At 50.6% G+C, this 143,571-nt stretch overlaps 1 protein-coding gene and 2 long non-coding RNA genes across 6 annotated transcripts; all 3 read right to left on the bottom strand.

Annotated features, from left to right (window-relative positions):
• On the bottom strand, nt 24,607-28,296 carry LOC110255915. The gene is made up of 3 exons (XR_002336872.1): nt 28,225-28,296; nt 24,832-24,887; nt 24,607-24,740 (listed from the first exon to the last, which is right to left on the bottom strand). It is a non-coding gene; the product is annotated as an uncharacterized LOC110255915 (long non-coding RNA).
• Nucleotides 39,308-111,969, bottom strand: RGS9 (regulator of G protein signaling 9). 4 transcript variants are annotated; one of them, XM_021066722.1, is made up of 19 exons: nt 111,730-111,969; nt 100,894-100,990; nt 96,621-96,671; nt 94,861-94,967; nt 94,625-94,676; nt 94,311-94,369; nt 93,389-93,465; nt 90,693-90,774; nt 81,714-81,776; nt 71,684-71,713; nt 70,630-70,691; nt 69,087-69,200; nt 64,892-65,007; nt 60,655-60,742; nt 58,450-58,588; nt 54,465-54,550; nt 52,251-52,368; nt 41,348-41,820; nt 39,308-39,746 (listed from the first exon to the last, which is right to left on the bottom strand). In XM_021066722.1, the coding sequence occupies exons 1-19, from the start codon at nt 111,784-111,786 to the stop codon at nt 39,596-39,598; spliced, it is 2,022 nt and encodes a 673-aa protein (XP_020922381.1). In that variant the 5' UTR covers nt 111,787-111,969; the 3' UTR covers nt 39,308-39,595. The 4 variants fall into 4 exon arrangements, with proteins under 4 accessions (XP_020922381.1, XP_020922380.1, XP_020922382.1 ...); XM_021066721.1 differs by having other exon boundaries at nt 81,705-81,776; nt 111,730-111,931; XM_021066723.1 differs by lacking the exon at nt 111,730-111,969 and adding an exon at nt 101,622-102,076 and having other exon boundaries at nt 81,705-81,776.
• On the bottom strand, nt 121,977-130,987 carry LOC102165781. The gene is made up of 3 exons (XR_002337056.1): nt 130,741-130,987; nt 129,780-130,029; nt 121,977-122,510 (listed from the first exon to the last, which is right to left on the bottom strand). It is a non-coding gene; the product is annotated as an uncharacterized LOC102165781 (long non-coding RNA).

Here is a 143,571-nt window from a genome sequence, read left to right as displayed (position 1 = left end):
GAGCGGCCCAAGAAATAGCAACAACAACAACAACAAAAAGACAAAAGGACAAAAAGACAAAAAAAAAAAAAAGTGTCAAATTGTACATTTTATGTGCAGCCTATTACATGTCATTATACCACAAAAAGAAAAGAAAAGAAAAGAAAAAAAGCTGTTTTAAAAAATGTCATAAGGCAGAGGAAAAAGTTTCCACTTGGCAATCTTGTTTTCCCCATTGCACAATTTGCCCGGTACTGGAGCTCTTGTGGTTCTGCTTCTGAGACATTGATGGGAGGCACGAGACACAGAGCTCGGCATTCTTGATTTAGAGGGCGCATCTCTAAGAGGCCAAGGCAAAGTGCCAAGGATCCCAGGTAAACTCCCTCCCAGGAAGGGAAAATAGACATGGGTACTTTGCAAGCAACTACAAAGATTTTAATGCGGCAGAGGGACGTGGAGTTCTTGTTTGGCCAGTGCTGGGCATCGGGTTCTCCTGGCATCTGGAGTGGCAACACCCAGTTCCCAAGTGTCTCTTTCCTCCTGGGTCTACAGAGCGGCAGAGAGGACCTCCGGGGGACAGCATTTTGTACGCAATCATCATTCAGTCATTGGCAGATATATTTGGCAAACTTTGGGCAGGGGTGCTGGGAGGGACCGGATCAACTGAGAATCAGCCGTGTTGGGAGAAGGAATTTGGCCAAAGGGTGCCAGACTTGAAGATCAGGATTTAAAGATCAGGGCTGGGGCTCATTTGGAGCAGAGTGTGCTGGCTGGGTCTTACCTCTGCTGCTCGTGTGAGCCCTGGGGAGGCAACTTTTTGTATGAACTGCGTCATCCCACTGACATTGAAGCCTGTGTCCTTAAGGAGGTACCACACTGACCCCCTGAAGAGGTGTCTGCAACTGTCCACTGACCAGAGGCCAAATCCACCCCATTGCCTGTCTTTGCAAATAAAGTTTTATTGAAACACAAACACCCCCATTGATTTATGTTGGGTCCATGGTGGTCCATGGCAGCAGAGTTTAATAGCAGCGTGATTGCATAATGGCTCACAAAGCCTAAAATATTTACTAAATGACTCATTAAGGAAAAGTCTGCTGACCCCTGACCCTATATGCCAGGCTTAACATGGTGTGAGTAATCTGTTTAACCAGTAAGTAATCTTAAGACATTTTATTAAAAAAAGATATAGATGAATAGATAAACAAAACATAGTGTACACACACACACACACACACACACACACATACACAGAATAATATTATTCAGCTTTTATTTTATTTGTTTATTTATTTTTTAGGACTGCACTCATGGCATTTGGAAGTTCCCAGGCTAGGGGCTAAATTGGAGGTGCAGCTGCCGACCTACATTGCAGCTTTTGGAAGCACTGGATCTTTAACCCACTGAGCAAGACCAGGGATTGAACCTGCATCCTTATGGATACTAGTCGGATTCTTAACCCACTGAGCCACAACAGGAACTCCCTCAGCTTTTAAAAAGAAGCAAATTCTGCCCTCGCTCAGTGGGCAAGTTTGGTGTAGTTTGCAGATGTAGCTTGGATCCCACATCATTGCTTTGGCTGTGATATAAATTAAGCTGCAGCTCCAATTTAACCCCTAGCCCAGGGAACTTCCATATGCCATATGTGTGGCTATTAAAAAAAAAAAAATTAAGTAAAAAGAAGGAAATTCTGTTACACTACAACATAGAGGAAGCTTGAGGACATTACAAAAAGCGCCAAAGCCGGTCCCAAAAGGACAAAGACCGGAGTTCTTGTGACTTGGCGGTAACGAACTCGACTAGTATCCATGAGGATGCGGGTTCAATCCCTGGCCTCACTCAGTGATCCTGCATTGCCGTGAGCTGTGTTGTAGGTCACAGACCCAGCTCGGATCCCGCGTGGCTGTGGCTGTGGAGTTGCACCTCAAATTCACCCCCTGGCCTGGGCCCTTCCATTTGCTGCGGGTGCAGCCTTAAGGAAAAAAAAAAAAAAAAAGGGACAAATACTGTACAATTCCACTTATATAGCTATTGGAGTACTCGAATCCATAGGGACAAAAACTACAAAATCCGTCGCCAGGAGCTGGGGAGAGCGGAGAACGGGCAGTTCTTGTTGGATGGGGACAGAGTTTCATTTAGGGAGGTGAAAAGTTGGGGAGTGAATGAGGGTGATGGTTGCACAATAACGTGAATATATTTAATGGCTCTGAACTTAAAAATGCTTAAGAAGGTCCATTTTATAGAATGTGTGTTTTACTACTTCTTTTAAAAAGGAAAGAAAGAAAAAAGAATTACAGGGGAGGAAGTAGAGTGTAATTTAATTTTTTCTTTGGATACAATATACCACTTTGGAAAAATTCTGGGCATCTTGCATCTCCTCTGCTGTCTAGGACACACAGGTGGGTAGAAATTGTCGATAAAAACTGTACATCCAGGGCCAAGGGGTAGCCTTTCCAAGTGTCCTGAGGAGGTCACGTGATCATTCCCCTTTGGTATAGGTGGGTCCCATTGGCTCACGGTGCCAGCAAGGGCTCTTGAGCCCAGGTGGGCTTCTCAGGAGAGAGTGGCCACTCACACGTACCTGGGGGCTGGCTGCCCAACACGGTTGAGGGGGGAACCCTCGAGGGAGCCAGCGATCGGTAGGGAGAGACCAGCGCCAGAGCTGGCATCTCCCGCAACCACACCATCCAGATCTCCTGGGAGCGGCAGACAAGGTAACAGAAGGAGACGTGAAAAGGCTTTTGCAGGCTGAAAACACGTGACGGTGGCTGGCCCTTTCCTCTGCCTCCAAGGGGTCACGTCTGTTTGTACAGATGGTACAGCGGCCCAAGCCTGGGCTAAGAGATCAGAGGGCCTCCGATTGGGCCCTGGCTCTTTGACCTACTGCTTTTGTGACCCCTGGCGGGATGCTGCATGGACCCGAGCCTGCTTCCTGGGGTGGAGATGGGATTGCCAGTGTCTCAAGGGGTGAGACACGATGAACCAGGGAAGGGGCCTGTGCTCTCCCCGCCCTGGACCCTAAGTCAACTCACGCCCTCACACCCCAACCTGCCCACACGTCTCCTCCAAACACCAGCCTCTCGTCCCTCTCGGAACCCGAGGGTGGTCCGAGGGAGGCTATCAGACACCTGCTCTGGGCAACAGAGAGCCTCGCATCTGTGTAAACCTGCCCCATCCTGGCCCACAGACCCGTCAGGGTGTTGAATGAAACTGTCGCGAGAAACCCCACTGTTTGGCCGACTTCTAAGTCAAACGGAGCTGGGACAGCGCTGATTATTGTCACAAGCTGGTCCACGGGCTGAGTCGTGGGGTCACCGCTGCGTATCTGTCAAGAGGGAGCCTTCTGTGTTCGAAGCGGGAGGGGAGGAACAGAGCCAGAGAACAGGGTGGGGACCGAGGCCCATAAACAGGACTTTCGAAGCACAAGACAGCCTCCTCCTGGCCTCCCTCGGGACTGCACCTGTCACAGCAGCTTCAGGTCTTCCTGTCTGGGGGCGGCCAGACCCCGGCCACTCTGAGAGAGAGTTTGGAACCGGATTGTTCACCATCCTTTGGAGGTAGCTCCAGAGAGAGTACAGTCAGCTGGCAGGACAAATGGAACGTTGCCCTCGGACAAAACCACAGGGGATTTGGCTGTGATCAGAGTCCCTTCTCGGTGGAGCCGGGGAGAGGGTGCTGGCTTGGCCGTGAGCAACACAGAGACAGAGAAAGGGCTCAGCTTGATGCTCTTATGTCAGGAATCTCAGACACTTTGGTCTCAAGAAAAACTCGTGTTGACCCTCTTAACCAAAACAGCAGAAATAAAACGAAGAAATGAAAACAGCAATGCTTCTACGGAGACTTTTTCAATTAAATTAAGGGTGAGAGCAAAAGAGGAAAATCAAGCCCTCGTCTCTGGGTCCAGTCTTCTCATCTGCCTCTCCATCCAGTGGGCCCACTTTCCTCCTCTTTCTGAATGCGGCGGAATCGTCAAATGACACTTTGTTGAAAATGTTAAGATCTAGAGGTCACGCCAAACCCAGCTTGAAAGCGGGAAGACCTTCTTTCGTCTGAGCACAAGTGCATATTTGGAATTGTAAATGCAAATTCTTTGGAGACAGACTCGCCTTCCTGGCTGGCAAGTACAGACAGAACATTTGAAAGCAGGTCTCACTTTAATTTTTGACAAGTGTTAGGAAGAGAAACCCTCCCCAGCTTGAGAGAGACAGAGAATGAAAACCAGCTTTCGGGTGAGAGAGTGGGGAGGGAGAGGGAAGAGAGGGGGACTGGCTTCTGGAAGGAACCATCTGATTCCGTCTCCGCCTCCACTGAGGGCTCTCTTGGCTCTTAAGGAGGAGGTGGCAGGGAGGTCCCTAGGAGAAGTCTAGTGACGTCATGGCAGCCAGCGCAATGGTGCAGCTACCTGGGAACCTGGCAGGCAATCTGAATTTTTCCAGGGGAGCAGAGGAGGCAACAGGAGCTTGGGTTCTTGAAAACTCTTCGAAGTTATCTGGTTACCATGGGGTGCACCCAGCCCTGAGCCTTGTGGTCCAGCTGAGTTCTTGTAGGGCTCCTGGGAAGTTGCCCTCGGACCGTCTAGACCTGAGGGATTTGGAACCCGATTGTTCACCATCCTCTTGGGGGGGGCACCCCCATCCTAGAAAGAGCACAGTCAGCTGAATTCTTGCAGGACTCATGGGACGGACCCTAGACCTGGGGGCTGTGATCAGAGTCCCTTCTGGTTGGAGCTGAGAAGAGGGTGCTGCGAGAGCTCGAGTGAGGGTACCAGAAGGTACAGTTTGTCCCTTCACCCAGCCTTTCTGTCCTCCTGCTCTGTCGTGTAGAACTACGACTAGGAGAAGACAAGGAGAAGGAACGAGCAAGGCTTTCACCTTGACTGGATATGCACCAGGTGCCTGGAACTGACACTGTGTACCTCTCCCCACCCCCTGCCCCGCCCCAACCCATGTTGTAGATGAGAAAATTCAGGTTGGTGAGGGCAGGTCGGGGGCGGAGGAAGGAGTCAAGTCACCTGCTGAGGGTCTCGCAGGGAACAAAGTACAGAACCAAGATTCAACACAGCTCGCCCATCTCCGAAGCACCCCTTCCTTTTCTCTACTGAGCCATCGCCCCGTATGGGAGAAATCAGATGTCCAATGACCAGAGCAGTGGAAGAAAGGAGACCAGAACATGCGTGTGTCTCAGTCACCTAGTTTGGGCCACTGTCACTATGGACAAGTGACCTCCTGCATACCTGGCTGATATTTGACAGTTAAGGAAGAATTCTGGTGGGACCAAGAGAAATGAGTCTAGACACCCCCTAAGCTCTCACTTGCCCTCCTCGCTTGCCTCATCCACCCCCCAAATTCATCCCCATGGCCTTTTAAAAAATTGAGATACAATTCATATACCACAAAAGTCACCCATTAAAAGTGTACAGTTCAGTGATTTGGAAGGATGTGAAAAAATTGTGCCACCATCCCCACTATATTATTCCAGGATATTTTCACCTACCCCTAAAATAAGTCTTATACCCATTAACAGTCCCTTGCTAACCCACCTCCAGCCCTCAGCTCTTGGCAAACATTAATCTCCTTTCTGTCGCTATGGATTTGCCTATTCTGGGCAATTCATAAAAATGCAACCTTGCAACATGCGGCCTGTTGTGTCCTGGCTTCTTTCCCTTAGCATAACGTTTTCAAAATGCATCCATGTTGTAACCGGTATCAGCATGTCTTTCTTTTTCACAGCTGAAAAGTAGTCCCTTGTAGGAATAAGTCATATCCATTCACCAGCTGATAGACATGAGAGATGGTTCCACCTTTTGGCCATTATGAATTATCCTGCTCTGAACATTCAAGTATAAGTTTTTGTGTAGACACTAGCTCTCAGTTCTCTTGGGACAGACCTCAGCACATGGAATTGCTGAGACCTACGCCAACTCTCTCTTTAACTGGTTGAGGAATTACCAAGCCATTTTCCAAAATGACAGCTCCACCCACATGACCAACAGCAATGTCGGGGAATTGCCAATTTTTCCACATCTTTGCCTCCATCTGCTGCTGTCCATCTTTTTAAATTATAGGCATCCTAGGGGTGCGAAGGGCTACCACGTGGTGGTTTTTACTTGCATTTCTCGAAAGGCTAATGATGTGCCGATTCTTATCGGCTGTTGGCACGTCTTCTTCCGAGACGTGTCTCTTCCAATCCTTTTTCCTTTTTTAAAACTTTGGGTAGCTGTCTTTTCACTGTTGAGCTGTAAGCGCTCTAAAGTGTTCTAGATACTAAACGCATATTAGATACAAGATGTGCAAATACTTTTTTCCCATCCTGCGGGTTTTCTTTTCACTTTCTTCATTGAGCCCTTTGAAGCACTTCATTTGGATGACGTCAATTTATTAATTTTGTTTTGGTGGCCTTGTCTTCGGGGTTAGAGCTAAGAAGAAACCATGGCCTCATCTAAGATCATAGAGATGTACATGTATATTTTCTTCTAAAATTTTTGGCTCTTACATTTGATGATTTTGAGGCAATTTGTGTGTGTGTGTGTGTGTGTGTGGTATAAAGTAGGGGCCCCCACATCATTGTTTTGTATGTGAATATCTTGTTGTCCCAGCACCATTTTTTTTTTTTTTTTTGCAAAGACTATTTGTTCCCCACCGAACTGTCTTGACATATTTGTCAATTGACCATAAGTATATGGGTTTATTTCTGGACTCTCAATTCAACTCCATTGATCCATAGGTCTAGCCTTATGCCAGGACCCCATGGTCTTGATTCCTTTAGCTGTGTGTGTGTGTGTGTGTGTGTGTGTGTGTGTGTGTGTGTGTGTGTGTTGTTTTGGGGCCACCTCCTCAGCATATGGAGGTTCCCAGGCTAGGGGTCAAATTGGAGCTGTAGGTAGCTACTGGCCTACGCCACAGCCACAGCAACCCTGGATCCAAGTCAGGTCTGTGATCTACATCACAGCTCATGGCAATGCCGGATCCTTAACCCACTGAGCAAGGCCAGGGATCAAACCTGTGTCCTCATGGATGCTAGTCAGATTCGTTAACTGCTGAGCCATGATGGGAACTCCCTGGAGACGTTACGGATTATTGTAGCTACTGTATGTTTTGAAATTGAGAAAGGGGAGTTCCTGTTGCAGCTGAGCGAGTTACAAACCTGACTAATAAGATCCTTGGCCTCGCTCAGTGGGTTAAGGATCCTGCTTTGCTGTGCCTGTGGCATAGGCTGGCAGCTGCAGCTCCAATTGGACCCCTAGCCTGGGAACTTCCATATGCCAGAGATTTGGCCCTAAAAAGCACGCACACACACACACACACACACACAAAGAAGGAAAGAAAAAAAGAAATAGAGAAAGTGTGAGTCTTTCAACTTTGTTCTTTTTCTTTTTTTTTTTTTTTTTTTGTCTTTTTGCCATTTCTTGGGCCACTCCTGCGGCATATGGAGGTTCCCAGGCTAGGGGTCTAATCAGAGCTGTAGCTGCCAGCCTACACCACAGCCCAGCAACGCAGGATCCGAGTCACGTCTGCAATATACCACAGCTCACGGCAATGCCGGATCGTTAACCCACTGAGCAAGGGCAGGGACCGAACCCACAACCTCATGGTTCCTAGTCGGATTCGTTAACCACTGCGCCACGACGGGAACTCCTGTTCTCTTTCAAGAATGTTTCGGCGATCAAGCCCCTGACTTCATGGTCATCTTCGCCACATGGGGTAAGGAAATCAATATGCACATCTTCAGCCCCAACCTCCAACCAGATCCTATGCAATCGCCGTGACAAAGCCCAGGCAAAGCCTGACCCAGTGTCCTCTTTCCAAACTGACAAGCATGGTGCACTCACGTTGGATCGCCATGGCACCAAGTGGGTGATGAGCCAAATCTTGAAGCTTCATCAGTCTCCCAATCTTGAATTCTTAGGCTTTGAATTAGTCTGTAACTTTAAAAAAAAAAAAAAGGAGTAAAATATGATGCCCAAATCCAAGCATCTTGTATCCCATCTATATCTGCATCTCTAGTGTAAAACGGCCCAGAAAGTTCACCTCCTCCCACCTTCCTCCTCCCCCCTCCTCTCTTTTCCCACTATGCCCCCCAACCCCCTTCGAGCTGGGTTGAGTCAGCCTCGCCTGGCTCCCGCCCCTGTGGTCTCCGGCCCAAGCTGCCCGCAGAGCAGTGCGGGCCCGACTCCATTCCACACCACCCCCTGCGCAGCTCCTTGGCAGAGATTTGAAACGTTTCTATTTAAATGACATTTGAACAAACGCGGAGGGGTTCAGCTGTACTTCAATCAAATTCCGTCGGATCCAGTTGGGAGCCGGGTCCCTGTGGACAGTGAGCATGGAGTTCCCTCTGTTTTCTGATTTGAATTGCTTTGTTCTCGGTCCAGGAAGGGGGAAAGTGGGGGATGCATTTGGCCTAAAATGAAACATTTCCCTTTTAAGTCAAAAACTTGAGCACGGCTTGAAGGAGAGAGTTTAAGCTCCATAATCCCCGGTCCAGAGCAAAGCAGTCACAAGCCTGCAATTTCCTTTTTGGAGAAGGGGACTCAGGGAAAGAGCTATTGGGCAGAGCAGCCCGGCGCCCTCCATGAGCCTGCCCGGAGCAGGCATTTCACACGCTCCTGGGGCCGCTGCTTAGAAATCCAGTCCTGCAAGGCAGCTGGGCCCGTTTCCTTCCCCGGCCCACGCAGCTATGCTTTGTGTTTCAGTTGTTGGGGGAAAGAACCACAGGGCAGCCCTTCGGTGGCTCCCAGCTCTTTCTTTTCTTCCGCTTTTTGTGCCGTGTGAGTCCCAGCTGCTGGACCCATCACCACCCCAGCTGCCTCTCTCTGGTTCTTAACTGGCCCTGTGGCCCCAACCTGCAGCTCTGGCTCCATCTTCCTCCTCTCCCCACTCACCTGCCATCACCAGGTGATGAAGTCACAGAGGAGTGCAGTGGGTGTCAGGCCTTTGGGTACCAAAAGCTGGGGTATTCTCACCCCAGGCATGAGAATATCGGACCAGATAATGCTCTGCATTATTATCCACTTTGAGCATTGTTTGAATTGTCACCAGAGCACTCCTAGGAATGTGAGTCAGTGTCTAGTTAGATATTCTCATTTTTCTCATGAAAAAGAGGGTGTCTGATGGAATTCCCATTGTGGTGCAGCAGAAACAAACCCGCCTAGTATCCATGAGGATGCAGGTTCGATCCCCTGCCTTGCTCAGTGGGTCAAGGATCCCGTGTTGCCACGAGCTTTGGTGTAGGTCACAGACGTGGCTCGGATCCTGCGTTGCTGTGGCTGTGGTGTAGGCTGGTAGCTGTAGCTCCGATTCGACTCCTAGCCCGGGAACCTCCATGGGCACAGAAGTGTCTTGCTAATTTGACTTTGACCTGATGCCTCCAGTTCTCTCCCTCATAAGGCCGTGGGCCAGTTCTTTATTTGTTTAATCAACAGGCAGATGTAGAAATGAATGGGTGGTGGCTGGAGATGCCATCAGTCTAACAGAGGCTTCCTGTCTTGCCCCAGGTTTGGTATCACAATAAAAATGACCAGAAGCAGGCATCAGAAACAACACAGAACCAACCCAGTGGGTTTCATCTTTCCTTAGCCATCCAAGTCTCACTTAGCCATGGGTTCATTTCTTTCAGGCCCAATCTGGCCTCTAATTTGTCCATTCCAGAAGAGAAGGAGATATTTTACACATTAATTTGATGTCCTTGAAACTTGAATCTTTTTTCCAAGGACAATATTGCAAACTTCTATAACAATTTCTTCATGTTAATATTTATGTAGGAAGCTCACTGTGTTAATCAGAACATTTTTGGTTACAAGCACTAAAAACTCAGCCCAACTTGGCTTAAGGCCCAAAGGGAATTTATTGAAGTCTGTAAACAAAAACTCCACAGGTGGATTCGCCTCTGTGTATAGCTGCTCTTCTGGAACTCTGTCCATAAACAGGCTGATCAGAAATCTTCCTTGCTCTTCATCTCACAACCTTGCTTTCCTCGGTTTGGACTTCTTTCTTTTCTTTCTTTTTCTTTATTTTATTTTATTTTATTTTATTATTATTTTTTTTTCTTTTGTCCTTTTAGGGTCATACCAGCAGCATATGGAGGTTCCCAGGCTAGCGGTCTAATCATAGCTGCAGCTGCCAGCTTACACCACAGCCACAGCAACGCCAGATCCAAGCTGTGTCTGCGACCTACACCACAGCTCAGGGCAACACCAGATCCTTGACCCACTGAGCGAGGCCAGGGATCAAACCCGCAACCTCATGGTTCCTAGTCAGATTCATTAACCACTGCACCACGATGGGAACTCCTGGGCTTCTTTCTTAAGCAGGCTCTTACACATGGAGATTTCAAAAAAAATGCTTGTTGCACAAGCTCCACGCTTACTTGGTCCTTCCTGACAGTAATCATAGTGAAAAGAGTAGAACTCTTTCTCAGGACTTCTAGCTAAAATCCCAGGGCTGACTCTGATAGGCCTGCCTTGGGTCAGGGGGCTATTCCTGAACCAATCACTGTGAGCAGAAGAACAGAATAAGTCCTCTGATTGGTCAGTCCAGGTTTATGGTGGTGGCCTGCAGGGAATGAGCAGAATGGAAAGGCAGGTTCTATGTCCAGAGGGAGCGATATGGAGGACATAAAAATGCCACCTGGCCACTACACCGACTTACCTCAGGCAGCATCTGTATTCTTCTCTACTTCTCCCTAGGACACATTTTAATGAAAGCCATAGGCCTTGAGAGGTGGGAAAGGATTACAGCACCTTGCACTTTGCAAAGAGGGCTGCAGTAATGTCTTCTTTTCCACGTGCTCTTCTGGAACTCTGCCATCCTCCTTTCCTTGAACCAGGGTGGGCCTGACGGCTGCCTGACCATAGAGTACGTCAGACGTGACACCACGTGACCTCCGGGGCTAAGTCGCAAAAATGCCGGGCAGTTCTGCCTTGTTCTTCTCGAGACCTTGCTTCTCTCCCCTCCCCCACCCCACACTTCTCTAACGCATCTCTTTGTCCTGCACGGCTCATCTCCAAACTCTCTTTCCCAAGAAGCTTCCAAGATCTGTCCCACTTTCAGCATCCACCTCCCTCCTCCATGGCCTCAGCCCTGCACAGGCAATATCCATCCGGATGTGCCCTGCTGCCAGGTACAGAGAGCCTGGTGGCTGAAGACGTCTGATTATCTCGCCTGAGAAAAATCGTCCTGGGGGAGGTGGTTCTGGGGTTGGCGCCGCAACTCAACAAGGCCCTCTAGGAACCTGGTTCTTTCCTTCCATATTGTGAAGCCCAGCATTCGACTTTCCATACTTGTTTCATATCCCTATCCAGCGGCTACCTCTCGGACGCCCTATCTGTATGCAACCTTTCTCGGGGTCGGAAAGGCGCCCCATCTCTCCGCACAAGACTTCTCCTAGCGCCTCATTAGCCAAGTCTGGTCACATGACCACCCTCAGAGCCCATCCCTAGAAGCGGGGTTTACCCTTGGCTTTGTCCAGTCATGGTTTGTCCCTTGGGACCTGGGGGGGGCTGAGCTGTCCTGACAAGGTGGCTTTTTGTTATCACCTAATGTGAGACGTATGTACTATCTTCCCTGCTGGACTGGGTATTTCAAGGAGATAGTTTACTCATCCCTCTGTTCACAGCTGCACATCCAGAGCCTGACTCTGAAGGAACTCCATGAATATTGCCCGAATATAGACCAAGTTCATTCTGGAGTCTTTCCATGTCTCCTTGACCGCAAATCCCTTGTGAATCCCATCTTCTTACTCTTGACTACATGAGCGGGGAGGCCCTCTGAGGTACCTGGGTAACAGCCTTTCTCTCTACCCCCAACTTCTCATGAGAAACCCCAGTTCCCTGGTTGTTGGGGGGTGGACATGTTTGGTAAGATGGTCTAATCAGAGACCCCTACCATGGTAATGAAGGGACCCCAGATCGACCAACCCCATATTCTCTGCTTGAGAGAAAGCGAAACCAAGTAGAACCCTAGGGGGTCCCCCAGAACAGGCCCCCCGACCCTGAACCATGTCCTCTGCCTGCCTTTTTTTTTTTTCCTCCTTTTCTTTCTTTTTTGCTTTTTAGGGCCACACCCATGGCAAATGGAGGTTCCCAGGCTAGGGGTCCAATCAGAGCTACAGCTGCTGGCCTACACCACAGCCACAGCAGCACAGGATCCGAGCCTTGTCTGCAACCTCCACCACAGCTCATGGAAATGCCGCATGTCCAACCCACTAAGCGAGGCCAGAGATCAAACCCGCATTCTCATGGATCCTAGTCGGATTCGTTTCCGCTGAGCCACAATGAGAACTCCATGCCTGCCTCTTTTCTAGAGAAAAATGTTAGCTTCCTAGGCTTTCCCAGAGGTTCAGAGAATAAATTTAATCAGAGAAGTGAGAAAACAAAGATAGAAGGGAAAACGGTCAAGCAAAACAAAATAATACTTTGGTTATTAAACAAAGTCAGGGACATTTAGTTCCTCCTCGAGAGCTGTAGATGATATTCTGAGCTGTGTTCTTTGAGCTGTTTTGCAGGTACTGAAATCCCCGCCTGGTGGACGAAGTTAGGTTGTGCTGCCCACAAGTATGCAGACCTCTGTCTGGTTGCAACCAGAATATCAATGATGCCGACTTCCAATTACCTCACAACCAACCAGAAGAACGTCCACAAACTAATCACTCAGCCTACAACCCCCCTCCCTCACTCTGTCTTTACAAACCTTTCCCTGGAGGCCCTTCTAGCACCAGCCACCTGGACTCATTGCTCAGAGCCCTGCCATAAATGCTGCACTTTCCTTCAATACCACCTGATGTCAGCAGATTGGCTTTACTGCAGGCAAGAGGCTTCAAATTTGGTTCAGTAACAAAACGAGCTGTCCCCCAGGAAGAAGCAGGGATGGGAGCAGAGTGAGAGCCTGTGACTCTGAGGTCCCCAGAGCTCCCCTATTACCTGCTCAGTATCTTTGAATCGAGACCCACTTTTCCTTAAGCCTGTTCAAGGTGGATTCTGTCACTTACAACTCAGAGTCCTGACTAACACGGCTCCCTGCCTAGACTTGGCCTCCTTCACACAGCTCTGTTCTTTGAGCACCCACATGTCAGCTTTGTTCACGGATGTGTCTGACCCAAATGCCCAGAGTGGTGCCTGAGCCATTGCAGCAGAATGAATGATGACAATATCATAGAGATGAGTTCAAATCACTGATCTACCATTTATAAGATGCAAATTGCAGGAATCAGTAGGAGGTACTGGAATTCAATCTCCTCCTCTTTTATTTTATCTATTTATTTATTTTTATCTTTTTAGGGCCACACCCATGGCATATGGAGGTTCCCAGGCTAGGAGTCGAATCTGAGCTGTAGCCGCTGGCCTATGCCACAGCCACAGCAACGCCAGATCTGAACCTCATCTGTGACCCACACCACAGCTCTCGGCCATGCTGGATCCTTAACCCACTGAGCAAGGCCAGGGACTGAACCTGCATCCTCATGGATACTAGTCAGATTCGTTTCCTCTGAGCCACAAAGGGAACTCCTCCTCCCCTTTTACATGCAAACAACACACTCTCTGTGTCCCTTTTGTCATTGTTATTAGAAATAAGGAAATAAGGTATGTGACATGTCAGAACAGAAACAGACTCACGGACCTACAGAACAGACTTGTGGTTGCCAAGGAGCGGGGGTGAGAGGGAGAGGGATGGACTGGGAGTTTGGGGTTAATAGATGCAAACGATTATATTTTGAATGGGTAAGCAATGCGGTCTCTTGGGATAGACCATGATGGGGGATAATATGAGAAAGGGGATGTATATGACTGGGCCACTTTTCTGTATAGCAGAAATTGGCACAACATTGTAAATCAACTATACTTTAATTTTTTAAATATGTAAATTTCCAAAAAAAAAAAAAAAGAGAGAGTGACCTACAGCGGCCATCCTTTCAATCAGATTCTCTTACTGAAACATGAGACATGTAGAGAAAGAGAGTTGTGATTAATAGGGTGGGAGAAGCCATTGAAAGACACACAGAGGGAAGACATGAGATGCCAGGGATATTCTGAGGCTGTAGAAGCTGTCACGTGGCAAAATCCAGGAAACGGGAAGAAAGAAATCTGAAGCCACTTTGTCAATAGCCGTAGGAAACTACTGGCTAAGCAGCTCACTGGGGACCTCTGCTCCGAGGGCAAGAGTGTAACCAAGTCACTCACTAGATGACTGCAGTTGCTATGGAAATACTCTAGCTCTGGAAATGTCCCACTGAAAACCCTCGCTATTGACAGGCTGTAACCCCTGTTGTAAAATATATAAACACTCCCATTCTTCGTTGGGGCACAGCTATGCAGCTGCTAAAATACCTGCTGCCTCTCTAGATATCCTGGGTCCCTTATTGTAAACCCCATTAACTGTGATAACCTGGTAACCTGAACATGGCTTTGTTTCACACAACTTGAAAGAACCTATCACACCTTCTCTCCACCTATCATGCGCGTGTCCTGCCTCAAAGGAAAGTGTGATGGAGACACTGCAGTCGGTACATATATTTTGAATAAGGAAAACATAAAAAAAAATCATACCCCACCGTATCCAACTTAACCGACAAAATCAGAATTCTACCACCAAGGACTATAGTAATTTTTCTTTAAAATAGTACTTTCTATAAAAGACTTGAAATAGGATTTCACCAAAAAAAAAAAAAAAAAAAAAAAAAAGACATCTAAAAGGCCAATAAACACACCAAGAGGAATTCAGGTATTTGACTTTATTTAGGCAATGACATCCTACTGTGTGTCCATCAAAATAGAAAAGACCAAATTTTGGCAAAGAACCAGAGCATTAGAAACACTTGCACACTCTGCGGGGGGATGTAACTTGATACAACTACTTTGGAAACGAGTTTGATGGGGCTTAGCAAAGCAGAGCCTACATATACCCTATGACTGAGCAATTCCACTCCTCAGTGTATGCCCCAAAATACACATTCACCAAACAATGTGAAAAACAATTAGAAACAATCAGGTGCCCGTCAGGAAGAGAATGGGTAAATTCCATTGTATAGACACATTTGATAATTAGAGTCACTCAATGGATACGGTATGTCAATGAACTTGAACGCACTTCACATAAACGTCCTGGGTCAATCTCATAAACATATTATATGCTCTGTTTATACAAGGTCCAGAAAGTTCCATCTACATAAAAATGAAATCAGATGAAATTAATTCAAAGGGTCGGAAGTCAGGGTGGTTATTAACGGAGAGAAAGGAAACTGGAAGGGGGCACTGGGGTGGGGGGGGTCTTCTGGGGTCCCTGACATGCTCATTTCTTGAGCTGGGAGCTGGTCACGTGGGTTACGTGGTTTGTGAAAATTCATCAAGCTGGACCCTGGTTCTCCGTGTGGGCTTCGCTATTTACGTCAAATTTGGACAAGAATGTACCTTAACAAAGAGACTGCCTGCTTCAAAAATTGCTCTGAGTAGAACAGCGTTGATGTGATTCATGTGCTTTTGTCTTTTAAAAACAGTTCTATTCTTTCAAAAATGATTCTTTCATTGTTGCATCAATATAATTCATCATGGCAAGCCTTCCTTTCACGCCGTACAGACAGCTGTGTCCTCAGGCCCCATGCTGGCCAGCCCTTTGTACAGACTCTGCTGTTTACTGGCAAGGCCAGCTCTGCTCCGCACCTGTGCTGGCTTGGAATCTCAAACCCCCTCCCAGATGCTTCGGCTAATTTTGTGTTCAGAGGGGGAAAAAAAATCCCTCTGATAGACAATGGGATGAGACAGTAAAGAACACAGGTCTTGGAGTCGGATCTGTACAGGCCCTGCATTTCTGCCTCTTTAGGTAAGTTGCTGGACCCCTCTGAGCCTCACATGTCTCATCTGCAAAGTGTGAGCTTGGCCGTCCCTACCCTACGGCGCCATCATGCAGAATGCCTGGGATCATATAAAGGCGCCGGTCCCATGCCCCGTGCATGAAGCTTCTTTACTAGATGGGAGCTGTTGTTGTTGGAGAAGGATCTGAAATAAATTCTTTTTCTAATTTCAAAATGAATGAATGTTCTATTGCCAAACACATGAAAAACCCAGGAAAGCACCCGGAAGGAAACAGACACCCCGCAGCGATAAGCACTGAATGGTCACTTAATGGTACGTACTCTTAGGTCTGTCCTGGGCATAAACCCTGGTCCATGGTCTCAGGTGGGCAAGAACTGGATTTTGATTTCCTCTAGTTCACCTTTATTTCTGCTATGAGCTCATTTCACTGCAGACAGGAATTCAGCCTCATCGGTTCAATCTCGCTCGTTTCCCTGGAGTTGTATCCACCTCCCCACAGTGGGTGGAGAAGGAGGGGGAGGGGGATGGCGAGGAGGAATGGAGGGGGAGGGGCTCTGGTTCATGGATCTTGGCATCCCTCTGCCAGGTTCTCGGCTCTCTGCCCCTCATGCCCATCTGCAGGTCCTGCAGGACCAGTGCCTCTACCTTGGGGGTCTCCTGGAGTTGGGGGCAAGCCAGGGTGTGCCATAGAGGCTGTCTGAGGGCCCATCACAGGGTCTTCACCACAGAGCACTCCCCCTCTGGGGTCAAAACCCCCTGGGGAATTGAGCTCAGCATCCCCTGGTTCTTAGAGGTGTTGAAGCATCTGCCACCTCCATGCAGCCCCCAGCAGGTGCACCCAAGTGATTGATGAGCAAGGCTCAGGACTTTTTCTCAGGAACCCTCCAGCATCTAAACTCTTCACTTCTCTTCCTCCACCCCTCTCAACACTCCTCCATTCCCCCCCGCCCCGACTTTAACCCCCAGAGGATCTTTCTCTGGGGTGGGGCTGGGGGAAAGTATATGCATCATGACTTCTGTTGTCTCAGCCCTGAAGACCTTTCTGTTTTTCAAGCCCCCAAACCCTGACGACTCTCCTTTTCTTCTGCTTTCTCTTTCACATCCCTGCCCTGAGGCAGTAAACACCAAAGAGCCGAACTCTAAGACGGAGAGAGTGGGAGGAGGTTCAGCAAAGGGTAAGAGGAAATGGATACAAAAATATCCCTTAATGCTTAAAAGATACTGTCTACACACGCGTGTGCACACACACATTGCAGTATGATGCAACTTTGTGGGCTAACTTTTCCACTTAGCAATGTATTATGGACCCATCCCTGTATCATTAGGGCATTTTTATTGCCACATGCTATGCCTGGTATGGAGGTGCACTCATTTTCCTTACTGTGCCCAGTGTTCGAGAACTACCCTACACATCTTCCCTGACTTAAGATGGGTTTACATCTGGAGTTTCCATCGTGGCACAGCGGAAACGAATCCAACTAGGAACCACGAGGTGGCAGGTTCGATCCCTGGCCTCACTCAGTGGGTTAAGGATCTGGCGTTGCCCTGACCTGTGGTATAGGTTGCAGACATGGCTCTGATCTGATGTGGCTGTGGCTGTGGCATAGACCAGCAGCTGTAGCTCCAATTGGACCCCTAGCAAAGGAACCTCCATATGCCATGGGAGTCCCCTTCCCCCCCCCCCAAAAAAAAAGTTGGGTTTACATCCCAATAAACCCATCATAAAGTGGAAATATCTTAAGTTAAAAATGCACTAGGAGTTCCCGTTGTGCCTCAGCAGGTGAAGGACCTGACATCATCTCTTGTGAGGATGCAGTTTTGATCCCTGGCCTCACTCAGTGGGTTAAGGATCCGGCCTTGCTGCAAGCTGCAGCATAGATTGCAGATGGAGCTGGGATCCCGTGTGGCTGTGGCTGTGGTGTAAACAGCAGCTGCAGCTCCAATTTAACTGGCCTGGACACTTCCATATGTGGCAGGTATGGCCATAAAAAGAAAGAAAATGCATTTAATACACCTCATCCGCCAAACCGCATAGCTTAGCCTAGCCAACCTCAGAACACTTATATTCGTCTACATTTGGGCAAAATCTTCTAACATGAAGCCCATTTTATAATAAAGTGTTGACTCATGTTGTTTATCGAATACTGGACTGGAAGCAAAACACAGAATGGGTAGGAGTTCCCTGGTGGCCTAGGAGTTAAGGATCCAGCTTTGTCACTGGTGTGACACAAGTTCAATCCCAGGCCCTTGAACTTCCACAAGCTGCTGGCACAGCCAAAAAAAAAAAAAAAAAAAGAAGAAGCTTTCTGGGTACAGAACGGCTGTATGTGTGTGGATTGTTTACCTTCCTGATTGCCTGGCTGACTGGGAACTAAGGTGCCTCTGCCCAGCATCAAAGGAGAGTGTGTCCCCACGTAGCAGTGGTTGAAAGAGCCAAATTCCAAATTCAAGGTGTAGTTTCTACTGAACGTGTATCACTTCCGCACCTTCTTAAAGTCAAAAAATCACGAGTCGAATGATTTTAGATGTGTGTGTGGGGGGGAGCTGTCTGAATTTCCAGATCTTTACTTGCGTAAATGACATTGCCATGCACGTCTCATGGGCAGGCCGTTCTTGATATGTGAGCTCTGAGGCAAGGGTAATTCACCTCTCTAAGCCTCCGTTTCTTGATTTATAAAACATTGGCAACACCTCACAGAATCGCTGGAAGAACTTCTCTCTCTCTCTCTTTTTCTTTTTATGGCCACACCTACCGCATATGGAAGTTCCCAGGCTAAGGGTCAAATTGGAGCTGCAGCTTCCAGGCTACGCCACAGCCATAGCAACACCAGATCTGAGCCACGTCTGCTACACAGCTTGGGGCCACACAGGATCCTTAACCCCCTGAATGAGGGCAGGGATCAAACCTGAATCCTCACGGACACTATGTGGGGTTCTTAACCCACTGAGCCACAACAGGGACTCCAGTTGGAAGAATTAAGTGAAACAATAGAGGGACTGATTAAAATGCCCAGGAGGAGTTCCTGTCGTGGCGCAGTGGTTAACGAATCCGACTAGGAACCATGAGGTTGTGGGTTCGATCCCTGCCCTTGCTCAGTGGGTTAAGTGAGCTGTGGTGTAGGTTGCAGACGCAACTCGGATCCTGCGTTGCTGTGGCTGTGGTGTAGGCTGGCAGCTACAGCTCCGGTTAGACCCCTAGCCTGGGAACCTCCATATGCCATGGAAGCGGCCCAAGAAATGACAAAAAGACACAGTAAATAAGTAAATAAATAAAATGCCCAGGAAATACATGTTCAACTAAGGGGGATGAAAATGACGTTGATGGTCATGACGACAACCGCACAACTTCTTACAAATCTGTATTTTCCTTGGGTGGGGGGAACCCTAAAGACAAAACTACTGGCTTAAATGATATGTACATTTTCTAAAATCTTCTGATAAATATTTTGATTTACCCTCCACGGCCCCAGCCCATAACCCCTTGGCCAGGCTGATCCTCCTGTTTCCCACCCATGGGGCAAGTTGACCGCAAAGCACTCACAGCTGCGTTCTCATCTAGAGACTTGCCCTTGACCTTTCAGAACCACCTACCTGAGACGTGCCTGGAATGTTAGCCCACCCTCCAGGGCAGCCTGCAGCCAATGGCTAACTGACACAGGGTTCAAAGGCCAGTCCCCTTGCCTCAAGGTGGGACAACCCCTGGTTCCAGTCCTGCTCCCCGTGGCATCCTTCAGCTGAGCCATGTTTGGCTGAGTTTCTCTCTTTATCCTGCTTCCTTCACTTCTTGAAAGGCTTTTCTCCTAAGAGCCTCCTTCCATAACTAAATCATTTGCATGAGAATCCTTTCTGGAGACTCCATCTTCAAATACCCATTCCATGGCTGCGTGGGCACAGTGCTAAGATGGAAGGTCTTAGGTGCCTTGTATAGTTGTCACTCTTTAATATGGCAATAGAGCCTGGCATCATGAGTGTGTGAGCTGGTAGAAAGGGGTTCTCAATCCCAGAATTCCCCTACTCTAAATGGACGCATCTCCCCAAACGCATGGGCACATAGGATGCTCACAGCCAGCAAGCCAGTGAGTCTCAGAAGCAATGTAGGGGCAGATGATCTGTTCAATCAAACAAGCCAGGGCTAAAGGAAGGTGATGTGGAGCTTTACTGCCTTTCACAAAGAGAGGCCAAGGAAGCCAGCAAACACAACCTAAAAGGACCACAAGTGGGGAGAAGGGTGGGTAGGTTGAAGGTAGTTGAGACAAAGTTCGGGATAGTGCCAAGGTGAACTCTCCTCTACTGTTGATGGGAATGTAAATTGGTACAATGGCAAGGGAAAATGGTATGGAGGTTCCTCAAAAAACTAAAACTAGAACTACCGTATGATCCAGCAATCCCACTCCTGGGCATCTATCCAGAGAAATCCATAATTCAGAAGCGTACATGCACCCCAGTGTTCATTGCAGCACTATTTACAATAACCAAGACATGAAGCAATCTGAGTGCCCATCAACAGAGGAATGGATAAAGAAGATGTGGTACATATATACAATGGAGGGCTACTCAGCCAGAAAAAGGAACGAAATAATGCCATTTGTAACAACATAGGTGGACCTGGAAATTATCATACTTAGTGAAGTCAGTCAGAGAAAGACACATACCATATGATATTATTTATATGTGGGATCTAAAGAATGATACAAATGAACTTATTTACAAAACAGAAACAGACTCACAGATTTTAAAAACAAACTTACAGTCACCAACGGGGAAAGGAGACGGGGAGGAATGGATTGGGAACATGGGGTTGGCACACGGACACTGTTGTACATGGAACGGAATGTCAACAGAGACCTGCCGTATAGCAGAGGGTCATTTACTCAATATGCTGTCATAACCTCTATGGGAATGAATATGCACAGCATATGGATAACGGAATCACTTTGCCGTACCGCAGAAATTACCACAACATTGTACATCAACTCTAGTTCAATAAAATTAAAAAAAAAAAAGGGAAGGGGGCCAAAGTGAAAAACAACAGTTTGACCTCATTCAAGTACCTCCCTTTCACAAGAACATTCATTGATAAGCAAACCACCTGATGCTTGCGTGGTAGGAAAAATAATAATAAAACCCCTGGTACTGTCTTTGGGTTGATAAGCCAATGTCTTTCATCTCTCTCTCCCTCTCTCCCTCCCTCTCTCTCTCTCCCTTTCCCCTTGATGCCTGAAGTACCCACTCTGTGAGGCCTTCTGCTCAATCCACACTGGTAATAGTGACAAGACTTTGATGTGTTCCCCATTCAACAGAATGTTGTTCAGTTCAAAGTCAAGAACAGAGGCAACTCTTTGCTTTTAAATTATTAGCTCCCTAAGTCTTCCGTAATGATATAGTTTGACTGAAGTGCGCAGTTTATTAACTACATAAAGACGACATTATCAGAGAGGAGAAAGGCCGCTGCGAGTTTTGCCTTTCAGCCTGGCAGCAGGGGTTCTAGATACTTTGATCTCAATCAATGCTAAATGTCTTTGTGGGATAGAGCGAGCCCTGAAATTATCTTTGGCATGGCGGCAGCATCAATTATTCACGTCCTTTTCCATATGAATTAAAGTGTTTTTCAACGTCTACCCCACTCGCGGGTTTGGGGTTGGGTTTTTTTTTTTTTTTTTTTTTTTTTTGGTTGTTCTGTTTTTTTCTTGTATGGCTGTTTTTTCCAGTCAGGAAAGACCCTTGGAAGAGATTTCCACACATTTGCTAATCATACTCCAGCTGACCTTTGAAAATTCATAGCTCCCCCTCATCTTCCTCCTTCCTAATTGCCCTCCCCACCCTCATCGGAGCCCCGGTCTTCTCAGAGATGACCCCAAGGACTCTTCAGAGAAAACAGGGGACATTGTCTCTATCGGGCTCTGTGCCAGACTGGTCGGCAGAGGCCAATGAAGCAGCCCCTTGATGGGAAGGGTTGGTTTGAAATCTGATGAAATGGAGGCATCCTCAGGCTGTTCGAAGCCCTCCCAGCTGACCTCAGCTGCCCACAGTGCCTCCCAAGGACAAGTTCAGCTAGCAAACCGCCCTTCTGATCAAGACCCCGTTCTTCTGAAATATACCGGCCCTCGGGGATGGTGATTTTCCAACTGCAGCCTGAGACCCATGAGTGGGTCAGCAGATCTTTTTGGTGGATCATGTCCAGCAGAATAGCAGGGAAAAGGAAAGCTCGGAATACATGAGATGTGTCCTGCCAAGCGGTGTTTCTTAAAAATCTGTTAGGCGTGCCTTGGCTCACCATGGATCATCATCACCACCCCTTCCCCTGCAAAGAAACCCTGAGACAAGGATTTGGGGACGAGTTGATTATTTGGGGGAGGTGATTCCAGAAAGTTCTGTGAGGCGGTGGGGTAAATGAGATAGGAAGGGGGAAAGCCAATGAACGGTGTATTCATGACGGGGCTGCCGCTATGGGACCCTCTAAGTCGTTCCACCAAAAATGAAGGAGCTGGAGTTCTCGTTGTGGCTCAGCGGGTTAAGAACCGACTTAGGGAGTTCCCGTCGTGGTGCAGCAGAAATGAATCTGACTAGGAACCATGAGGTTGTAGGTTCTATCCCTGGCCCAGCTCAGTGGGTTAAGGATCTGGAGTTGCCGTGAGCTATGGTGTAGGTCACAGATGCAGCTCAGGTCCCATGTTGCTGTGGTCGTGGCATAGGCTAGCAGCTACAGCTCTGATTAGACCCCTTGCCTGGGAACGAGCATTGCCGTGAGCTGTGGTGTAGGTTGCAGATGCAGCTCGGATCCCGAGTTGCTGGGGCTCTGGCGTAGGCCAGCGGCTGCAGCTCCAATTGGACCCCTAGTGTGGGAACCTCCATATGCTGCGAGTGCGGCCCTATAGAGCAAATAATAATAATAATAATAATAATTAAAAATAATGTATTTAGAAGTGCCCTTTTTAAATTATAATACCAATAGTGGGTGAAACAGGTCCTCACACACTCTTCTGAGAGTATTTTCCTGGAAGGCAAATGACCGACAGGTATGAAGAGCGTTTGAAATGTTCCTTTCATTTGACAAGCAATTCTACTTCTAAAAAAATTTTTGCAACACCTGTAAAAGTGAAAAATTAGAAATATTCCAAATAGCCAACACAATGGGATTAGTGACATAAATACACGATATCCCTTACAATGGAATACAATGCTATTATTGAAAATAATGTTGAGATGGATATTTGTGGTCATGGGAAAGTGTTTGTGATGAAGTAAGTGAAAACAAGTGGTATTAAACTGGTTGAAAGGTATATGGGATCTCCTGTACAACTTCGCAATATTTTTGTAAGTCTAAAACTACTCTCATATGTAAAGTTTGTCTAAATATCTTAGGAGTTCCCATCGTGGCGCAGTGGTTAACGAATCCGACTAGGAACCATGAGGTCGCGGGTTCAATCCTTGGCCTTGCTCAGTGGGTTAAGGACCTGGCGTTGCGGTGAGCTGTGGTGTAAGTCACAGACGAGGCTCGGATCCTGCATTGCTGTGCCTCTGGCATAGGCCGGTGGCTACAGCTCTGATTAGACCCCTAGCCTGGGCACCTCCATATGCTGTGGGAGCGGCCCTAGAAAAGGCAAAAAGACAATAAATAAATAAATAAATAAATAAATAAATAAAGTTTGTCTAAATATCTTAAAAAGATCCATGTACAGTACCGCCTCTTTGGTCTTTGACATGTGTGTAAGGAAGAATAGCCTTGAAGCTGACCACAGTGGCTATTGTGCCTGACAGGATTGGGGGGAGTTTATTTTCCTGTTTTTACTTCTCTGTATTTTCTACCTTCTCTACAATGAATATGTAGGACTTTATAGGGCTTTTAATAAGAAAAATAAATAAAATTGGTCTTAAATTACCTTAAATTTTATCCTAACTCTTCTTTAAGGGAAGCTTATCAAAGAGGGAAAGAAGAAAGACCACTGGCTAGAGGAAAATAGTATCAAGGGGTGGCTTAGCATTTTATTTTAGTCTTTATTCTGGTTTTAAAAATAATGCTAGTTAAGTAGAAATCAGAACATTATAAAAATGTATGAAAAAGGGTACTAATCATACAGTAGCTGGCTTCTTGGAAATGAGCCCTTGGTATGGAGTCTCTGATGCTCCACTGAGATGCCACGGGTCCCTTTGATCATTTCTGGAGTTCCTCTTCTGGGTTCCCCATGGTTTTGCTTCTAACCACCAGCATCTGTGACTCTCTTTGAAGGTTTACCCTTAGGTTACTCGAGCTGCTTTGTCCAAAGGTGCAGAGAGGGAGAGGTGGTTGGGTAGATTACACACAAAAGAGTATAAACTGTGGTGAGGCAGAACATCTGCTCCTGAGTTCCCCTGGGGGAGGAGACTGAAGTTAGTCTAAAATTGTGCTAAGATCCCATTCTTACTCAGCTTCTTCCCCTTCCCTGTCCTGCTTCCCCCCACCTCCCTGGCCAGGTTCTCCTGGAAGCACTTCCTCCCTAAATCACATGCACACACATCTTCATCTCAAGGTCTACTTTTAGGAAACACAGCTACGATGTTGCTGTTGATGCTTTCCTCCATCTCCTTCTATTCTTCTTTTGTTGACATACAACACATGCTGATCAGCGCTGATACACTGTATTTGGTGGAAGATTTGGCTCTGATCTTCCCAGAAGCCAGGGTTGAGAGAGGCAGGATGGGTTGCATGATGCAAGGCATCCTGGGGATAAAAAATCATTATCATCATCATCATGGCTGGGGAGAAGCAGAGGTATTTTCTGGCATTGAATGCAGAGACAAATTTGTCCTGTGAATTGTAGAGAATTACCTTCTCAACTTGCTGCAGTGATAATAGTTACAAATTCCACAAGCCGATGGCCCAGAGCTGAAGTGGTGTGGCTGAGGGGAGGAACTCCCTGATGCGCTGATAAAACCCAAGGATTAAATTCAGTGTGTAATCAGAAATCCTGCAAGCAAATGCCTGTAGGGGCAAAGTGGGTAATGTAATAAGGCACTGTGTGAGGACAAGCCTCGGGAGGGCAGGTCTCCCGCCTGAGGGTACCACTGCTCACCTCCAATCATCAGGAGTTGCCAAGTCTTCGAGAGGAACTGGAGTTTTCAAGAGGACCTAGAAATCACAATTTCACATAATATATCTCAATTTTTAAATCCTGGAAATGAATTTTGATTATTTTTAAAACACTGGACCTAACAAATTTGACTGGGGGCCAAATTCAATCCATGACTGACAATTGGCAATCACTGTTCTAAGGAGGGAAATGATGCACAAAAAGGGGAAAATAATGCATGGTCTTCACATAAGCCACCAAAAATCTACCTCCCACAATTTAACTTTCTTTCTTCTTTTTTTTTTCAGTTGTGCCTGTGGCATGCAGAAATTCCGAGACTAGGTAGGGATCAAACCCCCACCACAACAGCAACCAGAGCCACAGCAATGACAGTGCTGGATCCTTTACTTGCTAAGCCATGAAGGAACTCCCACGATTTAGCTTTTAATTCCAGTTTTCCATTGCTAAAAGCATATTGTATAGTCAATTTTATGTTCTGGTTTTTGAGGGTTTTGTGTGTGTATGTATGTATGTGTGTTTGTGTGTGTGTGTGTGTGTGTCTTTTTAGGTCTGCACACACATCATACGGAAGTTCCCAGGCTAGGGGTCAAATCAGAGCTGCAGCTGCCAGCCTACGCCACAGCCACAGCAATGCCAGATCTGAGCCGTACCTGCAACCTACACCACAGCTCACGACAATGCCGGATCGTTAATCTACTGAGTGAGGCCAGGGATTGAACCTGAACCCTCACGGATACTAGTCAGTTCATTTTTGCTGTGCCACAGTGGAAACTCCAGTTTTATATTCTATTTTTGTTTATCATAAGCATTTTCTAACACCATTAAATGCCATTTATAAAAATAATTGTAATGGTAACTTTGCTGAAGTACTTAAAGTGTGGGGAGCTTGGTTTGGGGGTGTTTTGGGGTTTTTTGGTTTTTGTTTTTTTTTTTTTTTTGCTTTAGGAAATCACACTGAATTTCAAATAATTTTCTCCAACTCAATTCCTAGATGTGGAATTGCTTTGTAAGAAATTTTTTAAAGCTCTAAATTCATATCAAGATTTATAAAGACTCTTGCATAGGAGTTCCCGTCGTGGCTCAGTGGTTAACGAATCCGACTAGGAACCATGAGGTTGCGGGTTCGATCCTTGGCCTTGCTCAGTGGGTTAAGGATCCAGCGTTGCTGTGGCTGTGGAGTAAGGCCAGTGGCTACAGCTCCGATTAGACCCCTAGCCTGGGAACCTCCATACGCAGCGGCAGCGGCCCTAGAAAAAGGCAAAAAAATAAAAAATAAACATAAAATAAAGACTGTTGCACATATCAATAGTTCATTTGTATTGCTGAGTCGTATTCTACCGTACGAATATGCCAAAGTTTGTTTATTCACTCTCCTGTTGATGGACACCAGGGTGGTTTCTAGATTTGAGCTATTATGAATAAAGCTACTCAGAACAGTCTGTACGAGCCTTTTTGAGTAAGCACACTTTCATTTCCCTAGCATAAATACCTAGGGGAGGGCTGCTGGATCATAATATAGATACATGCTTATCTTTTTAAGAGGATGCCAAACGGTTTCCAAGGCATCTGACCACTTTACACTACAGAACATGAGAGTTCCCGTTGCCCTTCATTTTCTCCATAGTGGTGTTTGTGGCCAATCTTTTTTTTTCATTTTAGCTATCTCAATGTGAAGATCTTTTTTTTAAACATTTTTAAAAATTTTATTTTATCTTATCTTTCTCATTACTATTTTTTTTTAGGGCCACACCCACAGCATATGGACATTCCCAGGCTAGGGGTCAAATCAGAGCTCCAGCTGCCAGCCTACACCACAGCCACAGCCATGCAGAATATAAGCCACGTCTGTGACCTACGCCAGAGCTCACGGCAATGCCGGATCTCTAACCCACTGAGCGAGGCCGGGGATCGAAGCTGCATCCTCCTGGATCCTAGTTGGGTTCATTAACTGCTGAGCCATGAAGGGAACTCCTCATTACGAATTTTTTGTTGAGGTGTAGTTGATTTACAATGTTGTGTTTCAGGTGCACAGCAAAGTGATTCAGATTCTTTTCCCATACAAGTTATTGCAAAATACTGAGTACAGTTCCCTGCGCGACACAGTAGGTCCTTGTTTATTTTATATACAATGAGTGTGTATACGTGACTCCCAAATCCTTAATATCCCTTCCTCCCAACCCTTCCCCGTTTTGTAACCTTAAGCTGGTTTCCTCATCTATGAGTGTTTCCGTTTTGTAAATAAGGTCATTCGTATCATTTCGTTGGACTCCACATATAAGCCATATCATGTGATATTTGTCATTCTCTGTCTGACTTACTTTACACAGGATGATCCTCTCTAGGTACATTCATTGTGGGTTTTTTTTGGGGGGGGGGCATTCATTGTGGTTTTAACTTGCTTCTTGGCTGCTTGCGTACAGACATACCTCGTTTTATTGTATTCTGCAGATACTGCGTTTTTCACAAATTGAAGGTTTGTGGGGACCTGGCCTCAGGCAAGTCTATTGGCGTCATTGTTCCAACAGCACTTGTTCATTTCATGTTTCTGTGTCACATTTTTGTATGTCTCACAGTACTTCAGACTTGTTGCAAATGGCCCCACAAATCCTGTTGATTCCACCACCTGCCCAGCCATTCCTCAAATCCTTGCATTTCTCTCCCTCATTGCCACCTTCCTTAGTTTACCGAATCCATTCTCCACATTTCAGCTGGAAAGAACTTTCAACCACACAAAGCCTATCATGTCCTTCCTGATTCGAAACCTGTTTGATGGCTTTCCACTGTATTCATAGAAAAAAAGTGCATATTTAGAACAATCCTGGAGTTCCCACTGTGGCTCAGCCGGTTACGAATTCTACTAATAACGGAAGTTCCCGTCGTGGCGCAGTGGTTAACGAATCCGACTAGGAACCATGAGGTTGCGGGTTCGGTCCCTGCCCTTGCTCAGTGGGTTAAGGATCCGGCGTTGCCGTGAGCTGTGGTGTACGTTGCAGACGCGGCTTGGATCCCACGTTGCTGTGGCTCTGGCGTAGGCCGGTGGCTACAGCTCTGATTCGACCCCTAGCCTGGGAACCTCCATATGCCACGGGAGCGGCCCAAGAAATAGCAAAAAAAAGACAAAAAAAAAAAAAAAAAAGAATTCTACTAATACCCCCATGAGGATGTGGTTCAATCCCTGGCCTTGCTCGATGGGTTAAAGGATCCAGCATAGGTCACGGATGTGGCTTGGATCTGGCATTGCTGTGGCTGTGGTGAAGGCTGGCAGCTGCAGCTCCGATTGGACCACTAGCCTAGGAGCCTCCATACGCCGCAGGTGCGGCCCTAAATAAAAAAAGAAAGAAAGAAAAATAGAACAATCTTCATAATCTGGCTTACCCCTCTAGCTGTATCCCTGGTCTTTCCTTCTCTCACATCAGATTCTGGTCCTACGAATGTCCTCCAGAATCCTGAAAACATCAGAAGAGCCAAGGACCAGAAGACATAATTGGGAGCTACTTAATTTTTAATGAATACCACAGGAAAACGTATGAATGCTAAATGAATTTCCTTTCTTTTAAACTTGGTCAATGCGGGCAGAACAGAATAATAAAAAAGCTCCTTAGTGCAAAGTTTAGGAACCACTGAAATTTAGAACCTAGATGATCACCAATATGTAGAGGGGAGGAAAAACACTATTATTGCTTGTATGCCCCTCTTTACACATGATGGCTCAAGTGGGTGAAGTGAAATGTGAAAAGAAGAGGTTGTTTAAGGATAAAGCATTTTTTTCCTCTATGCTACATAGGAGGGATATCATCAGGGAATTTCGACTATGTCTCAAAGAAAGGGCCGGCGGGCTCAAGACGGCAGTGGAGGAGGATGTGGAGCTCACCTTCTCTCACAAACACATCAAAACAAAACAAAACAAAATCCACATGTAGATGATTTACATAGAGCATCTGCTGAACACTGGCAGAAGACCTTAGACTTCCAAAAAGGGCAAGAAACCCTCCACATAGCTGGGTAGAACAAAAGGGGGAGAGAGGAGAAGAAGGAGGAGAAGGAGAAGAGGAAGGAGAAGGAGGAGGAGAAGAAGGAGAAGAAGAAGGAGGAGGAGAAGGAGGAGAAGAAGGAGGAGAAGGAGGAGGAGAAGGACGAGAAGAAGGAGGAGAAGAAGAAGGAGGAGAAGGAGGAGAAGAAGGAGAAGAAGAAGGAGGAGGAGAAGAAGGAGAAGAAGAAGAAGGAGGAGAAGGAGGAGAAGAAGGAGGAGAAGGAGGAGGAGAAGGACGAGGAGAAGGACGAGAAGAAGGAGGAGAAGAAGAAGAAGGAGAAGGAGGAGAAGAAGGAGAAGAAGAAGAAGGAGGAGGAGAAGGAGGAGAAGAAGGAGGAGAAGGAGGAGAAGGAGGAGGAGAAGGACGAGAAGAAGGAGGAGAAGAAGAAGGAGGAGAAGGAGGAGGAGAAGAAGGGGGAGGAGGGGGAGGAGAAGGGGAGGAGGAGAGGGAGCAGGAGGGGGAGGAGAGGAAAGGGGAGGGGGAAAGGGGGAGGGAGGAGGAGGAGGAAGAAGAAAGGGTTGCAAGTCACCAAAAATGTGACTGAAGAGGTTAAATATGAAGAGTCAGCCTACAGGGAGGAAGGGCTAAAGGACACATATGTAGACACCTAAGTAAGGTGGCGCTGCCCATGAAAACTCCTGTGACATGGAGCAGCCGCCCAACTCACAGCCTCCATGGGCGCCGTCGTGTTCACGCCCGCTCCCTAACCAGCAGGGGGTCCTGAGCACGGCCAGCAGCCCTCCGCATGGCTCTTGCCCATTCTCACTTCCACTTTCCCCCCGATCCTGCTCTTCCCTCTCCTCTCTGCTCTGTCCCCCACATCCTCATCTCCTCCGGGCCTTCCGTGTTTCCGTCACGTCTATGAGCAGGTCCGCAAAAGCGACATCCCCATTCCCGTCTCCTCCCCCAGGGACCCATTCCACATTTTCCAACCCAGCGTCGTGAATTCATCTCCCCCAAACCACTTCCGCCTCTGAATCTCCTGGTCTCATCAAAGGGCAGCTCCCTTCTTCCACACACCGCGTTCCACTGGCTCAGCTGCCTGTGGCCTCACCCTCCCTTTCCCTCTGATGTCATCTTCCAGGTCTGGCCCCCCTCTGGCCTGTTCCTTCCTTTCCAGTCCCACGGCTCCCCCGGTCCAGTCCCCTTTCCTCTCCGTCCTATGAAGATTTCACAAGCTCCTGTGGCTTCACTTCTCAGGCCACCCCAAACACTGTCCCCAGATGTATTCATTTGGGTGAGGTTCTGATCAGCCCTCATCAAGCTCCACATCCCCCGGGACGCCCCCATTGCCAATCACGTTATGTCCACCCTCCTGAGCTCAGCTCTGGGATCAACCTAAGTTGTATCACCATCTGGGATCATCTCTGACTATCCACGTAGTAAACCAGACGCCTCTTTGTTCTTACACACACCCCCTCTCTATCCTCAGGCCCCACCATTGTCCTTGTGGTTCCCTCCAGCTGGAACATTTTCCTTGTCCTCTTCTCAGCCTTTCTTTAATTTATTTATTTAGGCCATGCCCACCGCATGTGTGCAGTAGTTCCTGGGCCAGGGATCCAATCCATGCCACAGCAGTGACACCCACAGTGACATCCACAGGGAACATTTTCCCATCACTTAAAGTTCCACCTAAAGTCATCTATGAAACACCTGTGGCACCAGCAGGGTGCATCTCTCTTCCCTGACACTCTGTGCTCTGCAAGCAGTTGATCACATCCTGCTTTGTATCGTTTTAATGCAGGTCTTAGTGCCCTGACCAGCTGGAAAGCCCTCGAGGGCTGAAGCAATGCCAACCATTCTTGCCTCTTCAAGCACCAACCACCCAACACATACTCATGACAGGGGATCAACCTAAGTCATCCTTAAAAGGACTAAGGTTGTTGCCACGTCTACCGATAAACCCCTCTCTTCCTCAGCTCTGCTGCTAAACACACACACACACACACACACACACACACACACACACCCATCTCATTTGTGCTTTCCTTGCAAATCAAGCAGCGCAGATGCATCCTCTCATTACAGACCCATCCAACTGCTCTCTCTTCAGACCCAGATCTCTTGCCCGGAAGGTTTCCAGGCACTTCCCCCAGACAGGAATCTCAGTCTCCAGGCTCAGCCGACTTCTGAGGGCCTCTTTCTTTGTCCTCCAGTCCTCAGCTTGCCACTCCTAGGACGATCCCCAGGCTCAGAGCAAAGCCAAAGCTTGACCTCAAGGCAATGTCCCCTCGGAACCAGCTCAAGAGCAAAAGAAACCCTGCCTTCCCCGAGATCAAAGCTCTGTGCAGCTGGATCACCCGTGGCCTAATGCCACGCTGCTATGGCAACATGAATTTTAAGCAGCCATCGGCAGGAACTGCCTCCTCTATTTCAGCAACCCAGGAGTCAGCCTCTCCTGCGTGGGCCTTCCCACGGTGAGGGTCCCAGGTGAGTCACTTTCTGGAGTCAGGACAGCCCAACACAGTAACTGATATCCTGAGGCCTGCTAAGGGGGGGGGGAGCCCAGGGGGTGGCTCACACTTAATGCCTGCAGTCATAGGGTGCACGGCTGCTGCTGGGGAAGCTGTGGGGTGGAAGCAATCTCCAGGGCAGAAGCCCCCAAAGAAGGCTGAAAACAGATGCTTGTTTCTCCAGCTTGAGGGAACCCAGGCTTCTCCAAATCTTACCATCCACACAAAGATGCCTCACTGGTACCTGATCCTAAGCACCTCACCACCCCGGGGGAAGACAAATCACATACCCAAAGGATGCAAAGTGTATGGTAACTGAGGTCATACTAAAGACCCCCCCCCACTTCCTGTTGAGAGGTACTGGGACCCCGGGTGGTGGTGACACTCAACAATAGACACCCAAAGCCCCAGCAAGCCTGGGATGCGCCTGAGATTATTTTGATATGTTTCTTGGGTTTCCCTCCAACAGACATGTTCCTCGGGCAATGCAAACCTTCCCTACCCTAGCCTACCCCACACAGAGGGCCAACAGTCTGGGGTTTTCTCGCGTCTCCTCTGCATTAGTACAACCGCACGTGTAAACATGGCAAATACGCATCAAGCATCCGCTAGGGACTAAGCACCGATGGGAGGTGCCTTCCTTTTTTACATGACTTTGCTCATAACCCTCACGCCTTTGTGTGAGGCAGACATTACCCAGATCCCAAGTTTATGGATGAGTTTGGAGGGTGTCTTTTTTGGGGAGGGAGGGTCCTGCCCACAGCATGTGAAAGTTTCCAGGCCAGATATAGAACCCGCACCACAGCAGCGGCCGGGAGCTGCCACAGTGACAACACTGGATCCTTAACCTTCTGCACCACTGAAGGATGCCTGGAGGCTTTTAATAAAACACTCATGGTCACTCAGGTAGAAAAGGGTAGAACGTACGGAGTTCCCGTCGTGGCGCAGTGGTTAACGAATCCGACTAGGAACCATGAGGTTGCGGGTTCGATCCCTGCCCTTGCTCAGTGGGTTAAGGATCTGGCGTTGCCGTGAGCTGTGGTGTAGGTCGCAGACGCGGCTTGGATCCCGAGTTGCTGTGGCTGTGGCGTAGGCCGGCGGCTACAGCTCTGATTAGACCCCTAGCCTGGGAACCTCCATATGCCGCAGGAGCGGCCCAAGAAATGGCAAAAAGACAAAAAAAAAAAAAAAAAAAAAAAGAAAAGAAAAGGGTAGAACGTGGATCTGACCTGAGGGCTTGTGCACCTGGCAGGTGCTCCTAGCTGTCGTGTTCTGCACCCCTTCTTAATACCGAGTATGCTAATTTTTAGTAGGTCCCCCAACTAAACTATACATTCTTGAAAACAGGCCCTGATTTCATTCATAGCAACATACTGAATGCCTAGCTGGCTGGCCCTCTGTGAAATTGGATGGATGGGTGGATGGATGGAAATGATGTTTTTCAGATATTTTCGGCTTCAAATAAGCTTTATATCACATCCTATAATTGGAATCATATGGTATTTGGTCTTTTGTGACTGTCTGACTTCATTAGCATAATGCCCTCAAGGCTCATCCTGCACACACAAACAGGGTGCACACACATTTGCACGCATGTGAACACACACACCTCCACGCACGCAGGCCAAGTCCCTCCCTTCCTTAGACACAGCCATGCTGATAAACCAGCACCTGTACACCAGCCCAGTAGTCCCTACAACACTCCTCCTACACATAGGGACCTTCAAATATTCTTGTTCTACTTCTTGAGAAGAAAATGGGCCTGTTCTAATCCCATTCCTGGGTATATATCCCAACAAAACTCTAATTCAAAAAGATTCCTGCACCCCTATGTTCATAGCCACTCTATTCACAATAGCCAAGACATGGAAACGACTGAAATGTCCATTGACAGATGAATGGATTAAGAAGATGTGGTACATATACACAATGGAATACTACTCGGCCATAAAAAAGAATTACATAATGCCATTTGCAGCAACATGGAGGCAACTAGATATTCTCAAACTAAGTGAAGTCAGTCAGACAAAGACAAATGCAAAAAGCACTTATATGCGCTTATATGATAGCACTTATATGTGGAATCTAAAAAAATGATACAAATGAACTTATTTACAAAACAGAAACAGACTCACAGTCATAGAGAACAGACTTGTGGTTGCCGAGGGAGAGGGGTGGAGTGGGGAGTTTGGGGTTAGCAGACATTTAGAATTACATTTAGAATTAAGGGGCAATGAAGCCCTCCTGTAGAGCACGAGGAACTCTATCCAGTTTCCTGGGATAGAACACGATGGAAGATAATATACGAAAGGGAATGTACATGTATGCATGACTGGGACACGTTTCTGTATAGCAGAAATTGGCACAGGATGGTGAATCAACTATGCTTTAATGAGAAAGAAAGAGAGGAAGGAAGGAAGGAAGGTAGAAAGAAAGAAAAAGAAAATAAGCCTGCTCTTCCTGCAATCCCCTGTCAAACAGCCATACATCTCCCTCTCACCAGAAGTGGCAGCTTTTTTTCTGATAACAATGTATTTCTGTGTATGACCCCAGTCTGGTGCCTCGGGATGCCCCGGCGCTCCAAACTCACCCGCTCAGCGAGGAGCTGACAAATCGCATCGGGCTGAGGAGTGGAGGCTGAAGGAGGCTGAATCAGTCTATAGTCCCAGGAGCAGAAGCTGGGCTCAAAGAGATGGCCCCAAAGGGCGGACTTATACAGGTGGTCCCTGGGGGGTGGGGAAGGGGATTTTCTTTCTGCAGGAGTTTTTATGCAGAGGCTCAACCCTCCCCAAAAGTCGCTAGAAACAGAGTAGGGGCCCGAGTCCCCATCAGGACACAGCAGCCAGGAGAACCCCATCGGGCCCACCCCTGCTCTCTCATCAGCCTCCACCTCTGCCGGTTCCAGGGCCTCCAGGGTTGAGGACAGGACAGAGTGTGTAGGGGAGGCCCAGTCCCTTTCACTGCCCCCCCACCTCCCATGTCTGGCTTTCCGACAAGGAAAGTACTTTTCTCCAAGTCTCTCTTCTTTCTCCCCCACTTCGGTCTCTGAATTCCGAAGGGGACAGCCCAGCTGCCTCTCTTTGGGGATCTGTGAGCCTCGGACTCCCTCTTCTGGTGAAGTGTGGGGAGGGGGCTGGGCCTCTGAGGCCGAGGTGGGCGGGGGCCCCTTGTGCCCTCACCCCACCGCACCCCCGAGCCTGCCTCCCCTGCACTCAAGGACCCCAGAGCACTCAGCTGCTGCAAACGTCCTCATCCTTCTTCCCTTGCCTGGCACGAGCAAGGGGCAGCGCTGTCTCCTCACAGGATCAATGAATTCACAGCTTCCCGTGGGCCACCAAGGGTCCCCTCCCCAGAGGGACAACCACCTTAGGACTCCAGAGAAACTGCCCTGGTTGTAGATTTTCCAAAGAAGGAAAAAGAAACACTTTCCTGAAACGTGGGCAAATGGAATGGGCCGTTAACATTGGATTCTCTCTGTCTCTGTTTCGGCTGTGGTCCCAAAGGCTGAGATGAAAAGAGCAGCACTTGCTTAGGTCGTAACAAAGTGCCATCCGTCTGCCTGGCGGATGGAAAGTCATTTTGGGGGGGAGGGGGGCGTGCATGTGTGTCTGTCTGTCTGTCAGTCTTTTTAGGGCTGCACCCGCAGCATATGGAGGTTCCCAGGCTAGGGGTCGAATCGGAGCTGTAGCCACTGGCCTACGCCACAGCCATAGCCACACCAGATTGAGCTGTGTCTGTGACAGCTCGCAGCAACACCAGATCCTTTACCCACTGAGCGAGGTTAGGGATGGAACCTGCGTCCTCATGGATACGAGTCAGATTCATTCCTGCTGTGCCACAGTGGGAACTCCTGGAAAGTCATTCTTGCAATTGCACCTGTCGTGGAGGGGGTGCTTTGCTCTTTCTTAAGCTATGTGGCGGTGGCGGGGGGCAGGGGGGATGGTTCACAGGGCCATTCAGAGTGAGGAGGGAGGGCTGGAGGAAAGCTGAGGTCAGAGGAAGCCACACAGCCGAGGGGAGAGCAAGAGGTCAGGGCTGCCCTGCTGGGCAAGGATGCTGGTGTCTGAAAGGGCTACGCAGAAGGGAGGGTTCAGTGCCATTGGAATCTTGCCCCAGGCACCTGGAGATCGGACCAGAAGCAAGATATGGAGCAAGGACTGCTCAAGGGCAGCCAGCTGCAGGAGCCTTGTGGTGGCTTCTGACCAAGGACGCTGAAGCCAGAAAGCCCCCGAGAATCTAGGAAAACCCCCACCTAAGGAAGAGTCAGCAGGAGAAACCTAGCGGCTTCCGTGTCAGGCAACTAAGAACTTCCCTGATCTCCCAACCGCCGCCCCCAGGAGCCAGAGGCTGCAGTGGGGAGGAAAAGAAAGGCAGAGCAGGGCAGGCAAAGAGAGAAGACGCTGACCCCCTCTGCCCCCACCTGGGCGCCACAGGTCCCCGCAGCCTGGAATAGCTCAGGCTGGACGAGGGAAGGGGTTTACTCCGGGATGAAGTTCTGAGTTTGTTCATTACACGAACATTGGCTCTGCAACAGATTGTTTCTGTCACATAGAGGATTTACTATCTGAAAGGGACCAGAAAGGTTATGGGACTTGCCCGAGATTTCACTCAGGGTGAAGAAGAGGAATAATGCACAGGGTAGGTTTAAAGGGAGAATTGGAGGAAAATATAAAGTTGTTTTCCTCTCAAGTTCTGAACGGGCGAAAACTACATAGGTAGCATCTCATTTTTTTAATTTGTTTTTCTTTTTATAGCCGCATCTGCAGCATATTGAAATTCCCAGGCTGAGGCTGGAATCTGAGCTGCAGCTGCTGACCTGCACCACAGCTTGCAGCAACGCTGGATCCTTAACCCACTGAATGATAGAACCCATATCCTCGCAGACACTGTGTTGTGTTCTTAACCCGCTGAGCCACAGTGGGAACTCCGGTATCCTCTCATTTTATATATCTACAAATAACCCTATAAGGAAGGTCAAATGATCCCCTGCCCCCACCCGATTCACAGAAATTGAAGTGCCATCCCATGCTGGAAAGGGGGGAGAATTAAAGCATCCCAGAAGCCTACAATCCACCAGTTATCCGTGGACCCAACTTCCCTGCCTTCTGAGCAAGAATAGAGCTCCTCCACTTAAGCAGCTTTACTCCCAGTACCTTCTTTGGTGTTTGGCACCTAGCAGGCATTCAGTCTGAATGAATGAAAGGCCACCCAGCCTTGGAATAGAGCGTGGCTGCATTTGTATAACTATTTACAAACTATTTGGCTAAATAAAAACTAATCAGCCACTCCCATCTCTTCTTGGCCCACCTCCTACCCCCTCCCATTTTCCCATCCCCAGCCAAGACTATGCAACAGTTGAAGTGTGGGAGTGGCTACCTGTGCACAACTATCCACTCTCTGCATCTTCCTTCCTAGTATTAGAACCTCCAGAAATTCAGCTAAAGACTACAATTCCCAGCCTCCTTTGTACCTAAGTGTGGCCATGTGACCAAGTATAAACCAATGGGAGGTGAGTGGAAATGATACTACTTCCAGGTTATGAACTTAAGAAGAAGCTCCCTTCCCACCATGTCCTCTTTGTCCCTTGTCTCCCAGGGCATGAACGTGGACACTGAGGTGGTGAATCAGCTTCAGTCACTACCCAAGGGTAGTGGTTCTTAACTGTGGACATTGCAATCACCTGGGAAAGGTTTTAAAAAAAAAATCCTTGGGAGTTCCCTGGTGGCTCAGTGGATTAAGGATCTGGCATTGTCACTGCTGTGGCTCAGGTCACTGCTGTGGTGCAGGTTTGATCCATGGTCCTGGAATTTCTGCATGCTGTAGGCTCAGCCAAAAAATAAAAATAAATTTAAAAAGAGCAAAGCTTTAAAAAATAATTTTAGGGAGTTCCCATTGTGGTGCAGCAGAAATGAATCTGACTAGTATCCATGATGATGGGGGTTCAATCCTTGGCCTCACTCAGTGGGTGGGGGCTCTGGCATTGCTGTGAGCTGTGAATCTCACATTGCCGTCTAATGCTTAGGCCAGCAGCTGCAGTTCCGATTCGGCCTGGGGACTCTCATGTGCCCTGGGTGCAGCCCTAAAAAGCAAAATATATAAATAAATACTAAAATAATTTTTTAAAAATAAATAAAATTAAAAACTACCACACCCTTTGATACCAAGACTCCACCTCCAGAAATTCTGACTTGATGGCACTGGGCCTGGCCCAGAGAATTCTAATGTCCAGACAAGATAGAGAATAATCACACCGGCCCCCAGGGGATGTGTGAAGCAGCAAGATAAAAATGTAATGGTCCCTGGATTTCCTGTGTCCCCTGGAATCCTCTCACCCTGGGCTGCCTCCTGCCTCTGAACAATTGGGTGGCAGAGATAGAAACTCCTTCGTGTTCGAACCATTGTCTTCCTTCTCGGGGTCTTCGTTACTGCACTTGGGTCTGGAACTTGCCTAATGCCCCAGAGAGTCCTGCAGCCTTCTGTCACTGATGCTGGGGATCCAGGCAGGCAGGCTTGGTTTCTCTATAGGACTCTGGGGGCCCAGGAGAAGAGCCCCATAATGCAAATATGCAAGTTCACGGTTGAAATTCTCCTTATTTACAGACACACTGGCTGCTGGTAGGGTATGGATTTGCCTTTAATCTCATGTTAGACCAGTTTTGCACGTCAAGACATCAAATTAATTGGCCTGCTTGCCTTCCAAGACAGAGCTGGCTGATTTGGCTTATTCTCTGGGAGAAAGATTTCCTTTCCTCTGGATAAGTGACTCTTGTGACCCCAAAAGAGTAGCTTCTGTAGAATCAGTGAGATGTTCTTGGCATTTCCAATGTGGCACTGTGGGTTAAAGATCCAGCATTGCCACAGCTGTGATGTAGGTTGAGGCAGCGGCTGGGATTCGATCTCTGGCCTGGGAACTTCCATATGCCGTGTGTGCAGCCAAAAAACAAAAAATAAAATGATGCACATTTTTCAGTTGTGAAGTGTCTGTGTTTCCCTGCAGGGTCAGTGAGTCCAGGTTCTGGCGATGCACCTGCCACCTCTCATCTTCAGATGTGAGCAGAGAGATGGCTCAGTGACCCCAGTATTTAGGGACAAAATAAAGTCAGTTGTCCATGGCAAAAGCAAGTAAGGAGCCCTTATTCACTACCTGAGTTCTGATGAAGTTGAGGATTACAAGGTAAGAAGCATAATTAAGGGCTCAACAAACCACTTAACATTTTTCGTTCCTACAAGGACTTTCCTTGGAACTTTTTTTTTTTTGGCCACGCCCATGCATGCAGAGGTTCCTGGGCCAGGTATCAAACCCAGGCCATTTCAGTGACAATGTCAGGTCCTCCACGGAACTTTTAAGAAATGTTTTATTCACCACCCTTAATCTCAACCCAGTATCCAATCCAAATCTGATCCCAGTGGGACCCTTTGGGGCAAGGCTTCGGGGCTTTGGGCAGAAACCAGTGACAGGGGGCACGCGCCCTGTGGCACAGGGTGTAACCCACAACCTCTAGTCCAGGGTTTCTCAATAGTGACACTGAGATTTTAGACCAGATACTCTTCTGTTGTGCCTGCTAGGATGTTTAGCTGCATCCCTGCCCTCTACCCATTCGATGCCATAGCTCTTCCCGCCCCAGTTTTGGCACCCAAAAAATGTCTCCCACCACCCTGTCCAGCTCCCACCCTTGACCCTTCACAGGTATTTCCCCCAAAAATTCCTTTGAGCACCTCCTCCCGTCTTGACCTCTGCTTCTTGGTGGATCTGCAGGATGTCTTTCCCCAACCCCCTCTTTCTGTGTGATGCCCTCCAACCCCAGGCTTCCCCTCGGGGGCGTCTGCTGATGAAAGCATCACACGCAAACCCATTTAGACAGGGAGGGAGTTTCTTGGAAGGGATTCCGTTCCCTTTGTCCAGAAAACCAAAGATAGGCGTTTATCTCCTAAGCCATAGCTCGTCAATAGCGAGAGGAACCAGGCACACGACCATTCCAGCCCCCAAACACTTTTATAAGTTAACCTTTTATCAGTGTTTAAGGCAGCAATAGAGGCCTCTGGTCCACATGCCTGTCTTCTGACCAAGGGAGGAAAAGTCAGGGGAAGGGGAAGGCGTTGGCCGCCGGGAGCCCGGCCAGCATGCTCTTCTTCGGACTCCATCCCATCTGTTTCTCCAATCCCCACACATGATCTAATGCACTTTGGTTCCAGAGCAAGCGTGTCCCGTGGCCCCATCCAGCCGAGTCTGTGGGCGCGTCTTCCCGGTCCGAGGCGCCGCGCTCAGCCAGCTTTCCCCGTGGCCAGGCTCTCCCAGGGGCAGATGACCTCCTTCTCTATGGCCTGGCCATCCTGATCTGCTGTCCCAGTGTCCTCCGAGTCCATCAGGCAGGTCCCGCTTCCCGTCGGCACATCCATCTTGATCTGGAAAAAGCTTCAGGCACAAGAGGAAAGCAACTGTGTGGGGACAGGAGGGCCACCAAATCCCCAACCCACCCCGATGCCCCTACAGAAGCGTGGACACAGGTGTATTTGCCAAAAGCTATGTGTGCAGGGATTGCCCAGCAGGTCCCTTTCACTGGGGATGAGGGGAAACGCACATTTTCCCGCTGAAATTCAGATAACTCAGAAAATGCTTTATTTTCATTTTCAAGGGACCTGAGTTTTTACGGTTTTGATGAACGCAGAACAAATACTGCACCTGTAAGGACTTAATCCTCAGCCCCTTTAAACTGGCTTCCATGAAGCGGTGGCCACTGAGAAAAGAGCTTTCGGATAGGCCCAAGTCTGCATGTGTACATGGCTGTGGCCACAAAGCTAGAACGTTCCCTCAGCAGGGCCAGTTGGGAAGAATCGACAGACGTGTCCGAGCTGCATCCCGACCCTCCCCCACCTCCTCCACCAGCCGACCCAGGCAGGAGAGGAGCAGTAATGTCAACTCCCGGCTGTCCCCCAGCACACTGCTCAGTAGAGGTGGGTACTGGGGTATCCATGGCAACCTAAGACCTCAGCAGGGCTCCTCTCTCCAGAACCAGGCATGGCCAGACACAGCAGCGTGTCAGTTGGTCCAGGGATATCCCCCAAGGTCTCCCCCAAAGCAAATAAAGGTGGGGGTTGATTCTTTGTTTTGCATTGTCTAGAACGTTCCTTTCTGCCACTGGTCCAGGAGTGATCAGGTGCCCCTCAGAGCTTCTGTTCTGTACCCAGAGAGCTGCCTCGGGGCATGGGGCCAGTCCTGCAGCACCACTCGCGGTGGAATTTAGAGGGGCCGCCCCTGGACAGAGACTGGGCACTTCGGCATCCCTGCCAGCCCCTCTGAGGGACCTCGCTGGGGTGGAAGGAGTGGGCACCAAAGGCAGGGAAGGGGACGTGGAGCCCCGGAACCACGCCCTGGACACCCACCACCTGGGTTCCCACTGCTGCCACTGAACTTTCCTGCCCTTTAAAAAAATGCCGCAGATTCATAAGACTAAACGTTCTTGGGGTGTGGCAGGGTGGGCAGAAGTGCAGGCAGAGGGAGAAGGATGGATTAGAAAGACACTCTTCTCGCTTCGGGAAGACAGAGGAGGGCGGCTCTGAGCTTCTAGAAACTAGCCAGCGGGCCAGGGGTATTGAAGGGCTGCCTGTGGTGTCTGATCTCCCAGAATCTTCCTCATTACCCAGCCCCCAACCACCTCCCCCAGCACCTGGACCACAGAGTCACAGTCCTCACCAGACACCCGTGTGTGCACGCACACACACGGTCCTCCCCAGACATCTGTGCACAAACACACAAACACACACACACAGTCCTTACCAGACATACATGCACAGACACACACACAGAGATACACAAACGGTCCTTACCAGACATCCATGCACAGATACACACACAGTCCTCACCGTGTGTGTACACACAGACATCTGTGTGTGCATGCACGTGCACACACACACGCATGCACGTGCAGTCCTCACCAGACATCTATAAACAAGCACACACACACACATACACACACACACATACACAGAAACATGCACAATCTGCCCTGTTCTTACTTTGTCACCCTCCTGGATTTCAGTCGTGGCAGCTGCTGGCCCACGTCCCCCAGAGGCTGCACCTTCCCGTGGGCCACAGGGGGGCACTTGGGTGAGAGCCTGGCAAAGACGGGCGAGGCTAAACAGCCCCGCCTCAGAAACCGGCCAAGGGACAGAGCCACGCGGGCCTTGGGAGGGGCTCCGGGCCGGGGCTGGTCCACGGAGGCCTCGCTGGTCTCAGCATCCGAGGGCCCGCGGCAGGCTCCGGCCCCGCTGGCCTCCCCCTTCTGCTCTGAGCCCGAGGAGCTCTCCAAGGCCACTCTGATGGGCGAGGGGCAGACGGCGCTGCTGGGCCTCCGGATGAAGCGGCAGGGCGAGGGGAAGGGCCTGCGGGGGGAGCGGCAGTGCGGGGAGAAGGGGCTGGAAGGAGAGGGGGGCACGCAGGTCCCAGTGTAGACGGCCAGGTGGGGGCTGGGGGCCATGAGCTGGCCCAGCTGCGGAGAAGGAGAGAGAGAGCTCAGAGTGAGTGGCACGGCCGGTCCACGGCCCGTGGGCTGCTCTCTGCTGACTTAGCCCCTCCAGAGCCTGGAGCTCGGGCTCCGTCTAGCTGCCTCCTGGGGACTCAGAAGAATGGCACGGCCACCCAGAGACCTCCTGCCAAGGGGCCTGCCTGTCCCCAAGCCCTAGCCATGTCCCCAGAGCCAGACAGTTGTATCCCAGGGCACAGACTGAATTTCTTCCAGGCCTGAGATGCTGGGGTGCGGCCAGGCGCCCCCAGTCATCCATTAGCTCCAGCCGCAGTGAGCCACGCTTAGCATCCACCACATGCCGGCCCAAGCTCTCCCCCCCAGGGTACCACCTAAGGGTCAGAGGCATTGAAAACTCTTTTTTTTTTAACTCTTTTTTTTTTTCCTATCGTATTTTGGTTGGGCCCATAGTATGTGGAAGTTCCTAGGCCAGGGATGGAACTCGTGCCACGTCAATGACCACCCCGACCCGAATCCTTAACCACTAGGCCACCAGGGAACTCCCATTTAAAATTCTTTTGAGTAGTTCCTGTTGTGGCTCAAGAGTAAAGAACCTGACTAGGATTCATGGGGACGAGGGTTGGATTCCTGGCCTCGCTCGGTGGGTTAAGGATCCGGTGTTGCCATGAGCTGTGGTGTAGGTCGCAGACGTGGCTTGGATCCTGTGTTACTGTGGCTGTGGAGTAGGCCAGCAGCTATAGCTCTGATTCAACCCCGAACCTGGAAACCTCCAAATGCAGTGGGTGCGGCCCTAAAAAGACAGATAGACAGAAAGAAAGAAAGAAACGTCTTTTGACAGAGCAGTGGAGGTGGCAGAAGGAACCCTCGATGTGTTGGTGCTGATTCTCCCAGGCCCAAGTCCACCCGCCTTGTCCTGACCCCAACCCATGTCCACACTGGCCACTTTCCCAGGCCTCCCGCAGGCACAGCCAAGGAGAAGGAACCAGGAATACAGGGGGAAGAGGTTACTCAGTGCCCCGAGGGGAGGAATATCCACCTTCTGGGTCCACAGTGGCCCCAGTGTCCTGGAGCAGCGGGGCACGAGCGTGGGATCAGGCACGTTTCCAGCTGAAGGAGCCCGAGAGAGCTTTGCTAAAATCAGAATTTTCAGGGAGGCTCTGTACTCTCACCTCTCTTCCACCCGGTTCACCGTCCCCTCCAGGAGGCCTGTCGAGGCCACATGCCTTGTCAAAGGCCCGTGTGAACGGAGCTGGAAGATGAGCTGATCCTGGCGGGGAGGGGACGCTCCAGGATGGTCGGACCAAGTCTGCCTCCAGTAGAGACTTGGAAGTGAAGAGCAAACCCTCTTTGAAATGGCCACAGCCACACGGCGGCCCGATTAGAGGGAGCTGCCTGCCCGCGGGGCCCGGACACTGCCCTGGGGCCAAAGGAGGGCAGCTCCGGGCGCTGCGCTGCAGGCTGCTGGCTTCTGAGGAGTGTGGCCTGGTCCCCAGGCCACCTGAGTGCGCCAGTTCCCACCTGAAGAGGGAAGGGCAGGCACATCCGAGAAAAGCCTTTGGAGGAAGAGAAAATCCAGGAGGCCACAGAGGGCTTTGCCTTCAGGGCAGGAAGCTCTCCATTCTCCCCCACCTGCCCCCTGCTGTCCAAGCAAGACTCTGAAACAGCAGCTCAGAGCTGCTGATGCTCTTCCACTGCTCAGAGAGGCCAACAAACCAGAGCCAAGGCCCAGACCTGGGGGCGCTGGCTTATTATAATCATTATCACGGAGTTCCCGTTGTGGTTAAGAATCCAACTAGTGTCCATGAGGATGTGAGTTCAATCCCTGGCCTCACTCAGTGGACTAAGGATCTGGTATTGCCGTGAGCTGCAGTGTAGGTCACAGATGTGGCTCAGATCTAGCATTGCTGTGGCTGTGGCGTAGGCTGGCCACTGCAGCTCTGATTCGACCCTAGCCCGGGAATTTCCATATGCCATGGATGCGGCCCCAAAAATTAAAAAAAAAAAAGTCGTTATTATTGCTGTTAATGTGCAGTGAGAATCTGGCAAATGTGAGCCTCTGGGCTGAGCCCTTTCTGTGGATCATGGCATTTACCCCCCAGAGCCACCCAGGGAGGCCGCTGGATATGATGACACCCGCTTTATAGATGGGAAAATGGACGCTTTGAGAAACCAGTCCCCCGGACCACGGGGAATGGTGAGCAGGCTTTGAAACTAGGCTCGCTGGCAGCACAGTATGCATGGGTGAGGGCTGCTGGATGTCTCTGTGTGGCGGGCAGATCAGAATCACCCAGGGCGCCCATTATAAACGCAGATCCCAGCCCCAGCCCAGCCCCACGGAAGGAGCATCTCAGGGGTGTGACTCAGGGAAGCCTCTTCTCACAAACACGGAGGTCACTGCCTTGTACGTAGGTGAGCTCTGCCCTGTGCTTCTAACACCTGCTACAGGGACACAGGTCCCCACTTAGGACACAGTCTGCAAAGAAGAATGATACTAATGGCAGGGGAGACTGAGCCCTGATGGTTGGGAGATGAGTGTTAGGTGGAAGCATGGCCTGCAGTTTATTAAGCATCTCCTAGGTGCCAGGTACTCCAGGAATCCATAACCACCCCATTTTAAAGAACAGAAGGCTGAGGACCGAAGGGGTTCAGTCTCTTCCCCAGGCTCCCACAACAAACTGGTGACTGTGCAACTCTAAGGTGGCCCCAAGATCCCTGGCTGTCTTTCGGGATGGCTGTAAACTTAAATGTCATGGGATAGCCACCCCCGTGGTCAGGCCATGTGATGGGGCACAGGTGACTTTACAAAGGGCTGGCTCGAGGGAGCCTGACCTCAGCACGGGACACTTCTAATCTGAGTCTCAAGGCCACAGACAGAGGTCAGAGAGGTCTGAGCATGATAGGAATTTAAGGAGGGAGACGTTCTCCCTGGTTGGCTTTGAAGATGGAGGATGGGGAGCATGTGGCAAGGAATTCAAACAGCTTCTAGAAGCCGAGAGCAACCCTCAGCTAACAACCTGCAAAAAGAGGGGACCCTCGGTCCTGCAACGAGAAACTGGATCCTTGCAACAACTTGAAGGAGGTTGGGAGCAGAGTCTTCCCAAGAGCCTCCAGATAAGAACAGAGACACCTGGAGTTCCCTGGTGGCTCAGTGGGTTAAGGATGTGGTGTTATCACTGCTGTATGGCATGGGTTCGATCCCTGGCCCAGGAACTTCTGCTTGCCACTGATGCAGCACCCCCTCCAAAAAAAAGAACATAGACAGCCTGGCAACACCTTGAGCTGTGTACCCTGAGCAGAGAACCCCGGCAAGTCTCACCTGAGCTAATAATAAATGGCTGTGTGCGCTGATTTGCTCTGTAGCGATCAATAACCAATACAGTGACCAAATGAGAAGCCTATCCCAGGTGGGTGTAACCCCAGAGCCCTTGCTTCTTCTACTGACCCATGTTGCCTCCCACTGCCTGTGGGATCTGGACAGGACCTGGAGTCCTGGTGAGCGGGTCAAAACACCAAACTAGGAAATAGGCTTCATTAAGAGAGACAGAGAGGCATCCTCTCCTCCCTCGAGCCGACGGAGGACCCCCCGCCCTCAGTCCATTCATGTAAAGCCCACTTACTCAGAATCTGTGATAGACTCCTGGTATAATCCCCAAACCCCTGTTATAATCCCCACTTTATAGAGTAAAAAACAAAACAAAAAAACCATAGGCTCATGGAAATGATGCAGCTTGACCAAGATTATACAGCTTATGATAGGATGAGCCACTCCCTATCCCCCCACCCAATCCTGCACCTTCCTCCCCGACTCCTCTCCTCCCCCAGTACCTTCTTTTTCCCAGGAGGAATGACAGGACAGGCAAGGAAGGTGGCCATGGTCCTGCTTCACTTACCTGGCCTGAGAAGATCCTTTTCTCTGGGCAAATAGCCATTAGCCCATGGGCCCTGGACACTGAAGCAAGAAGATGCCTCCTCTACCCTGGCCCTCGGTGCCCCTGGCCCCTCCCACAGAAACCCTGCCCCTTCAGCCCATGCCACACCCACCATTGGTGTGAAGTAGCAAAGCAGAGGCGTGCAAGGCACGTGGCAAAGAAATGACACAACAGAGACACGGCGAAGGAACGCTAGGCTGTGTGCTGCCATTTTATTATGCAAGGGAGCAAAGAGAGCTGGGGAAAGGAGCATGAAATGGAGGGGGTTCCTTGACATGAGAACACAGCACAGGCTTTTTAATGAAAGGCAAAGCAGGTGGTGCAGAGATGCAATTCACTTCCTGTCCTGAGAACTTGGAGGAGACCCTGCGGCCACTTCCTGGGTGCAGGCAGGAGGAGAGGGTCGCGTCCCGGTGCAGCATGCAGTGTACCCGAGCCCCTTCCCGTCCCCCGCCCTCTCCCTTTCCCCACTGCCTCCAAAAGAGAATGAGCAAAGTTGGCTCCGTGGGGAAAAAGTCCACGTGGATGAGCACGCCACTTCTGCTACCGGTCATCTCATCTGTCACAGCCCAGCACAAGACCCCCTCATTTTGAACAGACCCTTACCCAGCCACGAAACTCAGGATCGATGGACTGACTGACCAGTCACTATGCTGTTGCTGGTCAGCCCTCTCATAGGAGCTGCAGACAGACGACATGACACCAGCGCCCCATTCTCCTCCCTCCAATATCTCCTAAAGGGTCCCTTGGGAGCTAGACTCTGAGGGACAAGGGAAGTAAGATGACTTGGGTCAACAATGCTTTAAATACACCTTAGGAGATTACCTAAATAATAAATAAAGTGAATCACAGTACTGGGCAACACTGACAGATGCAAGAACACACAAGCACACTTTAAGACCATCAAGCTACCAGGGATGATGGTGTTGATGGTGGTGGTGATGATGGTGGTGGTGATGGTGGTGGTGGTGATGATGGTGATGGTGACGATGATGGTGATGGCGGTGGTGGTGATGAGAGCGATAGTGCTGATCATAGTGATGGTGGTGGTGATGATGAGAGTGATGGATGATGGTGATGGTGATAGTGGTGGGGATGATGGTACTGTTGGTGGTGGTGGTGATGATGAGAGTGATGGTGATAGTGGTGGGGGTGATGGTACTATTGGTGGTGGTGGTGGTGATGAAACTGATGGTGGTGATGGTGATGGTGGTGATGGTGGTGATGATGGTATTGGTGGTGGTGATGATGAGAGTGATGGTGAAGATAGTGGTGGTGATGGTACTAATGGTGGTGGTGGTGGTGATGAAAGTGATGATGATGGTGATGGTGATAATGGTGATGGTGGTGGTGATGGTATTGATGGTGGTGGTGGTGATGGTGATGATGAGAGTGATGGTGATGATGATGGTGATGGTGATAGTGGTGGGGGTGATGGTACTAATGGTGGCGGTGGTGGTGATGAAAGTGATGATGATGGTGATGGTGATAATGGTGATGGTGGTGGTGATGGTATTGATGGTGGTGGTGGTGATGGTGATGATGATGGTGATGGTGATAGTGGTGGGGGTGATGGTACTGTTGGTGGTGGTGATGATGAGAGTGATGATGGTGGTGGTGATGGTACTAATGGAGGTGGTGGTGATGAAAGTGATGATAATGGTGATGGTGACAATGGTGATGGTGTTGGTGGTGGTGGTGGTGATGATGAGAGTGACAGTGCTGATCACGGTGATGGTGGTGGTGGTGATGGTAATAATAGTAATGATAATAACGGTTGTGATGATCACAGCAGCTAGCATTTACGGAGCACAAATACACCAGGCATTTTCCTAAGCACTCTATTTCATATGGTCTTGTCCCCAGACCTTGTAGTTCCACTCAACTCTCACAACAAAAGCAGTCTTTTCCCCAAAAGCCAAGCTTGAATCTGAAATCCTCCAAAAGGAATCCTCGTATCTCACAGCATAACATATTCTAGTATAAGATACACAACACATGGGTGGAGAGACTCATGCTGTCTTTAAAACATGGCATTGGAGTTCTTGCCATGGCACAGTGGTTAGTGAATCTGACTAGGAATCATGAGGTTGTGGGTTCAATCCCTGGCCTTGCTCAGTGGGTTAAGGATCCAGCGTTGCTGTGAGCTGTGGTGTAGGTCAAAGACATGGCTCGGATCCCACGTTGCTGTGGCTCTGGAGTAGGCTGGTGGCTACAGCTCCAACTCAGTCCCTAGCCTGGGAACCTCCATATGCCTCGGGAACGGCCCTAGAAAAGGCAAAAAAAAACAAACAAACAAACAAAAAAAAAACCCCACAGCATTAATGGAATTAAGAGGGTGCCTAAGTACATGGCATAATAGAGGATATCATAGTAATTTAAATGTATCCATCATACTGTCCACATGAACACTATTTTTATACTATTTGAGATTGATGCATAGAAACAAAGCTGGTGGGAGCAGGTGCCACTGACTGGAGTCTAGAAGCAGATGCTCTTACAAAACCTCGAAACTGGGTAGGGACCTGTGGCTCCTTTCCTACCAAACATCAGAATTTCCTAGTGGATCCTGCCTTAATCCCCCAGGCCAAATGATTCTCTGCCACCTCCATGCGTGTTGTACACTGTCCAGCCACGATCACCTCCTGCCTCGGGCTGTGGCTGTTGGCATCTATGTACCCTTGTCAGCCCCCTGAGGGCAGAGAACACATTGTTGGTTTTTGTATCTGTGCCACAGCACACACCACAGGCTCTCCCACAAAACAGGTTTTTAAAAATACCTTTGTGGATGGGCATTAAGAGGTACAAACTACTAGGTAGAAAATAAATAAGACCAGGGTATAATGAATATACAGCCCAGGGAATATAGCCAATGTTTTATAGTAACTTTAAACAGAGTATAATCTACAAAATCATTGAATCACTATGTTGCACACCTACATCATTGTGTATGTTGACACTAAACTAATATAATCCTGTAAATCAATTATACTTTAATATGAAAAATAAAATATATTTGTGGAGCGTGACTGCTGCCATCCAGAAGTGAAGCCATTGGGAGTTCCCACTGTGGCTCGGCAGTAAGGAGCCTGACTAGTATCCACGCACGTGGATGTGGGTTCGATCCTTGGCCTGGCTCAGTGGGTTAAGGATCTGGCATTGCCGTGAGCGGTGGTGTAAGTTGCAGACGTGGCTCCGATCCTGCATTGCTGTGGCTGTGGCGTAGGCCAGCAGCTGCAGCTCCAATTTGACCCCTAGCCTGGAAACCTCCATATGCCATGGGTGTGGCCCTTAAAAAAAAGAAGTGAAGCCATTTATTATCTACCTTCCTTCAGATGGGTCGCATTGAGGCCCTTCATTACTCGTGCATCCAAGAATGATAACCTACTTTGGTAACCTGCCTGTGCCTCTCCTTAGATTGTGGGATCCTTCTGTGTCCGACCTTGAGAGGTTTCCATCAATATGTGTGGCAAACCTACTATGTGTCTGACACAGAGCACCTGCTAGTCTGATGGAGGATGAGAGTCAAGTGAAGCAGGCTTGTCTCACGTGAGAGGAGTAAAATGGTGAATGGCTGAGTCAAAGATGAACAAGACATGGTCTGTGCCCTGATGAACTCAGGATATATTTTGACTCCCCCTCCATCCCCTTATCACTGTTTTGCTAGATGTGTAATCCCAGGTCATACGGGATAACTAGAAGGGGTGGCGAATACCTCCAGTTTCATGCTTCTCAAACTTTCCCATGAAAGTAGGTCAAACAGCAGGCGAGCCGGGGAACCCTGCTCTCCCAGGAGTCTGAGGGCAAAGCCACAGCCAAGCGTGAGATGTCTTTGATGTCTCAAACTTTATCTTAAAAAATTCATATACATCTTGCAGTCTAATTCGTGATATATTCATGATTATTTTAATGTGAAATTTGAAAAATTATCTAACTTTTCTCCCATCCCAAATCTTCAAGTAAAACGGATGCTCAAAGCTGAGTATCCTCTTGGAATTCACTGAGTCTGATTTGAGAAGCATGGATCTGGTCCCAACCCCTCATTTCTCAAATCACGAAGCAGAGAGGGGATGTGACTTGCTCAAGATCACATGGCTAGTGGTAGAATGACGACCAGAGCCTAGGATGCCTTCTACAAATCCAAGGCTCTTTCTAATCATCCATCTATCCATCTGTCCATCCATCCATCCATCCAAGCATCCATTAATTCATCCATCTGTTCATCCATCCATGCATCCATCCCAACCATCTATTCATTATCCATCCAACCATCTATCTACCCTTGTAATATATTTATGCAGAATTCACTACATCTCAGGCATTAGACTCCAAACAGTGAGTGAGATCGGGTCTCTCCCCTCGTGTCCCTCGGTTTACAACGGTTCATCACCTGAAATTTCTGCTTAGAGTGCCCTCCCTGCGTTAGAAGACTCCAACATTCGTCAAACAGAGATGAATACAGCATATTTCTAGGTGCTCTTTCAGAGTCTATGACCAGGGAACATGGGGGAAGTAATAGATCATTTTTCTAACATGAAACCAAGAGCCACAAACTCCTTACAATGGCCTAGAAAGTCTTCGATCACCTGCCCTTCCCACCTCTCTAACCTCATCTGGCACCACTTCCCCCATGTCCACCAGGCTCCATTCCCCTGGCCTTTCAATCCGCTCTGAGCCATTCCCCACCTCAAGCAGTCCCCTCACCTGGACAAGTTCTTCCTGCCCAGCCCACACTCCGTATGGCCAACTCCTCTTGTCTGTCACCACCTCTTTGGTCTACACTCGCCTCATCTTCCCTGTCCTAGCACCACATCCATTCCCTTGAAGCATATTCTCCGGCTTTTATCCTCTTATGTGTTTGAGTTGTTGATTGCAAGGATTGCTTCAGCCCTCCTTAGGCTGTCTCCTTGTCCTTTACCGCAAGGTTGTGAAATTCCTCTCACGGGAAGAGGTAGAACCATGTTCCCCACCCCTCGCCTCGAGGCTAGATTTGTGACTTGCTTTGGTTAATAAGATGAGGTACGGGTTCCAAGCCTTCATCACAAGAACCTCACATGCTCCTAACTACTCCCCTGCAATTCTGCCATCGTCACAGGCTCATGCTTAGGCCAGGCTATTGAAGGCTAAGAGACGTGTGAGCAGAAACCTTCCACTCATCCCAGCCTAGGCCACCCCAGTTCGAGCCCCACCAAGATCAACACAGCCACAGAGATGACCCCATATGGCATATCTGGTTGGGACCAGAAGCATGGTCCCAACATATTCTTACATACCACTCCAGTTTTGTGGTCATTTGTTACACAGCCAATAGCTATGTGCTATAGTTGGCTTCATGATTTTTCTCATGAGTCCCAGACTATACACCCCATGAGGCAGTGACCATGTCTGTGTTATTCACCAGTGCCTGGCACATAGTAGGTGCTCAGTTAAGTCGCTGAACAATGAGTCTTCTGGGTGTATAGGGTTGGTCCCTTGCTCATCGACTCGTTCTAGCTCCTTTGCATTATTACACCCGTGTACAGGGGTAGACCCAACTTCGAGAATTACCTTCTAGGGCTCCAAGGTCAGAATTGGAACTGCTCTGACCACCCCCGCCCCCACCGTCCCTGACGCAGGCTGGCCTCATCTAAAGCTACAGAGGAGGGAAGATCCAACATCTAGAAAATATCCCAGAGAGTATTTCTTTTGACTCTGATTCCTTGTGAAAATCCCCAGACCGCTACCAGCCCCCTCCCCATGTCCTTTGTCCAAGGACGGGGGGGTACACCTGGAAGCTCATCTCACCTTGACCGTCCCAGAGGCCTCCAACCTGAGTCCTTCATTCCGACAAGCCACCAATTCCCCTGGCATCATCTCCTTTTGCGATGGGGACACAAAAGGAGAGGAGGGAGCCCACCAACCCTCAAAAACCAGGACCAGGAACAAGCTCAGCAGAAATGCCTCAGCCGAGCTTTTCCAGGCAGGTGTACAGAGAGGCCCAGGAGCAGGACATCTGTGCGGAGCCCTGCAGTCTGCCCCTTGGGGGGACCCCCCCACTGCCTCAGAGATAGGATGAGGGGCTTCATGAAGCTATTGGAAACAGACCTGCCTCAATGAACAAGGCCTTGGGGGTGGGAGAGGGCTTCTGGTTAATTTTCCCAAGCCCATGGCGGTGCACAAGGTGGCCTTTCCTCTCTGGGTCTCCCTCCCAAAAGCTCCCTAAGGTGAGGCACACCATCTCACAGCCCCATGAGTCAGATGCCTCCCCTACCATGCCCAGCGGGCGCCTCGGTGTGCTGCTGCAGTGGGACCAGGAAACCCATGATGGAGGGCAGAGGAATCGGGGAGACTCTGACTAGCCCACTGCCCCACGAATGCCGAAGGGCCTCCTCTAGACTCTGACCTGCCTCTTTGCTGGCCTTGCCCACGTGCCCCTCCACCCAACCCTCCTCCCCGGGAATGACGGTGGATTTATTTGGGGGGCAGCTCTTTTTTGAGTTGGCTCCTGCGGTCCAGCTTGCTCATGACCTGGGTAATGTCCACGGTGTTGGCTGCCTCTCGAGCCTTGGCTTCCTCTTCCAGCTGCCTGAGGATGACGGGGCTCGGGCTGGAGCGCAGGTGACGTCGCATAAACAGGAGGCTCGAGCTGAAAGGAAGGACAAGACGGGCAGTCGGTGGGAAGCCAGGTGCTCGCCCGATGGCGACAAGGGGACCGGTGGCAGGAGGTGAGGGCAGTTCGCCAGACTCTGGACTGTTCCCTCATCCTCCTGGGGAACCTCGGGAGAGCCCACAGAAGCACATCTGGCCTTAGCTCTCTTCTCCCCCATGGAGGATGGCGCCAGAGGGACCGCCAGCTGCCATCAGATCGCAGGCTGGGGCGCAAGTACAGACGTCCCTTCTACAATGTTTAGAAATCCGCACGTCATCTAAACTTCCTAAGAAAGGGAAAGAAAGGGACAAGGAGCTTTTGGATACTGGAAGCCCCAGGGTTCTTGCCTCTAGGGACCGCTGGAGCCTTTGTTTTCAAAAGCCAAGGTTCTTGGAAGGAAGGAAAGAGCTGAGCTGTCCAAGAGCAAGCCTGGGTGGGTGGAGAAAGGGGCAGGGGCCTGAAGAGGGCGATGAGCTGGTGGTGCCGTGTGCAGGTGGACAGGTCAGCACCGTCTACAAGAGCCAGACGGAGATGCCCAAGACCAAGTCTCTCCACCACGGCCCTGGGAGCCAGGACAAAGCTCCAGGTGCCTGAGTGCTGCAGGCGATGCTGAGCAGGCTTGGAAAATAAGCATTTCGGCAGCAAGAGGAAACTTAAAACTGAAGACCTCCCCAAATTTCAGGGCCACATGAGCCGCTGGAGCTCTCGTATCTACCCCAGGGAGGGAGAGGGCTCCCCTCCCCGTAAGTCATGCCTGAGACAGGGGCTCCCAATTTAACTTGTTCTGGAAAAATGAAGTTTTGTGCACTGTCTCACACCCGGAATTCATGGGACAAACCCGCACCCTCTGCCATCTCCACAGAGTGACTGGCCAGGCTTCCCACGTCCTAAGGGGGCTCTCATTCCCAATAGAGGTGACAGCACTCCCCCCCAACACCGCCCCCAGGGTGCCCACCAACAATCCAGCTGATCTCTCAGGTCCACGCCAGCTTAAAAAAAAATCCCTGGAGAGAGAAGCTGGAGTCTCTCCTCGGTTCCCCGCTCCGGGCAGAACTTCTGGAGCTTTTATGGCCCTTTTCTTGTGGCTTAAAGAAGCAGCTTTCAAGTCCCCAGGGACACTGAACTCCTTCCTCAGCCTGTAAACCTAGCAGCACCACAAAGACCTCCTTTCTCTCTTGTTCATAACAGGCCCATTATCCTCAAGAATGAAACTAGTTGTTTTTTTTTTTTTTTTAAGTGCCTTTGATCAAGGCTCGGGTCCAACCACCGCTCTTGTGCATGGACTGGAGACGCGGGAAGAGAGCCCAGCATGGGGGCTGAGCCGGCAAACAAGGGACCGTCCGCTCAGTGGCGGGGGGGGGGGGCACGTGCTGGTGCTGCTAAACCTCCGCCAGAGCCCCCCACCCCATCTTTGTTCAAGCCGTCATTCAGTGACTCTTGTGACTCTTCCCTCCCCGGAGAGTTTTCTTCCCTCCTCCCCCAAAGCGTTCACACTGCCCCGCAGACCATCTCAGCCTTCGCCCAAGGACTCTGCTGGGTGGCACGACCCTCATCTCCAAGGAGGAAGGCGAGAATGAATAAAGGAATGAAGGGACTTGACAGCAGGCCGTCCCCCCAGGTCCGCAAGAACACGGGGAGCATCCCTCTTCATTGCCCCGAACACGTGACCAAGATTCTTGGGGCGCAATCAACTGTTCTCTCCATGGGCTCCGGCCATTACCCAGCACATCACCAGGACGTAGTTACATGATTCCTACAACATCAGGGTGGACGTGGAGAAGCGGAACAGTGGAAACGCCAGTGAGATGCTCCCACGTGCGATAAAGCTAATTATCCCATCTGACCATCCAAACTCTCTCAAACCCGTGTTGGGGAAGCAAAACTTACGGGCAGTAATTCCTGTGCACGTCTCGCGAGCGCAATTTCTGGGCATCGTGAAGCCCAGGAGGCAGCGATACCCTGCGACCTGCTTCCTACCCCCCAGCATTTTCATCAGGCAAGGGTCTCAGTAACAGCCATCTGGCTGAAAGGGACCCTCGTGTCTCTGTAAACAAAAACAGCAGGTGACCAGCAATGACCATCCATTGACTTGCCTTTTCTTGGTGGTTTCCTGAGGTTCGATGGCTTTGGCCAGCATTTCCTTATAGATTGGGGATTTTAAATAGCGAGCATAAGAGTCCTAGCGGGAACAAGAGAGAAACCGTCATTAGGAGAAGGAAAGTGTCACATCACACGAAGACACTCCACGTTTTTCCAGCCTTCTCTGGCCAGGAGATGATTGCGTTAAGAGAAGGTGTGTCCTTGTGTGAAAGGCACTCAGGGGTGTGTCTAAAGCAGCGGTTCTCAAGGGTGGGACCCAGACCCACAGCCTCGATTTCATCTGGCCCCTGGCCGGAAATGCACGTCCTCAGGCCCACCCTGGTCCCGAAACCCAGGGTGTGGGTCCGGCTGAGTCCCAACCAGCCTCCGGGTGATGCTGCTGCACCTCGGGTGAGAACCGGGGTCCACAGCTGCCCACACAACATCTCATGTACGCTTCAGGGTCGTACACGTGAAACCGAGGACACAGCAAGCGCCCTCTCTCACCCAGTCCCCTCCACCTTGAAGCCCGCTAACAACCCCTTCTGCCCGGAATTTGAGGCTACAGGCAAGAGAATTCAAAAACGAAACCAAGAGGAGTTCCCGTCGTGGCTCAGTGGTTAATGAATCCGACTAGGAACCATGCGACTAGGAACCTGGCCTTGCTCAGTGGGTTAAGGATCCGGTGTTGCCATGAGCTGTAGTGTAGGTTGCAGACATGGCTCAGATCCCAAGTTGCCATGGTTCTGGCGTAGGCTGGTGGCTACAGTTCTGATTGGACCCCGAGCCTGGAAACTTCCGTATGCCATGAGTGTGGCCCTAAAAAGCAAACAAACAAACAAAGCAAAAAAACTGAAAGCAAAAGAGGACGACCCAGGCTCAGACTCCTATTGGGCCCTGGGCAGTCAGAGAAGTGGTTTCCTGAATACTTGCTACTCCAAGCCGACTGAAAACTCAAGTCATAACAAAAACAGGACAAAGCCCACAGCAACAGCCGTGAGAATTTCTCAACAACCAGTTGAGAATTTTTAAACAATGTATTGAAATGGTACCATTCGCAAGACTAAGTAGTAGCAGTAAAAGTTACAAGAACTAGGGGCAGAAGACCCAAGTGGACATTTCTCCAAAGAAGACAGACATACGGCCATCAGGTACATGAAAAGATGCTCAACATCACTGATTATGAGAGAAATGCAAATCAAAACCACAATGAGGTACCACCCCACACCAGTCAGAGTGGCCATCATCGAAACGTCTACAAGCAAGAAATGCTTCAGAGGGTGTGGAGGAAAGGTACCCTCCCGCACTGTGGGTGGGGATGGAAATTGGTGCAGCCACTTATGGAAAACAGTATGCAGGTTCCTTTAGATGCTAAAAACAGAACTACCATATCATCTAGCAATCCCACTCCTGGGCATATGCCTGGAAAAGACTAAAACTCTAATTCGAAAAGATATATGCACCTCAATGTTCACTGCAGCACTATACACAATAACCAAGACATGGACGCAACCTAAGCAGCCTAAGTGCCAATCAACGGGTGAATGGATAAAGAAAATACGCTGGGGAGTTCCTGTTGTGGATCAGCGGTAACAAACCCAACTCATATCCATGAGGACGCAGGTTTGAACACTGGCCTCACCCAGTGGGTTAAGGATCCGGCATTGCCCTGAGCTGTGGCGTAGGTTACAGACGTGGCTCGGATCCCACGTTGCTATGGCTGTGGTGAAGACTGGCAGCTGCAGCTCTGATTTGACCTCTAGCCTGGGAATTTTCATATGCTGTGGGTGCAGCCCTAAAAATAAAAAAAAAAAAAAAAGCAGAAAGAAAGAAAGAAAATATGCTATGTGTACACACACACACACCACACACACTGGAATATTACTCAGCCATAAAAAATGAAGTAATGCCATTTGCAGCAACATGGATGAACCTAGAGATGATCACACCGAGTGAAGTAAATCGGACAAAGAGAAATATTATATATCACTTATATGTGGAACCTAAAAAACACACATACAAATGAACTTATTTACAAAGCAGAAACAGACTCACAGACATAGGAAAAACATTTAGGGTTACCAGAGGGGAAGGAGGAGGAGCGGGATGAATTAGGAGGTTGGGATGAACAGATACACACTACCATATATAAAATAGATAACTAACAAGGACCTACTGTCTAGCACAGGGACTTATACTCAATACTTTGTAATAATCTATAATAGAATCTGAAAAAGAACATATATACATACACACACACACACACATACCCATGCATATGTATGCACAACTGAATCACTTTACTGTGTACCTGAAACTCACACAATGTTGTAATTTGACTATAGTTCAGTTTAAATAAAAAGAAGTCAGGGAGTTCCCATCGTGGCGCAGTGGTTAGCGAATCCGACTAGGAACCATGAGGTTGCGGGTTCGATCCCCGGCCTTGCTCAGTGGGTTAAGGATCCGGCGTTGCCGTGAGCTGTGGTGTAGGTTGCAGACGCGGCTCGGATCCCATGTTGCTGTGGCTCTGGCGTAGGCCGGTGGCTACAGCTCTGATTAGACCCCTAGCCTGGGAACCTCCATATGCTATGAGAGCGGCCCAAGAAATGGCAAAAAGAAAAAAAAAAAAAAAAAAAGAAGAAGTCAGAAGAACTAGGAGACAGTCTAGACCTCTGGAACAGGGATTCTGGAACCACTGGGTCACTGCAAATTTACTGTGTCACACGGCACGTGACATAGAGACCAAGAAGCATATATGTTATTCTCTTCTTAAGTTACCCACGACGAGGGGCTAGTTCTGGCTCGCAGCTGCCCTCTCTGGGGGACTCCCTATAAAGTTTTATGAAAACCCCATTTTTAAGAATCAAAATGTAGTTTTAAAATACATCAAGGAAGAGCATGATTAAGGAAACGCTGCTGTTGGAGTTCCTGCTGTGGGTTAATGAGCGAGCTTGTCCCCATGAAGACGCTGGTTTGATTCCCCGCCCAGCTCAGCAGGTTAAGTCTCCTGCATGGCTGCAGCCGTGGTATAGGTCACAACTCCAGCTGGGATTCGATCCCTGGCCCAGGAACGTCCATATGCCACACGAATGGCCAAAAGCAAACAAACAAACAAAAAACAAAAAGAAAAAAGAAGAAAGAAAGAAACCCTGCTGCGAATTTTCTTGTAAACACTGAGAAAACCCACTGATGAAAAAAAGAAATGATTAAAAAATGGTTCATCTGGCCTGGTGAAAATGATAAATGATTACCTATTTTTAAAGTAAATTTAAAATTTTATAACACAATCTACATAAAAGATTAATAAAAACACATAAATAAGGGAAGCTAATAAAACCTTGTCATTCACAGAAACCCACAGCCTCGCAGAGGGTCCTCCCTGGCCAGAGGGCTTGGTGGCAGGAGGAAGGGCCATCCCCGTGGACAGGTGGAAGAGACAGTTGGCAATTCTGCATCCCAACACCAGTGAAGTGGAACCCACATACTAACTCCCTTTCCCTGTATCTAAAGAACCTTCCAGAGAATTGCCGTTGTGGCTCAGTGGTAACAAACCCATGAAGACGCAGGTTCCATCCCTGGCCTCGCTCAGTGGATGAAGGATCCAGCATCGCCCTGAGCTGTGGTATAGGTTGCAGACGTGGCTCGGATCTGGCATCACTGTGGCTCTGGTGTAGGCCAGTGGCTACAGCTCTGATGAGACCCCTGGCCGGGGAACCTCTATATGCCGCGGGAACAAAGACAAAAAAAAAAAAAAAAAGAAGAAGAAGAAGAAGAAGAAGAACCTTCCAGGAGTTCCCCGGTGGCCTAGTGTGGCCTAGCAGTGAAGGATCTAGTGTCATCACTGCTGAGGCATGAGTTCAGTCCCTGGCCCAGGCACTTCCACATGCTGCAGGTGTGGCCCAAAAAAAAAAAAAAAAAAAAGAAAAGAAAGAAACTTCCAGGCACCTGGGGAGGGAAGGGCCCCCGGCCTCCTCAGAGGCGCAGCACGACACCACCTACCTTCTTCATGAGCATGTAAATGTGGGTTTGTGCGGCATCCAGCACGTAGCGGTGGGGGTGCTTCAGCCCCTTGACCGTGATGTCCATGGTTTTGCCGTCTATGTTTATCCACCGTCTTGCCCCTGGGGCCAGGAACAGCCTGAGACAGAGGAAAATGTCAGCAAAGGCAGCCAGACCACATCCGTCAATGAAACGTTCCCAGCAGCTTGGGAGCGAGGATTGGCAGACGTGACTCAAGTCGCTGGGGCTGAGCATGGTCCCTTGTTAGGAGACACAGGAGAATTCCAACGGGCTGTCCAGGAACGTCTCCTAGAAGTGAGAAAGCTGCTCTGCCAGCCCTGGGAATGCGAAACTGCCTTTAACTGTGCTGTCCCTGACGTCTGCAAGAGAGCAGAGAAAGGTTTGGGGGATTAGCCCCAGGCTGTTGCCTTTGCTGTTGTTCTTGTCGCTCCCAAGGCATGTGGATGTTCCCGGGCCAGGGACTGAACCTAAGCTGCAGCAGTGACCATGCTGGATCCTTAACCCCCTGAGCCACCAGGGAACGCCTGCTCTCGCCTTTAGAATGACAGATCCAGCCTCCAACTCTATAACTTGTCTCCTTAGTTATCAGGCTTCAGGGCCCCCTGGAATCAGGCTAAGAAACCCTCACACAGGTGTGCTGGGGTCTCTGCTCTCCCCTGGCCCAATCCAGAGTCTTAAACTTGGAGTCAGGAGGCAGCCCATCTGATGACCTGGCACTCAATGACGAGCGCCAGTTTGAATCCAGACTCGGTGGCATGTCCTGCATCCTGCCCCCGCCCCTCCCGGTATTTCAGGCCCCAGCAGCTCTCTTGATGTCTCCCTCTCTGACTTGCTGAGGGGTTGGGAACACGGCTGTGGCTCTTCTGCCGCCCTCCTCAGCTGCGCATTAAGATTTAGAGATTCAGACGAAGCTGTGCCTGGCAGGGGGCCCAGGAGGGACGAAGCCAACACAAAGGCGGGGCAGCCAGTCTTGGAATCAGGAGCGATGCTGGGTGGTTGTGCGCGAGGCCAGGGGCACCACTGTCCTGGGGAAGGTGTCCCGGCAGCTTCCTGGACCCACAGCCCCTCCCTCACCCCATTTCTGCGGCTGTGCACGGTTCTGCCCTGGGGGACGAGGTGGGCAAATTCTGAGAAAGTCCAGGAGCTGCCAAGTGTGAGGAGTGAGGCCCCATGACCTTCCCTTCCACAGCAGTGCCCCCCTGAAAACTGGCATGTCCGTCCTGAGCCCATGGGTCCAGAAGGATCCGCGCTCAGAGGGCTGCCTGCTGCTCAGCAGCACAGGCTGGGAACCACTATGAACTAAACACACTGAGTCAGCAGAGCCCAAGACGGGGGTCCACTCTGGCCAGTGCAGAGCGAAGGACTGGCAGGGAGTGACCACGGCCAGACCAGGGCGCCCTCCACCCCGGACGGGGTGCAGACTCCAGCCCCTCTGCCCCTCAGCAACCCTGCTGGGCTCATCGCACCCCCCTCCCCGCTCCACCCAGCCAATGGAAGCCAGCCTGGCCATTCCGAAGGGAACCCTTGCCTCTTGGGTCATCTGGAGGCTACACCCGAATGATGAGATGCGAGAGGGGGAACGTCCTGCGGATGACATTTCTGTGTAATTCAATGCGGCGACCTTGGGCAGAATCTAACCCCAGTCACGATGCCACCTATGCCTGCTGGCCAACTCCTTGGTCACAAAGGACCATTTTAAGACAAAAAAGGGGGTGTGTGTCACATCTGTACCCCAAGCTGGGCTCACTGTCCCAGACACTCCTTCCCACCCATCCCCACCCCCGTGCTTGCTTCTCTAAGGCAGCCTGGGAGCAGTCTTTCCCACCTCACTTATGTTCTCTCCTCTCTCTGCCACACACACACACACACACACACACACACACACACACACACACCCCTCACAAGACCTAAGGGAGACAAGGCCCTGTGCACTGTCACTCAGGGCAGCTTGCTCTTCACCCCAGGCACATTCCCCTCCGTGCAGGGGAGTCACGCCACCCGCCTCCCAGGCTTTCCTCCGAGGAGCCCCAGCCTCCCTGAGCAGCAGTAAGGTCTTTACAGCACAAGGTGCAGTGGCTGATGGGGACAGGGTGCCTCCCTTCAGCCTCCATCCTCAGGCGCAAGGAGGGGGTCAGGTGGGGGGGCTCGGAGGGGAGGCATCCCCTCGCTCTGGCTACTCCTCACTTGTAAATCTCCTCCGCTTTCTCCTTGACCTTGGACTGATCTCCGTACTTCAGGTCCTCACAGGCTTCCCAGAATCCCAGATTCTCCCCTGCGCAGGGAGCAGAGGGTCCAGCCGGACAGGAAGGAAGATGAGAGGAGAAAAGAGGAGAGAAAAGAAACAGGTCAGCTGGGTGGTGGTGGGGGGGGAACAGCTTCCCTCGCACAAGCCACAGCAGGTGGCGAGGCTGGACCACACACTCCTGGGGAGGAGGAGCCCGGATTTCATCCAGGGCTCAGAGACTGTTATTAACCCAGTGGGTGCAGCTACCTGTTCTTGGCATCGAACTAGGTTGGCACACACGCTGTGTGCCGCCCTGCGTGTCTGCTGGGAACCTGTGCTTCCCCCAGTGACATACAAGTTGGAGCTCATATCCTACCCATCCCCAGAAGCTGTCACGTTCCTTTTTGTTCTAGAATCCTGCTGAGGGACACGTGGCTTGCACGCGCACACGTACAATCAGGCTTAGAGGCACTGCCACCCTCTAGGTCTCCCCCACGAAGAGCCCCATTGGCCTGGCTCGTGTTCAACAGCGACATGGGATGTCTGCCTCCCCTGTGTGCAGAGACCCCTCTTTCAGAGCCCCTCGCGGGGCACGTTTCAATCAAAGGTCCTCAAAGAGAAGCTGCGGAAGCCGTGATGCGGATAGACTGGCTCTGCAGGGAGGCCTGGACCTGACCGCGCGTCACCTGAGCCAGAGAGAGGCTGCTCCTTGGGGCGCAGAGGGGAAGCCAGATGCCTGCTGACACCCTGTTTCACTCCAACTTCACCTTCTCTCACCTGTTCACCCCAGCACCCGGAAGTAGTGTGAACGAACACCTGGGTACAGCCATCCCGGGTGGTAATTTATGCCTGAGAAAATAAATGTGGTCTCACCAGTGGGGAGCAAGTGTGTGTGTGTGTGTGTGTGTGTGTGTGTGTGTGTGTGTGTGAGAGAGAGAGAGAGAATGCCACTATGTGGGAAAGTCCATAAAACCGTCCCCTCTTCCCCTTTCTTTGCAAGGCTCCCAAGCACTTCGGACTGGAAAAGTCTGCACTACGCTAGCTGACCTCCGTCCCCTAACTCCACAGAGCGCCTTCCTCTTCGGCCTGAAATCCAGGGCATTCTTAGCACTGATCACAGGCACAGGTAAACAGGCCAGTGATGCTCTTAGGTGGCAGCCATGGGTCTTACATCAAGTGCCCTGGAGACCACCTTGCCCAGAACTAAAGGCGGTTCATTGCTTAGGGGTAAAACTAAAACGAGCAGTTTTTCACAACAGCCCCAAAGTGGAAACAAGCCAAACGTCCCTCAGCAGATGAACGGATAAAATGCGGCGCATACGTACGAGAAATATTATTCAGCCTTATGAGGCATGACATTCTGACACATGCTGCAATGTGGGTGAACCTTGAAAACATTACACCAAGTGAAATAAGCCAGACACACAAGGGCAAATGCTGCGTGATTCCATTTAAACGAGGCCTCTAGATAGTCACATTCATAGAAACTAAAAGTAGAATGGTGGTTCCCAGGAGCTGGGTGAGGGGGGAGTGGGAGCTACTGTTTAAGGGAGACAGAGTTTCCATTTGCGGAAGATCAAAAAGTTCTGGAGATGGATGGTGGTGATGGTTGCGCAACAATTTTTTTTTTCCTTAAGGGATGAAAATCGATTTTATTTTTTTATTTTTTATTTTTTTGGCGGCACCCCTGGCAGGCAGAAGTTCCCAGGCCAGGGATCGAACCAGAGCCATGGCAGTGACAAGGCTGCTAGGCCACTGGGGGAACTCAGGTTACACAACAGTGTTGATATCACTGAACCGTACACTTGGAATGGTTAAAATGGTGCGTCGTAGGAATATCTTACCACTGTGAAACAATGAAATGAGCATACAAAAAGGCATACATGGTGTTCACAGCAGCGCTATTCATAGCAGCCAAAACATGGAAACCACCCAGACGTCCACCAGCCGAGGATAAAAGAAAATGTGGGGCATCCACAGAATGGATGCTTTGGCCATAAAAAGCAATGAAGCACTGTCACCTGCTCCAACACAGAGCAGGACTCTGAAAACACTACGCTAGGTGTGAGAAGACGGAAAGCCACATATTGTAGGATTCCGTTTATAGGAAATGTCCAGAAGAGGCAACTCCATGAAAATAGAAAGTAAATGAGTGGTTGCCTAGGGCTGGGGAGCGGGGAGCAGGGAGCAGAGGAAGAGAGTGGCCCAGGGAGTGACCTCTATGGGTTAGGGGTTTCTTTCTGAAGTGGTGAAAATGCTCTGGAATTATATAGCGGTGACCTTTGTGAAACTTTGTCAATATACGAAAACCCACTGAACTGTACACTTTAAAAGGGTATGTGGATTATGGCATGTGAATTATATGGTATGTGAATGCATGTAGCATGTGAAGCATACCTAAATTTTTAACAATTTTAATTAAAAGAACTATCTATTCGTTCATACCTGAAGTCAAGAGATCTCATCCAGAGATCAACAATAGTTCTATTTTTAAAACACAGAAAATCTTAGGGATGCTCACTCAGGCATGCGTGAGTGGGATAAGCTTGTGATGTAGTTTGTCATCCGGCCACTAGATGGCACCCTATCCACTTAGTCGCCAGTTGCTTCCGGCCTGTGCTAAAAGCACTTCTCTTTCCCATCCATCTATTCGGGGTTTGATTATATCCTGGCAATTAGGCTTAATTAGGGGGGAAAAAGTATTTTCAGGAATCCATATTACAATATAATGTGCTCTGGAGTTCCCGTCGTGGCGCAGTGGTTAACGAATCCGACTAGGAACCATGAGGTTGCGGGTTCGGTCCCTACCCTTGCTCAGTGGGTTAACGACCCGGCGTTGCCGTGAGCTGTGGTGTAGGCTGCAGACGCGGCTCGGATCCCGCATTGCTGTGGCTCTGGCGTAGGCCGGTGGCTACAGCTCCGATTCAACCCCTAGCCTGGGAACCTCCATATGCCGCGGGAGCGGCCCAAGAAATAGCAACAACAACAACAACAAAAAGACAAAAAGTCAATAAAAAAAGCAACTCCTGTCCCACTTCCCCCCCCCCAAAAAAAAAAAAACAATATAATGTGCTCTAAAGGGCAGTCAAACAGGCTAATGGCATGTCCTGTGGGATTAATTTCCAGTGCAACCAAACAGGCAAGGGGGTCTTGGTGAACAAGCGTCAAGGCTCAAATGCGATGCTCTCCCGGAGTTCCCGCCATGGCGCAGTGGTTAACGACTCCGACTAGGAACCATGAGATTGCGGGTTTGATGCCTGGCCTCGCTCAGCGGGTTAAGGGTCCGGCATTGCCTTGAGCTGTGGTGTAGGTTGCAGACGCGGCTCGGATCTGGCGTTGCTGGGGCTATGGTGTAGGCTGGTGGCCACGGCTCTGATTAGACCCCTAGCCTGGGAACCTCCATATGCCGCAGGAATGGCCCTAGAAATAGCAAAAAAAGAAAAAAAAAATGTGATGCTCTCCCCTACCGAGATTGCTGAAAAAGTAAAAAGACCCTGTAAAAGTAAGTACGCCAGTGAAGGTGGTGAAGCCCAGAGAATGCTCAGCCTACTAAAACCAGTCCTAATCGGACTTTGCTCTTCCTGAGGTCTCCCCGTGCAGTATATTCAAGAGGCTGCAGGTGCCGCCCATGGTGAGCTGCCCAGAGCTGGGATAGAAAATATGGCCCCATCCACGCCATTCAAATCCTCTAAGGAAGCAGACCAGGAGCGGAGACAGCGTCTCTCTCGAGTACAGCCACAGGTTAGAATCGCCTGGGGGATTTTCAAATCTTCGGAGATTCCACCCCAAATCAATTAAAAAGGAATCTCTGGGGATGGGAGCCAAGCAAATGTCTTTTAAAATATCCCCAGGCGAACTGAACGGGCCGCCAAGGTAAGAAGCACTGGGCTGAAGAAAACCAGGCACACCGCCACAGGGGATCCAGGAGCTCGGGGGCGGGTGCCCCGGGGATCAGGGTGAGCAAGCCGCCAGCTCGAGTGAGGCGAATGTGGAATTTGTGAGCAGAAGCAATTTCCTCCCCCAAACTGTGGGGCCCCTTGGAACCGATGGAGTGCATGGGGCCGGAAGCGCCTCTTTAAGAGTCTGCACGAGCAGAGCCATGGAAACATCTGCCGAGCATCCTCGGGACCCGAGGCCAGACATTCTGGAGTGTTTCGAAAGGCAAACGTTTTATATACACATAAAGAAAAGACCCACCGCTGAATTCTTTCTTGAGAAAGTACTGGAAGCTCTGACGCCCCTTGGGGTCTCGGATCAGCTCACTGAAGTTGATGGCCCATCGTTCCACACGCATCTTGGTTGGGATTTCCACCCTGCAAGGACCACGATTCGTTAAGTGCTGCAGACACTGTGCAAAGAGTGCCCGTGCTTCAGCGCCCCCCTCCCCCACGCCAACCTCCGCCAGTCCCAGGGCCCAGGATGAGACCAACCCTCCCCTCCCCCATCCCTGCGCAAACAACCCAAGGAGTCACTTGCTAGGAAAACGCAGCCTCAGACGAGAGTTGCTGGCCACCCCAGGGAGAAGGCGGCCCCTGGCGGACCACCTCCTGCTCCAGCCCCATGCACCCCCACTCTTCAGGGCAACAGGACGCCAAGGCCTCCTGCAAGGCCTTCAGAGGCTCTGGCTGCCACCAGACCAGGAGAGAAGCCCAGAACAGCACCAGGCAATGCCTGTCACCCACCGCACAGCTGCCCCTTTGCCACATCTGGTGGTTCTCCCTGATTCTGCCCTCAAGCCTCGTGCACATCCACAGCACCTGCCGCCCACGAGCCTCCTCTGAGATGCAAGCCCCCCTCCACTCCCACTTGTTTTGAACAGCCTCCCTGATCCCAGGCAGGACATGTAAGCCAGGCTACAATGGGTCTCACATTCCAGAAAATCAGGGACACAGCTGGTCTTTCTCCTCTTATGAAATTCTTTGTAACCCAACACAGCCCCTTGGAAATAGGGGTTTCCAAGCCCACAACACCACGTTTCCCACGGATGGGACAGCTGGAACCAGGACTGGGAACAAGTGATGCTTATGGGGTCGAAAGCGGGCCAGGCAAGCTTACACTCTCCACGCCACCAGCGTGGGAACAATAAGAGTCCTGGAGTAAGATTTACAAGTGTCACCATCTGTGAAGCCCTGGGCTTTACACAGACCTCGCTGGGTCCCGAGGAGAGCACGGTGAGCTGGATATCATGGTCCCTGAGACCGAGGCTCAGGGAGGGTAGATCCTTGCCCAGGCTCGCACAGTAAGAAGCAGAGTCTGGAGTAAAAGAGAGCTGTACCAACTTCAGCGCACATCAGAAGCCCCTGGAAAACTCCTTAAAACAAGGACTGCTGGGCGCCATCCCCTGAGCTTTGGATTCAGTCGGGGTCTTGGGTGGGCCCCAAGAATTCGCATTTCCAACACGCTCCCTGGGGATGCTGATGCTGCTGGTCCGGGGCCCATCCCGGGAGCTGAGGCTCTAAGCCATTCTTGTGAAGCTAGGTGCTCATTATTGTCAATGGGAGCACGGAAGGAGGGAGGGAGTGGGATGGACAGGAGTTTGGGATCCACAGATGCAAACTACTACCCTCGGAATGGGTAAAGAACGAGGTCCTACTGTACCGCACAGGGAACCATACCCGATCTCCTGGGACAGACCGTGATGGAAGATAAAATAAAAGGAATGTGTGACCCAGTCATAGGTACACACACACACACATTCTGTACTTTGCTGTACAACAGAAACTGGCCCAACATTGTAAATCAACTTTAATAAAAAATGTTTTAATTTTTAAAAATCAATGAGAGCTTTGACTTTTTTATTTTTTGTCTGTGCCCTTGACATGCAGAAGTTCCAGGGCCAGGGAAAGAATCCAAGCCACAGCAGATCCTTAACTGGCTGAGCCACCAGGGAACTCAAATAGGAGCTTTTAAAGTTGACTGATGGAGCGTTCCCTCTGTGGTGCCACAGGATAAGCAGCATCGGTGGGGAGCCAGGACGCAGGTTTGGTCCCCAGCCCGGCACAGTGAGTTAAAGGATGAGGTGTGGGTTGCATCTGTGGCTCAGATCTGATCCCTGGTCTGGGAACTCCATATGCCATGGAGTGGGGCAAAAAAAAAAAAAAAAAAAAAAAAAAAGAAGGGTGGTAGGAGGTGAGCCAGGCCAGTCAAGCAAGAGGCTTTGGTGATAAGGGCTGGATATGGGTTTTTGTAGGTTTTTTTTTTCTTGAAGCGTCATAGGTGATGTAAATCAAGAACTAGTCCTCCAGGGGAGTTCCCGTCGTGGCTCAGTGGTTAACAAACCCGACTAGTATCCATGAGGATGCAGGTTCGACCCCTGGGCTTGATCAGTGGGTCGGGGATCCAATGCTGCCATGAGCTGTGGCACAGGTTGCAAACTCAACTCAGATTCCACTTTGCTGTGGCTGTGTTGTAGGCCAGCAGGTGTAGCTCCGATGAGTCCCCTAGCCTGGGAATCTCCATATACCACGGGTGTGGCCCTAAAAAGACAAAAGAAAAAAGAACAAGGCCTCCTGTTTTCAACGGCACCCACCCAGGACCTCTGCTCAAGGGCTCTTACAGAAACCTCGCCTCCTTTTTCTTCACCAGCAAATCTCTACTTCGAGCTTTCACACCATCCTCTCCACCTCCTTCAACACCGGCAGCTGTCCACAGCTCCTTCGCAAACCCCCTGGCCACAGCCCTGGTCCCTGCCCTCTCCTCCACGGAGAGCGGAATGCTGCACATCCTTGTCCACAAGGCGATTCGGCGCGTCCCTCTGATCAGACACCCGGGCCCCCGACAACCATCCTAGTAACTAGAGCCCCAGAAGACTCCCCACAAGAGCGTTTTAGAATCTTGGGCTCTGCAGGTGACACTCTTAAGGAGTGACCCCCAACTCCAGATGGGTGACCTCCTTCATCCATCTGCTGCCCACAACAGCCACCTGGACCAGGGGAAAGGGCGCCCAGCTAAGCCTGCTCACCTGGCTGGACCCCACCCACCCCGCACCTGGATATTCCTCCTGCCTTGGGTGGGGATGGCCCTGGCCTTGACCCAAGCGGCGGTATGTAACCAGGGATCTGTCTCCCACAACCCCGCCTGCCTCACACTCATCTCGGCCCCTCCCAGCCCCTCCCACTGCCCCATCTCTTCTTCCTTCCCTCATTTGCGTGGCCTTTTCCACCTGCATTTCGGCCTCTGTCCCCTCTTCCACACAACAGCTTTACGCAGGCACAGGTTGCAGCAACAACTGTTCAAAACTCACAAACAGCAAAGGCGTGCGTGATATAAGTAATCCCCAAAGCAGGTTTAGAGCCCTGCCGCCCAGGAACTTAAGTTTACCCTAATTTGAAGATCAAACACGCAAAGCCACGAGGAGGATTGTGTTCGAAGACAATCGACGTATTGTTAAAACGCAATTACCATTCGACCCTGCCGGTCCATTCCTAGGTACGCAGCCCCGAGGAAGGAAGACAACATCCACCAAAAACCAGCAAAGAAACGTTCACAGCAGCATTAGTCACACTCGCTAAAGGGCAGAGACAACCCACGTATCCATCAGCTGATGAATGGATAAGCAAAATGTGGTAGATCCATTCAACGGGTTTTTTTTTTTGTTTGCTGTTTTCTTTAGGGCCGAACCCCTAGCCTATGGAGGTTCCCAGGCTAGGGGTCCAATCGGAGCTGTAGCTGCCTGCCCACACCACAGCCACAGCCACACCAGATCTGAGCCAGGTCTGTGACCTACACCACAGCTCATGGCAATGCCAGATCCTTAACCTACTGAGCGAAGCCAGGGATCGAACCTGCGTCCTCATGGATGCTAGTCAGATTCGTTTCCACTGAGCCACAGTGAGAACGCCCCATTCAATGAATATTATTCAGCCATAAATAGGGATTGAGTTGAGTACTAATACACTCAGCATGGACAGACCTTGAAGGCCTTGTTAAGAGACAAAAAGCTAATCACAAAAGACCACATATTAGATGTTGAATGTCTAGAACAGACAAAGCCATAGAGACAGAAAAGGGTTTGGTGGTTGCCTAGGGCTGGAGGGGATTTGGGAGGAGGTAATTGCTAAAGGGTAGGGAGCTCTTATTTGGGTGATGAAAATGTTTTAAAACTGACTGTGGTGATGGTTGCACGGCTCTGTGGATACAGGAAAAGCCACTGAATGGTACACTTTAAATGGGTGAATGGCATGGCAGCAGAAACAACTCCAACTAGGAACCATGAGGTTGCGGGTTCAATCCCTGGCCTCGCTCAGTGGGTTGGGGATGCTGCGTCGGTGTAAGCCAGCAGCCATAGCTCCAAACTCGACCCCTAGTCTGGGAACCTCCATGTGCCATGGGTGCGGCCCTTAAAAAAAGCAAAAAAAAAAAAGTTCTTTTTAAAAGAATACGGCATACATACAATTTGGCGTTTAAATCCCAGAACTGGGTGTCATCTGTTATCCAAGGATTGCTGGGCAGGCAGCCTGACATGATGGCGTCATTGGATGAAAACTGCTCGCTGTACCTGACGATCCTGGAAAGCAAAGGGAAAGCAGGTGCCGACAGGTTCACCGCCCCGGAGAGCAAGTCAACACTCAGGGCGACGTGACCAGCTTGTCCTCCTTCAACTTCACTGACTTAGTGACACACGTGTTATTGCCTTCTTAGAAAAACACTCTCATTGGAGTTCCTGTCGTGGCTCAGTGGTTCATGAATCCGACCAGCATCCATGAGGACGCAGGTTCGATCCCTGGCCTTGCTCAGTGGGTTAAGGATCCAGCCCTGAGCTGTGGTGTAGGTCACAGACACGGCTCGGATCCCACATTGCTGTGGCTGTGGTGTAGGCCAGCGGCTACAGCTGCAATTCGACCGCTAGCCTGGAAACCTCCATATGCCTCGGGTACAGCCCTAAAAAGACAAAAAAAAAATATATATATATATATATGTATATATATACATATATACATATATATATATATATATATGTATATATATAGTGGTAATGAGGCTCCGAGACAGTTAAAAATTGGAAAGAGGACCTAGGAAGTACCCAGTAGCTTTGGAGTCTCTTTTGATGTCCTTTCTGTTAAGTTTCATGAAACATCAGAGTCAATGAGTCTGACTTTATCAGAGAGCAATGGTTATCGCTGTTTCCCACTGAGGACCAGGGCGCACGCCCATCTGTGTCTGGGCACAGAAGTGAAAAAGTGGGTGACATCAGGGCACGGCTTCTTGGGCAGGTATTTTTGCAAACTAGGGGTTTGGGAAGACATAGAAGATACTGGAAAATTTTTATAGGATCCCCACCCCTCACCACATTGGAAGAAAGGCAGTGGACCAGACACAGCATCTTCCAATCAAGCAGTCCCACAACTGGAGCCTTCCGTGGTCAGAATAAATGAGTAGCCGTGTTGTGTTTCCCCAGAAATAAGCCAAGTCTGTTTTCACGTGTGCAGAAAAATCAGAATTAGCAAGGGGCTCCCTACAAAAGGATAACTGCTCACGTGGTGGGTGGGGGTGGAGAGAGACGCTAAACCTTTTTGCCTCTTCCAAATAATGTCCTGGGGGGACTGGGTCGAAATAGCCTGAACATGCAATCAATCAAACATAAAATTTCCAATTTCCCCTCATCGGATGTTAAATCAAAGATGGACGATGGCCATGCATCAGTACGCTGGACAGAAAAATCCAGTCCACGAAGTTCTGACTCTTCCCGCTTTCCCATCCCCACAGACAGCTCTGCACCGAGCCTTGTCGACCCCTGACTGTGCCCAGTTCAAGACCTGGAGACTGACACTGAGCAAGGAACTAGTCACTCAACCCCCAAGACACTGCTTTTGTCCCTCAGAGTCCTTTGGGGTCTTAAGTCAGCCTATGACTTGTTAATGTTGCCTTAAAGCAGCAGTGCTCCTCTTGCTGCCAATTGCTCAAACCTCAGCAAGACCCACAAATCAGGGACCTACCCTCCAAGGGACACGGAGGACTTCACCGTGGACCTCATGAGGGCCTGTCGATAATACATGATCTGCAAGAGACACACTCGTTAGCAGGTGCCCTACCCCACCCCGGAGGGTCACTACCGCTGACGCCTCCACTGGCCTCCAAACCAGAAGCCATTTCTCCAGCCAAGCATCCCCTTCTGTCCCCTCAAGCTTGGCCACCTCCGTACCTGCAGGGCTCTGGTGGGCAGTGGAAGGGTAACCCCCCCATCCCCAATTCTAAACGAGGGGCCTCTTAGCTCATCATGTGTTAGTCTCGGAAAAGAGATCCACTAGGAAAAAACCAAGTTGGTGTTTTGGGCTTAGGGAGAGAAGCTCAGCGTGTTTCCTTCAAATGCCTCTGACTCACAAAAGCAGGCCGAACCTCCACGGGCAGCGGTCCTCAGGGCTCTGTGTTGGGCCCTGGACACGAGATTTGCTAAAATAGGTCGCTTGCCCCCAGACGGATGTTGAACGGCCATTTATGTAGGAGCAGGGACCAGGGTGGGGCACGTCCTCTCCCAGCCGCTCAGATCTGGGCTTTCGTATCCTGCATCCCAGCATCAGCCCCATCCGAATCTTACAGGAGATGCTTTGGCGTCACACGCTGCCTGCTAATTTGGAAACAAGTATTTGAACATTACATATGGTTTTCATCTCCTCACTGCGTGTGAAACCAAAGTACATATAATTTGGCATTCCCCGTTGTGGCTCGGTAGTAACGAAGCCAACGAGGATCCACGAGAATGAGGGTTCGATCCCTGGGCTTGCTCACTGGCTTAAGGATCCAGTATTGCCGTGAGCTCTGATGTTGGTCACAGATGAGGCCTTGCTGTGACTGTGGTGGAGGCCAGCAGCGACAGCTCTGATTCGACCTCTAGCCTGGGACCCTCCATATGCCTCAGGTGTGGCCCTAAAAAGACAAAAAAAAAAAAAAGTATCCAAAGTATATATAATTTGTTAGAGGATTTAAAATCAAACTTCCCCCCAATTAATTAATTAATTTAATTAAACTTCCCTGAACTGGGAGATTAATTACCTCTTTTCTGACAGAAACGACTGTTTGTTTCTGTAAAAGCAAAGAAGCAGAAAACCATTAAACAGATGTCATCAAATCATGTTCCAAATACCCATTTGAAAAATAAAAACCCTTTTCCCCAAGAGAAAACCGTCCAGCTTTTTTTTACTTAAACGACAGAATTTCCCCATCACTACCCTTCCTCCCTATTCTCCACAACCACGGGAGAATCAGACCAACTGAGAGGTTTGGCAAGCGGAGGGGGGCGATGGCCCCCTCTGACTCTACTCCCTCCTCATGGACTGGGAGTCTGGGGTTAATAGCTGCAGACTCTTGCCTTTGGAGTGGATAAGCAATGAGATCCTGCGGTACAGCACAGGGAACTATATCTAGTCACTTAGATGGAGCCTGATGGAGGATAATGTAGAAAAAGAATGTGTATATATATGTGCAACTGGGTCACTTTGCTGTACAGTAGAAACTGACAGAACACTGTAAACCAACTATAATGGAAAAAATAAGAATCATTTAAAAAAAAAAAACAAAAAACAAAAAGAAACACTTTACCCTCCTCTCTTAAAAGCCAAGATGGATTAAAGACGAAGTTTGGGATTGCTTGCCGACAGACCATCTTAAAGGAAAGGAGAGGTAAAGATGGAGAAACTAGCGACTAGACCAATAGCATATGTTGGGGGCGAAGCCACATCACTAAAAATACAGCACACGATTAAAAGACTCGAGACCAGCCCCCACTGCAAGCTGAGTCCCAGAACTGGACTGTAATATGGAAGATTATACGAGGCTCCATCCCCTGAAGCTGCTGAAGCCAGTTCATGCTGGGGATGCACTGCATGGCACCCTCTCTCCGGAATGTTCGGTTTATAGCAGAGAAGAGGACGGCTGCAAGAAGGACTCCGTGTCTAGGCTCAAAGACGCTCCTGGGAGCCATTCAGACCTGTTCCCTACTAAACTCTCCTACCAGCTGACAGGCTTCCTTGGTATCGCTCTTCTGCCCCAGGCTCCTCTTGGAAGCTGGGCACAGCTGGGGATCTCCGTCTCAGCGTTCTCAGCGTTCCCAGGTTTAGCGGCCTCCAGGCACTGACATGTATCCTGCAAGCTGAGCACCTCAGTTCCTGGCTGCTTAGGATCTGTGCTGCTAATGCAACCGGGTTTTCATTTGGAAGAGTCAGAAGTCCAAGAAGGACACTATTTCCCTCAGCCAGTTAGTAAAATAAGGACTGGACCAGCGTCCACTGGCAATGAATGAAGGAGGGAGGGGTCCAATCGGACGTAGTCTCTCCTTTCCAACCCGTGCTGGGTTTCACTGTGCTTCACTAGAATGCGTTTATGCAATTGCTTTTCACAGGAGGTCCTTCTTCCTGGATGAGGGAGGAAGGGGAGGTACCTAAGACAGGTAATGCTCACACCCTAAACGTCCTCCTTCATAGCACTCGTCACTACTGTAATTACATATGTGTTCATGTGACTCTTAGTTAAACATACGTACCACCCGTTAGGCACCATCCAGAGCAGGAAGATGGTGTTTATTCTCCCCAGCATCAAGGGTGGTACAGAGTAAGTGCTCATTAAATATCAAACAAGTGATAACGAGTGCTTGGAGGTGAGATGTATTTTAAGGGTAATGGAATGTTTTTCCACTTAAAAAACTGAGGAGTTCCCTGGGGGCCTAGCAGTTTAAGGATTTAGCATTGTTACTGCTGCCATGGCCTGGGGAAATTTTGTATGCTGCGGGCACAGAAAAAAAAAAAAAAAGAAAAAAATTGAAAACACTCCCCAAAGGACCCAAGGATTTTGGCAATCACACTGCTCCGTTCTCTCCTAAATTAAGGCTGTTTTAGAAGACACATATTTTAGGTAGAAGAGGACCCTGGGGTCAGAATGGATTTGCATGCAGGCCTAATACAATCATTCTTCAGTTCAAGTCCTGTGGAAGTGGATTCAGAAAACTACCTACTGGTTGATGCCCTCTGCTCTAACGGGAGGCTGGACTTTGCGGTAATCAGAGGCACCAGGAAATAATACAAACCAATTTACGCCTCTCTGAGCCCTTACAACGTTTAAGGGAGGGAGGTTTTATTATTCTTGCAGCTGAGAGAGGCGACGAGCAACGCGCTCAGCATCTCCTGGTCAGTAACTGGCTGCGTCGGGATTCACCCCTACACCTGCCCTTTGCCAAGCTGAGGAGGGACCCGGGAGAAACAGAAAACAGTCTGTTTCATCACCGAGTCCTTCCCTGCTCTGAAGCTCAAGATCCCGCAGAATGGAATGCCTCTGTCCAGCCATTTAGTTTAACATTAAAACAAAAGGCGTTTGAGCCCCCATCACAAGAGGAAGCACACACGCAGGAAACGCTCTTGAATGAGCCCTCAGGACGGTAAAACAGACGCCCAGCTAGAAGAGAAAGGCGACCTGGGATCTAAGGCGCAGCGCGGTGTCTGTCACTAACAACCCTGTGTCAGACACTTGGAAGTCGTTACAAGAGGAGATCTTGGAGTTCCCGTCGTGGCGCAGTGGTTAACGAATCCGACTAGGAACCATGAGGCTGCGGGTTCGGTCCCTGCCCTTGCTCAGTGGGTTAACGATCCGGCGTTGCCGTGAGCTGTGGTGTAGGTTGCAGACACGGCTCGGATCCCGCGTTGCTGTGGCTCTGGTGTAGGCCAGTGGCTACAGCTCCGATTCGACCCCTAGCCTGGGAACCTCCATATGCCGCGGGAGCGGCCCAAGAAATAGCAACAACAACAACAACAAAAGACAGAAAGACAAAAAAAAAAAAAAAAAAAGAGGAGATCTTAACTGTTGTTGCCACAAAACTTAAATTACGTGGGGAGAGGGTTAGCTAATTGTATTAGTGGCGATCATTGGGGGATATATGCCAGCATCTGATCCTACACTGTGCACCTTGAACTTGCCTATGCCGTATGCCCATAATATCTCCACAAAGCTCAGCGGGGGAAACACTACTGAGGGCAAAGGCTGCAATTGCCCTGGGCCTGTGCCCAGCGGGCGGCTCCATAGACACCCTCCTTCCAAGCGCCCAGGCCCCCAGACGAAAATTCCTGTGGACCAGTGCTCTCCAACTAGGGGGATCCTAAGCGGACAAACAGCCTCTCAGTCTGTCGCACCTGCTCTGGGCTCCACGGGGCGCTGTCCTTGCAAACCAGCCGCCCGCACACTCACTGCAGGTCTGTCTGGTGTGGTCTGACTTTGACCTGAGATGTTTATTTCTGGGGCCATGAACTCAGGCTTCAGGTTTTTTTTACGTTTTATGTTTTATTTCACTTCTTGACTTTATTATCTTTCTAGAGCTCTGAGTTGGTTTTCTGATTTTCAAAATTATCAGCTGCCTTCTGGGAATCAGGCTGCAGCGGATTGGGTTGGGTCTAGGAGCTTGCCCTAGAGCATCCTGGATTGTCCACATGGATTTTAGCATTTATTTCTAGCTTTAAAAATGGCTGTTCATGAGACCTGCTTCCCATAGACTGACAAACAGGGTGTCTCTGTCCTTTTAGGAGTGTGCGTGTATGTGTATCTGGGCAGTGGGGGAGAGGGTTCTGGGCTTTTCTGAAAGACAGAGAGAGAATGTGATGGAGTCAGGGTAGTTTTAGGAAAGAGTATTGAGGAGTTCCTGCTGTGGTACAGTGGGTTAAGAACCCGAGTGCAGGGGCTCGGGTCACTGCAGAGATGTAGGTTCAAATCCCCGGCCTTGCTCAGTGGGTTAAAGGATCCGGAGTTACCAAAGCTGTGGCACAGTCGCAGCTGCAGCTTGAATTCTATCCCTGGCCTGGCCAGGGATCTTCCATATGCCCTGGGCGTGACCAAAAAAAAAAAAAAGTATTTTTTTTTTCTGATTTTGGGGTCAGAAAGGTCAAAATTGTGGTTTTGTCACTTATAGGCCACAGGACTTTGGATGAGTTATTTAGTATCTCAGAGCTTGTGTTTTCTCACTTGTAAAATGAAATAGAAAATGGGGGGACTGAGTGACATAACAGGACCTAAAAGACTGGCATAGAGCAGGGACCCAGTGCACCCTGGCTATGGATGAAGGTTCATATGCTGCTGAGAAGATGCTTCAGCCCAGTTGCAAGAAAAAATACAGGATGCCTGTGCAACACTGGGGACATATTCATACCAACAAGATTGATTCCCTGTTATCTGAAATTTAAATTTAACAGGGCACCCTGTATTGTATTTGTTAGATCTCACAGACCGACTCTTGATAATCTTATTACTCAGCCAAAAGCCCTAAGAAACAGTAAAGCAAAGTTACTAAAAACATGCCCACGCACATTTCTAAGCAACTCGAGGAATGCTGAAATGAGAAAGAAACCTTCCTTTCGCCCTAGCTTTCACGCACAAGCCCCAACTTTCTCAGCGCTTGGCGCTCCTGGAGGAAAGTCACTTCCTTGTCCTTCGCCCCAGTGACACACTTTGCTGCAGAAGGAGCACTCTCCCTAAGGGATCTTCAAATACTCTGCATTCCTGGGATTCTAACTTATTATTTTTCACTTGCAGCGTTGCCCAAATAGGGACACATCCAGCGCTTGTTTGCACAGCTCTGTGGTGACCAGCTGGCCAGCCCTGAGCCCCGGATGCAGGCTGCAGGCAATTGTTACAGGGCACGAGGGGGTCAGGGCTGTGCCCTGTGAGACCCCAGGGGTTACTACGGACAGGAGCGCGGGAGCCCAGGAGAGGAGCAAGGAGGGGCCCTGAGAACGGGTGGCCAGGAACCTCTGCGGATGCGCAGGCAAGGGCCGGGCCAGCCCCAGGGTGAAAGGCAAGGCGGGGAGGACCACGAGGAACTGGGGCTGGGAGCAGAGAGGGGGTCAAAAGCCAGAGACCCGGAAATTGCGTGCTGAGTGGTCAGTGCAGAGAGCTGACAGGAAAAGCGGGGGTTGTGTGGCGGCGGGGGGGGGGGGGGGGGGGGCGGCTGTCCACGGAGACAAGAATTCCGGGCTGTGGTCATCAAAGTAAGTCTCTGTCCTGCCACGTCCTCCTTCCTGATCAGGTGGAGGTGGGACTGACCCCACGGCTTCCAGAGCTCAGGGCAACTTGAAAATGCAGGGCTGCGGGTCCCAAAAGCCGTAGTCAGGGTTTTTTTTAGGACAACAAAGACATAACGCCATGTGTGGGGCCTGCTGGGCATGTGAGGACATGTCCCCTGCCAGGAAATCGAGCACGAGCACGGAGTGCAAGAGCCGAGGACGCGGTCTGGGAGGGGAGGTGTGTAAAGGAGAAGCTAAGGGACCCCTGGCCAGCCCAGCCCGGGCCATCGGCTCCCTCTCTCTGTTTCCGTTTTGTCCCCTGAAACACAGAACTGGGGAGTTCCCATTGTGGCTCAGTGAGTTAAGAACCTGACTAGTATCCATGAGGATGCAGGTTCGATCCCTGGCCTTGATCAATGGGTTAAGGATCCGGCGTTACCATGAGCTACGGTATAGGCCAGTGGCTACAGCTCCGAGTCGACCCCTAGCCTGGGAATGAATGAATGAATAAATAAATAAATACACAAATAAAAATTTTAAATGGAACCGATATGCCTTCTCTTATCAAGCTGCCGTGAGAACTGAGTGACATCCAACAGTTTCCAGAGGCCGAATCAGGGACATTAGGACACACAAGTGGGGTACGGAGCGGGCTCAGGCACCTGCAGCTGAGGTTCAAACCTGGCTTTCCCAGTCCCGAGACGTGTGTCCTGGAGGAGCTGCCTACACCTTCCACCTGCCTCCTCAGCTACGAAACAGAGACGCTGACAACACTGCTGCTGTGGGTCTTCCTCGAGCCCTGACCCTCGGGGCATTGTCCACAGGCCACCCTCTGAGCGCCACCCCAACTCCAGCCACGACTGGTCACAAAGGAGCCACAGGAAGAACGCTGTTTGTGCCCAGTTGGTGGGAGTGGGGCTGTCACTCACAGAAGGCTCCAGGCTGAGGGCTCTGCCAAGCACGGTGCTTAAGCCATATTTCTACCTTTCACCGGCCACCAGAGTAAACAGCGCTGTTCTCACCAGCTGGTGATGGACCAGGCAGGGAGGTTGAAATCCCTGTGTACCTTCCTCTCTCTGCCTCCAACCAGGGCAGACGTACGAGCGGGTATAAGGACGGAGGAAACTGGCTGAGTACGGCTCCCCAAAACAGGGTCTAGGGGCTATGGAGCCCCATAAAGCCTCTCTCTGGCAGCATGGTGACAGTTATAACAAGGATGCTGACTGTGGCGTGTCTACACACCAGATACCATTCTAGATGCTTCACATGAAAGACCCCTGAAGGAACTGCTGTTATTCCCATGTTATAGATGTGGAAGCCGAGGCTTTGAACGGCACACGAGCTTGTCCAGGACCACCCAGCCAGGGAGCAGCGGAGCTGGGATAACCCTGAGGTCGAAGCTCACTCCTGCACGCGGCACTGGCCCGCACCACAAAATGACCCTCGTCACCCTGTCCCAGTCGGGGATGGAGGGCCAGCCCTGGGCACCGCTGTCCACAGCCAGGCTGGGGCCTGGCCACCCACCCCGTCTCCTCACCTGAAGCCAAATTCTCTATGAAATAAAGGGAAGGTGGGGACAGTGGGTGCTGGGTGTCCCCGCGGGCCTGGGGGAACTGGGACGCGCTCTCTGGGAGGGACCCTGCTCTGGCAGTGCCTCCCAGGGCTGGGCAGCCCCACTGGCCAACAGAGGAAGTGGGTCACCCAAGGCACTGGACACCTGCCGGCCCCACAGCCCTTCCCGTGCTCCATGGGGTTCATTTCCTTTGGATTATTTGCCTCCACTTAAGGAAAACAGGTATCTTTTCAAGAATTTACAAATTCTCAGAAATGGGCTCTCCGTTCCAACCAACACCGTGAGATCTTCTTGGAAATGCGAGAAACCCCACACCTCTGCACGCCCAGGGCCTCCCGGACACACATCGTCACGTCCTCTCGACCCCTCCTCCCAGGCCAGATCGACGGGGGACCCTTGCCACACGGGCCCCCGTCCCCTAACCGCTGCATGTGACACCCTCGCTGGGGCTGGCTGGGGTGGGGGGGGGATGCGAGGGGCCCCGCTTGCAGGAGAATTACGGTTCCTTGTTCTTCTTAACACAGCGGAGCAGCCAGGGTGCAGACAGGACAAAGAGAGCTGGCGGGAGAGAGAGAGACAGAGAAGACGGTGGGGAACCGCACTCAGACACCCCCACGGCGGCCACTGCCCTCAGCCTCCCGCTCGGCAGCTCTGACCCCGGCCTCAGCGCAGGGCCTGCATCTGCTAAGCATGGGCTTCGAGAGCCAGAGGCGCGCTCTTCGCCGGGCCTGGCCGCCCACGAGCAGGGAGACGCTTCCTCAGCGGGACCGACTGGCCTCCGCCGCCGCCGCCGCCGGGCAGTGACCCCAAATCGTACCCAGGACGGGAGCAGCTCAGCTCCTCAGCTGCCCCACCAGGGCTGAAGTCAGAGGTCCCGCCTCACCACACACACCACACACACACACACACACACCACCCCCGCACACACACCACACACACACACACACACCATACCCCCCACACACACACTCCACACACATACCACACACACACACACCCCATACCCCACACAACCACACACACACACACACCCCACACTCCCACACACACATCCCATACCCCCACACACACCACACACCCACACCCACACCCCCCCCGCACACACACCACACACACACACACACCATACCCCCACACACACACACTCCACACACATACCACACACACACACACCCCATACCCCCCACACACACCACACACACACACACACACACACCCTATACCCCCCCACACAAACACCCCACACCCCCACACACACACCCCACACACACTCCACACCCCCCACACACACACCACACACAATGCACACACACCACACACACACACACTACCCCCACACAAACACACACCACACACTCTCCCCCCATACCACACACACACACACACACACGGGCACCACAAACCACACATACACACACACACCCACCCCACACACCACACACCACACACGCCCCCCCCACACAACGCATACACACCACACACACACAAGCACACACCACACACACCACACACACACACACCACACACATGCCCCCCCACACACAATGCACACACACCACACACACACAAATACACCCCACGCACACACAATGCACACACAACACCCCACACACACACGCACCACAAACCACACCCACCCACCCACACACACACACACACACACCCCCGTGCTGGCTGGCTGCTCAGAGTGCAGTGGCAGGCCTTCGCCCTCTACCCTCTCCTCCCCCACAGCAGAGGAGCTTCCAGAGCCACCGGTTACCCATAAAAAAAGCAAATCTTCCACCCTGGCCCAGTATTTTCCTTGATGACTCTGTTGCCGGGGCAACCAAGCCCGACAAGGCCTCGGCAATTATCTGTCATCTGATGAGGCGAAACTCAGAAAAGGCTGCTGAAGGCTGACGGTGCCAAGTGTGTATCACAGGAAGGGTCACTCTGAGCTGTGCCCAAGGCTGACCCCCCTGGGGACACCACATCCCCCACCTCCCCTAAACCTGGGCCTCTGGCTCGTGCACTGGTGGGAGTTCCACAGCCACCCCAGGTTCCAGTCCCGGGGGGCAAAGTCTACCCGTCCCAGCCTCCTCTCTAGCTTCTCCCTGCTGCTCCCTCCTTCCCCTTCAACTGCCTTCTTCTTCTTTCCTGGCACATCCCTCCGGGCTCTCACGTGTGCCTTTAGGTGCTGCGGAGGCTTACAGATGACACACGAGGCTAGAGGTTCCTGACCCCTCGCTGCCCAAAAGATAACATTTGACGGACAGCAATGAAACCATCTACGACGAGCTTAAGTGGGTCTGAGGCTGGCTGAGTGGGATCTGTGCTTCTCAACAGGGGCTGTCCTGTCCCCCTGGGGTACACAGGGACATGTCTGGAGACAGTTTTGATCATCGGGACCGGGAGAGAAAGCACAGAGCCACTGCCATCCAGCGGGTGGAGGCCAGGCAGGCTGCTAAGCATCCCAGCAACGCACAGCACAGCCCCCCCAAAAGAATTATCTGGCCCCAAATAATGGTGTCAGGGTTGAGAGACCCAACTGGGATGTTCACAGTTTTAGCAGCTTCTGAAATGCATTTCCTTAAAATAAAAAAAAAAATTTTTTAAAAAGAAAGAAAAAACCTATCATGGAAATTGTCCATCCATCATGAATGGTGGTGTCTTGAGGGAAAGAGTCCTTTTAAGATAAAAACCAGGAGTTCCCGTCGTGGCGCAGTGGTTAACGAATCCGACGAGGAACCATGAGGTTGCGGGTTCGGTCCCTGCCCTTGCTCAGTGGGTTAACGATCCGGCGTTGCCGTGAGCTGTGGTGTAGGTTGCAGACGCGGCTCGGATCCCGCGTTGCTGTGGCTCTGGCGTAGGCCGGTGGCTACAGCTCCGATTCAACCCCTACCCTGGGAACCTCCATATGCCGCGGGAGCGGCCCAAGAAATAGCAACAACAACAAAAGACAAAAAAGACAAAAAAAAAAAAAAGATGAAAACCATAGAAGGGTCTTTGCAGAGATCCCACCCTACTGAGAAGCAAAAGAAAGTGGGACATTTCAGGTCCTGTCACGCAGATTGAGGTTTAATCCCAAAGTTATTTGAAGGGTTGTGAACCTGGGCCTACAGATGTCAGGGTGTGGGGGACCTGGCAGAAACTGCAAAATGCCTGTCTGTGCATCTCTGGGTAAAACGGGTGCATAACCTTCATCAGATTTTCAAGGAGGAAGAGTGACTCAGAGGTCTGAAACCCAACCATCTGGATCCCATTTGCTCTGACCTGTGCTCTATCATCTTTTATCTCTCTGGCTGCAGAACACTCACCACGGCCTCCCGCCCCACCCCCTTACATATGGAGCCCGTAGGCCTCCTCTCTTTGGCAGTCTCCAAGGGGAAAGACCACTGCCCACAGACACGGACAACAGACGTGTGGACACCTTCCTGGCCTAGGATCCTGACCTAGGCCCAGCCCCAGGTATGCAGCAGAGACCTACCTGGTTTACCTGAACTTCATTCGGATTGGTCACTCGGTCCAGGCCATAGTCCAGCACGTTGTTCATTCCTGGCTGAAGGCAGAAAACGCAACATAAGGACCACTGCTGGGAGAGTCTCCAGTTTCTGGCCAACTTTGGATCTTGGCCAAGCTGCCAATTGTGAGACCAAGCTGAGTTTTGCAGCCCAATCCAAGGGGAGCTAGAAGGGTGTGTAAGAATCTCTAGGTGAGCTGGTGGGTTTCATGGGGCTACTCCATCACCACAGCACCCCCAGGACCTAACAAAGTGGGATGGATGGAGGGAGGGAGGGTGAGTGGGTGGATGTATGAATGGATGGACAGATGGAGAGATGGATGGATGGACAGATGGAGAGATGGATGGATGGATGGATGGTGGGTAGGTGGATGGATGAATGGGAGGGTGGGTGGATGGATAAACGGATGGATGGATGGATGGATAAATGAAATAGGTGGATGGATGTATGGAGGGTGGGTGGATAGAGGGAAGGATGGAGGGTGAGTGGATGTATGGATAAATGGATGGATGGATGGAGAGATGATGAGAGGATGGATGGATGGAGGAGGAATCGGTGGAGGGAGGGAGGGAGGGATGGACGGATGGGTGGGTGGATGGACAGATGGATGGAGAGGTAGATGGAGGATGCGTGGGTCCGTAGGTGAATGGATACATTACACTCAAGTTCAACAGGAGCTCACTGGGAATAGCACATGGGACTCCCACCTCCCCTGCAGAGCCCCTGCCCACTTTACAGATCACGGCCTTAGAGAGTCCAGGCTTCAGCCAGGCACCCAGAGGTTCTGATCCTGGTTCTGTCATTTCCCAGCTCTGAGGAGGAGCTTGGAAACTACTTCTTTCTGCTCTCACTACCCTGGAGAACTGGAGATGATCCTTTTACCTGTCAAGTCCTTGGGGAGATTTAACAAGATGCAGTGTGAGGCTCTCAACAGAGGCCAGCTGTTACTAAGCAGAGGCTTCTATTCATTCTCAGGTCATGCATATAAATGCCCGGCCAAAAGCTGGGTCTCAGTCTTTGTCCTTCTCCATCAGGCAACCAGGTCCCCAGCCAGTCCTGCTTGGTCCCTGTCAACTCAAGGCCAGCAATTTGGGTTTTTCACCTCCTCTCTGTTGGCCTGGTATAGGCAACCATCAAATCTCAACACACGTGATTAACCTGGTGATTAACCAGGACGACTATGCTGATGCAGAGGCAGGAAGCAATGGGCCTTCTCCCCATCAGATTCTGTCTCATCAAGACGATCAGCCACATTTTAGCTCAAAAGTAGAGTTACCAAATAAAGTATAGGATGCCCCATTAAGTCTGCATTTCAGATACACAAGAAATAATTTTGAAGTAATTCTATATAAAAGTATATGGGTTTTTTTAGTATAAATATACAATAAGTATAAAAATATTGGGACATGACATCGGCAGTGAATGGATAAAGAAGAGGTGGTACATATATACAATGGAATATTACTCAGTCATAAAAAAGAATGAAATACCATTGTTGCAGCAACATGGATGGATCTAGAGATTATCATACAAGTGAAGGAAATCAGAAAAAGAAAGACAAATATCATATGGGTATCACATATACGTGGATTCTAAAACATGATATAAATGAATTTATTTACAAAACAGACTCACAGATATAGAAGACAAACTTATGATTACCAAAGGGAAAGGGGGTGGAGGAAGGATAAATTAGGCATTTGAGATTAGCAGATATAAATTATTATATTTAAAATATGTAAACAACGAGGTCCTACTTATAGCACAGGGAACTATGTTCAATGTTCTGTAAGAAACCATAACGGAAAAGAATGTATATATGTATATGTATAACTGAATCACTTTTCTGCACACCAGAAACTAACACAAAATTGTAAATCAACTATACTTCAATAAAAAATATATTGGGACATACATGATTTGCTGTTAACCTGAAATGTGAATTTAACTGGGCACCCTCTGTTTTATCTACTAAATTAAGCCACTTAGCTCAGCAGGCCACCCTGGGGACACATATTGGGCATGCGGTGAAGGCAAGGAAAAGAAAAAAGAAAGAAACAGAAAATGGGCGGGGCAGAGGACAGGGGGAGGGAGCGGATGTCCTCACCCAGCTGTTACACAGGGGCCTCCATCGATCAGTATGCACAGAGTTGATGTGCTCAGCTCTGGGGAGCCGTGGCGAAGGGGACCCCTGCCTCGCAGCAGGCATCGCAGGCCCCTCTGGTCTCACGGAGGAGGCCACCACTCAGCCGTTAATCACACCAGTGAGAAATTACGGTTGTGACAAGTTCTCCAAAGGGACAAGCTAGAGGTCCATGCAGCCCTTGACGGGATCCAACCCAGCACGGGGGTGGGGGCAGCTGTGGTCACAGAATCCAATACCTTCGGATTCTAGGAATCGCCCCTTCCAGCAGGACCAAAGAACTCCCTCCCCAGGGTGACAGAAGACAGGCTTCACACACACACATGTATAGTCTCACACTTACGACTCACGTGTACACACTCCCTCACACTTACAATGCACACGTGTCACACTCTCGCACTCTCCCAGGCCTGCACGCATGCTCCGATGGCGGGCACACGTGCTCACGCTTGCGACTCACACAAGTACATCTATGCACACACTCTCACACTCAGCCCCCGAGACCACACCCTTAGTGCCCCCCGCCCCAAGCCCTCACAACCTCAGCAGCTCAGGGCAGGCATCTGCGCACGTCCTTCTCCAACTCTCCTTTGAACTTGACCCATGCTCTGATCTAAATTCAGCAGTGCATCTGTGTAACCAGAGTCGGTGCAAGGCTGCCCTTAGCTCCCTGGACCCGAGGCCTCAGACCCTCAGAACTGGAGCCACCCAGCGGGCCCTGGGGTTCTGCCGACCGGGCCCTGGGGTTCTGCCGACCTGTCCCCATCAGCCCCTCTGGCTGCCCTGGCTGCCCAGCCACCCCTCCCTTCCTCTCAGCAGCTCCGCCAGCCCCGGCTGTTCCCGTGGGGCAGCAGGCCCACCCCAGTGCCCTTCCTTCACCTCCCCAAGGAGCTGCCCTTCTACCTCTGCTGGTCTGGGGGAGACTCCCAGGCTCCATTCACTCACTCACTCATTCATTCATTCACCAGGAAGCACGAGGTCTTTGTTCCCTGCAACAGTCACCAAGAGCCACTGCTGACGCAGTTTCTGGGACACAGGAGGCAGCTCGAATGAAGATAACGCAGAGCTGATGGTCGATGCACAGGAAACGAGGGCAACCGGCAGCCCTGCGGTGGGCTGTCAGCAGATAAGCAGGGCAGACAGGTTCAGCCGCGTGCAGGAAGCGCTCCCCCTTCAACTGCCTTGACCTGGAGGAACCTGAATGCCGGGGTGCAGTGCCGAGAACTTTCCCTCACACCAAGGCCAAAGAGACAATCTGCTAACTGCCCCGTAATTCGGGTTAGAAAAGGGCCTTGGCGAGGGGTGGGGGGCAGGTTCCCTGGTGCTGCAGTGGGGTAAGGATTCAGTGTCACTGCTGTGGCACAGGTTCGATCCCTGGCCCAGAACTTCTGCGTGCCACAGGCATGGCCAAAAAAAAAGGACCTTTGTACCATTAAGGGCACCGCGAGGAGGGGACAGGCCCAGAATCAGCACCCCGAGCAGGGCCAGAGTGGGTGCTGCAGGGATGTCACATCCTGGGGCCCGTGTCCCTCTCGACTTGTTCTCTCTCACCATCGTTCTCTCTCACCATCGTTCTCTCTCACCATCGTTCTCTCTCACCATCGTTCTCTTCCCTAACGTACAGCTTGGACCTTTTTCGTGTATGGAACAGAAAACAAACAACAAATAAAATACACAGTAGTTTCAAAAACAAAATAAAACAGTGGGGAGAGAAGAGGCTGCCACGGGGAGACGAGGTTTGATTGAAGGGGTGGAAGAGTCGGATCTCGGCTTGACTGTCACTTCCATGCAGGGAGGTTCTGGGACCCCGGATCTGTACATGACCCCGGCCCCTCACAGCTGCCCTGGCATCTGTGCAGGACACACTCATTTGTGCAATAGTTCTAGTCTTTGTCTCTCCACCGGACTGTAAGCTCCTTGAGGGCACGGGCTTCTAATTCAAGTACCCTCATGCCTTGTAAGCCTCTGGCATGGAGTGGGAATTCATAAAATAGATGTTTGCTTTTAAAAAAAAAAAATTTGGATCTGAGTAAAGGGAGTTTTCCATCCTATTTCAAGGATGTGACATGATATGTCAGATCATTTTCCTTTGCAAATATTATTTTCATGGTGTCACAATATTCCATCGTGTGGCCATAGCTTAATGCACTCTGCCAGTGTCCATCACTGGACATTTAGTCCAACCTCGACAGGAAATCGAGAGCAGACATCCTCTCGGGTGTCTGCGTTTGTGCTTGAAACAAAAGCCGTTTAGCTCGATGTTCAGACAAAACAACTGCTTGCTGTGGAGCACACAGCGCAGAAGCAGCCTCTGCCCTGGACCACAGGGTCCTAATATCTATGGTCCGAATGTCAGCGGACCGTATCCTGGGGAGACACAGGCATCGCAGAAGGCGCAGCAAAGATGCGGGGGAGTCCCCAAGATGACTTTTCTAAAGGAACTATTTCTGCCCCTGCTCATTTACACAATGAACTACTGTTTGCATGGTGTCCAGATCTGTCTCTCATTCCATTTGGGTAAAAAGTGAGGGAGGAACATTGTTTTTCTTCCTTACAGGATGCGCCCCCCTCCCGGAATCAATCACCCCTGGAGCACGAGGCTCACCTATGAACAGCAGTTTGGATTTTGAGCTCCTGGAGCTGAGGGAGGGGCCTCACGGGCGGACCGTCCACACAGCCTGTCAGAGGCGGACACACATCCCAGCCCTGAACCGCCTGCGCTGTGGCCTCCCCTTCTGAACCATGGAGAGAGTGGCACACCCAACGTGACAGCATCGTCGTCAGGCAAAAGGGATGCACTGTGCCCAGAGCTTAACACAGGCACGGGGGCAGGTGCTCGACCACTTTCAGCTGTTATTTCACACCTGGCACCCAACTCCTCAGCTGGCACAGACTTAGGGCCCCAGGAAGGCCCCACAGATTCATGAACAGACAAGTGAACAAGGGACGAACCTGCTCGGGAGCCACCATGGTCAGTTACAGTCAGTCCCTGCGTGGGCGGCCCTGCACTCCCCCAGCCACATGCTTGGCCTGCCTGGCCGGCTTCTTTCCCACCCAATTGACAGTCTGTTTGGGTCTCCGGGAGCCAGCCTGACAGTCCAAGCTCCTGGACTTCCTGAGTTTGTTAGGCAGATTGCTCCCTTTCCAGGCTGAGACAGCCTGCCAACCTGAGGCTCTGCAAACAGGACACATCCTTAATACTAACGGTCTCTGGCCTAGAGGGTTTTAGGAAAGTCGGGGAGGAGTTCCCTTGTGGCACTGTGGGTTAAGGATCTGGCATTGTTACTGCTGAGGCTTGGGTTGCTGTTGTCATGTGGGTTTGAACCCTGGCCCAGGAAGTTCCATACACCACCAGCGTGGCCAAAAAAAGATGGATAATTAGATAGATAGACAGATAGATAGATAGATAGACAGATAGATAGATAGATAGATTGATAGATAGACAGACAGACAGACAGATAGTGAGGAAGTCTGGGAGACCCAGGGGCACTCTGGCCTCATCTCTCTCTGATTCCTGGTTTGTTTAAGTATCATTGATTTAAAACACTGTGCTTATTTCTGCTGTACAACAAAGTGACTCAGTCACATGCATACATATATTCTTTTTTTAATATTCTTTTCCACTACGGTTGACCCCAGAAGACTAGATAGAGTTCCCTGTGCTATACAGTAGGACTCTGTTGTTTATATGTTTCAAATGTAATAGTCTGCATCTACTCGGCCATAAAAAAGAACAAAACAATGCCATCTACGGCACCATGGGTGCACCTAGATTCTCATACTAAGTAAATCAGAAAGAAGTATCATCTGATATCACTTACACATGAGATCTAAAATAGGGCACAGGTGAACTTATCTACAAAAGAGAAACAGACTCACAGACATAGAGAACAGAGTCCTGGTCCAGGATGGACCAAGGCGAGTGGCAGTGAGAGAGCCTGGCTACAAAGAGCAGTTTTGTGTCTGTTCAGGGCACATCAAGCCTCATTAGGAATGTGCCTCCCCTTCACCGCTACCAATGAGGGGGCAGGTGCCTCTGAACCCTGGCATGGTGTTTATGAGAGCAACAGAGATTCATGCGATGCTCTAATGACTGAGGAGGTGAAAAAAAGGTCTTAAAGACACATGGTCCCATGAGAGTCTAGGAACCAGGAGAGCCCCGGAACCAGGAGGGAGGGCTCTGCAATCTGGGGGTTCAGATCCCCTGGTGCTCACTGGCTGTGCTCACTGGCTGGCCAATCAGCAACATCCCTGAGCCTCAGCTTCCTCATCAGCAGAATGGGACCAATTATGCTGCCTTCCCCCCAGGGCTGGAGAGATGAAGTAAGCAAGTGCCAGCAGAAGGATGCTGAGCGCTGTGCCCAGGGCACTGCAAGTCCTCCATGCAGGTCTGCTATGAGGATGGTGGTGGTGATGGAGGTGGAGAAAGTGGGGGCAGAGGGAGAGGTAGCAGAGGCAGGGGAGGTGACAGGAGAGGATGAGCACCCAGAGGGAGACACTCTCAAATTGCTGTGCTTCTATAGCATATGGAAAAGAGCCACCCAGCCATCGGCCTGGTGCGGGGGCAGGGAGCTCACCCCCGGAGAACTCAGATACTCTGTTTCTCACTGTGTCCCTACAGGCCTTCTGGCTGCAGGGACAGAGGGAGGGGAGCGGGACCCAGGGCAGATGCTATGCACCGCCAGTCTATGTCACCTTTCAAGGATGCACTCCCATCCCCCCCACACCACGGAGTCTCTGCGTGTGACATGGAGGCCATTCTCCACCCTGCAAGGGGCAGGGCTGCCTCGGTCCTGGTGCCACTGGGCACGGGCATTATCCTGCCAGCTGAGTGGCTTACCATTATCCCCACCAAGGGTTCCCGTTCATGAACAGATAACTGAGCAAAGTCTACTTCCCTCTCTACAGAGAAAAGGGAACCCTCCCGCACTGTTGGTGGAAATGTAAGCTGGTGCAACCACGACAGAGAACAGTGTGGATGTTCTTTAAAAACCTAAAAATGGAACTGCCATGTGACCCAGCAATCCCACTCTTGGGCATCTCTCTGGAGAAAACCATAATTCAAAAAGATACATGCACCCCGGTGTTCACTGCAGCACTATTCACAAAAGCCAAGAAGCAATCCAAATGTCCACGGACAGAGGAATGGATAAAGAAGATGTGGCACATATATACAATGGAATACTACTCTGCCATAAAAAAGAACAAAATGGTGCCATTTGCAGCAACATGGATGGACCTAGAGATTATCATACTATGTGGAGTAAGTCAAAGACAAACATTGTATGCTCTCGCTTATATGTGAATCTAAAAAAACATGACACAAACGAACTTGTTTACAAAACAGAAACAAACTCAGAGACACAGAAAACAAATTTACGGTTACCCAAGTGGAAGGTCTGGGGAGGGATGGATTAGGGGGCTGGGATGGCAAACGCACACTTTGCATACGGAACGGATGGTCAACGGAGCCCTGCTGCGCAGCACAGGGAAATCTACACATTGTTCTGTGAAAACCTATGTGGGAATGGATATGTGTACATGTACGGCAGAATCGCTTTGCTCTACAGCAAAAATTAACACAACATTGTAAATCAACTATACTTCAATAAAACTAAATTTAAAAAAAGGCTGGTTCCTTCTCATACAAAGATCTCACTCCTGAGCTACCAATGGGGCAGTGTGTGCTGGGTTCTAACCTCCAGGACCCCGTGCTCAGTCAACCAGCCCTTTGCTCAGGCCCCTCGCGACCTGTGTCAGGCATCGGCCAACTGGTCTACCTAGAGGAGCTGCCCTGAAACAAAGCAAAACCAAACATGCTTCTTGAGGTCAACCCCAGGACCTTAACCTCAGCAACAAGGCACCCAAGCCAACACGCTCACAGATGGAACACCTTCCAAGATATCCGTTTTGAATGGAGAAAGAAAATTAGCAAAACGGCTATAATCTGACAGCCTTGAAGTTCAAAAATCTAGAAGCTCTGGCACCTGGACTGACCCCTGGTTTTGAGAATTGGGTTCCTTATCAGGCAAGAAAACCAAAGGAGGACGAAAAGGAACATTTGTTCTGAACTCTTCCGTTTTCAGATTCTCTTTCATATCTCCCAGCTCCGAGGCCCCGCAGGCAGCTCGGGGGCTGAGGCAGGAGTAAACTGGGGCTGCAGACTTTCCCCAGAGTGGGCAGTGGTTCCAGCCGGCTTCTCTGTGCTGGGACATGAGGCTGCCATTCCCAAGTCATGAGCTGAGACAAGTCACATCACCTACAGACAGCTTGTCTCTCCAGGCCACGTGAAGTCCCAGAGCCAGAGAGGCACAGTGCTCTGCACGGCAGGGCTTGGCACCCGTTTATCCCTCGCCCGCCGCAGCTGCTGGGACGGGATGCAGAGGAGGAAAGGGAGAGGGAGCAGGAGACACGGCCATGGCTGTGGCCGGCGGACTTCCAGTTCCCTGCAGCGCGTGATCTTTTTTCTACTTTGGAGCCTGCGTTCTAGTTTTTCTTCTTAAAATCCTATTCCAAAGCGTCAAGTCCCAACCTCCAACCCCCAAGAGATAAACTCACTGAGGTCCCTCCTCTGGGTGCTTTCGCTCAGTCCTAACACCAACGGATGGGTCATGGGCAGACTCCACCCAGACGGTGAATTTCCTGGTCCAGCCAAGAGGCACGTGGATGCTGGTTCAACACCGAGCGGCAACCCCTGCAGGTTGGACTCTAGCTCCAGACGGAGACGAGCCAGCAGAAGGGGGAGGTGGGTACGCATGGGGGGTGGGGGGGCCCAGGAGGAGGTGGGCGAAACCACGGAGGTAATACTCACCGGGCATCGGTGGACCAGCCAATACGCCTTCTCCTGGCAGTCCAGCGCATACCTGTCGGCTTTGTTCCTCTCCTTTCCAGCCCTGAAAAGCCAAAAGGCACGTTGAAGGCCAGTACGATTTTGCATCTTTGGCAGTGAGGGACCCCATCCAGACCACTCTCCCAATCTGTCCAAACATCTGCGTGTGCCGCCATAATAATAATCATGACAACGGAAACAGGAGCATCGTCACACTGGCGTGCTGGGTACCCTGCTACGTAACTGCACACACATTAACTCACTGAATCTTCCCAGCGAGCTTTTCTCACTGTGCAGTTCCGGGGACTGAAGCAGAGAGGTGGAGGGCCCCACTGAGGGTCACCCCATCTGGGAGCATGGGACAGGAGTGGACCTGAACCCCAGAGTCTGGTCCTGGAGTCCGGCTCCCCCCGAGGGCACCAGGGTGCGAAGCAAACGTGCCACATGATGAGCCTGAGAAGCAGACCGTCTCCGCCAGCCTCTCCTCTGGATGTGGGTGACATTCCAGGCTGACACCTGACCCCCTGGCTTCCCGTCTTCCCCACTTTGATAAACAACATCGTCAACATCTGAACAAGCAGAGAGCCGCCCATGTCAGCGCTTGCGACGGGGAGCACGCCAGCCCTGGGGAGCCCTCGGTTCTCTCTACCTGTCAGTTCCACTCCGCCACCTCAAAGAGTTTGTGACAAGCCAGGGTTTTTCCGAGCCCAGCTTCTAATTGTCAAAGGTTAGGTGCTTTCCTTCTTATCACCCAGTCCCCCCCTTTCCCATCACAGACAGGAAGTGATGCTGCACTTCCCTCCCACGGGAGCAAAGGGACGTGGGTGATCCTGCCGTGGGCCCCATTCAGCCCCATCTCCACGGCGACCTGCGCTCCGTGCTGCTTGTTTGCCCAGGCAACGCGAGATGACACACGTGCCTTCTACGAGATGGAGTCTGCAGACTGACGTGCCAGCGAAGGCACCATGAATCACATCCTAACATCCAGAGCGCCAGATGTGTGGAGAGTGTGGGGGTTTTGCAACCTCCTCTGGAAATTAACGACACACACTGTCTCCGCCCCCCCCACCCCCGCTGGCCAACCTAACTGGATTTTCTGCTGGGCTGACGACCCTGGGTCCTCAGGGGGCATGCGCTGCAGACAGCCCGAGGCGCTTCGGCGTCTCCATAACTCGGGACAGTCTTAGGAATAGAGTCGATCGCTAATTTACTGCAAAGTCCTTTCTGGCTTTGCTCCTCTGCTCGTCTGTGATGCACGTTCTTGGAGGAGACTTACGATGAATGAGCTCCACGAGAACCAGTAAAGGAGGAGTAGTCTTAGTTCATCTCGTAATAATCTTTTTCAGCAATGGTGTCACTTAATCAATTATTCACTTGTTCACTCATTCATTCATTCATTCATGTATTTATTGACCTCCGACTCTGTTCTAAGCACTGGGAGTTTACGGAGGAACCAACAGACTGTTACAGACTGAGTGCTTGCATCCACCCTCCCCCAAAATTCCTATGTTTGAAGCCCTAACCCTCAATGTGATGGTATCTGGAGATGGGGGTCTTTGAGAATTAGGAAACTAAAACAACACTGTAAATCAACCCCACTTCAATTTAAAAACAGAAGAGTTCCCGTTGTGGTGCAGCAGGAATGAACATGGCTGGTATCCATGAGGATGCAGGTTCGGTCTCTGGCCTCACTCAGTGGGTTAAGGATCTAGTGTTGCCGTGAGCTGTGGTGTAACATGGTCGCAGATGTGGCTTGAATCTGCATTTGCTGTGGTTGTGGTGCAGGCCGGCAGCTGTAGCTCCAATTTGACCCCTAGCCTGGGAACTTCCATAAGCCGCTGGTGCAGCCCTAAAAGAAAAAAAAAAAGAAAGAAAGAAAGAAAGGAAAGGAAAGGAAAAAAAAGAAGTAATTAGGGTTTAGAGGTAATTAGATGAGGTCATGAGGATGGGGCCCTTATTAGAGGATCAATGCCCTAGTGAAAGGAGATACCCAAAAGTCTCTGTGTGTGTGTGTGTGTGTGTGTGTGTGTGTGTGTGTGTGTGTGTGTCTGTCTGTCTCTCTCTCTCTCTCTCTCCCCCATGTGAGGACACAAGAAGAAGGCAGCTGCCTGCAAGCCCAGAAGAGAGTCCTCCTCAGAAACCAAATCCTGGGCAAGCAGGGGGTGGCTCTAACAGGTGAAAGGTGCATCTGATGACATCTCTCCCCTGCTTAAGATCCCTCTACGGCTCCCCACGGTCCTTACCTCCAAGCCCCCTCACGATCCGCTCCCGCTAACAGGCGCAGTCTCACTTTGCGCTCTCGGTGCCGGCTACAAGGAACAGCTTCGAGTGGGCCTCCCCTCCCCCAGGCTCTGGCTCTGTCTGCTTAGCGCCCCCTCCCTCCCACCTCGCCTTTCCTCTCCATCCACCACCACCCTCCTCCACCTGGGTGTATTCCACGCAGCCTCCCGGTTCAAAGTCATTTCTACAGTTCCTTCTCCAAGCCCCGAAGCGCGGCTCTCAACCCATGACAGCCCCATGGCCTGCTTGCCGGTCTGCTGACTCCCCAGATGATGCTTTACCCCCGCCCCGGCCCTGCCCACTGTTTAACACAGAAATGCCCACAAAACTTGATTGTATTCAGGAGGGGGGTTGCGGGGGGGAGGGACAACCGGAGGATGGGGAGATCTCTGACTCACCTGTACTGCTCTTTGGCCTGCATAACCACAAAGTCCCACTTGTAGTTAATTTTTTTGTTCAGGAAATTGTAGTTTTCCTAGAGAGGGGAAAACAAAATGAGAACACTGAACCCCACGACCTAGGCCGAGTGTACAGGGCAGGAAGTCCTAAGTCAACAAGGAAGGCCTTGGGCTCTGCAGCGACTAGACCTGGCCAGTCTCCCGGGCCAGCTTTGCAGAGGCCTTCGCTCAAAGGGCAGCACCAAATCCTCAAACAGCCTTCACCACAGAAGCCACAACGTGGTTTGGATTGTTTTAATACATGTATCTAAAATCTGATTAGGAAGAAGGGAACAGTGTGAAGACTCTGGAAACTTAATACGCAACCATAGAGCATCACGAATCTGCAAAGATAAGCCCTAACACTGGGGTGACGCTGGCTCTTCTAAAAACATGTTCGTAAAGAATAAAAACAAGCAATAGTGTTGCCGTCCGCCCAGAAATCTAGCCTTTTGCAGGTTAGGGTGTGTTCTTTGAGAAATCTGATTCACCCTGCCTAGAACAAAAGTCTGTACTGCTGTGTTTGGAACTCAAGTTCAAATCTGTTCATCCTTTATAACTTGCATTGTCACACATACTAAGTCATATTATTTGAGGACGGCAAAAGGAAAGTGGTAGCTACTGCGTGCCCAGTGGTTACTGAGGCAAGGGTTTCAAACACAGCAGGGGAAACTGAAGCTCAACATGGGGGAGAATTTACTTCCGCCAGCTGCTTCTAAATGTGTGGCTGGATGAGGGCTGGGTGATGGACGGATGGATGGGAAGATGGATGGATGGACGGTTGAGGGGAGGTGTTAATGGATAACGGGGAGAACAGGGGAAAACAGCTCAAGACTGTAGTCCGCTCGATTATAAGAACTGATACTTGAAAGCATCTCCATACCTTCTCATATTCTTCTAAAATCCCTTTCTTCTTGATGTTTCGCTTGGCCAGGTAGATGGCTGGAAAAGGACACAATGACATCTTCCACCATCCTTACATTTCGAAGCCCCTCTATGCATGAGACCGTTGCGCTCAGCGTGGTGAGGAGAGCACTCAACAGACCTGGTCCCATCTCCCAGCATCACTCCTAACACACATGTGAACTGACACGAAGCTCATGATGACAGCAAGACAAACGCTCCCACAATGCAGCAGGTAAATAAGCAGCATGGGAGGTGTTACCCAAGGCCTTTGGAGGAGGGGTGGGGCTTTACCGTAGTCTATGTCTTCCGCCGGCCACTGCTGGGTGGGCCAGAAATACGGCGTCTACAAAAGAAAGCAGGAAACCGTGCTGAAACACCAGGCTGGACCCCAGCCCTGTAGCTTAAAATAGAAAACCACCTTAGCCCCCTCCCCTGTCTCTAAAGTTCCATGAGGATAAGTGCCAACCAGTTACCTATCCGCATTAGATGAACCTTGCGTTAACACCCGAGTCAAGGCCAAGACTCACTTGAAATCGGTAGAGGCTGCTGTCAGACTTGAGAACGAGATTCTTGGGATCCTGCAGGGGGTACATGTAGCCGTACTTGACAATGAAGTTGCCCAAGTTCTGGGCCTCTGAGGAGAAGCAGTTGAGACAGGGACGTTATGAGCGGGGGCTGAAGGCAGAAGCTCATTGCTGCTCCCCACCTGGAGCACCTAAAACTCCCAACAGAGGTGCCTGCATCCTAACAGCACTTCATCCAAGACAGCAATTCCTGAAATGCGCTGTGGACAAGGAGCAGCTGGAGAGCCGATGCTAAAAGGAGGACTCCCCAGACTGACCCCCTGGAATGACAACTCAGTAAACCTGGAGGGGAGTCTGTGAACGATGGGCAGCACAGGGCGTCCACTGCAGGTCTTTGGGGTGAAAGATGGGAAAATCCTGGAGATGCACTTTTGGGCCCTTTGGGTGTGGAGGGGTCCCAGGAGCAGGGAGAGGACGTTTCTGTTTATCCAACAGGGCTTCTGCTCCAGGAGCGAAGGGAAGGCAAGGCCATGGTTAATGTCAGCTTCAATCCCAAGCTCAACTCTGCCTGGATCCCAGGCCCAGATCCTCTGGCTCTTCCCCACCTCATTATAACTCCCACCCCACCAAGGCTGCTCAGAAACTTAGTCTGGGTTCTGGATTTGCATCCATTAAAAGGACAGCGGTCCTGGTTCATTCTCAGAGGTTCCAATGAGAGCAGGTGTCTTTCTACCACGGAGAGAGAATCCCATTCTCCCTGTCCTCCAAGTCCAAGGGCCCATCCCACAGCTTGGCCTCCAAGGAGCGGGAAGCCTGCCTCCCACCCTCCCTCCATCAGACACCAGACCCTCATTTTTCACGCCTCGTGTACCAACAGCTTTTTTCCAGCGGCAAGTCTGCTCCCCAGAGTTTTTCTGCTCCAATCCATCCTTCAAACTGCTGCCAAACATCCTAGCTTAAACACGACTATCGCACACACACTGCCATGCTCAGAAATCCCCCGGGGATCACTACCGCCTCTCTCTCCCTCCGATAAAACTTGGAATCTAGGAATATACCAGAAGCATCCCGCCCTTCCACAGCTTCCCATATCCAGCTGAAGTTACTACTCTTGGTTTCCTCTCATTACCATTCAACTCTTTTTTTTTTTTTTTAATCTTTTTAGGGCCGCACCTGCAGCACATGGAAGTCTCCAGCTAGGGTTCAAATCGGAGCTGCAGCTGCTGGCCTACGCCACAGCCAGAGCAATGCCAGATCCTTAACCCACTGAGCAAGGCCAGGGATCAAACCCATGACCTTACAGACGCTATGTTGGGCTCTTAACCTGCTGAGCCACAACAGGAACTCCCTCCATTTCTTAATCATCCCACTTCTAAGCCAATACTCCTGCTAATTTCCACCCCAGGAAGACAGACCCTCCGAGCTCCCCTCCACAGTTCAGAGGCATCTTTCAAGAACAAGCATATGTGCACCTCACCCCCTCCGAGAAGGCCCTCTTGACTGACTCCTCCCCAGTTACTCCTGTTACTTACATGCTCCCAATATTGTGCATGAAACGACAATTTTGTTGATAGCCCCAAGTACCACGCCTTCCATCTCGAGTCTGTTGTTTTACCCGAGAAGACCTTATCTCTCCAATTAAAATGCCAATTTCGCAGAGACACAGGCTAAGCCTCCATCTAGCTTCTACCCTCCAGAGATGCCCCCACCCATGCAGCGGGCATGGCAACCCTGGGCCACGGACAAGCTGGACGAGCTCTCACCCAGATTGGAGATCCAGAGCCGCTGGGTGATCCACTGCAGGACATCGCTTCCTGCGAAGCAGAAGGATTTGGTCACCGTCGGAGTCTCCTCACCCATCCCCCACCCCCACGCCCTCCTCCACGCTGCTGCCCCGATCCCCTGATCGGAGGGGATCTCGTCCCTCTTCTGCTCACAACCTTCAGGGACTCCCTTCCACCCCACCCCCCAGCGATGTTCCATCCAAACCCTGCAGCCTGGCATTCAGGGCCATCTATGATCGGACGCCAGCCAGGTTTCCAGCCTAACCTCCCCTACACGCCTTCAGCCTTTACCGCTTGGGGTACTTCTATTCTTACCATCAGTGGTGCACAGACTGTCAGCCATCAAGTAGGAAGCTAACGAAGTCTTAATGAAAAACAAAACAAAACAAAAAAAACAGACCCAAAGCAAGCTGTCCGTGGAGACAGGACACACGGAGGAAATCAGAGCCAGGGATGGGCGGAGAAGTTGGGGGGGCGGCACTGGTTCTCTGTACCTCCAAGTTCCCAGACAGAACTCTGAGGAGTCAAGAAGATCCAAACTTGGCCGTCAAGGTACTTTTGTTAGAGCAGAAGGATAGGACATAGCCTAGGCACTCTGCAGGGGGATTTATAACGTCAGACAATGGACCGCGGGCCCTCTTGCGCTGGGCCCCGCGAGTCCCAGCCGCTGGCCCGGGAGCAACGCAGACTGAAGACTGGTGTGGAACAAAACAGAAGGGCAGATGAGGAGATGAGGAGGGAATGGGCAGCCGTCTCGCCCACACCACGAAGATTCAGATTTGTCTAAGGGCCAAGGCAGGCCAAGTTCCACCACCACGGCCAGAGCTGCGGCAGGCCCTCAAGGAAATGGGGCACCACCTCCTCGACCTGGGCCCTCAGGCCCTTCAAGCAGGACATGCTCCTTGCAGGAAGCGGGCAGCAGCATCTCAGAAGAAAGCCGGCCTGTTCTACAACCAAGGACCCCAACTGGGATGCCGTCTTGCAAATGCCAACGACCACATTCTCCAGCAACTCCAGCCTGCTTTACAAAGGCCAAGCTGAGGGGCCTGCCCACATGCACACCGGCCCACAAAACACACCAAGGGGGAGGGTCAGGGTCCGAGACCCCACTGCCTGTGTCCTAGTAGCTGGACTCTTGCAAACGACACTTCCTCCCTCAGAGATGGTGAAGGGGCATTTCTTCCGCTGCCCTCCAAGGAGGACTCTCTGGCCTTTGTCACCTGCTCACGTCAAGGCAGAGGACAGACAACCTGTGACTCTTCCTCCCCACACGCGCCCGGGGCACATCCAGCCATCAGCTCACAGTGCCCCCATGCCCACCCCAGCTGCCTTCAGTGGGGCCTCTGTTGCTCTTGGCTTTTATTCAGCCATGGTTCGCTCTTCAAAAGCACAATTCTTCATCTAAAATCTTACTTAAAATCCTAGGACTTGGTGTTTCGGACCTTCCACCCCAAGTCTCTACACAGCGGCGTGCAGACCAAGAAAGAGAGCGGCGGGCAGCCAGCAGCCCGATCAGCGCTGCCCGCAAGGAGCCCGAGGCCTTCTCATCCGCTCCACTGCTTCCTGAAGCAGAGCCAATGAGCTTAGGGGGCCGTGGGTGGGTATGTCCACCAGGCAATCTGTGCAGACAGTACAACGGGCCACTTCAGGCTCCCATGTCAGCCGCCATCGTCCCCAAGTCCCTGGTCCCCTGCCATCTGAGGAATCAGGCGGCAATGATCCAATTTGCTCTTAGCGCTGAGGCTGCTGGCCAGGGATCCTCCAGAGTTCCATTCTGACTGCAGCTGGAATTCAGAGGTGCATGAGAAATGGGGGCAGCCCCGCCCAAATCCAGGGCCAAGTGGCTCATGTGCAAGGACGAAAAGGAGTCCACACACCTGGTGAGCTGCACCATGTACAACCAAGAAGAGCAGCTCACACACCTGGGCAGTGGGGCAGAGTGTGGCCTCTGGAGCCGTGCAGCTGGGCGACTGCAAATCCAGGTTCGGCCTTTCACGCTGGGTTCAGCGACATGGGGAAGAGCTGCTGGAACTCGTTCTGTCTCCGTGTCCCCTTCTGCAGGAAGGGGACGGACGGATGGTCCCATCTTTCCCTACACTCACTCTGGGTGACGTAGTGTGGGAAACTGCCGGCAGCCGGCCCCCAACAAGCACCACTGCATGCTGGCCACGTGCACAGTACCATCTCATCCGATTCCCACGGTCATGCCTTTAGGCAGGGGTCGCCGGTGCTGCTTCTAAAACAAGAGCTTTGGAGTTCCCATCGTGGGGCAGTGGTCAAGAATCCGACTAGGAACCATGAGGTGGTGGGTTCGATCCCTGGCCTTGCTCAGTGGGTTAAGGATCCAGTGTTGCCATGAGCTGTGGGGTAGATCGCAGACGCGGCTCAGATCCTGTGTTGCTGTAGCTGTGGCGTAGGCCAGCGGCTACAGCTCCGATTTGACCCCCAGCCTGGGAACCTCCATATGCCGCAGGAGCGGCCCAAGAAATGGCAAAAAATAAATAATAATAAAAAAAATAAAACAAGAGCATTTAGACTAGGGCTACACAGCTTTAAAAAAAAAAAAATATATATATATATATATATCCAAAGGACTCGATCCTGGGGTGTTTGGTTCAATATCAGATGCCCTCTGGATGATTCTAGACCAGGACTGATTTCCACCTTCCATAAACCTGTATTAAACTTCCACCTCAACCCACGGCTGTGCTAAGCACTGGGTACACAGATGAGCCAGACGAGACAGCTCCCCTTGAGGGTGGCCCAGTCCAGTGGCCGATTCAAGCCAGATTGAATGACAACCAGAGGCAGAGAAGGGACGGGGTCCAGGATGCCTTCAGGAGGGACTGTCACAGCAGCATCTTAAATGCCGCAGCAGAGTAGAGACACCCTGCGAACTCTGCCTATCGGCCCCTGCTCTCTGGGGGTCCAGGCTACTCCAGTTCCTGGCGTTTCCCAAGCCCATCAGAGTTGCCTTGTCTTCTGTGAGCCACCCTGTCGCCTTCTGATCAATTCCCCTGTTGCTCTCACCAGCCAGAGCTGGTCTTCTGCTGCATTCACGGAGGAAGCCCGAGCTGGTGGGGGCACTTCTCCATTCAGGCAGTCAGAAAGGGAAATGGGACACGGCCGGCCAGCCTGCCTCTGCAAAGACTCTGGCACCTTGAGTGAAAAATACTCAGGTCACCATGGGGTCGAGAGGAAGGGTTCACAGGGGACACGGCACGACGGCGAGTCCCAGGCCCCTTGTGCTCTGAGAAGTCGCCTGCTTCTGCAGACAATATGCCTCAGCAGGAAACAGACTCTTTTTTTTTTTTTTTTTTTTTTTTTTGTCTTTTTGCTATTTCTTGGGCCGCTCCCGCGGCATATGGAGGTTCCCAGGCTAGGGGTCTAATTGGAACTGTAGCCACCGGCCTACACCACAGCCGCAGCAACGCGGGATCCGAGCCGCGTCTGCAACCTACACCACAGCTCACGGCAACGCCGGATCGTTAACCCACTGAGCAAGGGCAGGGACCGAACCTGCAACCTCATGGTTCCTAGTCGGATTCGTTAACCACTGCGCCACGACGGGAACTCCAGGAAACAGACTCTTTACTGCCAACCCAGAATCACAAAACATATACAACACGCTGATCAAAATGCATTCTTATTTGGGGGCCCGGCCCCTTCCGCCTATCTTTACATGATGCCCTTCCTCCCACACCCGGAGAAAGGAGACCACGGTGCCACCCCTTTGGGGGAGTTGAAAAAGTGTCTGAATATGAAATTAGAAGACAGGGAGAGATGGAGCAAACAAAGCCCCAATTTTTTTTTTTTTTTTTTTGGCCAAATAGCATTTTTTTTTTCTGCTACTTGATTTGATGAAAACAAAGCATACATGACAAATAAAAAAAAAAAACAGTAAATGTTTTTAATGACCTCCTGCGAGGAATGGATTCACAAAGCGACCTACCGAATTCTTTTCTCTTTTCTTTCTGACTCCCTCCTCGGGAGGACCCTGTGGTCCAGGAATCAGCAAGGAGCAGTAAGTATTTTCGGCTTTGTGGACCACAATATGGTCTCTGCACAACCACTGAACTCTGCCACTGCCGTGTAAAAGCAGCCACAGACATTACGTAAATGTATCCGTGCCAATAAAACTTTATTCACAAGAACAGAACACGGGCCACACTTGGCCGAAGAGCTGTAAGTCGGCCGACCCCCCTGGGTGTGGTCTGTTTCAGGCCAAGGACGAAATCCTAAGCTATGTTACCCGTCATGGCGTGAGGGATGCTGGCGACGGAAATCTTCTGGTTCTGCACTCGGACCCCCGTCTCTGGGTCCTGCATGTCCTTCACGAGGGCTTCAATCTGCAACACAGAACAGCAAAAGCTGGACCAGAACCACTGCCGAGGCTGAGGGAGGCCCTTTCCGCAGCACCCAGGGAGCAGAAGATGCACAGGGAAACAGCGGGCACATCCAGCCAGGAGCCCACCGCCTAGCTGGGTGGCTGTCACACAATGGAGCAAAGGCCCTGCCTGGCCTGGTCTCAGCCGAGCAGCCAGAGGAAGACGTTCCGTTAGTTTAGGGGATGTCTCTCCTCTGCTGGGAACCCTGAGAGAGCCATTCCACTCAGTCAGGGGCAGAGCTCTCCTACGGGTCGTCATGGTGGCTGGGAGCCCCTTCCCCACTGACTCTTCCTCTATCGCTGCCCACCAGCCCCCACCCTCACCCCGACCCAGGTACACAGGCCCCACCTGGCTGCCCCCAGGGTGCCCAGCCCCAGCCTCAGGGCCCCTGCTCTGGCCACTCCCCAGCTGATGGACAGGTTCCCTCACCTCCCTCCTCTTCTAACAGTGTCAGGAGGCAGCCCCACCCCCGCCATCCCACTTAGTGCTGCAGCCCTGAACTCCACCCTGGCATGCCTGGTCCCTTCCCTTCTTCCATAGCCCTCTGCTTTCAACATACAAAAATAGTGGATCTGCTTATCATAATGTTTACCCTGTGTCTCCCTTACTGCTAGAAAGTAAGTTCTTTCCAGGCAAATCTTTTGTCTGTTCTGTTCGCTGCTGGATTCTGACTGCCTGGAACAGGGCCTGGTGCACGGACTGTACCCGGGAAACGACTGGGGCAGGAGTCAATACATAGATGAAGGCAGCGGCAGGGAGGATGATGAGAAGCGGTGGCTTTTAGAGCCCTGGTTCTAACTCGAGGTAACGGGATTTGCTCTACTTGCAAGTGGCTGACCGGTTCGGTAAGGGCAGCTAAGAATAGCGGCAAAGTTTACGACTTACGTGAAGGAGTTGCCAGTCACCAAAATAGAAAATTCAAAAACAGGAGCACTTTCTAAGAGCACATGTTTCTGTTTGGGAGGATGCTGATGATGAAGGGCTGCTGAGAGAGCTACTGCTGGAAGGTGACGGCAAGTGAATGGCATAAGTTCAAAGGACACAAGGAGGAGTTCCCGTCGTGGCGCAGTGGTTAACGAATCCGACTAAGAGCCATGAGGTTGCGGGTTCGGTCCCTGCCCTTGCTCAATGGGTTTACGATCCGGCGTTGCCATGAGCTGTGGTGCATCTTGCAGACGCAGCTCGGATCCCACGTTGCTGTGGCTGTGGTGTAGGCTGGCGGCTACAGCTCCGATTCAACCCCTAGCCTGGGAACCTCCATATGCCGTGGGAGCAGCCCAAGAAATGGCAAAAAGACAAAAAAAAAAAAAGGACACAAGGGTCAGAGATGTGAACCCGATTTGTGAATGGGACAAGAGAGTTGAAACCAAAGAGAATCAAGGAGCTGTCCAGGGAGGATTGAACAGCAGAAGACATCCACAAGGTCAGCCTTGTGTCTTTACACCATTTTTTTTTTAATGTCGATGACAAAAATATTTTTCCACTTGAAAAAAAATTAAACGTGAGTAAAATCAACTGAAGAATTTTTTTTTTTTTTTTTTTAGGGCCACACCTGCAGCTTATGGAAGTTCCTGGTGTGGGGTCAAATTGGAGTTGCAGCTGCCGGCCTACGCCACAGCCACAGTAACACCAGATCTGAGCCGCATCTGCAACCTACATCACAGCTCACGGCAACACCAGATCCTTAACCCACTGAGCGAGGCCAGGGATCAAAACCGCGTCCTCAGAGACAATGTTGGGTCCTTAATCTGCTAAGCCACAGCAGGAACTCCATAAAGGATGTTTTGAAACAAACTGGGTGGGTTGGCACAATTTTTTAAAAAATCAACCCAAGGAGCTTCCTGGTGGCTCAATGGGTTAAGGATCCAGTGTTGTCACTGCTGTGGCTCGGGTCACTGCCATGGTTCTCAATTCAATCCCTCAACCGGGAACTTCTGCATGCCATGGGCATGGACCAAAAAACACAGAATATGAACAAGTAAGTGGGAACAAAGACCTTTCCCGTCCTCCTCTGGTGGGGACGCCCTCTCTGGAGGTCAAGGCAGCTGCACACAGCTGGACCCATCACCCCTCAAACCCAACCTGATCACATTCCAACCGCATTACAAAGCAATGCTTCCCTGGTTTAACTACCTTCGTGACGTCATCATTATTCTCCTGCTACTTAAAAAAAAGAACACTCCCTCACACCGCACAGCCCCTTACCATTTCCAAAGTCCTTTTAGAGTTTGCATGGGCTGTGCCTCAAAGGAAAGGAACTCACAGTCCTCACAGCCTCACAGCCCCCCTTCCCCCCTAACCGCAGGAGTCCACACGACCTCTCTGAATCGCCTTCCTCCTCCATAAAATGATAGCATGTGCACAGCGGAGAGCGTTCTGTTATGTCTCCAAATCTAAGTAACTGTGTAAAGATGCTTTGTAAGGACAGACATATGAAGATACCGAAAGACAGATAAGCATAAAGATACATACTTTATAAGGCGAGATATTTGCTAGTGGTTGTGGTTAGAACCATTAATATCAGTAGTGTTTGTACAACTGGTGCATCTTTAAAATTTTACATTTTAAAAGAAAGAAAGAAAGAAAATGTTACATCCTTACAACTAGTACCTCTTTAAAAGTTTCCATTAGATGCCTAGGAGTAAAAATCCTGCTCTGCTAACCATCCAAATACAGGTATTTACTGAGCACATATTAGGTGTCCAGCCCTGCGGAGGATACGAGGTCAAAGACAGCCTCCCAGTCCTCAGAGAGTTGGGAAGACGTGTTGATGAAGATTTTTTAATGAACTAAGATAAACACTAGGGATCTGGGTGCAAAAAAAGTTCAGTTCAAATCCCACTCCAACGAGTAATCGAGGCAAATCGTTCAACTTCTCTCAGAGCCAGCCCTCTGTAAGAGAGAGATGACAACAGTACCTACGTCATCAGAGGGCTGTCCTGAAAATTAAACAAGATTAAGCATTAAAGCACTTAGTACTGGATTATGCGCAAAGTATTTATTAGACAGCAACTGCCGATTGAATTAGGCTCCAAAAAACAGGGAAGGAGCAGATTCGAATAAGAGCCAGGAGAAGAGGGCAGCTGAGGTGATCCCCCAAAGAGCGTGCACAGAGGATGAGAACGACTTTCTCAGAAGGTGGCTGTACCCCAAGGGAGGGATGGTGTGAGGAGCCCCGCGCTTTTCTACGCGGGAAAGAGGAAGAGTGAACTCTGGTGCACTGTTGGCAGGAATGCAAAGCGGTGTCTGCTGGGTCCCCTCCAAAATTAAAAGAGAGGAAGTTCCTGTTGTGGTTCCATGGGTTAAGAACTCAACTTGTCTTTGTGAGGTTGCAGGTTCAATCCCCGGCCTTGCTCAGTGGCCTAAGGATCCAGAGTTGCTCTAAGCTGCAGCATAGGTCACAGATGTGGCTCAGAGCTGGTGTTGCTCTGGCTGTGGCAGAGGCTCCAGTTGAAGCTCCAATTCAACCCCTGGCCTGGGAGTTTAAATATGCTGCAGGTGCAGCTGTAAAAAGGAAAACAAATTTAAAATTTTTAAATGCAATAAAATAGGCTAACTCATAGAATCGGAGTGGAAGGGTGGTTGCTAGGGGCTGGGAGGGGGAGATGGGGAGCTGCTAATCAGGAGGCATAAGGTTACAGCCAAGAAGAGGAATTAAGTTCTAGAAATCTGCCCTGTAATATTATTTCTAGAGTTAACATTGACACTGTTTGCACACTTAAAAAAAATTAAGAGGGTAGATGCCCAAGCAAAGTGTTCTTAACATAATAAAACAGAATTTTTTTAAAAGAGGGAGACAGCGGCCCATCTCACTGGAGGTAAAAGGACATGCACTGGAGGTGAAAGGTCATGTAAGGGAACCTCGAATGAGAAAAACTCTACCTGCCCCCTCCCACTCAGCCGGCTCCCAAAGCTGGAAGGCTCCCACTTTCCCAAGGCAGGAAGGAGTGTGGACAGACAATGTCCTAAGTCAGCCCCAAGGGCTGGGATGTCCTATTTCCATCTGTTGCTAAACCAGCATTTGCAGCAGAACCACAATTCTGAGAAACGGCCAAGATCTGGGGCAAGGTCAAGGCTGCTCCGGGCACAGCGCCCAGCACTCAGACTGGCTGGGGCCCTAGCGGCGCCCAGGGCTCCGCGTGCAGGACCGACCATGAGCTGTGTCTGCACGGACGCTTTCTTGGCTCACAGAAGTGGTTCAGCTGAGCAGCTCAAAGCAGAGAGAGGGGAGGAGGGTCCTGGGGAGGCTGGAAGGTGGCCCCGCATCTCAGGAACACGATCGGGAACAGAGAAGCCAGATGCTGCAGGAGCCGCTTTTTCTGGATTTCTCAACTGAGAGTCTCAGATTTTCATTGGACATGAGAATTGCTTGCCTTTCCTTCTTTTCTTCTTTTTTTTTAAATGTATAGAACGAATCAGAGCTTTACTTTTTTATTTTTAATTTTTTTTATTATAGTTGATTTACAATGTTGTCAATTTCTGCTGTACAGCAAAGTGGCCGAGTCGTACACACACACATATACATACACATTCTTTTTCTCACACTACCTCCATTACGTTCGATCACAAGTGACTGGCTCGAGTTCCCTGTGCTGTACAGCAGGACCCCACTGCTTACCCATTCTAGGTGAAATACTTAGCGCTTGCCTTTCTGATGTGAGAGCCCAGGCCTCCCTTCTCCCAACCGTCCGAGCAAAGTCTCCATTTATTCAAAAACTTGTATGAGATGAAACAGCAGCCTTTCATGGATTCAGGAGGCCCATAGATTGAAGAAGAGACAGAAACCGCCCCCTTAGGAGTTAGGAACTTGAGGTTCTCCCAGAGAAAGTCAGAGGACTTGATTCCCTCTCTTTGCATTAAAAAAAAATTTTTTTTTGAGTTACAGAGGGTTTGAAAATAACCTTTCAGAGGAGGAATAATGAGAGTTATTTTAAAAACACAATGAGGGGAGTCAGATCTCTTTCTGGCAGGTGTGTCACCCTCTGAAGAAGGGAAGGGCTGGTGGGAGGAGGGAACTTTACAGGGACCTTGGGAACCGTTTGGAGGAGGCGTTCGGCCCTTTGGGCTCCGGATCCACTTTCCTCGGACCTTTGCTCGTGTAAATTCCCCTGAGGGGTCTCCTCAGTCACCCAACAAGGAAACCACAGAAACCACAGGACTCTGGCCCGTGGCCTTGTCTCCAAGAGATGGTTCTGGGCTGACTGCCGCCCCAGCCCTCAAGTTCACAGGTTAGAGTCCTAACCACACACACACACACACACACACACGCACGCACACGGCCCTGGACCTCAGAAAGTGATTGGATTTGCAGTTAAAATGGGGTCATGGGCAGGGGAGGGGGCTTTGACACGATGACTGGATGGCGTTTGAGGAAGAGGCATTCAGGACACGGACACACACGGAAGGAGGACACACGAGGGCACAGGAAGGAGACGGCCGTCTGCAGGCCGTGGAAAGACGCCACTGAGAAGCCAGCCCTGCGCGCACCTCGGCCGGGGACGTCGGGCATCCAGAGCTGGGAGGACGCGAGCTCCAGCCATGCGATCCCCAGCCTGCAGGGCGCTGTCGCAGCAGCCGGACCACGCGGATCCGGACTCCAGGGCAAGGCCCCTTCGCACATCACACAGGGGAGGTGGCCCGGCGAGTGAGGAGCCCTGGCCTCTCCCACAGCCTCCTCCTCGGGCCTGGGTGTCCCTCCAGAGATGAGGGAGGGCATGCCATCCCCACCCCGAATGGCAGAGCACCCCCCCCAAGACTCAGCTCCACGGCCCCCCACCCCTGCCCAAGGAGCCACTCCTGTTCCCCGGGCAGCCCAAGGACAGTGGGGTCACCAGGTCGCACTGGACCCCAGGTGACCCCGAGTTGTGGGCAGATGGGGGTGTCAGATCCAACGTGCTGCGGGGTGACTGAGGGCATGTCAGGGAACCCTGATGTCACGAAGGAGCAGAAACAGGGGTTTTGAAGGCCTCGACGTCGCCCACCCTCCCCGCCCACGCAGCTCCTTGCCTAAGGAGCTGTCACTCACTGTGCAAGATCTCTGGGTTGGAATTTTCCTTTGAGCCAGAGAAAGTTCCCGGGGGAGTTATAATAATGAGTACTTTTCTGAACAAGCATGGGGAAAGTGACCCGGTACCAGGAGCCAAAGGGTGGTTTTGCAAACAGAGGAGAAGAGGCCGTCCACACAGCGGCCAGCCAGCCCCGAGCCATCTCTTCCTGATGCCTCGTGGACGCTCGGGAGCAGCACACACACACGCCCTGATCGGTGCTTCGCCGTCTCTCCCCAACACCTGGTCTTCCTGCCCTGGTCCAAAGCCCAGGAAGCACCCTTCATGACCCTGGCCAGTGGTGGCCAACTTCTGCGGACTCCGCGTTTGTCTGTGACGTGTCTCCTACCTGCCCACTAAGTCCTGCCTCAGTGGAACATCTAACCCCCATCCTGGACCATCACGTTCTGCCCGCTGGCCTCTGCCTCCCGCCGGGCACCTCTCCAGCCTCCAGGGCGTCCTCCAGCAGTGGCACTGTTGACATTTGAGACTAGCCCCTGTGGTGGGGCTGCACCTGTGCTTGGTAGGTGTCCAGCAGCATCCCCGCCTCTCCCGGCTGGATGCCAGGAGCATCACCCTCCCCAGCTGTGACAACCCAAAAGGTCTCCAGAAGCCGCCACATGTCCCGGGGGCTGGCCTCTGGGCTGTAAATTCAAATCACCTGGGGAGCTTCAAAAACAAAACAAAACAAAACAACACAGCAGTGTTTGGGTTCCACCCGACCTAACTACCTACGTATCTCTTAAGAAAATCAGAAACTCTAAGGATGGAGACTTGAAAGCAATACTTTTTTTAAGGGCAGCCACGGTAGAGAGGCACTGCTACCTACCCTGTTAGGTAAGGTCAGAATCATCTGTCAGAATCATTTTTCTTTTTTTTTTTTTTTTTTTTTTTTTTGTCTTTTTGCTATTTCTTGGGCCGCTCCCGCGGCATATGGAGGTTCCCAGGCTAGGGGTCAAATCGGAGCTGTAGCCACCGGCCTACGCCAGAGCCACAGCAACGCAGGATCTGAGCCGCGTCTGCAACCTACACCACAGCTCACGGCAACGCCGGATCGTTAACCCACTGAGCAAGGGCAGGGATCGAACCCGAAACCTCATGGTTCCTAGTCGGATTCGTTAACCACTGCGCCACGACGGGAACTCCAGAATCATTTTTCTAACACGGAAACCAACTCATTTCATCTGTCCCTGGTTGTAAAACATCAAACAGCTTCTCACTGAAACAGAAAGCACCAAACCCCCTCTCAAGATGTGCGAGGCCCCCCAGCTCTGGGCCCCTCTTCACTACCAGTCTGTCCAGCATGGAGTCCCTGCCACCCCGCCCCACCCAGCTACCCCAACCCCTGCTGGCTCTCCCACAGCACCGCGCTATTCCACACGTCGGAGTCCTGCCTTGCCCAAAATGTCACTCCTCTTCCCATCCTCCCGGCGAAAAAACAAAGGAAAACTACTACTTTTTCACACTTCAACTCAGTTCCAACTACCCCTTGTGAAGCAGGTGGATTCCAGGTAGGACTGGCCACTTCCCACTTTGGGGTTATAGATACAGAGATAGATAGATAGATAGATAGATAGATAGAGAGAGAGAGATGGATAGATGGATAGATAGATGGATAGACAGATAGACAGGTAGATGGCAGAAAGATAGATAGATCGATCGATAGATAGATCGATCAATCGATAGATAGATCGATGGATAGATAGGTAGTCAGATAGGTAGATGGCTGAGAGAGGCTGATAGATGGATGAGAGTCCTCTAACAAAGTTTGCCAAGACCTGCAGAATACTCTCCTTATTTATGCAGCTGTCTTTCTCCATTAAACTCTAAGCTTCAGCAAAAAAGAGGCCATGTCTTAATCTCCACAGTGTCCTGAGCACCAGGTGCATAAGCGCACGATTCTGTGTGTGTAGTGAATGTAAGAACAACATAAGCAAAAGAGCCCCTGCCGTGCCCAGGTCTCCTAAGAGGTGTTTCCCCACTCTCTCCCCCAGCAAAAGGAGGTGCCCGATGCCACACAAGAAAGCAAAGGAGTCTGACAGAAGGCGTCTCCACGAGGCACCGAGAAAGTCAATCCCGCAGTGACTCCCAAGGGCAGCAGTGACTGGTACTGGCTGGGATGGAGAGCTGGAAGTCACAGGGGGGATGGGGCCAGCCCAAGGACAAGAGCCCATGGGAGCCATAGGAGGTGGTCCACGGTGTGTCATCACACACACACACACACACACACACACACACACACACACACACACACTTAGCACATGCTGTTCTCTCTGCCTGGAACATCCTCCTCATTCTTGCGGCCTAGAACCCCCATTTACCCTTCAGTTCTCAGCTCTGCATCCCACAGGCACATTAAGCCAAGCCTTTCCATGGCCTCCTCTCCAGCCTACACGAGAGGAAAGCTCATAGCACTGGATCACATTTGATGACAGACGGTGGTCAGTCTTGTGTTTTTCCTGATTCCACCACTTAGCGCCAGGACTGGGGCGAGGGGGCTTCCGCTCTCTGAGCTTCCCTTTCCTGCTCTGTAAAATGCATCTGTCCTGTGGAATAGAGGAGATTATGCATGTAAAGCCCCCACTGGGGACACAGCATACTTCATAAACATTCATTGAGTGGTGGGTAACATTTGCACCGAGTCCACATTCCTTTGGCTGGGGTCCTTCCCCAGAAGGCTGAGAATCTAGTTCAGCTGGTTCATTGTTAAGAAGCTCCTGGAGGAGTTCCCTGGGGGCTCAGCGGGTGAAGGATCCAGTACTGTCACTGCCATGGCACAAGTTCAATCCCTGGCCCAGGAACTTCTGCATGCCACAGTTATGGCCAAAAAAAAGAACCTCCTGTCATGGGCTTTTGGGACCTGCTCTAAGGAGCACTGTGACCTGACCGAAGACCTGGGAAGCTGGGCCTGGGAGGAGGAGGGACAGGGGCTCGGCTGGCGAGTAAGCAGAGAAAGGGCTTTCCCAGTGGAGGAAACTGAGGCCTGAAAGGGCACAGGGTTCCTGGAAAGGCAAGGTGGTCGTTGAGTCAAGAGCCCACTGAGTGGTTTTGGCTGCTTTGTTCTGGGTCCCTGGAGGGCAGGTGTGGAAGGCGGTGGGAGGTGAAGCCAGAGAGATGGGGGGTGGGAGGCAGGATCCTGAGTGGCCAGGCTGAGAAGGCCGGGCTCATCCTGTGCACATGGGAAGTCAGCGCAGGGTGTCAGGTCGAGGAGATCAGCACTGGTTTGGGAGAGAAAACCAACGGGCTGATGGATGAAGGGTATGTGGAGGCAGGCAGGCTGGGGAGGAGGGTAGGTTGGGGACCAAGACACCAGTCGGGAAGCCCAGGTAAAGGCAGGAGATCTACCAGGTAACAGCATGAAGGAACAGGATGTCCAAGATTCAAAAACAAACGGAATGTCTCCAGACAATTATCCTCTGAGCCTCTGAGCCAGAGCTACCCTGTCTGGGAGAAGAAGGCAGTGCTGGGAAAAGCCTGGAAGAGGACGGATGGCTCTCAGGGACTGGGATGAGGCGGTTCCTTCTGCTTGTAGGAGCTGGTGTCTAAGGGTTCTTTCCCCATGAATCAACCCTCTGCCTCTCTGTTTTAGATCTTCTGTCTCTACCACCTGCAATATGCACAAGCTTCTTAAAGCAGGTGGACCACATGTGACCAACTGTCCCAGTGTGCCCAGGACTGGCCAGGATTTAGCACTGAAAGTCTTAGACAAACCAGGACAGTTTTTCACTGACTACACATCTGCTGAGCTCCAGAGGCTCAGGACAGGGCTCTTAGTGTCACAAAGCATTCCGCTAATTCTACTCAAGATACGCCTAAGAAGGTAGACAACGCACTGTGAAAAGTAGCTGTGGATGGGATGGGGGGAGGGAGGGCGAGTGACCCAGGACCTAATCCTCGGCCGAACTCTTCCCATGTTGGTTATTTCAAAAGCCCAGAAGAAAAGAAGCTGCTTCATCCCCCGCAGATCACCCCACAAGATGCATTCCACAAGTCCCCGAGATAGACACCCTGTGCCTGGCCACTTGGTCTGAGAAATCCTCTGCCACACAAGGAAACGAGTTCTGACTCGGCTTCCAGCACCGAGACACCTGCGATACACAAGTACACACACCTGAAGGAGGAACCCAGGAGCGCTGGAAGTGGGGTGTCCCTTTATCCCACAGATCACACCACGTTCATGGTCTGTGTGTACATACTCACCACACACACACACACACACACACACACACACACACACGCTTTAAAATCCTGCAGTTTTGAATCAGAAAAACTACAGCAAAAATGTTCATTGAACATCTGGGTGCCTTAAAACAATCTCAGGAGACTGTCTCAGATCTGACCCAGCCTCGCTGAACTGCTTTCTGGCGCCTCCTCTCCCGAGTAACAGGTTGTTCTCAGCCTCCAGCCGACCATCGCCCCTGGCTTCATATGCTCCACTATAAACAGGTTACAAACAGCCCTAATCAGCATAGTCTTTAAAAGACAGACACGTATCCATACACAGAACAAATAAGTCACTTAATAACATCAAGCAGCACTAGTGGACCGCAAGGGATGCCCTCCTCCACTCCTGTCCACAGGCTTGGTCCCACCATCTCTTCTCCGAGTTGGGTCCCTGCGCACCTTCCCCAGCTCAGGCGACAAGACCACGCTCACCTTCTGGAGAAATGCCATCCTCGGCCTGTACTGCTGGCCTTGGTGTCGGATTGTCATCCTGGACCCTGGGTGAATTCACAACCAGGACCCAAGCGAGAGAGAAAAGGGAGAGGCCCCGCGACAGAGAGACGGCGAGGGCGTCCCCGGGCGGCGCGGGGAGCGGGGCGCGGGGCGCGGGGGGCGCGGGCGGGCGGCTGCTGCCTGCGGCGCCCCTTTACTCGCGCGGCTCGCGCCCCCGGGGAAGCAGCCGGGATCCGCGCCAGCCAATCAGCGAGCCGCGCCGCCGGCTCCGGAGCGTGCGCTGCGCTTGCGCCCACCTGTCGCCAGGGGGCAGCGTCCGTCTCGGCTGGGACCCCCGGGGAGCTTCAGGTAAGACCTGCGTGTCGGGGACCCGCAAGTGGAAGGATCTGTCCCCGAGAGCGAGCCTTTTAGGCAGGATGGGACTTCTATACAGAAGGGCAGCAAGGCAGCCTCACTAATAAGTGCAGCGGAAAACGCCGGCTTTGCCATGTCATGCCACTAGCCAGTGGGACAGCCTTGGGTGAGTTCCTTAAAATCTCTAGGTCTCAATTTCTTATGTGAAAAGGAAAAGTTAAAAACCGGATAATAATATCCAACAGCAGCGTTGCTCTGTAATTTAATGGGGATGTGTGGGACACCGCACTCGGCCCTCAAGGAATGTTTAGAGGAGAAACAAATCCTATGCGGAATGGGTGAGATGTTGGTTAATGAAAGAAAGGAGGGGAAAAGGATGGGAGAAAAGCTGGAGTCCTGGTTGGGCCAGTGGCGCGATCTGCACAGCTTCTTTGGTCCTTAGTGTTTTTCTCTCTCTGGATATAAAAGGACAATGCTCCTGAGTATCGCAGGCCAGGCTCTGTGCTGGAGCCAGAACTCCAAAGTGGATTATGACCCAGTCCTACCTCAAGGAGCTCACAGGTTAATGGGGGAAGAAGAATCCTTCAACAAAATGTTATAAAACAAAAATCTGTATATGACAGAGATCTAGTCGATGCAATACAGGACTTTCAGAAGGCTTATCTAGCCTGAGTGGAAGGGAAGATCAGGGAGACGTCCTGCAGGAAGGAAGATGGGAAGTTAACCGGGTAGAAACAGATAAATGCAAGTACATCACCGAGAACAGCGCTGGGATAGGCACAGAGGCGCGGGTCCACGTGGCTTGAGAGTGGCATCAAGGAATTTATTGGGGAGTTCCCATTATGGCCCATAGGAAGCGAATCCGACTAGTATCCATGAGGACGCAGCTTCGATCCCTGGCCTCGCTTGTGGGTTGGGGATCCGGCATTGCCGTGAGCTGGGGCATAGGTCGAAGACTCAGCTCAGATCTGGCGTTGCTGTGGCTGTGGCATAGGCCGGCAGCTGCAGCTCCGATCTGCCCCCTAGCCTGGGAACCTCCATAGCCCCGAGTGCAGCCTTAAAAAAGCAAGAAAAGGAGTTCCCGTTGTGGCGCAGTGGTTAACAAATCCGACTAGGAACCATGAGGTTGCAGGTTCGGTCCCTGCCCTTGCTCAGTGGGTTAACGATCCGGCGTTGCCATGAGCTGTGGTGTAGATTGCAGATGCTGCTCGGATCCCGAGTTGCTGTGGCTCTGGCCTAGGCCGGTGGCTACAGCTCCATTGGACCCCATATGGAGCCTGGGAACCTCCATATGCCGCGGGAGCGGCCCAAGAAATGGCAAAAAGACACACACACACACACACACACACACACAAACAAGGCAAGAAAAAAAAGTAATTTGTTGGACACAAGGTGACAGGAAATCCCCTGTGGCAGGGATCAGACAGTGGTTGACTTTGGTTGGGTGGGTTATTTGGAGAGTCAGGGATTAAATGAAAAGGGGCTGGAGGGAACTTTCTGGATTGATAGAGATGCTCTACATCTTTTTTACCTTTTTGAAGCTGAAGTTTAGTTGATTTACCATCTTGTATTAGTTTCGAGTGTACAGCAATGTGATTCAGTTATATATTTTTTTGAAATTCTCTTCCACTATAGTAATTATAAGATATTAAATATAGTTCCCTGTGCAGTACAGTAAATCTTTGTTGTTTAAGATGCTGTTTATCTTTTGGGGTTTTTTGGCTGCATCCATGGCATTTGGAAGTTCCTGGGCCAGGGATCGGATCCAAGCCATAGCTGCAGCAATGCCAGATCATTAACTCATTGTGCTGGGCCCGGGGATAGAACCTGCGCCTCAGCAGTAACCTGAGCCGCTGCAGAGACAACACCAACTCCTTAACCTGCTGCACCGCAGCAGGAACTCCAAGATGCTCTGTGTCTTGATGGAAGTGACAGTTATATGCAGATAATTATGTTTGTCAAAACTCATCCAACTGTACTCTTAAAATTGGAGCATGACATTGTCTATAAACTGTATCTCAGTAAAAAGACTGACCAATTATCAGTCTTTGCAATTGTCTTGTGAGATGGCAGAGAGACTTAACGCTGCAGTGACATCCTCCCGTGACTCAGTCAGGTACGTGAACATCCCATCATCACCTTGGAAGGACACAGAAACGATGCCCGGGGAACAGACATCCCAGCTCTCTCTCCTCTTGGTGCTTCCCACTGGTCAGTCCTGATGGGAAGCCGGAGGGCACTGGAGCCCTGGCCGGGCAGTCTATTAAGATCAGCCTCCCGGGGTACAGAGCCAGGCAGAGAACAGGGCTGAGTGTGAGAGGGACATGTTGGGGGTGCTGGGGACGGGGGTTGGGGGGGAACCTTGAAGAAGCAGCACCAGGAGCTAGCTTCGATGGCGTGGGAGCCCAGAGGGCAGGTCTCAGAGTCAATCCTGTGGCCCCAGCACTCCGGAGAGCTCAGTAACAGCACTTCCACATCCACACACGCCTCCCCGACTCAGACAGAACTCATGCCGAATTCCCTGACTCCCTGGGCCATTGTCCGTGCTCTATCCCGTGTTTGCATTCACATGCTTTTGTCTGTGCGATGAGTGTATTACATCTGCAATTGTAAAAAAAATCATACAGAGAAGAGAAAAAAAAAACCTTAGATGCATGAATGTTTCTTCCTAGCTCCCCTGAGAGAGGCAGCAGCTCATGGAAACATATTCGAATAGGGAACTCTCGGGGTCTTAATTTCCACACAGTGAAGCACATCAGGCCAGCCGGACAGCATCCCTCCACACACCCACCGGTCAGCGCCAGTTCAGCAAGAAAGGGGAGTGTGGACGGAGCCCACCTACTCTTCCCCCTGACTTTCCTCTTCTCCACCAAGAAGATATTTTAGACCCTCAGGAGCAGACCCTCCTTGCTGGGACCCTGACTGCGTGACCCAGGAGAGAGGGAGAAAAAGAGGAGTTGGGATGTTTCTGGAAGGTTTCCTGCCTCTTCCTCATCCGGGGAGTTTTCAGAAACTATTTTGGCCCCGTAGGGGGCTACCAGGTGCCACCTACCACCACCAAGTACAGTCCTAGAATAAAAACCCATCCGTATCTCTTTTTTCTCCTAAATAATGCTTTTCACAAGCCCTGTCAGAGATAAACACCGGAAGAGAGAACAAAATCGCGTCTCCCTCTGCCCCCACCCTCTTCCCAGCTCCATGGGGTACACTTCTGACCAGCTGCGGACCAGGTCACGTGGGAACTGTTGAGTGGCATCTGCAGCTTCTTTGTTAAGGGCGTTATTATTTTTCATTACAGAAAATGTGGAGCTATGGAGTTTTTCAAAACGACCGTCATGTAAATTGGTGCAGCCACTGTGGAAGATAGCTTGGAGGTTTCTCTCAAAACTGAAAACAGAACTACCATATGGCCCAGCAATTCCATTCTGGGTACATATCCCCCAAATACCCCAAAAACCCTAATTCAAAAAGACGCATGCATCCCCATGTTCATAGCAGTATTATTTACAATAGCTGAGGCATGGAAGCAACACGTGTCCATCAACAGATGAATGGATAAGGAAGATGTACAAAACCAAAAAAATTAAAAATAATAAATAAAATACAAAAAAGAAGATGTGGTATATAAACACAATAAAAAAAAAGAATGAAAATAATGCCATTTGCAGCAACATGGATGGACCCAGAGACTCTCATACGAAGTGAAGTAAGTCAGACAAAGACAAATACATGCTATCACTTATATCTTGAATCTAAAAAATCCAACAAATTAGTGAGTATAACAAAAAATAAAAGCACAGTAGAGGAGTTCCCGTTGTGGCGCAGTGGTTAACGAATCCGACTAGGATTGCAGGTTCGGTCCCTGCCCTTGCTCAGTGGGTTAACGATCCGGCGTTGCCATGAGCTGTGGTGTAGGTTGCAGACGCGGCTCGGATCCCGTGTTGCTGTGGCTCTGGCGTAGGCAGGTGGCTACAGCTCCGATTCGACCCCTAGCCTGGGAACCTCCATATGCCACGGGAGCGGCCCAAGAAATGGCAACGACAACAACAACAACAACAACAACAACAACAACAAAAGACAAAAGACAAAAAAAAAAAAAAAAAAAAAAAAAAAGCACAGTAGAAACAAATCCACCTAGGAACCATGAGGCTGCGGGTGCGATCCCTGGCCTCGCTCAGTGGGTTAAGGATCTGGCATTGCCGTGAGCTGTGGTGTAGGTCAAGGACACAGCTCGGATCCTGCGTTGCTGTAGCTGTGGTGTAGGCCAGCAGCTATGGCTCCTACTGGACCCCTAGCCTGGGAACCTCCATGAGCCATGGGTTGGGCCCTAAAAAGCAATAAATAAATAAATAACAAATAAAAAAATTTTTTAAGTAAAATAAAAGCAGACTCACAGACGGAACAAACTAGTGTTACAAGTGGGGAGAAGGAAGGGGGGAGGGGCAACATGGGGGAGGGGAGTAAGACACACAACCGATTAGGTGTAAAATAATCTATAAGGAATTGTACAGCATGAGGAATACAGCCAATATGTTATAATAATTATAATTGGAACCTAATCTTTAAAAATTATGAATTATGGAGTTCCTATTGTAGCTCAGCTGGCTAAGGACCCAACGCAGTCTCTGTGAAGATGTGGGTTTGATCCCTGGCCCGGCTCAATGGGTTCAGGATCCGGCATTGCTGCAAGCTGCAGTGTAGGTGGTGGATGCAGCTCGTATCTGGTGTTGCTGTGGCTGTGATGTAGGCTGTCCGCTGCAGCTCCGATTCAACCCCTGTGCCTCAGGTGCAACCATAAAAAAATATACATACATATGAATCACTCTATTGTACACGTGTAACTTACATAATATTGTACAGTTATATTTCCATATAATTTTTTAAATTAAAAAAAATGACATTACAGGAAAAGGCATTTTTGCAACTTGAACTAGGCTTTGGTTTTAAGACAGCGCTGGGTGAAGGGGAAGTATGAAAGCCTCCAGGCTGGGTTCTGGTCCATGCTCTGCCTCTCACCAGATACATGGCTTTTTTTCACAGCTTTATTGAGCTATAACTGACATACACTAAATGGCATATGCATTTAAAGGGTACAATTTGATAGGTTTCAACATGTGTACACCCCCTTGAAACTACAGCCACGATCAAGACATTTGTTACCGCCCCCCCCAAAGCTTCCTTGTGCCCTCTGGCATCCCCTCCCCCTGCTGCCCCCAGGCACCCACTGACCTACCTTCCATCACTCCGAATTAGGGGGAGGGGCAAATGTCAACAAGTTACCTCATCACTCTAATTCTCTATTTTCTCAGTAGTAGTAAGTGTCAGACTTGATGATTTCAAAATTCCCATCCAATTTTATTATCTATCTATATATTACATAATATACTATATAGCGAGAATTAAAAGCTCAAGCAGATGGAAGGCTGGCAGAGTGGGATTCGATGCTCACTACAAATCGAGGCCCCTCTGGGCTTAGACCAGACACCCCAACATGGGTTTCCATATGGCAGACAATCACAAGAACAGAGCGCCACCGTGGCCGAGCCCAGCCATTCCTGCCACACGTGATCACGGAGGGGTGGGGGTGAGGGGCAAGGAGGACCCCCTTTAGGAGAAGAGACCTTAAGAAAATACATTACTTGGCGCACCCCATCTGAGTCAGTCTTACTGATATCCCCTTCTTTTGTCAAACAAGCCCATCCTGTGAAGGACTTTTGAAGCTAAATCATGCCAGCTGAGCATCCTCTACTGACACTCAGATGCTCGCCCTGCCTGTGTGGCGTGGCTCGGGCTTCAAAGCAATCCCCAGGGATTTCTGTAAGAAATCATTTTTGGTACGAAAAATAATACAGCTTCATGTGGTTTTCACCATTTCCCTTTTGTTTATCCTTTAACTTCGTTACATTTACATTAACCGTTCCAACTCTGCTCTGTGTTAGACAGTATTTGGTCTTGTTCAACAAACCTTGATTGAGCACCATTTCTCAGCAGAGAACTGTGTCCAGCACCCACGGTAAAAAGGTGAAAAGATCCAGTTCTGCCTTGTGGGTGTTTCTAGTAGGAAAGAAAGAGATGAAATATAAGTCCAGGATAATGCAGTGGATGGAACAGGAGTATGTGGAAGGCAAAAGAGAAAAGGACAGAACAGAAAGGTGAGCAGAGTCTGCTCAGAGGAAATAACAAAGGTTTCACATAAGAGGCGTTAATATACCTGCTCCATTCACTGAGCGCTCACGCCAACCCTAGTAGTTGTCTGTTATCAATACTGGATTCAACAAAGGAGGAAAGAGGATAAATAAGAAGCTGAAGTTCATGCCCAGCTTAAGCCGCGGAGCCAGGAATGAGACCCAGGCCGCCTGGCCTCTGCCTACACATCTCACCTCCTTAATCCACGCTGGGATTTTCCCATCAGCCAGGCCTGGGCTCACCCCAGACCTGCGCTGAGAGCTCCATGGTTCCCACGGAAAAATCATGATGCAAAAACCAGAAAAAAGAAAACTGGATGTTGGGCAAGTAAAAGTCAAAAGGGGTCCATTACAGAACTGCTTCAGAAATGCAGCTCTTCCTCCCTCTTGGATTATTTCGCTGGGATGAATTTTCTCCCGAGTCAGAGCCTAAACACGTGCAATGGCCTCTGCTATAGATCGCTCGGTGGTTTTTCAATAGGACTGTATATTTCTGTTCCCTTTGCCCGGAATGAACTAACTTCCCCACACCCTTATTATGCTTTTTCTACCTAGACAATTCTAATTTTACTGGATTCTGTAGTTGTACTTGCCTAGTTTCCCCTTCCTCTTTTTAGAGCAGCAACCCGGAATAAGAGAGTACCATAAAAAAGCTGTTCACATGAACCTCTGATTGAACAGCCAGTTGGGGCCCCTGGGGTTGAGGGGAAGCACAGGTGTACCCGCCTGTCCCTGCAGGATTAAGGGGGACAAGAGGGCTCTGCCTGGGTGGGGGTGGGGAGGAGAAGGTACTCTAAACATAAAATCTTTTTTTTTTTTAAGTATTATTATTTAAGGTCATTTCAGTTGTGTTACTGCATCCAAGCTGGATTTCGTGTCAATAAAAAAATGTGCGCCTACTCTAGTACAAAACGGCTAGAAAACTGGTTTGGGGGACTCTATTGTGCTCCTGTAGCTCCATTATTTATAAGAGTGATGAGGGCAATTTCCGACTCCCTACCAGTAGCGCTGCCAGGTGCACTCGCGAATAAAAGGGCAGGAAAGCGTCCCAAAGGCAGCGAGCTGCTATCCACCTCTAGAGCCCCAAAGGCCCCTCACGCAGGGTGGCCACCCCAGGCCCAGGCCATAGAGGTGCGGATGCCTCCAAACTCCTAGAGAGGAAGAGCAGGCTCCCGGGAGGAGGACTTCCGCCGGCGGCCCACTTCCGGCTCCGCCCCCACCCGCCCCAAGGCGGCGAGTTTGCGGGCGTTGGTGGGAGGGTGTGTCTCCTGCGAGGGGCTCAGGTGGGGGTCGCTAGGTGCGGGGCGCGGGCACCAGAACTGGGGGGCCGGGAGCGAGGATTCACAGAGGGGGCCGCCTTAAGGCCACGGCGCCGGGGCCCCTTTCCTCCAAGTGCTGACTGGGGATCAGCTCCTCGAATACTCAGAGCTGTGGACTTATTTTTTTGTAACTGATTGAGGCCCATTGGCTCGGAGAAAATAACGGTGAAACCCCAACCTAAAAATATGTCATTTAGGGCTTGTTTTCGTGTATCTGCGAGAACGGCCCGTTTAAGAAACAGTCAAGTGGAGTTAGCTGGTGGCACAGTGGGTTAAAGATCTGGCCATGTCACTGCTATGGCGCAGGTTCCATCGCTGACCGAGAAATTCAGTATGCTTTGGGCACAGCCAAAAATAAAATAAAATATTAAAAAAAAAAAAAACAGTCAAGTAACTGAAACAACGTGTCTTAGTATTTAACTGTGGCTAGACTGGGGAGAGAGGAGTCAGGGCAAACAGCGCGGTGGCCCTGTAAGAACAGGGTTCCGGGGGAACATGCAGAGTGCAGTTTGGAAGGAAGACGGAATGGGGTATCAGAATGCCCTCTCCGTGGGAGAGGAAGGGGAAGTGGGACTCTGGCGACTAGATTACTTGCAGAATACTGGCCGGGGTTCTTTCTCTTCCAGGGCAGCAGCTTGGCACAGGCACTCACTACCTGAACTTTTTGACCTGGAGTGCGCTCAGTTTTAAAATGGGGATGGTATCTGCCATCCTGTCCTACTGTATGTGATCCTTTCCTATTGTGTGTGATCTTAGTATGTTTAATGAACCAGATTTATCTTCTCTATAAGATCATGTTGGGGCAGGAGTTCCCTGGTGGCCTAGTGGTTAAGGACTCAGCATTGTCAGGGCTGTGGCTCAGCTTCCATCCCTTGCCCAGGTACCTCCAAATGCTGCGGGTGTCACACACACACACACACACACAAAGATTGGGGAGTATTTAAAGAAGATTTTGCATTGCTGTGGCTGCGGTGTAGGCCGGCAGCTACAGCTCTGATTAGACCCCTAGCCTGGGAACCTCCATATGCCACCAGTGCAGCTCTAAAAAAAAGACAACAAATAGGTAAATAAATAAATAAACATGGCCCTAAAAAACAGACAATAAATAAAATAAATAAGCTTTTACCATAATGTGTTCCTGAGGGGAAAATAAAAGATGGACAAATAAATTTAGGATTTGAACCATAGTCTCTTAGCACAAATAATAATAGAGTATTAAATTGTTCTGAGAAACTCCGCAATAATGGAACTCGCGTCACTTTGGTTAGCCTGGTGTTTCTCAAGCATTTGACCACAGAGCCTTGAGTAACACCCTATTAATATCTCCCCAATGTGGTTTTTCCCAGAACATATTTTTGGGAGATGCTGACATAAAGAAATCCTTCACCTGAGCACAGTCCTGTTCAAGAGGCACTCTCACTTCTCAAAAGACATCTCAGAACTGCTTTTTGAAAATCATCTGACTGAATTTCAGTAAGGATGGTTTCAGTTTTACAGATGTTCTAGAAAATGGTCCATAAATAATGAAGTACTACATCTACTAACATTTGGAAAAGGAAGTGACCCCTCCTTGCCCTTCCTCCCACACACATCATGGACAGTGGACAAGATCGTAATATTATTGAGCAAATGTTATCAATATATTATTTATTAAACAATAGAAATAACTAAATGGAGGAGTTCCCTGGTGGCCTAGCGTTTAAGAATTTGGCACTGTCACTGCTGTGGCTCGGGTTTGATTCGCTAGGCACTTCCACATGCTTCAGGTGTGGAAGAAAGAAAGGGAGAGAGGGAGGAAGGAAGGAAGAATTAAATGGGAAAAATATGAATTGTTCCAAATGGAACTTCTACGATTCAGGGCTTCTTAATGACAAACCTAGGCAATTTGTTAAAGACCAACTTGAGTAAAATGACTGATATTTCCTCCTAGAAACAGAATGTAGTTAAGAGTCACTTCAGCACGTATGTATGCAGGAGGTAACATTTACCTGAAACTTGCCCTCACATCATAGAATAAAATTTAGTACAAGGATTGTCTTCAAGTTTATTCACGATGACTTAGTTACTGAGGTCACAAGAGAAGCTCGTACTGAGGTAGTCTCATGTGTTTGAAACTTCAGTCAAGGGGAGCTTTGAAGCGACTTACTAGTCTGTTACTAAACTTGCAGTTTCAAGCAAGACCTGCCTAAGGATGACAGTGCCAATCCATTAGAGCGTCTGGTCCTCCATTCTCTAGCGCCCAGAACCCGCACCGTTAGGACAGAGAGAACCAGGCTCCGGAGGACACACCAATACTAACCAAACTCCAAAGGGACCCATGTATAAACTACAGTGTACGTTAGTGCCCTTCCAGTGAAAAATACACTTCTCAGTCAGCTGGGTAACTTTATTCACCAACGATGTGCTCCTTCTTGAAGGAAGATGGACATGGAAGTCCAGATTCGTACACTATGGGCATATGGTATTGGAGACCCATGGCGTGGAATCAGGACAGGGAAAATGCTATCCAAGTGTGATGGTATCTAAGACGCACCTGTCGGGGGAGGTAGAAATTCATTTTCCTGGATAAAAAGCATTTTCTCCCAGGGTGCTAGAGGCAAGATAAGTCCTTTTGTCTCTTTGAACGTCCCTTTCAGAGATGCTCTTGACATGGACTTTCACAGGCAAGAGTACAATGCAGTTGACTTGGTTTAAGCTTTTCTGCTTACAGCCTCTCTCCGGCTGGGCCTCCCTGAAGTGGCACCAGGTCACCCAGTTTGTATCTGAGGTCTTCACAGACAGTCTCTCGGGTCCTTCCTGTTGATGACTGATTTCATTCTACACATTTGGTCTCTTTCTAAAATTAAAGCATCCGTTGGCCCCCAATGTTGGCTTGAAACCTCTGGAATTTCCCAGGTGAAATCTGAAACGGGCCCCGTACACAGCAAGGAGAGACGACAAAGAAAAAAAAAAAAAAAAAAAAAGACAACTTCAGCTTGGTAGGTGGTAGGTGTAATAAACAAGGGAACTTTTGTACGAGGCTTGTGATGAGTAAATAGCACCCACCCGCCAGAACCTTAAAAGTCTGAACAAAGGCCTCAACACGGTTCAGTCCTGCACACCATCCAGATGGTCTCAGCAACACATTGCTCTCTTAAGTCTGCGTCCTTGCAACTGGCTCCCACAGTGGGAACCAGAAGCAGAAGGCAGGTTCCAAGGACAAGGAAGGGAGGGGTTAAGGAGCCTCTGATGGCCCAGGTCCAGGTGGCAGGTCAACTGGTCACATCCTCTTGGTGACCTCCTCCAACACCCATTTAATCCATCCAAGTCCAAGAACCAGGATCTGTATTAACCTATTTAATAACCACCTCTCCTCTGGGACATTCAACTTGATGTGAAGACTAACTGTACATGATTTTCTAATCGCATAGTACCTTTCATTTGGGATATTATAGCTCTTGTTTTTGATGGGAGCTTTGGGGTATTTCCTTCATTTCTAATTACAAATTCCAGTAGTGACTGGCTTGGTGTATATTTTATATGTGTGCCCAACAAGAGTTGTTAACCTACATCGGAAATTACTTAACAGAGTGGCCCTAAAGAGGAATCACCAGGGATGTGAGGCACTCCTGGGATGTGAGCTCAGTGGAACCCGTCTGAGACAAGCGAATAATGATGGACCAGAACTTGAGATCCCTACGCTCCACCTGAGCAGGAGCTGCAGATGAGAAGCTGAGGAGTTCCCATGGTGACTCAGAGGTAACAGACCCAACTAGTATCCACAAGGACGCGGGTTCAATCCCTGGCCTCGCTCAGTGGGTTAAGGATCCAGCGTTGCCGTGAGCTGTGGTGTAGGTCGCAGACGGGGCTCGGATCTGGCGTTGCTGTGGCTCTGGCGTAGGCCGGCACTGCAGCTCTGATTGGACCCCTAGTCTGGGAACCTCCACATGCCACGGGTGCGGCCCTAAAAAAAAAAGAAAAGACAGAAAGAAAGGGAGAAGGGGAGCTGGAGACCGACAAGCTGTCTCTGCCTTGGAATGTGATCAGACCCCAGACTGTCCCCACCCCCCAAGAGGACGGCTGTCCCAACCACAGCCAGCAGCAGGAGGGGACACACAACTGAGGGCAGACGAGAAGGGCATCCAGAGACCAGGGACGAGGACAGTGTGGTCCAGGGCAGTGTGACCACGGTCAGGCCGCTTCCTCGGTGAAATGAGAGGGTTGGCCTGGGTGACCGCGAAGGTCCCTTTCAGCTTCTGCACTTCTGGGGAAAATGTCTGGGGCCAGCTGATTCAGTGTCAGCTGCTGAGATACAAGTGGAAGTGGCTGCTAGACCTGGGACAAAGCACACGGGTTAGACCTGACTCAGACCTCCCCGCATCCGCCGGTGTGCGAGTGACCTTAGGCAAGTTACTGAACTTCTCTAACAAAGGTTAGATGGCACAAAGATTTGTTTCTCTTATGTAAATGCTAATTCAAGTGGGCAGTGTCCGGGGCACACCCTCAAAGTCATGACTCCGGGATGCGGGCTGCTACCGTCCACGGTCCCTCGGTCCATCACATGCCTTCACCATCACTATGCAGGGAAGACGCCAAAATGTGAAGCCTTCATACCCGCCTTTCAATGCTTTCAGCCTGGAAGTCACACACACGTCGGTCTGCTTGTAGCCTGTTTGTCCTAAGAGAGCACATTGGATATTTGGTGAGAATGTTTTGCCTCTGCCACAGAGAAAAGAAGCATCCAGACTGAGGTGCTAAGGTTTACCAGGATCAAAATGCATTCAAAGAGGGAGTTCCCATCGTGGCACAGTGGTTAACAAATCCGACTAGGAACCATGAGGTTGTGGGTTCGATCCCTGGCCTTGCTCAGTGGGTTAAGGATCTGGCGTTGCTGTGAGCTGTGGTGTAGGTCGCAGATGCCACTCGGATCTTGCGTTGCTGTGGCTGTGGTGTAGGCTGGTGGCTACAGCTCTGATTAGACCCCTAGCCTGGGAACCTCCATATGCCACAGGAAGCAGCTCTAGAAAAAGGAAAAAAGACCAAAAAAAAAAAAAATGCATTCAAAGAGACCTAGAACCCAGGCAGCCATGAACGTCCCTTCACAAATGTATTAGTTTGCTCGGGCTGCTGTAACAAAACACCACAAGCTGGGATGATTAAACTTCAGAAATGTATTGTCTCACAGTTCTGGAGCCTAGAAAGTCCGAGATCAGGGTACCAGAAGAGCTGGTTTCTTCTGAGGCCTCTGCTTGGCTTGCACATGCCATTCCTCTGCACACCTGCTCCTGGTGTCTCCTCATGTGTCTTTTTTTATTTTATTTTTTTTTTTTTTTGGTTTTTATGGCCACTCCCTGGGCATATGGAGGTTCCCAGGCTAGAGGTCAAATCAGAGCTGTAGCTGCTGGCCTACACCACAGCCACAGCAACGCCAGATCTGAGCCATGTCAGCGACCTACACCACAGCTCACGGCAATGCTGGATCCTTAACCTACCGAGTGGGGCCAGGGATCGAACCTGAATCCTCATGGATGCTAGTCAGATTCATTTCCTCTGACCCACAACAGGAACTCCTCCCCATGTGTCTTAATCTCCTCCCATAAGGACACCAGTCAAATTAGATTAGGCCCAACCTAATGGCATCATTTTACCTTAAGCACCTTCTTAAAGGCTTTATTTCTGTTACCGACTGAATGTTTGCATCTTTCCCAAATTCATATACACTGAAGCCCTAATCCCCAATGTGACTGTATTTGGAGGTGGAGCCTCCAGGAAGTACTTAAGGTTTAATGAGGTCAAGAGGGTGAGGCCCTGATCTTATAGGATTAGCACTTGTAAGAAGAGAGATGAGGAGTTCCCACTGTAGCTGTGGCACAGGTCACAGCTGCTGTTTCAGATTCGACCCCTGGTCCTGGAACTTGCATATGCCATGGGTGTGGCCAAAAAAGGAAAAAGAAGAGAGACCATATCTCTCTTTCTCTCTCTGAACTCTCAAAGAGGTCATGTGAGGACACAGGGAGGTGGCAGCTGCCTACAAGCCAAAGAGAGATGTCTAAGGATGGAACCTACCTTGCCGGCACCTTGGTCTTAAACTTCCCAGCTTCCAGAACCAGGAGAAGATAAAGTTCTGTTACGCAGCCCAGTGTGGAGGCATAGTGTGCTGGCAGCCAGAACAACCACGACAATCTCTGAATACCGTCGCAGTCTGAGACGCTGAAGGGTTAGAGCTTCAACACCTGAATCTGGGGGACACAATGCAGCCACAGCAACCGGCGGGGAGGAAGCTCACAGTTTGCCTCCTTTCAACAAAAGGAGTTCAACAAAAGGAGTGCACGCAGGCTGGGAGCCCAGCGTGCAGGTGGGCGTGACAGTCCAGGCACTGCCCGGAGGACAAGAGAGGCTGGAGCTTGGGACGCTGCAGATGTGGACACTTGTCCTTGGCCACCGTATATGCCTTGGGGGAGGCGGGTGGGCAGAGGACGTGATGTCAAGGTCCCCAGGCTCCCTGCCAAGCACACAGTGCAGGAAACACAAAAGCCTGTTTTGGAAGAGAAAGACTGCAGACTTCAGGCGGCGGGAGTCACTCTTGCTTGCAGTAGCCAGCTGTCCCTCCTTCCCCAACACACACACGCCCTGTTACTGTCATTTCTGATGACAGGGCATCACGTTCGCTCCTTTCACTCGTAACTTTGCAGCTCACACCCAACTTTTCCGGACAAGGCTGTGCTGCGCGGAGAAAAACCACCGTCTTTTTGGCGGGGAGTCGGGGAGGGCTCATCCGGGGACAGAGGCGTTTTACCTGCGTGGCCAGTTAGAAATGTAAATGCCGCCGATCAAAAAAGACCAACAGCTTCATTCCTTTCCCTTCGTGTTAAAAAAAAAAAAAAAAATCAATCCATGAAGAATTTGAAACTCTTCAGAGGGGATTCACAGGAACCACTGTCAAAAGCGCCATAGAGGCCAATTTCTCTCCAGCAGGAAGGTCCCACTTTGCACCAAGGGTTTGCCAGGAAGAGGAGAATGTGGGTGCGCCGTGTACGTTTTCTGGGAGTTGCTGTGGTCTGAATGTTTGTGTCCCCCCAGATTCAGAGGCTGAACCCTCAGCCTCAAGGTGATGGGACAGAAGGTGGGGGCCTGTGGGAGGCGATGAGGTCACCAAGGCGGAGCCATTAGGGCCCTTAAAAAAGACCCAGAGAGCGGCCTGGCCCCTTCTAGCTCTGAGGACGCAGCCCGAGATCTGAGCCTGGAAGCAGGCCCTCACCAGAGCCCGGCCGTGCTTTGCCGGCGCGCTGACCTCAGCCTTCCAGCCTCCAGAACCGTGAAAAACCAGTTTCTGTCGTTTAGCAGCTCCCCACGGTGGTTTTTTGTTACAGTCGCCCAAATGGACTCAGTCAGGAGTCTCCCCATTAGGGCGTAGAGTAATTTTCCTCTGTAAACTCAGTGCAGTGGTTCCCACAAAAAAAGTTACCATCGAGCAAAATGCAAAAAAAAAAAAAAAAAAGCGACCTATTGGTTCTCGGAGAGGTGATCTTGGCCATCGCCTTGTCTGAAGCAGAAACTCTCTCCGCCAACAGCAGAAAACCTGCCTTGACTTTAACGATCTCCCACAAGGAGGCTGCTGGGGCCTTTCTCCAGGACCCTGTCATCTCTGGTTCTGTGTGCATCACTTCGGAGGGTCTCCTTCCATCAGACACAGGGAAGACCCCCTGGCCCTTCCCCAACACACACACAGCTGACCAGACCACAGCTTCTAGGCTCTAACAAGAGATCATTGCTGGCCTTTGACCCCCAAACAGGCCGAATGTCTCTGCTCTCAGACACCAGCTCACTGAAGTAGGACATCAAGCATTTCAAAGAATCCAGACGTATCCAGACATTTCAAAGAATCACTAAACGTATCAGAAGCCGTGGCCTCAGCATACTGCCCGCTGACGGGCAGGCACTGCAGACAAGACCCGTCATGTCCCTTGCTGTGCAAAGATGTAAACTGTCATCCCAAATCCCAGCTCGCTCTTTCTTTGCAGGGGCTTGTGTCCCAACTACAGTGCTGCCTCCTACAGTCCCAATGCCCAAGGCCCACGTGCCCTCTTGGCTGCATGCAGCCTCGAAAAGCCCCCACTTCTGTTACATTCTCAATGTCACTGAGAACCACTCTCAAGTCTTCCGGGGCCTCCATCTAGAAACAGTGCGGCCTACTGGCCTTCACCGTGGGGATCCAATCAGCAATGGACATGCAATGGGTCCACAGCTGCATGCACGTCCCGGCTCCTGTGTCCTGGCCCTCTGCCGGTCCCTGATTTGCCTCAAAAACACCCTCACATCCTCCAAGCTCAGCTAAACCACCACTGACTCTTCCAGAACCCTTTCATGCTAATCTACCCAGGAGGAAGGGAGTGCCTGCACAGACCCTTCCTCTACCCCCTGGGGTATGTGCCCTGGCGGGGTGGGGCGTATGACTCTCTCCCACTACTGCATTAGAAGCCACGTGAGGACAGGGACCACCTCTCCAGTGTCTAACAATATCCGACACAAAGTAGGTGATCAATAAATGTCTGTTGCAGGGAGAAACGTATCAGTAACAGCAGTGATTCTAAATCAGTCCCAGCCTCATTAAGATCCCTGTTCCTTGCAGTCCTGGCCCAGGACTACCTGTTTCCCTAAATCAAGAGGAGGGCACATCAGAGGACAAGAGGGCATTTCCACCCCACCCCCAGTGGTCAGGGATGTAGGGACATAGGATGACAGGCTGGAGACAGAGCCCTGTGGGTGCCTGGCCACGCTCTTCAGACCACTATGCATCATCAGCTAGCTGCACCCAGGCAAAGCTCCTGGCCTGTGGATGCTCCACCTCTTTCTGCTACATCTTTTTTTTTTTTTTTTTTTTTTTTTGTCTTTCTATGTCTTCTTCCGTGGTACATGGAGGCTCCCAGGCTAGGGGTCAAATCAGAGCTGTAGCCGCTGGCCCGCACCACAGCCACCGCAACACAGGATCCAAGCCGCATCTGCAACCTACACCACAACTCACGGTAATGCCAGATCCTTAACCCACTGAGTGAGGCCAGGGATCGAACCTGCATCCTCATGGACGCTAATCAGATTCATTTCCACTGAACCACAATGGGAACTCCCCTTTCTGCCACATCTTAAGCTCGCGACCCCTCAGTGGTGGATGCCAGTCACCAGGCTGTGCAAGAGAAATCAGAGGCAGCAATGGAATACTACTCAGTCATAAAAAAGAATGAAATAATGCCATTTGTAGCAACTTGGATACAACCAGAGGGTCTCGGTAATTCAGAAAGAGAAAGAAATACCATATGATATCCCTTATATGTGGAATCTAAAATATGGCACAAATGGACCTATCCACAAAGCAGAAAAAGACTACAGTCATAGAGAACAGACTCATAGTTGCCAAAGGGAAGTGGGAGGGAGTGGGATGGACTGGGAGTTTGGGGTTAGTACATGATAAACAATGAGGTCCTGCTGTGTAGCACAGGGAACTATACCCAATCACTTCTGATAAAACATGACGGAAGATAACAGGAGAAAAAGGGATGCGTGTGTGTGTGTGTGTGTGTGTGTGTATATGTGTGTGTGTGTGTGTGTGTGTGTATCTGAGTAACTTTGCTGTATACCAGAAATTGACATAACATTGTAAATCAACTATAATTTAAAGAAAGAAAGGAAAAAAGGAAAGAGAGAAGGGAGAAAAGGGAAAAGAGGGAAAGGAAGAAAGAGAGAGAGGTAGGTATGGCAGAGGTGGGGTGGCACTGTGGCCAGTAGGGAGGTCTTCCCAGGGTTTGCGCTGGGCTGAGAGAGTAGGAAGTAGCACGGAAGCCACAGGAGATAGAAGGGCCCTTCTGACCAGCACCTTTCTCCCAGCCCTGTGACAAAAGTATCACTGCCTAGGCAGCTGGAGTTGTGCCACAGGAGGACCCCCCAAGTGAACTCTCTCAGCTCAAGGAACAGAGGACACCCCATTCATTCCTCTCGCTTACACGGTGGTCTTTCGAACTTGAAGCTGACATCACTCACTTGCTCTGAATTCCTCAGTGGCTTCTTTTGGGAAAAATCCGACCACCTCCAACAGGCATAGGAGACCTTTATGAGCCGGCCTTGCCTGCCTGTCTGGCCTCACCCCCTCTTGTATAAAAAGCTCAGCCACAGGGAATGACTTGCCTTAAACCCAGCAGACCTGCACATGCTGCTCCTGCTGCCTTGGTCCTTCTTCTGCTTCTTCTGGGCCCAAGAGAAGCCTCAGCATCCTTCAGTCTCAGGTTCAAGGCTTTCTCCCCGGGGGGTGCCTCCCCTATTCCTGGAGTAGCATCCAAAGCTCCTTCCCACTACACGTGTACTTTGTTTCTATCACTGGAGCGAGGCCAGCTTCACGGCATCACGTCAACACTTCTTCCAGGGTTGGGCCTTACTTGCCTCAGTTTCCATACCTGTAAAATGGGGATAATATCAAACCTATTTGTATATTATCCGCAAGGACTGATGCCCGGAAGTAGCAGTAGGGGTTCGGGAAGTGAGCCTGGGAAAGAAAGGAAGGCAATACGGGGTGCATTCATGTGCCAGTTACCCCTGTGGGTCACTGAGGTTATTGGGGACCTTTGGGAGCAGGAGTGTAGAGTGCAGAATACCCTCAGCGGATGGAAGCTTCTGGTAACAGACTCTTCACCCTCCAGCATTCTACTCAAGCAGGGCTGATTCTCTGGGACCAACAGGCAGCCTGGACACTTAAACAGGTCCTGTTGTCCACCACCACCCCACCGCCCCACTCCCCGCTTTTTAGGGCTGCACCCGGGCATAGGGAGATTCCCAGGCTGGGGTTTGAATTGGAGCTTCAGCCGCCCCCAGCCTACACCACAGCCACAGCAAGGCCAGATCCCAGCCGCGACTGCAACCTACTCCACCGGTCACGGCAATTCTGGAACCTTCACCCACTGAGCGAGGCCAGAGATGGAACCTGCACCCTCATGGATACTAGTCGGGCTCATTTCCACGGAGCCACAATGGGAAGTCGGGTCCTGTGGTTCTTAAGACCACAAGGAAGCCCTCCACTCCTGTCCACAGGCTTGGAGCCTCCCACCATCTCTTCTCCGAGTTGGGTCCCTGCGCACCTTCCCCAGCTCAGGCGACAAGACCACGCTCACCTTCTGGAGAAATGCCATCCTCGGCCTGTACTGCTGGCCTTGGTGTCGGATTGTCATCCTGGACCCTGGGTGAATTCACAACCAGGACCCAAGCGAGAGAGAAAAGGGAGAGGCCCCGCGACAGAGAGACGGCGAGGGCGTCCCCGGGCGGCGCGGGGAGCGGGGCGCGGGGCGCGGGGGGCGCGGGCGGGCGGCTGCTGCCTGCGGCGCCCCTTTACTCGCGCGGCTCGCGCCCCCGGGGAAGCAGCCGGGATCCGCGCCAGCCAATCAGCGAGCCGCGCCGCCGGCTCCGGAGCGTGCGCTGCGCTTGCGCCCACCTGTCGCCAGGGGGCAGCGTCCGTCTCGGCTGGGACCCCCGGGGAGCTTCAGGTAAGACCTGCGTGTCGGGGACCCGCAAGTGGAAGGATCTGTCCCCGAGAGCGAGCCTGGGACGGCAGCACTAAAGCCTGGGGTACTGGAAACAGTACAGCATGGGCTTTGGATCCCTGGTTAGTCTACCACCAACTCCCTGGATGGGCCTTACGGAGTTGCTTAAACTTTCCTGGTCTCACCAGATAAAAGCAAGTGAGTGGATGGGAAATAACGTCTGTCTGTTAGATGCCATGAGGACAGAACGAATAACCAGGTTAACTGACAGTGCAGTGTGGTTGGCAGTGACGAACAGTGCTTGCCTGCCACTTAGGCTGGCTCCGCCTGTGGGATCTGAAGCGACTTTCGGAACCTTTCCAGGCTTCTTTTTCCCCGTCTTATCCGCGAGGATACTGCTCCCTCCTTGTGTTTTCTCCTTTGGGGAAAGGAGGTTGTTTGTGTTTCGGCATTAAGATTACTGAGTTAATACATATAACTTAGTTAATACATAGCACTTAGAACAGTGACTGAGACGTGGTAAGCGTCGTATAAACCACAGTTTCTCTTATGTCTCTTGGGACTCTTAAAAATTGCCATAACGAGTGGCTTCGTTATCCCATAGTTTGAGACCTATATCATCTCAGAATAATATGAGGACGCTTGGAGTAGTACATGGAAGTAAGAATATAGGCTCTAGAATCAGAATTACTTGAGATCAAATCTCAGTCCTGCTACTTGCTAACCACCTGTGTGATTTGGGCAAGTTACTTAACCCCTCGGGGCTTCAGTTCCGTACAATGGGAATGGCGCAGTGACTGCCTACACAATAGGGTTGTTAAGGACAGGTAAAGAAGTAAACGAATCAAAAGATATCAGTTGTTACTAGGTATTAATGTTCGTATCATTAGAGATAGTGCAACGGAAAATGCACAGAAGTTCCCACCGTGGCGCAGGGGTAACCAACCCCACTAGCATCCATGAGGATGTGGGTACAATCCCTGGCTTCGCTCAGTGAGTTAAGGATCCTGCATTGCCATGAGCTGTGTTGTAGTTCGCAGACATGCTTGGATCCTGAGTTGCTGTGGCTGGGACGTAGGCCAGGGGCTGCAGCTCAGATTCGACCCCTGGCCTGGTAACTTTCATATGCCGCAGGTTCGGCCATTAAAAGGCGGAAAAAAAAAGAAAGAAAGAGGAGTTCCCGTCGTGGCGCAGTGGTTAGCGAATCCGACTAGGAACCATGAGGTTGCAGGTTCGATCCCTGGCCTTGTTGCCGTGAGCTGTGGTGTAGGTTGCAGACGTGGCTCGGATCTCGCGTTGCTGTGGCTCTGGTGTAGGCCGGTGGCTACAGCTCTGATTGGACCCCTAGCCTGGAAACCTCCACATGCTGCAGGAGCGGCCCAAGAAATGGCAAAAAGATAAAAAAAAAAAAAAAAAAAAAAAACACCAAAAAAGAAAGAAAGAAAATGCACACAATGAATGAAAATAGCCTCACCTTGACAGTTACTTCCGTCCCCTGCTTCTCCGTTTCTCCATCTCTAAAGGGAAGAGTAGTGCTAACTGGTCTCTGATAGGGTGAGACCTCCCAGACCTAACAGTCGGCTTCCTAGGATCAGGGATGTGCCTGTGTTTCCTTCTAGAGCAGGGCAGCTGAGCGTGGCAGATAACGCTGATGCCAGAAGAGGGCAGGTGGGCTTTTGCTCTAAGAGGTACAATCAGCAAACAGCCCTGCAGAGAATCTGGTTCCCAACCCGGCGGAAGAGCCGGGTTCCTGCCAAGCTACCCAGACAGCTTCGCTGTGAGTTAAAGTGCTGGAATAACAGTTTCAGAAACCAAACTCTGAGGTCAGGTTGACTCATAGGAAAATGACTTGGCAGAAAGCCATGAGATGTAGCTTCCAGCCCCAGCGAGCCCACGGCAATGGTGTGTGATGGACAGCAGGAAACCCCTCATTTCATCCAGGTTTCCAAATTCATTGGAATGGGGGAAGCAAAATCATTTCACAATTTAGTTAGTTCGTTATTTCAACCATGCCTAGGCCAGGGATCAAACCCCATGCCTCAGCAGCAACCCGAGCCACAGCATTGACAACCCCAGATCCTTAACCTACTGAGCCACCAGGGAACTCCCAGAATCATTTTAAATGTGGGTGTGTATCTGTCATTGTTTCCCCATTCTCTTATTTCATTGATCTGGGCTTTCTCTCTTCTCGATTTTGCTAGATGGTGATTTCTCTATTGTGAGATTGTGCGTGTACACATGCATACACGCATGCGTGTGTGTATTTACTTGAGCATCAGATTTTATTGAAAAGCTAGACCTTTAAGATCATGTAGTCATTGGATATGTAAGCTGTTTAAATGGGTTCACAGATGTGAGAGGGCTCTGTAAACTAGAAAAGAACTTGAGGTATATAGAGGGACCACTTTGTAGTGTGTCCCTTTGTGTCACCCGCTGTCCTGACGTCATTCATGGTGTCCTCTTGCACCCTCAGAAGTGACTGTGGGTGGATGAGAAATCCCAGTCACTCTCATCACATGACCTTCTACTCTCACAGTGATCTAACCAAGCCTCCTCGTCTCCTAGATGAAAGGGACATCAGGGCGTCAGGAAAAGTGAATAAGGTAGGACTCAGGACACCTGGCTTCTGATCCCAAGTCCATTGCCGACTCACTGGGGGACCTTAAGCAAGGCTCATCATCTCGCAGAACCTCAATCCCCAGAGTTACTCAGCATTTCCCTGAGTCTGCTTTACAAGCTGCACTCCTCCAGCTTTAATGCACATTCTCGTCCCCTGAGCATCTTGTTAATGCGCAGATCTGAGATTCTGCATTTCTAACAGGCTGCCATGTGATGCCGTGATGACCTCCACCTGAGTGACGAAGGTTTAAAAAGACCTGTTCCACAGACTACAAATCAAGGTGACAGGAAACATTAAAAAGTGGGAAGGTGGTTAGAGTGAAATACATTCAGAAGTCCAGAGTTCCCACTGTGGCTCAGTGGGTTAAGAACCCAACCTAGTGGGAGTTCCCATCGTGGCTCAATGGTTAACGAATCCAACTAGGAACCATGAGGTTGCGGGTTTGATCCCTGTCCTTGCTCAGTGGGTTAAGGATCCGGCGTTGCTGTGAGCTATGGTGTGGGTTGCTGATGCGGCTCATATCCTCTGTTGCGGTGGGCTGTGGTGTAGGCCGGCAGCTGTAGCTCCAATTAGACCCCTAGCCTAGGAACCTCCGTATGCCATGGGTTCAGCCCTAGAAAAGGCAAAAAGACAAAAAGAAAAAAAAAAAAAGAAGAAGAAGAAGAACCCAACATAGTGCCCATGAGGATGCAGGTTCCATCCCTGGTCTCGCTCATTGGGTGAAGAATCCAGTGTTGCCGCAAGCTATGGCATAGGTCGCAGGTGGGGCTCAGATCTGGTGTTGCTGTGGACGTGGTGTTTGTAGGCCGGCAGCTGCAGCTCCAATTCGACCCCTAGCCTGGGAACCTCCATATGCTGGGGGTGTGGCCGTAAAAAGAAAAAAAAAAATACATTCAGAAATCCTTCATACATTTAAAAGGGATTGTTTACTGCATGGCTCCCTGAAGTCCCTAACATACTGGAGAGAATGGTGTGAACAACTGGGAATAAAAGATGTTCAGAAAGACAAAGATCTTTATTTTTTAAAACTGATGCCACAGAGACAAGAGGGCAGCTGGTTTTCCCACGCTCACGCTCAATCCCTCTCCCAGATGAACAGATGAAGTCTTTGATTGCTTGCCAGGAAAATGGTTTCACCCACTGCTCCTTCCATGTGTCTTTCCCACCCCCACTCCCTGGCTCAGATTTTGGACCCTGTGACTTGACCCGTGGCTAACTGGTTCAGGGACCCTGGAGCACCTGACCCAGGCCACAGCAGTCCACAGACTGGCCAACAGCCTGTAACATGGCTAGATGAAAAGTGATGACTTGAGCCAACCAGTTGGTCACTCGGGGAGGTAACCACTTGAGCTAGGTGGTCAGATCTGAAACGAAGCCCCTAGGTGGAATCAGGCCCGTGATGGGGTAACATCAAAGGGGAGCCGAAGTTAGGAGAGAGACGAACTCTGAGCAGTCAGCGGAAGCCTGGGGTAGAGATGAGAATGAATCAGCAGCACAGAGCAAGGCTGAGCCACCTCAAGAGCTCTCAGAAATGGAAGTGAGGGCCTCTGGGGGCCCTTGTTGGCAGAGAGCACATTGCATCATCTTTAGTCTGTTTTTCATGGACATAATGGGCCAGGGACCAGGGGACGGATGGATGTACAGTGTAGTTGTGTTTCAGCAAGATGTTTGTGGACCACAGGGGGTAAGTGAACTTTGCCTGAAGCCCAAAGCAAGTGTTCAACCAATTTGTGGCAACAGTAGGACTTTATTGCTATACTGTCTTCTCTCTGTCCACCCTCACCCTATGCCACCCTGGTCTCGTCTCCATATTTAGATGAGATTGGGTGCATTCAGGGCGGTATGGCTGTAGATTTGTCTCCATATTTAATTTGTTTTCATTGTCTTGATTTTTAGTTTAGAGTTTACCATTTTATATTTTGTATCTCCTGTGTGCCTCATTGACCCAGTTGTGAAAAGAGACACGGTACAAATCAACAGCTCGGATGAGAACTAACTTAGAAGGACTGGTGTCTGATGGACCAAATCCCCAGTTCCTCCTTTGTCATAGAGATAGGTCTCTAGTTGCACATCCGAGGATTCACCCAAAATTGCATCTTACTAAAAATCATGATTTGGATGACAACACTGATGACGTAGTGTTTACATTTGCAAACAATGATGCAAAATAAAAGAATGACTAATATATTAGAAAACAGCATTTGCATCCAAAAAATCCTCGCCAGTCTGAGCTTCCTCCTTTATGCTTTCAAATGCCTGCACTGTATCAGCATCTCTGGACAAATCTGCAATGTCAGGACTTCTCCTTCCTCTTCCTCCTTTTCCTCTTCTTCTTTTTATTTTTTTATGGCCCTACCTGCAGCATATGGAAATTCCCAGGATAGGGATTGAATGGGAGCTACAGCTGCAGGCCTATGCTACAGACATGGCAACACTTGATCAAAGCCACATCTTCAATTTAGTGACCTAGGCCGAAGCTTGGGGCAATGCCAAATCCTTAACCTGCTGAGCGAATCCAGGGATCGAACCTGCATCCTCCCGGACACTATATTGGGTACTTAACCCGCTGAGACGCAACGGGAACTCCAAAGATTTCTATTACAAAAAGTCATAGGAACAAATTATGTGAATTTCTTTTTGAAAAAAATTCTGATTTGACACCAAACTGTTATTCATTTATTTATTTATTTATTTATTGGCCATTTCTTGGGCCTCTCCTGCAGCATATGGAGGTTCCCAGGCTAGGGGTCCAATCGGAGCTGTAGCTGCCGGCCTACACCACAGCCACAGCCACTTGGGGTCCAAGCCGAGTCTGCAACCTACACCACAGCTCACGGCAACACCAGATTCCTAACCCACTGAGCAAGGCGAGGGAACGAACCCGCAACCACATGGTTCCTAGTCGAATTCGTTAACCACTGAGCCATGACGAGAACTCCTTTTTTTTTTTTTTTTTTTAACCAAACTGTTATTAAGATAGGGTTCATTCTGTCTCTCTATCATGTACCATTGGAGAAATTTCTTTCCAAATTTGGGACCAGGAAATACTAGGTCTTCCCTGAAAAAAAGTCACAATGTATCCTTTTTCCTGATCAAGAGAGATGTGTATGAAGTTTCCTTTTTCATCCTAACCAGCAGAACACTTCAATCCTGGCACTAGGCTCCCTGGGAGCAACTGGAATGAATATTTGGTTTTTAATTTTTCTTCTCCAATCTGTTTTCCAATTTGAGTTCATATACCTTGGTTTTATTATCAGGGTTTTTGTCTTTTGGAAGCCAGAGCAACTCCTTTTTGGATTGACTTGGGATATAAATAAATACATTATATTCGAGTCATGAGTGGGAGATGGTTTGTTGAATGGGACAAGTTGGGAGAGAAAGGGAAAAATATGCACTCTTAATAGTCTTCAAGATAAGTATTTATCCAAATATTTGTTGAGCCTCCATTGTTTTATTTTAGCCCAAGATACATGTGAATATATCTTTGACCTTGATGAATATCTTGCTTTCCTTACAATTGATTAGCTCACATCTGTCCATCTAAATCGATCAGCTCAGCTCGGATGGAAAAGGATGTCTCGTTCCTGCAAGCCTATATCTCCTCTCTTCCCTGCATCTCCGCTGTTTCCAGGTGAGATGGGTGCATCAGTGAGGGAGGGAGGAAAGTAGGGATGCGGCTGGGTACCAGGACTTCAGGGATTTCCTCTAGAATGATGTGCCATGAGACCTAGTCACCCCCGTATGTCACCTGATTACAAGGAATATTCCCTCTCCATCCTTTCCATCCTAAGGAGTAGAGTTCCTGCAATGAATCCAGAGCAGGAATTTCCCAGAAACACTTGCCAGAAATGATCAAAGGCAAATATAACCGTCCCCCATAAGGCACCACAATAGGCCTCCCTTAAACAGGAGTCAGGTGGATTCTGCTTAATACTATTTTACATAATATTATGTACATACTATAATATTTTATAAATTGATATTTTCTTTGCTTTTCCAAGTCTCTTTTTTTCCACTATAAATATATGCTCACTACTGAAAAGTAGGACTAGAGAGAAGCATGTTTTTAAAATTTTGACCATAGCTAATCTGGGAGAAGTTTGAATGACTTGGAATGGGATGTAGGAGGCAAAGGGACATGCTGGGGCCACCAGGACCTCCTGCCTGGGGAACTGTGATGCTGGGGCCACATTCACTCCTGCCCCACCCGCTCTGACTTCCAATTCGCTCCTCCTGCGGTGACTGCAGGGATTTGGGGGCTCGACGTCCATATTTGGACACTTCACGCTTCTGCTTAAATGTCTTCAATTGTCCACACCCGTTCGTCAGAAAAAGCCCATTTGTAATGAGTCCCGCAAGACCCCTAAGACCTATCCCATCCCCCTTTCACCTTTATGCCCCTGTCACACTGGCCCCATTTCCACTTCTAGAACAACCCGAGCCTCTTTCAGTCCCATGGCTATCACATGTGTCTAAAGCTCTTCTTCGCTTACTTTTTTGTTTTGTTTTTTGTTTTTCTGGCCACCCCTCCCCCACCCCAGAGCTTGAGGCGAGGGATGGAACCCTGCCACAACAGTGACAGCACCAGATCCTTAACCTGCTGAGCCACCAGGGAACTCCTTCACTTACTTTTTAACCTGGCTAACTTCTCCTCTTTTGGATTCCACCCAAAATGTTGCTTTACCTCATATGTTCAATTTCAGGTGAAAATCATCCCCAATGCCTTCCCTAGACTGGGTTGGGTCCTTCCATCCTGCCTTTTTTGGTCCATCTTGCCTAACTATAATTTGTTTCACTCGTAAGAGGAAGAGGGGGGACTTGTACACCCATGTTCTTAGCAGCATTAGTCACAGGAGCCTAAAGGTGGAAGCAAACCAGGTATCGGTCGATGGATGAAAGGGTAAATACAACGTCTGTACGTGCAGTGGAATATTATTCAGCCTTCAAAAGGAAGAAGAATCCAGCCCATGCTCCATGGTACTGTCTGTCTTCCTAACTGGACTGTCACCCCATGAGGGCAGGAACTTGATTCTCTTATTCACATGCTATTTCTCGCTCTCGGTGCCATGCTCGGGGTAGGGGAAGCTTCAATATATGGAAAAGAAGGAGATTTGGGAAGCCTCCCAGAGAACAGAAATGAGTGACCCCATGGCCCCAGGAGCTTCGGGTTCTGTCGGTCCAGCTCCAAGCCTCTAGGAGGCCCCATCCTCCACTGACTTTGCTGCCCGTCCTTGGAGGCAGAGTCCTGCAATTACACCCTTTTACATAAGGTGGCGCAAAGGCCTGTCTGTTCCTGGAGTGCTGGAAACCCCCCGAAGGCCACTGCAGATGCTAACAAAGATCATGATAACAAAATTCCCAGTTGCCAACTGGTCCTGAGCTAGGCCCTGATGAGTTTAAGGACTCCAGCTTCCTGTCAGTCTTCCTGTGGGACCCTCCCCCTGTTCAAGTGGGAATCTGGAGGCCCCAGAGCACCTGGCACAGAACTAGGAAGTAGCCGAAGTAGGATTCGTACCTAGCAGTCCTGCACCAACGTCCATAGAGTAGAAACACTGTACTGCACTGCAACTTCCACTTGAGGCATCTTTGTGGGGCTTTGAGGAAGAATGACGTCAGAGGCGTGGAGGGCTGAATGGAGGTGGCTTCTCTCCCCTCCAGATGCTTTCTTCCCAGCCCGCTGCTCCGCCACCCGTACCTTCCTGTCCTGGCTCCTCCCCTTTACTCCCTCCGGCCTGGAGGAGGTGGGGTGGGCAGACCCTTTGCTCCTAAGCACTGAGCTTCCTACAGGCAGCATCTCTTCAGCATCGCCCACCCTAAGAAGCCCTGTCCTGGGCCAGGTGGGAGAACCTGCCTCGTTTCGGCTTCTGCAAACCCATTTGACCTTCAGACTAAGTTCAGGTCTCCAACTTAGCCTTTATCAGAAAGACAAGTGTAGAGTACCTGTTGTGGCTCAGGGGTAAGGAACCAGACTCTATCCATCAGGACGCAGGTTCGATCCCTGGCCCTGCTCAGTGGGTTAAGGATCAGGCATTGCCGTGAGTTGCAGTGTAGGCTGCAGGCAGGGCTTGGATCTGACGTTGCTGTGGCTGTGGCATAGGCCGGCAGTTGCAGTTCCACCTTGACCCCTGGCTTGGGAACTTCCGTATGCCATGGGTGGGGCCCTAAAAAAAAAAAAAAAAAGGAAGACAAGTGCTATTTCCATGTTCAATCTATCTCATTCAGGCAGAGGAAGAGGGCTCTATTGGCTGCCCCATCAGAAACCCCACTCTGAGTAGGATCTCAGGGGTGCCCTGGGTGGTCCAGGTTGAGGAGTGATTTTATGGCTCGGCACCTCTGAGCTGAGACACCCCAAGCTGGATTCCCAGGGGCAGGAGCTCAGGGCAAGTACCCTCCACCCCTGCAGACACACTGTCCCACCTTCCTCGCCCAGGAGTGAAGAAGGCCAAGGGTCCTGCTCTGGATGGGAGCTCAACGTGCCTGCCTTCCCCGTGGTGGAACCCCTCCACCCTGCCCCAGGGCCTGTTTTCTTTGTCAAGTCTCCATGGGGCTCCTCAGGTGAGGTCAAGGAGAACCCCCAACCCTTACGGATTGATGCTGAGTCCTTACACGTTCTAACTTGTTTAATCCTCAAGCATCCCTATGGGGAAGCTACAGTTCTGATCCCTGACTGACAGATGGGGAAACAAAGTCAAAGAGACTTTCAATACCCCGCCCAGGTCATGTGGCCTCGAATGGTAAGTGGCAGCCCTGAGGTTTCACTCCAGGCAGGCTGGTCCAGAGTCCACACTCCAAACTCTGTCCTGGGCTCCCTAGGGCCAGCTAGATACTGGCTGATGACGCAGGGACCCTGGCCACCAAGATCTCCCCGCCTGGGGGCTTTGTCGGCCCCGGTGTTCCTGCATGCCACATGCTCAGGCTCAACCTTTCTGGACACCCCCCTTCCACCCCGCCTTCTGCTCCCAGCAGACACCTTTGCACCCGAGGAACAGATGGGGAAGCAGAAGCAAGTGTGTCCGTCCAACTGTGACTTTCCTGAGTGAAGGGACTTTCCAAAGGTCCCGCCCTGCTGCCTTCTGCCTCTGATTTTCCCGGGACCCGGGATGCCTGGAAGGGCTCAGGAAGATGACGGGTGCAGGACCTCAAGGGAAATGAAAACAGAAGCACCTGCAAGGACGGCGTTTAACGTCCACGAGTTTCACTTTCTTTATTTAGACAGGAGGCTTGAAATTCCATCTCCCTGACTTACTTCTCTTTGCTTCCACGTGAGTCTCAGTACTGCTTCTTGCTCTTCCTCCCCCGCCTGTCCGCCTCTCCCCCTCTCCCCCTCCCCCCTTGCCCCTGGAACATCAGCAGTCGCCTTGGCCTTGGAAGCCACCGCGTCCTGCCCTTTCGCCTCCTCTCTTTTCTTGCGTAGGCGGCTTTCCTGGGTTCAAAGCCAAGGCTGCCCTGCAGACACCAACATCTTTTTTTTTTTTTTTTTGGAGTTCCCGTTGTGGCTCAGCAGGTTAAGAACCCTACTAGTATTCATGAGGATGTGGGTTTGATCCCTGGCCTCTTTCAGTGGGCTAAGGATCCGGCATTGCCGTGAACTATGATGCAGGTCACAGATGCAGCGTGGCTGTGGCTGTGGTGTAGGCTGGCAGCTGTAACTCCAGTTTGACCCCTGGCCCGGGAACTTCCACATGCCCTGGGTGCAGCCCTAAAAAGAAAAAAAATAAAATTATCTTCAGCAAAGCTCTTCTGTGGCTCCCAGTTGCCTCCCTGCAGAAGACAGCGCCCCTCCTCCTGGCACACCAAGGCAAGCCCAGATCTGAGCTAATTTTCCAGCCACTGCTGCTCCTGTGTACTCTCTTCCTCAGTCAGCTCAGGCAACTGTCTTTTTCCTGGACACATGTTGACTCTGCCTTTGGCTCCTGCCTCCCCCTCTGGCTGCCTCCCCGCTCCACGTCATTGACCTTTGCTGCAGTCCCAAAACCCCCTTTTGGGGACATCTCCCTGGGCCCCAGTCAGAGCCACGCTTCCTTCCTCTCCTCTGGTGCTGGTTCATGCCTGCTTGTGACACACACCTCCCAGGGGTGCCGTGTCCCCTCTGGACGGCAAGCATCCCCAGGGACCCAGCCAGAACTCCCCCAACCCCCCAGAACTCCTTCCTGAAATGTAGGAGCCACCTCCCGAGCTGTCGCCTCCACCAGCCCAGACCAGAGGCTTCTCCTAGCTTCCCCCGCTCAGATGCTGAAAGCCCAGCTCCCCTGGGGCTCACACCAGCCAGCTTTGCGTCCTTCCTCCCACCCAGGCATCGGCCTCCAGGTTTCTCCCATGGGTTCCATCTCTTGTCCTCATCTTGAGTGAGTTCAGAGTCCCCCTGGGTGATCCATCACACTTCCCAATATCACAGAATCCCAAGGACCCCCCCGCCTCCACCTCCCAAAGTCACACCCGGGACCTTGTCCTCACCTCAGAAATATGCTGCCTTCAAACCCTGGACTCCAGCTCCTGTGAGCCGGCTTCCAGTCCTCCCAGCTTTTTCTCCCTTGCTCCTCACTCAGTGACGGGCATTGCCAGGGCCCACCCCTCCCACCCCTTGTGGGGTCGTCAGGCCCTCCCGGGCCATACAGCCCACCTCATTCACCTGGACTCCAGGTCAGCCGTGTGAAGCAAACTTCTCAAGAGCCTCTTGGGCCCCCCACCCACAGACTCACCCCTAAATCCCCCAGGCGAGGGGTGAGTCTACATGCAAGCAAGTAAACGGAAAAGCCAACTGTGAAATCGGGTAAGCACAGTCCCAAGGTTACCATCTAATTTGGGTCCTCAAACTACACATCCCTGCCTTGAACTTGGCAGATCCCTCTGCAGCACTTCTACACAGCAAGCTTCCCGAGTCCCCATCCAGAACTCCAACCCTCTCATTCTCTGGAGGCAACGTGGCATTTACTTGGCCCACAGCTGGCACCTTGACCTTTATCTCCCCCATCCCTGCACCAACTCAACCTCATGCTCTGCTGTCAACAGGGAAGGTATCCCTTCTGCCGTTCAAGGCCACCACCTCCAGCTGCGTGTGTGCTTGGGGCTGTTACCCTCTCCTACCTGACCCGGCTCCATTCTGGCTGCCTGTCTGTCTCTCTGTCTCTGTCTCCCTGTCTCTCCCAGTGATGATGGGGCTTGCCATCAGCAGCCTGGTGAGGCTAGGGGTATGGGTTGAATCGTGTCGCCCACAGAGGTATGTCTAAGCCCAGACACCCAGTTCTGGAGAATGTGACCGTAAGAGGAAACAGGGTGTGTGCAGAGCAAATCAAATGCAAATGAGGCCAGGTGGACCCTACTCCAATACGCTTGGCGTCTTTATAAAAGGGGGCAATTAGGAGTGCCCACTGTGGCGCAGTGGAAACGAATCCAACTCCGACGAGTATCCATAAGGATGCAGGTTCGATCCCTGGCCTTGCTCGGTGGGTCAGGGACCTGGCGTTGCTGTGAGCTGTGCTATAGTTTCGCAGACGCGGCTCAGATCCCGCGTTGCTGTGGCTGCAGGCCAGCAGCTGCAGCTTGGATTCGAACCCTAGTCTGAGCACTGCCATATGCCGCGGGTGTGGCCCTAAAAAAAGGAGGGGATTCGGACAGAAGGAAGATGATGCCAAGACCCACAGGAAGAAGATGGCCATGGGAGGGGAGCGATGGGTCTACAAGCAGGGGCGCTAAGGCGGGCTGGCAAACACCAGAAGCCAGAAGAAGCCAAGAAGGATCCTCCGTTAGAGCTGGAAGAGAGCGCGTGGCCAGCTGCGGCCACATCTCGAAGCAGGACTCGCGGCCTCCAGAATGGAGACAATGCATTTCGGTTGCTGTAAGTCAGC

The sequence above is a fragment of the Sus scrofa genome, chromosome 12, assembly GCF_000003025.6.
Source record: "Sus scrofa isolate TJ Tabasco breed Duroc chromosome 12, Sscrofa11.1, whole genome shotgun sequence".
In the NCBI taxonomy this organism is placed as follows: Eukaryota; Metazoa; Chordata; class Mammalia; order Artiodactyla; family Suidae; genus Sus; species Sus scrofa.
This window is presented reverse-complemented; position numbering and strand designations above follow the sequence as displayed.

Coding starts and splice junctions, on each gene's coding strand:
- RGS9 (XM_021066721.1), bottom strand. CDS start 111,786: ATGACAATCCGACACCAAGGCCAGCAGTACAGGCCGAGGATGGCATTT. Junction 96,672..100,893: donor CATCCCTCACGCCATGACGG/GTAACATAGCTT, acceptor TCTGCTTCGCAG/GAAGCGATGTCCTGCAGTGG. Junction 94,370..94,624: donor GGCGGAAGACATAGACTACG/GTAAAGCCCCAC, acceptor GTCCTTTTCCAG/CCATCTACCTGGCCAAGCGA.